Genomic DNA, 144179 nt, shown 5'->3' with positions numbered 1-144179 from the left:
TTTCTATGGCTGGCTCGCGGCACCCCAGTGACAGCGCCGCGGCACCCCTGGGAGCCGCGGTGCACACTTTGGGAACCGCCGGCCTAACCTGTTCGTAAATACAGATCGGTTGGCATTCTGAACTATATTTGGAAAGCATACTTGCCAACTTTTCCTCTTTGGCTTCAGGAAGATCCCGTGAGAGGTGGGGTTTGATGAATTGCATCATTTTGGCACCGCCCCCTAAATGATTGTCACAATTTTGGCCAATTACAACAGGGAGCGGGTCTAAGCAGACACATTATCTGCGTCATTAAGCCCCGACCCCGACACTTATCTATTGCGGGGACGAGAACCGGGAGGTTGCCCTGCTCTCCCGGGAGCCCGTGAGGTCTCCCAGAAATTGCGGGAGTCTCCCGGACATTGCGGGAGAGTAGGCAACTATGCTTAAAGAAAAGCAGCTAATGAATCTCTAGAGACTGAAGTGTCTTTTACATTTCTGTCTCCATTACTGAAGTCATGTTGTCTTACCTGTCAGTCTTTGATTAAATCTTGGTCTCCATGAAAATGGCCACCTCCATAGGCATCAATACATGGACATAGGACACAATTTCTGAACTGTGTCATCATGCCACAGATGGTGAAGCCAACCACATCTTGTACTGGCTCAGCACAAGGGAGAATGCCAGACTTTTCAGGGAGTAAGGGAGATCACCCCTATTTCAGGGAGTCTCCCTGACATTCAGGGAGAGTTGGCAAGTATGTTGTAAAGTCCACGTGTTCAATAATTAATCATCGATAAATAAATAGGCAGCGTCAAATGGCTAAAAACGTCTGGGCAGAGGAAAAAATGATAGGGGATTCTGGGTGAAAAAAAAATGTAGGAGAAATTCTGTGAAGAACACTTAAGGTTAAATACCACTGCATACTTCCTTCTCCAAATGCAGAACGAGATATTCCGCAAAACAGATAGGAACATTTTGGTCCTTGGTAAAAGCATTGTGGGTAGGTGGCCGCCTCTCCCCTGTCTCTTTGCTTAGTAGACGGGAAGGGAGGGGGGCGACTTCCCCTGCTCCCTTCAGTATGGGGATTTAGCGCTGAGCGGTGACATCATAGCCCAGTGCAACTCCCCCAGATAGTCACTGATGTGTAGGAGTAGCAGCCAATAGCTTCACAGATAAGAAGCTGCCGGTTGCCTCTGCTCCATATCAACAGTCAGATCTCCGTGCCAGGAACACTATTTGAGTGACATCATAGGCAAACCGAGGGGGGGGGGGGGTTTCTAGTGACTGGAGACCCACCCCCAAGCCTGCTTGAAAAGGGAGAGCTGCGTGGGGATAGGAAGAGTTGGAGAGCAGCCAAGCACTGTCTAAAATCATACCTACGCCCACATACATGTTGATCATGCCCACTGGCAGCGTGGCATGGAAACACCCCTCTACAAATCCTGCGTTTGCCCCTGGACATTATCTCAGTGTTTTAGGCTGCCCTGGTTTGCTTAATGGCAGTGCCAACAATGTAAACAGACCATGCCACTTGTATTACATGATGCATCGAAGCTCTTAGCAGAGAAGAGCAAAACCTTTCAACAGATTTGGAGCTTCTCTGCATGTCAGTGTATTGCAGAAGATTAACCTGTCTCCTTGAAAACAATGTGTCATTTTAGAACAAAATAGTAATTTAACACATATTGCAGGTAGTTATCACTTTCAGCTGCTTTGACTTTTCAGGAAAGAATATTTTGCATCAAAGTAAATGTCATGATGTCTGTTTTCAGGAGAAATAGGTCTTTCATTTGGTACCATATTGGGATAAATATATATTTATTTTATGGGCACTAGAATTGGAAAAATGATAAAAATATCCTTCTTCTGAATTCTTCTCTTAGCTACTTTCAAGCAATTAGCAATAAGCTCCAGAAAATGATTGTAAAATGTAATTGTCTCCCACATATTGTCACGAGCCGCGGCAGTACTCACAGCCACTGCGGCTCGCTTCTGGCTCCCTCTGGCGTCCCAGCCATCACCTTGACGACCGGGACGTCATTTCCCCTTCCTGCCCGGCCGTCGCCAAGGCAACGGCCGGACGCCTTTCACATAGCGCTGCGTCCCGGCAGTGTTGGAAGCCGGGCGCATGCGCAAAAAACGCCACAGCCTGTGGGCTAATTAATGCAAGGGGCTGTAGTTACAGGCATTAGCCTGCATCTGTGTGCTGTCTGTCAGGGACTAGCCCTGATTGGCCTGGTTCTATATTGCTGATTAGTCTGCAGGGGTGCATGTAAGTTCTGATTGGGCCATCTGTGTATTTAAGGCAATGAGGTCTGCTGCCTCATTGCCGGTTATAGGTTCTGTATCCAGTCTGCTGACCTGCTCTGTGCCTTGTTCCTGCCTGTTGGACTTTCTGCTGATTACCCGTGTATGACCCTTTGCCTGGAATTGGACTTTGCTTGTGTATCTCGTGACCATCGACCTCTGGATTGAATACCGACCTCCCTGTCTGCTCGTGACCCCTTACCTCAGCTTGTTTATTCGTACTGCTATCTGCTGCCGGGCCTTGACCTCTGCTTGGACTCCACCCCCGCTTGCCTGGGTTCTCCCCAGTCGGTACACACTTCACGACCCTCTGTCAGTCTGCAGCCCAGTCTGTCCCCACCATCAGGGGCTCCCAGTGAACACCTGACTGAGCAGAGTAGACTCCGGGTTGTGTCGTGCCGGCTGGAGGGGTTCCTAACACATATGTTATTCTCAAGGTGGTTACAGGGCCGAAGCAATTGGGATTATTGTTTTTTTTCGCATTTGTTTATGTTTTGAGAAGTCACGAGACCCCAATAGGTCGTCTCTTTTTTCAGCCACAATACAGCCAATGAAAATTGGATCTAAACATTAATTAATACAGCAATCACAATGAGATCCACTTTGCAGTGATCTGTTAGTGTTGGTTTACATAGAGGAAACCCTTATAAATGCACACTCTCCCGCTCTTTTATCTCATCCTATTAATCTCTCTTGGCAAAGGGAAACCTTGTATTTCTAACACTCCGCAAAAAGTAGAATTCAAGCCAGGGGCGTGCAACGCCAAGCCCCATATCCAAATTTGGGCAGATCCTGTCGAAGCCAATCCAGCATCCTGGGCCCCCACTCTGCTTTTAATAGAGCAGAAATGGGGGGCTCTTTTAAGCATGCCTGAGGAGGCCTTGGAGGGGCCAACCCATAATTTCCAGGCTTCCCTTACCTTTGGGCCACTATTCTTGCTCTCTGCCTTCAGATTTGTGACTTCCTTTACTTTGGCTCAGTATCCCACCCATTATTCATAGGTGTTTTTAATTAGGGGATTTTCATCTTAATTTAAGAAATTATTCACTTTACTTCTTATCTCCCTTTTCAAGGCATGTATAGAGTGGATTTGCTTAGATAAGCAAAAACCGGCAGATAAGATCACTAATGAATCAGGTCCCTCATGTTTATTTCAGATATTATATTATAAACACAAATTGTTTCTTATTGTGATTAGTGTCTCTTTAGCATCTTAAGCAGTGATAAGCAGCCTGATACACTTCGGGGGCCGCATTGGGACGGCCCTCTAACCTTCATGGGGCCGCACATTACTCTTAATTTCAGTAATAAGATTAAACAATGCATTTATAAAAAAAACAGACACCTATCTGTAATAAAATATCAGTAGGGATATTATACAAGTGTTACCATCAATTAACAAACAATTCTGATAATAAAGTAGGAAGGAGCTGGGGGCCAAAACTGAAGGCAGGGCCGGATTAAGGAATGGAGGCCCCTGGGCTAAGGGGGCCCCCCATTCCCCCGTGAGATCCCCCCGCCTCAGGCTGGGGTCGCCCCCGCACTGATCAATAATGCTGCTGAGCAATTTTAAGGGCCCCCTAAATGCCCGAGGCCCCTGGGCTGTAGCCCAGTTAGACCTCGGGTTAATCCGGCCTTGCTCGGAGGGCCGCATGTGGCCCTAAGGACAGCTGTGGCCCATCACTGGTTTAAAGTGTGCTCCTACCTTCTTCTGTATTTGTAAAAATCAATCACAGTAGTGATGCACATATCTAAACTAGACTATCTAAGGAACAGTATATAAATACTATTCCTAATTGACTTAAGTGTAGTGACAAATACATGGCAGCTCTTTAAGTCCATGCCACACCTATTGTGCTTTAAATGGACTACCATGAAAATGGCTACAGCCCCCCCCCACACCCCACCCCCCCACTCCAAGAATGATTGAGAGGGTTGTGAGATGGCCCAATCAACAGCCTAAGCCAATTATTAACAGTCCAGTGTTGAAACACATGGCTGGTTTCTTAGGCGAACTTAGGCTTTTGCACTGTGTACAATTAATAGAATGACATAGGCTTTTGCAAACGCAATAAACCCACCTACAAACAGCCTGTTTCACCCTCATTTAGCCTCTTCAGTGTAGGATAGGTTGTTTCAGCCAGCATATGACCAGCTACAGAGAAGATTTTACTGCAGTAATGGGAAGAGTGGGGGAATATCCAAGCTCCACAATGCAGGGACGATGTATATTACCATTAACCAGAAGTCATAGGCAAACCAAGGGGGGAGGGGTCCTAGTGCCTGGAAACCCCCCTCCAAGCCTGAGGCACTATATAATTGAGGTGGCTGGACCTTGCCCCCGCTTCACATGACTCTGCTCGAGAAGGGAGTGCTGTGTGCACCTAACAGTAGTCCATGCAGCATTGCCCATGTATATTATGGGGATAGGGAGAGTTGGGGAGCAGCCAAGCACTCTCTAAAATTATAGCCCCACCCCCATGCATGCTGGTCATGCCCACTGGTGGCGTGGTGTGGAAACCCCCCTCTGAAAACCCTGTGTTTGCCCCTGGAAGTATACCGTCTTTTTGGATTAGCTTATTTTTAGGCTTACTATTTATTTATGAAAAATAGAAAGTAAAAACACACCTTAATTATACATAGACAATATGTTTTATTTAGTAAAGAATTCATAAGTCCATTTATAAATATTGCAATTTGATTTGCTACAGCGCCGTGTTTCAAAATGTGTAACCTGGTGCGGCTCACCCCAAAGTGATAGTTGCTTTTTATTATTTTGTTGTTTGCACAAATCTTTTATAAATAACCTTCATTTATGACATGCTGCAAGGCTGGTAACGCTGAATTGCTCAGAGACTGAGTGCAGAATTTTTATAGGAGATGAACTGTGAAATGAATTGCACACGGATGGCAGGTGATGGTAGATGTAGAAACAGGTCTACAGCAAATTTGGTTCTTTAATAACTGGAAAACAAGTAGCTGTGTACTAAAGTATGCAAATAAAAAATGCTGTTCCAATGCAAAATAAATAAGTCCCTGTAAGGATTTATATGCAGTTACAGAGTTTCTTAAGATCCAAATTGCTTAGAAAGTAAGGGGTTTGAAATAAATCGAGGTTTCCTTGTTCCAAGTATGAGATGATCTGCAAAATATATCAGTATATATCAGTCGATATGTCGCCAGAACAGAGCAATGTTCTGCAGGGCTTTAGAGCAGTGACTGGCAGCCTGATAGACTTAAAGTGCAGCTACACATTAGCCTTAATCTCAGTAATGCCATAGAACAATACATTTAATTAAAGAAAGATGCACTGACCACTGCAGACATTTCTTATGCGATAAATAAAGCTGGGCACACACTGGAGCGTTTTCGTTGAATATTCGGGCAAATCAGCCGACATACGACCGTTCGGTTGGAAGTCGGGTTAGTGTGTATAGTGACACGATGGTCAAAAGCCATTCCAAAGTGTCGATTGTCGGCTCATTTGGTTGGTCGTACTGTTTAATATTTTTCGACCAATCACCGACCGATCATGTAGTGTGTATACACTCATGCTCACTATCTCCATAGAGTTTACAGACTCAAGCTCTTTTCAGCTGATACCAGCAATGAATGTCCCAGTGAATAAATGTAGAGAGAGTGCTGTAGAAGGAATAATTAATTTGTTCGTTCTGAGACAGAATGTTTTGTTTCAGAGTCACAGAAGCTAATGAAATTCGCTAGGACATGTAGATAGCTATAACAAGGCAGTTTTAATCGGTGTGACAATGTGACAAGAATGAATGAATGAATATTGTGCTGTCATTCTCTGAAGACTAGAGGACCAGATGAAGGACCAGATGAAGAGCACAGATATGAAGGTAAATCGTGTCAGTGTGTACGCATGAATCGCCAGACTGATCGGACCTTCAGTCGTTGCTACAATCGTTTGAGATAACACGTCGGTCGGAAAATTGTTCACTGTGTAACTAGTCTTAGTGTCACAGGCCAAGGAGAGGAGAGAAAACAATACTGACTTAGCGGTCACATTTTAAATGACGTCAAAACACCCCGCCGTCATTACTGGTGGTCGTGACTTGTCAGCAGACTGTCGGGGACTTCTTTTGTCATTATGAAGGTCATCAGCATCTATTTACTGTCGGGCAAGTCAGTTCGTAAATTATTTTTCGTGGTAGTCACTGTCGGTGTAATGAGCTCCGTTAAATCGTACCCCACCCAAAGAGAGGAGCGAAAATAAATGTGAACAAAATAGACACAAGTAAAGGTGACGGGTGGAGAAAAGGTCAAAACAAAAAGCATAGGAGGCTAGAGAAGTAGTTAGGCAGTCTGTCAGTTATTAAGTCAGTCAAGGTATGGGACATAGTGCACCAGGGGGGAAAAAGTGAAAAAGAAAAACATTATCCAAAAAAACCAAATCTCTATTTTCCATTCCAATCATTATTTTCAATTACTATTTTGCTGATTGTCAGCAGAGAGGCAGCAGAACTATTTTCGTAAGTTTGCAAGTCTGACTGGAGATTCATGGTGGTAACAGTGAAATCGTCATTTCAAGCCTTTTCTACATACGTTACTTTTATGTGTGAACGTATTTATTACACTGCTTGAGATGAACCTGGATATGTGGTTGAATAATCTGTTTAAGATGAGCCTGGAAAGTTTCAGACTTCGCATGAAAAGTGCAGGGTTCGGCGAGCAGGAAGTTGGACTCAAAGTTTAAAAGTCGTGTGTTAATTAAGCAAATAACTTCCCAGCCTAGTCAGGGCCATGTCAGCAGAATGGTGAACTGCCCAGGATGCCTATAACAATGGCTACTGACGATAACAGGTTATTTTTTTAAGCACATTTGGTGTGACCAAGGAAGCTTAAGTTGTTTAATGAGAAATTCATATTTAATGATGTTAGCATGGATCTACAAGAGACAAACATCATCAGCAAATGGTAACAGTGGGTGAAAGCGCTCACTCCAGGGTCATGAAATAAATGCATTATTTCAAAGTGCAAACAAATTCACTATAACAGCAGCTGATCAATTGAATGAAGATTCAATTTGCAGATTCCACCAAAGAGGATATCACAATCGAGTTGCAGTGAATGAACCACTAATCACGTCTGGCTGTGCCCGTTATCTCAGCAAACGGATGAGTGCACGTCTGACACCAACCTCAAGAACTCTACAGCTCTGCGTGCTTTTTGAAACAGTGAAGGATTCTGTTGTGACTTGGTTTGGGTGCAGTCGTTCCCATAGTTGGCGAGGTCAATGCTAATCACTACTTCACTACTTACTGATACTGTCTGATCAGTGCCGGACTGGGGCATGAAGGGCCCACCGGGGAAACCAATGACTGGGGACCACCTAATACCATGTAGAACTGCAAAGGGGGTGTTGGGGAGCCGAGTGCACTTAAAACAGGGGGGTTATTATTTTAGACAAATTTTAGACCAAAACACAGGCAAAGTTGTGTGTACTACTGTCACAAGCAGTGCAGTGTGAAGCGGGACACAGGGCCGTCCTACCCATTGGACACAATGGGCAGGTGCCCGGGGGCCCTGCAGCCCAGGGGGGCCCGTCGGAGGAAGCCAAAAAAAAAAAAAACCTGGAAAAAGAAAAGAAGAAAATACTAACCGTGCTGTCAGCTGGCGATCCGGCTCCCTCCCTGGTCTCCTCCTCCATCGCGCTCGCAGTGCATGTCGGGCGTGATGTCATCACGCCCGCCCGACATCCATTGCGGAGCGCGACAGAGGAGGAGACCATGGAGGGAGCCGGATCGCCAGCTGACAGCTTGGTAAGTATTTTCTTCTTTTCTTTTTCCAGGTTTTTTTTTTTTTGGCTTCCTCCAACGGGCCCCCCTGGGCTGCAGGGTCTTAAGAGGGTCCTGGCGGGACATACCCAAATTTGGGACTGCCCCACCAGATTCAGGAAAGTTGGCAGACTGTCCTGCTCTCTCCTACCTGTTCTTGTCGCTTTCACCATCGGTGGCTGCTGGTGTCTTTAGATCAGTTGCTGCTTGTCTGGAACCTTAGAGGCCGTATTGGAAAAAAAAAATGGGTAGATGAAATTTACAAAACTTCAACCATCCCCGACATTAAATCAACAGCACCCACATTCAATAATTAGGCCTCTGTCCAGCTCCAACATTAAAGTAGTAGTACTAACATTTGATAAATAGATCTATTTCCCTCCAACCGACCCCAACATTAAATTAATAGTATTCCCATTTGATAAATAAACCTATTTCCCTCCCTCCAAACAGGCCCAGCAATAAATTAATAGCATTTACGTTTAATATATCCATTTCCCACAACCATTCCTAGCATTAAATAATTAATATTCACATTTAATAAATAACCTTCCTCTCCAAACTCAGCCCCAGATTAAATTATAGACCCAAACCACCCAAGCTTTAGAATAATGCTTCCCCCATCTTAATTTAATAGGCCCCACCAATAAATTAAATTTCCACACTGTCACCCCACATATAAAATAGCATCCAATAAATAATTGGCCCCCACCTAAACTCCACCATTAAATTAATAGCCTACCTTCCACCCATGTACTTTTAAGACAGCCCCCTATTCCCTTACACATTATAGCAGCCCCCTCCCTATAATTTTCTCTGTGCAGCCCCCCCTATAGTTTAGCATAGTCAGCCCCCCTCCATATAGATTAGCATAGGCAGTCACATCTCACTCCCTATAGTTTAGCATAGGCAGCCCCCCCTATAGTTTGGCATAGGCAGCCCCCTTATAGTTTAGTATAGGCAGCCCTCTCTCCCCTTATAGTTTAGTTTAGGCAGCCCCCCTATCGTTTAGCATAGGCAGCCCCCCTTATAGTTAATAAAGCCAGCCCTCTCCCCCCTTATAGTTTAGTGAAGCCAGCCCCCTCTCCCTCCCTACAGTTTAGTATAGGCAGCCAATTCCCCCTGCTCACTTACCTTTAGTTGCTCTGGGCGGCATCGCTCCTCAGATCAGGCAGACAGGAAGTGAAGTCAGACTTCCTGTCTGCCGCACAGCACTGTGGGACCCCATACAGCAACAGGCAGCCTTGTGATAGGCTGCTTGTTGCTGTCCACTGACCACCAATGCTTTTGAGCACTTTCCACCATCCCCATCCCCTGCGCCCCCCACAGTCTTCCTTGGCCCCCTCCGCACCCACGACCCCCCCCCCCCACATCAGAGAAAAACAAAACAAAAACAGTTGCTTACTGCTCCGTGCCACCAAAGAAGGGGCGGGGCTATCAAGCATTGGGATCCACTGGGAAATACCCCGGCAGGCCAGTCCGACGCTGTGTGTGATCAAGATACAGATGTTATCCATATGTCAGAGTCTTTTCAGTTACCAGATCTAAACCCTTCTCCACCACTGTCAACCAGACGTCAGCACAATTCTAGACATTGAAAAACTCAATGTCATAGCGCACACGGGCCAGACCGGCTTCTCATGGTCACCCAACGCCTTATTAAGGGACTTTATATTGGTGCCTCTAGTTTTATATCCACCACCTGTATGCCAGTATGAAGTTACCAATGTGCACTTCTAGGTATATTTCAACCAATGTAATGACAACATTCAAACACTCAAAATTGCCTCGTGCAATAAAGAGCTCAGAGCTCTAAGTTCATTTGTGCAAATAAAAATCTCAGGGCTGGCACTACCATTAGGAGAATCTAGGCGCTAATGGTTTCAGGGTAACAAAAACACTGAATGAGTAACAATGTCACTCATCCATCCATATTGGGAGGGGGGGTAGGGGCACAACACCTAAATGTGGGAGTGCCGCTTCCAAGTTTGGGGTTGGCGACGTCTAAGGTGCCCCCACAGGTTACTCTGGTCTGATAAATCCTCTGCAAAAGAAAGATGACCTTGCAATCCCTAATGTCTGTCATTTTTCCCCCACAAATTAATTTGTCCTGAATTGTAACAATATGTTTCCTGCAACTTGTATTGTCATACTTAAAATGTTCTATAAAACAGAGGAATACAGCAAAGCTAACATGTTTTTGTTTAACTAAAGCCTGAAACCACATTTAAGACGCTGCCCCCTGTTCACTAAAATTTACAAACCAGCTAGAATCGTGCACAAAGAAAGCCGCGTGGATCAGACAGAGATGGTCATATATACACTGCAATGAAAAATACATGAGCCGGTACAACAAGTCTATACCCAATTAAGAGCTTGTTGTGCCAACAACTTAATGGAGTGTGGAACTGGCTCATATATTTTGCTGTGCTAAAAATGTAACAACACCTTCTGTGCATAGAGGAGTAAAACAGAATTACAAAAAGCTAATGGTGCTATTAGTCAATAGTTTATAATTTTCAGACACAGTTCCGGTACGTTACCGGAATTTTTTAATGTTGACCAAGAAGATGAGTTATTTTCATAACTCTTTATATGTTGTTTGTTTTTTTGTAGAATAAAGAAAAATGTTGAACATAAAAAAATATTCTGCCACTATTTGGTCTGCACATCATTTGCCATTTAAAATAGAAAGAGGAAAGAGGTAGGGAAGGGGGAAAGGGTAATACTACATCATTTTATTACGGCAATGTCTTGTCATATTTTGAAGTCTAGGGAGTAAATGTATCAAGCTGCGAGTTTCCGGCAGGTTTGAAAAGTGAGATGTTACCTATAGCAACCAATCAGATTCTAGATGTCATTTAGTACATTCTACAAAATGAAAGCTAGAATCTGATAGGTTGCTATAGGCCATACTTGCCAACTTTTCCTTGTTGGCTTCAGGGAGATCCCAGGGGAGGTGGGTGTGCAGGGGCGGGGCTTGACGAATCGCATCATTTTGGCACTGCACCCTAAACGATTGTCACAATTTTGGCCAATTACAACAGGAGGCGCTTATCTATTGCAGGGTCGAGAACCGGGAGGTTGCCCTGCTCTCCCGGGAGCCCGGGAGGTCTCCCAGAAATGTGGGAGTCTCCCGGACATTCCGGGAGAGTAGGTAACCATGCATTAAAGAAAAGCAGCTAATGAATCTCTAGAGACTGAAGTGTCTTTTATATTTCTGTCTCCAATACTGAAGTCATGTTGTCTTACCTGTCAGTCTTTGATTAAGTCTCCATGAAAATGGCCACCTCCATAGGCATCAATACATGGACATAGGACACAATTTCTGAACTGTGTCATCATGCCACAGATGGCGAAGCCAACCACGTCTTGTACTGGCTCAGCATCAGGGAGAATGCCAGACTCTTCAGGGAGTGAGGGAGATCACCCCTAATTCAGGGAGTCTCCCTGACATTCAGGGAGAGTTGGCAGGTATGGTATAGGCAACATCTCCACTTTTCAAACCCACCAGAAACTTTCAGCTTGATACATTTACCCCATCGTGCTTTATGCTTATATGTATATGGAACTTCATAGTGACTGTATAAATAATGCTGACGTTACACATGGATACGCCATGCTGAAGAATGTGAATCATATTGGTCGGTTCACTAATTAGAGATTTTCAGATAAGGAACAGTAGTTGAGTCTGTGACATTCCGTGGACTGTGAGATCAGTGAGTTACTTAACGTGTAATAAAGCCGGCTCCACCGGTACAATATGGCACTGAGCCTCCACAAGTTTCCTCTTTTGCATAATCACTTTATCTATATGTATATACATTTCTTATATATATTCTGGAAAACTGCTTCACTAGCTACGGTAAATATTTATCTAGATCCCTGGGGCCACGAAATTTAAAAGCTAAAATTATACCTGCAAAAGAATCTTAAAGTTTAAGTCTGCTTTATTATTTATTTATTGAAGGTTTATGGTTCGTTACACCACATGCTCAAAACTACCCTCTGCCAGTGCGCAATGTTCAGGCACCCTTGACTCCCACACCAGGGGCAAATAGCCCCTGAGCTTTAAGCAGCAGGCCTCTGGGCCAGAGGACCACCAGGGGGCGCCTTTAAACCCACTACATCTACCCTTAGTGCCGAGAAGCGAACTAAGGCCATTATATCCATAAATCTTGCTTACCAGTTTTTAACTGTAACTTTGGACCCTCAGTGATTGGAAACATTTTGATTGCGCTGAGAAATTCAAATTGTTATCCTTTATCTATATAATGCCAGCATATTCCGTAGCGCTTTACAATTGGGGACAAACGCAGCAATAAAACAAGTCTCTGTGTTAACAGACAAATTGTTAAGAGGGCCCCGGTCACAAGCTTACAATCTATCGGGAAATAGGAGTTTGATACATGGGGTTTAAGTGCCACTTATCACATTTTGGACCAATCAGATAGTAATGGGAAAAAGTGCTTAGTGGGGTCGTTGTCATTCAGCCAGAAGGTTTGTGTAAGAAGAATACATGTAAGCTTGTGTGAACTCTGGAGTGTGGCGGTAATCGGGTTGAATAGTCTCAGAGGGTGGTTCAGCAATTTGATAAGCTTGCCTAAAATTTAGCATTTTCAGGCAACGTTTGAAAGACAAGGGGAACGTCTTGTACAATGGATGGAATGTAACAGAGGGCAGCCTAAAAAAAAGTCCTGTAATCAGGAATGGGAGCAGGTAATAAGTATGAATGACAGCTGCAGCATCTTGGGCAAAATAAGGACAAAATAGCTGTCTGTGAGTATTCAGTGTCAGCACAAGCTTGTGTCATGTTCTAAACATCGAGTGGGCTAAGCAACAATTGAAAGTGTTACAAAGAAAATTTCTTTACCCAAAAGTCTATACTAGTTATGGAATGGCTTTTTTTACATACTGACCCTGGGGCCCTAATTTATGTCCGAACGCGACCTGCTCACAAGTTGCACGTTTAAAAAGAACACGGAATTGTGCATAGTTACGACCGTTCTCAAATCTAAGAGTTTATCAAGAACCTTTTGGATTTGAATCTCAATGGAAGTCCGCTCTGCCTAAACAGTAGGGGCCTGAGTCATTAAGGAGAGCAAAGCACAAAAAAGGAGTAACTTTGGGCAAAACCATGTTGCATTGTGCACTGGAGGGGGAGGTAAATTTAAAATGTGTGGACAGATTTATAGTTGGGGCAGGGCATGTCCTAGATCAACTTTAAATTTCAGTGCAAAAATAAAGTTATCAAGTACTTGTATGTTACATGTAAAAAGAGCCAATATTTAACTTATCTGCAAAATAATAATCTAATTTTCACCCTTGAATTGTAACATGGTTTGTCCCAGAGAACATTTACTCCTTTGTTTGCCTTACTTTCCTTAATGACTTAGGCCCTAGATGTCATACGTAGACAAACACAGCAGACTGCAGCATTTATGTATTTATTGGATCATAAAGTAAACTAACAACTTTCAACAGCATAAATATTTATTTTCAAATATAATATTGTTTTTTTACATTAATTACATAAATAAAGATGATTGCAATGCACACTGTACACACAATGGGCCCAATTCATTAAGGAAAGTCAAGCAAAAAAAAAAAATAAGAGTAACTTTGCAACCTGGCAAAACCATGTTTGATTAGAGGAGTAGGCAAATTTAAAATGTGATGGCAGATTTATAGTTGGGGTAAGGCGTGTTCTAGATCAACTTTGTTATTCAGTGTACAAATAAAGCTATCAAGTACTTGTGTGCTACATGAAAAAACAGACAGTATTTATTTTATGTGCAAAATAATAAACTAATTTGCACCTCTTGCTTTGTAACATGGATTTGTCCAGGAGAAAATTAGCTAATTTTTTTGCCTTATTTTCCTTGATGAATCAGGCCCAGTTTGTTTGTTCACACAATGTTATCAACATTATCATTTTTGTAGGTTGGAGTCGGACAGAGGAGTGGTGGTAGGGGAGGGGACTGGTCCTCTTTAACTCATTTTAAAAATACTCGCACCCACAAAACATCCTCGTTCTACTCAGTGAATTTTAATAGTATATTTTCGCTGCATACACATGTTCTGAGATGTTGCCTATAGCAACCAATCAGATTCTAGATGTCATAAATGAAAGCTAGCATCTGATTGGTTGCTATGGGCAACATCTCCACTTTTTCAAACCCCCAGTTTAGCAAATATACCCCTTGAATTGCATGCAATTGTCTTCATTGGTGTAAGGTCCATTTTTGGGCATACATGGAGCTATTTCAAGAGATGCTACGCAAACTGACTTATGTCCAAACATGAATCAGACTCTGGGAGTTTAACTTCTCTCAGTGTTTTACTAATGTTGTCTGCACAGATCAAATGTTGACATAGAACATCCCAACCTGCACTGATAAATCTAAACAAGGATGAAACAGGCTGTATGTAGTTGAATGTACTGTGTCTTGCTTTAAATCACAAGTTATGCCCTAAAAGCCCACTGGACAAAGCATTGAGTCAAAGAGTTGTCAAGTAAATATCGTTACCCAGATGCCTTTTCTTCTCTTAGAACATCTGTCAAATATTGATTTATATTGTGTGTTGTGTTCTAGTTGTAGCACTTTCCATGTCGTTTTTATATTTTTATTATAATTGAAGAGGTCGCAAATCTGATCACTTTATTTTTTCACTTGTCGTTAGATGACTCGATCCTTACCTAAAGCATATAAAAAAAATGTGACTTCTTTCCTTTTTATCCTAAATTTCCTACACTACACATTGGATAAAATACCCAATAGGGCTCTCAAAACTGTTACTTACAGCTTTATTGTGCCCAGCCCAAACCTCTGCTGGAAATTCCCAAGACAGAGAGTAAACTTTAAAAACTGCTAAACTTCGTATTTCGAAATAACTCGACAATTCTTCATGTTAACAATATTACCAAGAATCTAATTGTCCTGAAACTAATAAGCATCACATAGAAATTTAATCCAGTAAAATGATGAGATTAAACTGAATGCTGAAAGTTGCTTATACAGTAATACTACGCATTGCACAAACTTTACACAAGGAAAATATTTATACCCAAATCCTCTAATTACAGGTCACAAAGTTGTTGGTTCTACTAAATTATAAACAGCTGCAGAAGTATTAGTAGATATTTTAGCTTTGCTTGCTTCATCCATATAGCCCGTATGTCACACAACTGTCCAAATTTTTGCAACTGTAATCATTAAAATATAACTAAACAAAGTTACTAATAGATATTAAAATCAGATGTACACAAGCAAAATTGATTCAAAGTCTGCTGCAGTATCTGCAAGAAAATAGTGCAATTTATTCATCCAAGTCAGTAGATGTAGGATAAAGTTTTGCAGTATGGCAGAATGCATTGAGCAACTGCAAACTTTTTAACAAAAGATGGTTATGACATCTAAACTCCTTGACTGTGTATACCAGTGGTGGTCAACGTGACCTTTTCTAGAAGCCTCAGGAGCAGCCAAAAAGGACCACACATTACCATTAGAGAGACCATCTCCTGTGTACTTCCAATTTGCATGCACCAGAAAGCACACAAGTGAGTGACATTGAAAGCACCACTGCTTGTTTGAATCAGGCAATCAATAGTTCTATAAAAGAAACTGACACTGTACAGCTGGATGCTTTTGGTAACTTGACAGATCCAGCAAGCTGTACAACAGAGGTAAGAAAAACTCAACATTTAGGGGTATATTTACTAAACTGCGGGTTTGAAAAAGTAGAGATGTTGCCTATAGCAACCAGGCAGATTCTAGTTATCATCATCATCATTTACTTATTAATTCCGTAGCACTGTACAGAGAACTCGCATCACACAGACAGACTAGGGTCAATTTGTTAGCAGCCAATTAACCTACCAGTATGTTTTTGGAGTGTGGGAGGAAACCGAAGCACCCAGAGGAAACCCACGCAAACACGGGGAGAACATGCAAACTCCTCACAGATAAGGCCATGGTCGGGAATTGAACTCATGACCCCAGTGCTGTGAGGCAGAAGTGCTAACCCCTAAGCCACTATTTATTTAGAGGTCAATTGACCCCCAGTGTATGCAGACTGTGGAAGGTGGCTGAGTCACCAGGATGAAAGATTTGTGGACATGGGGAGAGCATAGAGACTACATGATACAGATAACTGCAGGAGGTAAATGTATCAAGCTGCGAGTTTCCAGAGAGTTTGAAAAGTGAAGATGTTGCCGATAACAACCAATCACATTCTAGTTATCATTTATTTAGTACATTCTACAAAATTACATCTAGAATCTGATTGGTGGCTATAGGCAACATCTCCACTTTTTCAAACCCTAAGTTTAGTAAATATACCCTTTAATGTTAATAGCTTTATTTTTACATTGAAATTTAAAGTTGATCTAGGACATGCCCTACCCCAACTATAAATCTGTCCCCACATTTTAAATTTACCTCCCCCTCCAAAGCAACATGGTTTTGCCAAGGTGCAAATTTATTCCTTTTTTTTTTTTTTGCTTTGCTGTCCTTAATGACTCAGGGACAATATGTTAGTTTTCTTTACCGTAATTTAGTTGATTTGTAAATGTCATCCGAATTTTACAGCATGGCGCAGTCCACCAGCAACAGAGTGGTGAATCTAGCCTTTATTCTGCATAGAGTAAATTGTGAAATTAAGCTACTTTCCCCCAATATCCCAATATAAATTGTCCCACTCCATAACTATATTAATTGCAAAAGATTAAAAAAACGCAAAGACGTACAATAAAAATGTCTGAACTGTATATTACATTTACAAATACATGTGTGTTGAGCAGCCATGTCAATAGTAGTGTATATATAAATTACAAAAAAATACAATGTCAAGATAATTTAATATAATGCAGCCCCATTTGACTTGCGGTATACGCAGTCCCATTTGATGACCAGTTAACAATGCAGAACTCTATATGATGGGTAAAATACAATAAAACATTCCTTTCTAAAGGCTAGTACATAAAACAGGTCCTGTTTGGTGGCTTGCATATCAAGGAGAATCGATTCTAGAAGCAAACCTGTAAAAAAGATGATGCCAAAAGAGTAACACTGAGGGCTAGATTTACTAAGCTGCGGGTTTGAAAAAGTGGGGATGTTGCCTATAGCAACCAATCAGATTTTAGCTTTCATTTATTTAGTACCTTCTACAAAATGACAGCTAGAATCTGATTGGTTGCTATAGGCAACATCCCCACTTTTTCAAACCAGCAGCTTAGTAAATCTAGCCCTGAGTCCATTCTCCAGTGGCTAGTAAATAATACAGATCCAAGTCTCCGGCAATTAATAGACAATAAAGAACCTATTCTGTGGTGATATTGCGCACTGATACCTAGTAAAGGTGACCCTTTCTCTAGCGGCTAATGGACAATACAAAGTCCAGTCTCTGGAGTTTAGTGAGCAATACAGACCCTCTAGTCTCTACCGGCTAGTGGACAATACAAAGTCCAGTCTCTGGAGTTTAGTGAGCAAGACAGACCCTCTAGTCTCTAGCGGCTAGTGAACAATACAAAGCCCAGTCTCTGGTGCTTAGTGAGCAATACAGACCCTCTATTCTCTAGCGGCTAGTGGACAATACAAAGTCCAGTCTCTGGAGTTTAGTGAGCAATACAGACCCTCTAGTCTCTAGCGGCTAGTGGACAATACAAAGCCCAGTCTCTGGTGCTTAGTGAGCAATACAGACCCTCTATTCTCTAGCGGCTAGTGGACAATACAAAGCCCAGTCTCTGGTGCTTAGTGAGCAATACAGACCCTCTAGTAGCTAGTGGACAATACAAAGTCCAGTCTCTGGTGCTTAGTGAGCAATACAGACCCTCTAGTCTCTAGCAGCTAGTGGACAATACAAGTCCAGTCTCTGGAGTTTAGTGAGCAATGCAGACCCTCTAGTCTCTAGTGGCTAGTGGACAATACATACTTAATTGCCTAGTAGTTAATGGACAATGCAGACTCCAAGGTGTATTGTATTCACCTTCACTGTTTGTGCTATAACACCAGACTGGTCCAGGTGTTTTCATCAGTGTGAGCTATAACAGGCTGATATTATTCTGCTTCCTCCTGCTGAGAAATCTAATTGGCTTTAGTAGTTCCCAGCAGGGGTGAAAACTGCTTATTATTTCTCAAATTCATAGATCTTCTGCGGCTACATGATATCTTAGAAACCCCTGTAAGACGGTAACTGCAGACACTCTTCTACGCATTATCCAGTCTTGTAGTCTATGGAGCTGGCAGTGATAGTCAGCATGTAAAACGTAACTTCTGCCACAGCTATAATCTCCCTTTATGATGCCTCCTTAGTTAAGGTGCTAGAGCCTCGTCTCATTATATATGTGCATATGCCAGGACACATTGCATACTTTTCCCAGTTATTCTGCAAGTGCAAACCTGGGGCTAATTAAAGTAGTTGTCCCTTCTTGTAAAGATCCCTCTTTCCCTTAGTGTCGCCCCCTGAAATATCTGGTGTTGCTTGATTGCATCCACCACTGCCAGAAGGAGGAACTGAGAGAATCATCTAAACCTGCCCAGGTTGGAGGTGTGTGATGAATGTGGCTTCTGATTGGATAGCGGCAGCAGCCAATACAATCAGTCGATGCAATCACTATATACCTCCCCTCCAGCACTGGAATCTCTCCGCCCTTCTTCCGGAACCAAGGGCTGCAATCGCATAATAGTGGAGATACTGAGTGGAAGAATCCACATGACAGCACTACTTGGGGGAGCACCGTGGCAAGAAAGGGGGCTGTACAAAAATACATTCAATAATAAATTCATCCAAATACAATGCAATTAGAAAACAAATAGGAAACATGGGGGCAGACCATTATGTACAAGATGAAATGTATCCTTTTGATTAACCTGTTTTACTGCCAATTAGGCATAATGATGAAAATATAATGATGAAATTCCCTTTTTAATAATATTTGTACCCATGTGTCCAAGACCAGCAATACTTAAATCTGTGTTTTGCAAAATACACTGCGCTGATGGACACATTAAAACAGTTATATTGTTGACGCTGTGACATGTTAACAGTCAATTAGACATACGCTCTAAATTTCCTGCTACTAAAGAGTTGTTAGAGACATGGTGAACATAATCTGCCCATGCGATGACACCTGCTATCCTGCTATTTAATTACCGCTGGTGGCGTCCTGCTGCATGCCTACTACTATGCCAAGAAAGGTTAACTCGACCACAGTTTAGGCCAACAAAAAATACATGTTAGGTATTAATTATCTTGTGTGCAACAGATGGCCATCTTTGGGTTTTTTTAGCCATACATAATTAAAAGTCAATATTAAGGATCACAAGTCGACAAAGCTTTGCATCCGGACCAGCTTTATCATCGTAGCAAAACTGAAATCCATTTTAAACCAATGTGTAATTTACAAGGTGTCAGTAATAGAATGTTTGATTTCAACGTTATCTGCTAAATGTCCTTTAAATTGCCAAAATAAATCTATATTACTTTAGGACTGTAGATAAACAACCATAGGTAAAGTTCACTGGGAGGTTATCTTGCTCCAGTGAGGGGTGGGGGCTTGGAGTGCTATTCCGTGTAGGGGGGGGGGGAATAAATTGTAGTCTTCTCCAGCAGGTCTCACTACACTGTTGAGAAATGAGTTTAGGCCTTTTGGGAATAGCTGTCATTTTCAAACAAGCAAGTAAGCCTTAATAGTCTGTACCTATCTTACCGAGAACTCAGGCTGCACAGAAACACTGGCGCGGAGACTTATTTGCAGGGACGGAGTAAAATCAATGCCAATAACACTGGAATATATGCAAGTTAACTCTGTGAATGAGTAAATTTACTGTCACGTCTTTATGGACAGGTGACTGCTTCGTGTCTTGGAGTGATTTAAAGATTAAAGTTGTTTTGTGGAAGAGCACAGTGATTTAAATAGATTTTTGCTCAATTTAAAGCCAGCAATTCTGCTTCCTGTCTCTTATTTAGAGGAGCAAAGAAAATTCCTAGGGACAGCTCAGGAATATCCAAGACGTCTGTCTGTGACCCTCAGAATTAGATAGGTGCATAGGTTTTGGTACCCTAAGACCTATCCATTTGCCACACCTTTTATATAGAGCATCCTGTAGGCTCGCCAGTAATGTTCCTTGGGTAAATTTTCTACCACCAAGTTCATTTTACATTTTCTACCCCATTTAACTTCTCTCATTACCCCAGTTCATTTTTTCTTAAGTAATAAAACTTTGACAGAGACTTAAGAATGTAATCTAAGAACCTTTGATGTCCAGGTCTAAAAAACTTTTAATGCTAAATCCATCCATGACGCCACTGCAACCCATTGCCTAAATGGTCCAAATCACTGTCTCCTGCTTATATAGGTAGCATTGCATGATGTTCTGTTATACCAAATGCAGGAATGTGATATTATATTGAATTGTATACAGTTCTGGGACAGCATACACTGAAATGTAAACTTTATTCTGAAGCCTGAACCATTTTTGAGCCTTTGACACCTATCGACCACGAATAACTCCAGCTGTTAATTTTAATGCAGAGTAAAAGTTGATTGCATGTGCAAGTAATACTATATGCAAAGGCAGTATGTATTAAAAAAAAACTCTTTCAGATAAAACAATGTGGACCTCATTTACACAGCACAGAGCACTGCAGAACATTTTGGTTTTGCACCGGAGTGCCTAGATGGTCTATCCTGTGTACTTTAAAGTACATGTTCCCTCTAAGCCATCTCATTCCTTTTTGCAATACTAAAGTATGACGAGGAAAGGCAAGGGAATCTGAGGAGCTGCACAGTGCAGAAGTGTAATGGTCACATCAAAAGTCTTACTTCCTCCCACTTTTTGAACACCCCATTCATTATTTAAACTTTACAATTTTTCTTTTGTTCGATTTAGCCTTTTTATAATTAAATTAATCATGGGAGTGAAGACACAATTTAACTGGGTACAGTGGGCAGCACGGTGGCTTAGTGGTTAGCACTTCTGCCTCACAGCACTAGACATGCAACCCTTAAAAATGTAGGACGCAACACAATCTCCTACAGCTCAGCAGGTGTCAAATTTAAGTGTATTTACAGAGCAAAGACAGAGAACCGTTCCACAAAGCAATGAAAGCTCCTAAAATTGTACCGTCTATAACCTTTGCCTCATTTTTAATATTCTCACTCAACAAAATTAAGTCCACAAGTCTAAACACAACAGTGCGCCTACTTCATACTTCTGCTACACTAACCGACTGTTATAGCCTTCTGCTCCATTGCACAAGCCTCCATTTTGCTCCTCCAGAAGAAGTTTGACTTGTGTGATGTTGGATATTAATTGCAAATATAAATCTACAAAACCATACTTGCCCACTTTCCTGTAAATATGTCCAAAATACATAACTTATCTAGGTTTCTGGCTCCAATACTAACCCTGCTGCCTCCTCATCAGTCTCCATTTTAAGTGGAAAACAAATAACTAAACCAAGCTTTAAAGGAGTAGAGTTTCTGAATATCGCTGTTCAATATTTCAAGTATTTAAAATGCTAAGTAAAAATTAATGGGATCAGGGACACATGTTAGCCACTTAAGACGCGAAATAACTTTATACTTATATCATACATTGAAGCAGGATGAGCCTACGTTGAGTATATTTTAAGAACAAAATCTCCTTGCATTAAAACATAAATTACATTTCTCATTAACAGCATTTCATTTTGTCATACCACAATTACTTTTGATTCAAGGGAAAGTACTATAACCAATCAAAGGGCACAGCAATGGGATCGCAATTTGTGCCTATATACACAAATGTATCCATGTCAAAACTATATGGCTGAATAACCCACTTTAGGATAATCTGATAGTATGACAGAGGTATATTGATGACGTGATCATCGTTTGCCAAGGTAAACAAGATAAACTGATTGAATTCTTTAACGACATAAACACCAAGGAATTATAAATAGAATTCATGGAGGAATATAGCAAAGAAGGTGTTTCTTGATTTTGAGTTAGAAATTAAATATGGTAATATACTACACAAGCTTAAATTAAACCATTAGACTGTAAGAGTCTAATTCTGGCTAATACTAACAACCACTCCAGATGGTTAAATATAATACCTGGGGGGCAATTTTAAAGGATCAGGAGAAACTGTTCAGGTCATATGTCCTTTGTAGAACAAGGGAGATCTCTTGTTAGATTCTGTGATAGAATCTGTGAACGGATTAATAAACACAGAAATAGTAAGTTGATTAGGGCTGGAAAAGAGTTTGGGGTATATTTACTAAACTGCGGGTTTGAAAAAGTAGAGATGTTGCCTATAGCAACCAATCAGATTCTAGCTGTCATATTGTAGAATGCACTAAATAAATGAAAGCTGGAATCTGATTGGTTGCTATAGGCAACATCTCCACTTTTCCAAACCCGCAGTTTAGTAAATCTAGCCCTTTGTCTTCTATCACAGGTAATTAAACCGAACACTTTTTTAATGTGATCTATTAATATGCTGTTTTAATAAAGCTGTATTTTGTAATTAATATTTTTAATACTTTGTATAGGCAGCTTTAATACAGCAACATCTAATAATTTACTATTTATAAACTTTATGTGCCAAATAAGCTGCATTTCTTGCGCATTCACCCTACTGAAACTCATTTCATTTTTATATATTTTTTACCACTTTCTATACTTGTTTATATAATGTTTATTATTAACAAATATCTATTTACTTAGAATATTGCTCACATGCATTACCTATAATCTATTCTAGTGATAAAACTACAGTAGTTATCACATCAAAGCACATTTTGAGGATAGCCTTGCTTAACTTTTAATGCAACTGAGACATGATTTGGCTACTGATTAATCCATGTAACAGTATCCTTAAACATATTGCCAAAAACATCCTGCATATAATTTATGGACTATGGAATGTGCATATTTACAATCTACTGGTAACAGTTACTTTAAAAAAGGTAGCGGTAGCCATATCATTTGTTTGACTGAATATAACTTATATACTGTAGCAAATCCAGGATATAGACAGGAGATGTGAATAAGGTCATGTTAGCTGTGCAAACGTTCAAAGGCTTTGGATTTATCTGGCACAATTCAGTTATGCAATCATTGTACTTCAATCATTGGAGCACAAGTGAAAAAAATGTATTCATAGCTCCCAGTAGTCCTGGAGTTGGTTCGACAATGTTGGACTTTAAAGGCTGTTTGTACTATTCAGATTGTGCGTATGCGTTAAGTAACATGAGGGTGGGAATATGCAGATTAGGGTTGTCTAGGTCAATAGGTGGTTCTGATTTGGTCCTGATTTTTCCTTTTTAAATGTTTTTTCCTTTTTAAATGTCGGGAAGGTTACAAATTACTAGAGATGCTCAGGCTCGGTTTTATGAAAACCGAGCCCACGCAAACTTAGGGGATCCAAGTAGGCTCGTGAGCCGGCTCTGTACTTTCGCGCATCCTCGGATCTGAATTGAGGCATAATGTCATTGTTGCGTTGTCGTATCTTGCGGGTTTTGGATTCCATAAGTACATCCCTCCACAGGAGATCCAGCACCATTGCTCACACAGAAACAGGGGTAGCAGTGTTCTTGTCATTCTCCAGTCTCCAGTGTCATTGCCCAGTGCCATTGCTCACACAGAAACAGGGGTAGCAGTGTTCTTGTCATTCTCCAGTCTCCAGTGTCATTGCCCAGTGCCATTGCTCAAACAGAAACAGGTGTAGCAGTGTTCTTTTCACTCTCCAGTCTCTAGTGCCATTGCTCACACAGAAACAGGGATAGCAGTGTTCTTGTCATTCTCCAGTCTCCAGTGCCATTGCTCAGTGCCATTGCTCAAACAGAAACAGGTGCAGCAGTGTTCTTGTCACTCTCCAGTCTCCAGTGCCATTGCTCAGTGCCATTGCTCACATAGAAACAGGGGTAGCAGTGTTCTTGTCACTTGACAAAAATGGAAATGGCAGGAAATTAATGTTATTGAAGTTATTAATAATGTAGGAACAAAAAAAGAGCCAAATTATGTGATATGTGAAAAAAATAGGGATTTTAGAAAAAACATAGGGTTTCAAAACCAAAACACACAAGGGCGGTTTTGCCAAAACCAAAACACAAAGTTAATCCAGATCCAAAACCAAAACCAAAACCAAAACACGGGGGCCAGTGAACATCTCTACAAATTACGGACATCAAAATCTAAGCCCTTTTCCAATGGAAGCAGGCGATTTACAATTAAACCTTGGCTTGCACCAAGAGTTCCACTTAGAAGATACCCCTTGCTTTTCATGAAATAAAACAAATGACAAATAAAAGGGTTCACTGTATTTGTTTAAAAACAAAATATGAAACAAATTAGCTTTAGTAAAAAAAAAAAAATACTTCCAACAACATTGTGATATTGACACATCTACGAGGAATTCTGCAAAGGTATTATTTTCTGCAGGCATTGGGGTCATTAATACATATTCAATCATTTCACTATTGTACGGAGATGTGTGCAGGGCGAACGGGGAGCCAGCTGTTCTCTACGGACAGACCGATGAGGCATGAACATATAAAGAGAGACGCATTTTTATGATACAATGTAGCATGTTCATTTCCAGCTAAAGGATCAAATGTCTCCCGAATGAACAGTTTGAGCCGTCTCTGGGCTGTTAGCAATAAGGTTATTTCCTCTGTCTTTGTACCAGGTCTTGTTTATGGGACTGCTGTCACATAGCTTTAATGAAAATAATGCAATGTGTGTATGCTAACAGCATAGCAAAGGTGTACGGTATTGTGGAGTGTGTCAGTGTAATTTCAGGAGCAGGGTAAGGTCAGGCTTGAAGACTATGCTTAATGTTTGTTTGACATCCGGTACATAAATCTGACAGGTTAGCCGACCAGCTAGAGGCTCTAACATCCACTTTAGCTTATTATTTCAATTTGACAGGTTGACATTAAAAAAAAATAATAATAATAAAGAAATTGCTGAGTTGGAAAAATCTACGGATAGTATAAACACAATGCAATGTGAAACGACAACATTCAGGCTCCCAAGAAGAATGAACGGGTCATTGTATCTGAGGCACGTAATCCACTTATGAATGAAATAAATGGTAACGGTTGCTAATTATTAAGTTATATTTGCAAACGATACCTCCCAGTACTTAATGTGCAAAATCAGCACAGCCTAAATATTATTATTATTATTATTATTATTATTGTTAGAATTAATATTATTATTATTTATTTATTTATAAGGCACAACAGGTCTGCAGCACCGGACAAGGAGGATACAATAACACAGTACAAGGCAAAAACAGGACATTATAATAAAGGCAAAAACAGTGCACAACAAAATAGGAAAAACGGGGAAATACACAGCAGACAAATAACCGAACCTGCAGGTAATAAAGGTGTTGGAGAGGGGGCAAGTGTGACTAAAGGTGCTGGAGAGGGAGCATGTGTGACTAAAGGTGCTGAGAATGGGCATGTGTGACTAAAGGTGCTGGAGAGGGGGCATGTGTGACTAAAGGTGCTGGAGAATGGGCATGTGTGACTAACGGTGCTGGAGAATGGGCATGTGTGACTAAAGGTGCTGGAGAATAGGCATGTGTGACTAAAGGTGCTGGAGAATGGGAATGTGTGACTAAAGGTGCTGGAGAATGGGCATGTGTGACTAAAGGTGCTGGAGAATGGGCATGTGTGACTAAAGGTGCTGGAGAGGGAGCATGTGTGACTAAAGGTGCTGGAGAATGGGCATGTGTGACTAAAGGTGCTGGAGAATGGGCATGTGTGACTAACGGTGCTGGAGAATGGGCATGTGTGACTAATGGTGCTGGAGAGGGGGCATGTGTGACTAAAGGTGCTGGAGAGGGGGCATGTGTGACTAAAGGTGCTGGAGAATGGGCATGTGTGACTAAAGGTGCTGGAGAATGGGCATGTGTGACTAACGGTGTTGGAGAGGGGGCATGTGTGACTAATGGTGCTGGAGAGGGGGCATGTGTGACTAAAGGTGCTGGAGAATGGGCATGTGTGACTAAAGGTGCTGGAGAGGGCATGTGTGACTAAAGGTGTTGGAGAGGGGGCATGTGTGACTAAATCTGCTGGAGAGGGGGCATGTGTGACTAAAGGTGCTGGAGAATGGGCATGTGTGACTAAAGGTGCTGGAGAATGGGCATGTGTGACTAACGGTGTTGGAGAGGGGGCATGTGTGACTAAAGGTGCTGGAGAATGGGCATGTGTGAATAAAGGTGCTGGAGAGGCGGCATGTGTGACTAACGGTGCTGGAGAATGGGCATGTGTGACTAAAGGTGTTGGAGAGGGGGCATGTGTGACTAAAGGTGCTGGAGAGGGGGCATGTGTGACTAAAGGTGCTGGAGAATGGGCATGTGTGACTAAAGGTGCTGGAGAGGGGGCATGTGTGACTAACGGTGTTGGAGAGGGGGCAGGTGTGACTAACGGTGTTGGAGAATGGGCATGTGTGACTAAAGGTGCTGGAGAGGGGGCATGTGTGACTAACGGTGTTGGAGAGGGGGCATGTGTGACTAAAGGTGCTGGAGAATGGGCATGTGTGACTAAAGGTGCTGGAGAGGCGGCATGTGTGACTAAAGGTGCTGGAGAGGCGGCATGTGTGACTAAAGGTGCTGGAGAGGCGGCATGTGTGACTAAACGTGCTGTAGAGGCGGCATGTGTGACTAACGGTGTTGGAGAGGGGGCATGTGTGACTAAAGGTGCTGGAGAATGGGCATGTGTGACTAACGGTGCTGGAGAATGGGCATGTGTGACTAAAGGTGCTGGAGAATGGGCATGTGTGACTAACGGTGTTGGAGAGGGGGCATGTGTGACTAAAGGTGCTGGAGAATGGGCATGTGTGACTAACGGTGCTGGAGAACGGGCATGTGTGACTAAAGGTGCTGGAGAGAGGGCATGTGTGACTAACGGTGCTGGAGAATGGGCATGTGTGACTAAAGGTGCTGGAGAGGGGGCATGTGTGACTAAAGGTGCTGGAGAATGGGCATGTGTGACTAAAGGTGCTGGAGAATGGGCATGTGTGACTAACGGTGTTGGAGAGGGGGCATGTGTGACTAAAGGTGCTGGAGAATGGGCATGTGTGACTAAAGGTGCTGGAGAGGCGGCATGTGTGACTAACGGTGCTGGAGAATGGGCATGTGTGACTAAAGGTGTTGGAGAGGGGGCATGTGTGACTAAAGGTGCTGGAGAGGGGGCATGTGTGACTAAAGGTGCTGGAGAATGGGCATGTGTGACTAAAGGTGCTGGAGAGGGGGCATGTGTGACTAAAGGTGCTGGAGAATGGGCATGTGTGACTAAAGGTGCTGGAGAATGGGCATGTGTGACTAAAGGTGCTGGAGAATGGGCATGTGTGACTAAAGGTGCTGGAGAGGCGGCATGTGTGACTAAAGGTGCTGGAGAGGTGGCATGTGTGACTAACGGTGTTGGAGAGGGGGCATGTGTGACTAAAGGTGCTGGAGAATGGGCATGTGTGACTAACGGTGCTGGAGAATGGGCATGTGTGACTAAAGGTGCTGGAGAATGGGCATGTGTGACTAACGGTGTTGGAGAGGGGGCATGTGTGACTAATGGTGCTGGAGAATGGGCATGTGTGACTAAAGGTGCTGGAGAATGGGCATGTGTGACTAACGGTGTTGGAGAGGGGGCATGTGTGACTAAAGGTGCTGGAGAGGGGGCATGTGTGACTAAAGGTCCTGGAGAGGGGACATGTGTGACTAAAGGTGCTGGAAAATGGGCATGTGTGACTAAAGGTGCTGGAGAGGGGGCATGTGTGACTAAAGGTGCTGGAGAATGGGCATGTGTGACTAAAGGTGCTGGAGAATGGGCATGTGTGACTAAAGGTGCTGGAGAGGGGGCATGTGTGACTAAAGGTGCTGGAGAATGGGCATGTGTGACTAACGGTGTTGGAGAGGGGGCATGTGTGACTAACGGTGTTGGAGAGGGGGCATGTGTGACTAAAGGTGCTGCGCAGATTGGGGATGTGCGTGACTTAAGGTGCTGGGCAGATTAGGGTCATGGGTTTTAAAACGGCTGGGCAGAGAGGGGCATGCCTTTCTAAAGCTGCTGGGCAGAGAGGAGGCATGTGTGACTATAGCTGCTTGGCAGAGAGGGGCATGTGTGACTAGAGCTGCTGGACAGAGAGGAGGCATGTGTGACTATAGCTGCTTGGCAGAGAGGGGCATGTGTGACTATAGCTGCTTGGCAGAGAGGGGCATGTGTGACTAGAGCTGCTAGGCAGAGAGGGGCATGTGTGACTAGAGCTGCTGGGCAGAGAGGGGGCAGGTTTGACTAAAGCATTTTTCTTTAGGAAGGGGGACTAGTGCTTTTCACCTGCTAGACACGCCCCAGTGATGCACAGCCATGCCCCCAATTGTATGGCCACACCCCTTTGGCGGCATGCAAGTTTACATGATAATCACCTATAGGGGCCCCATGAAGCTGCTGTACTGGGGCCCAAAAATCCTCTTGGCGGCTCTGGTCAGAGGGAAACAGGTCATTCCAGTGAAGGGGGCTGCCCGGGAGAAGTCTTGGATTCTGGAGTAGGAAGAGGTATTTAGAGAGGAGGAGAGGCGACGGTCATTGGCCGAGCGCAGGGAGTGGGCAGGAGTGTGAATGGAGAGGAGTTTGGAGATGTAGGGGGCAGTAGACTGCGAGAGTGCCTTGTATATGGTGGCCAGGAGTTTGAAGATGATTCTGTAGGGGATAGGGAGCCAGTGTAGGGCAAGGCAGAGAGGGGAAGCGGAGGAGGAGCGGCGAGAGAGGAAGATGAGTCTGGCAGCCGCGTTGAGAATAGAGCGGAGGGTGGCGTGGTGCGAGAGGGGGAGGCCGGTGAGGAGGAGGTTGCAGTAGTCGAGGCATGAGATAATGAAAGCGTGGATGATAGTTTTGGTGGCATCCTGAGAGAGAAAAGGCCGGATGCGGGCAATGTTGCGAAGTTGAAAGCGACAGGCTTGGGCAAGGGATTGAATGTGGGGGGTAAAGGAGAGAGTGGAGTCGAAGGTAACGCCCAGGCAGCGAAGTTGGGTGACAGAGGAGTGTTGTTGACAGTGATAGAGAGGTCATGGTGGAAGTGGAGCCTGGGAGGAGGAAAGACAATTATTTCAGTTTTAGAGATGTTAATTTTAAGAAAGCGCGAGGACATCCAGGAGGAGATGGCCGAGAGGCAGTCTTTCAAGGCCTCTTTTCAAGGCCATGATACATTCTATCAAGGCCATGCCTACTGCTCAATAAGCACCACTTTCCCCTTTTGGATCCACAAGTCAAGACAGTCTTACTAAAATTGGGACTATTGGCAGGCATGACAAAGAGTTTACATGATGTTAGCTAACTTCAGAGAAGTTATGAACTTTCATGAATATTAGGGAATGGATATCCCAAAGTACTGGCAGGAGCATGCACACTGCACTCCTGATAATCTTCCTGTGACATCATACTTTAGGAAGTTGCCAGCTTTCAGCACTTTGGGAATAGTGAGATATAGGTGAATGCTAGTCCCAAAATGGAAAGCTGGGTATGAGATAACAAAACTATTTGCAGAAATCTATTATCAGGGCAGTTATATATAATAGGTGTTAGCGGCTTTGGTGGTAGATGTTAAACCACAAGAAGCTTTTAGACTTAACCGATTTGTTGGTATTATTTCAGAACCAGTTGTAACAGATGATATATACATATATACAGTTGCTCAAAGATACTGACTGCAACAGACAGGCAGTTTAACAAACTTATGTAGCTAATGTACTTAACTCTATTATAGTACATTCATATATGCAAGTGGTAAGATTATATTGTGGGCAATGTCAGAGAACAGGTTGCTCATATATATTTTGCGCCTCCACTCACTTTATATATCTATATATAAGTAAGTTAACACAAAAAGGATGCAGCTCCAGCTATAACATCATTGCAGTTCAAGCGTCAATTGGAAGAAACAGCTGGGAGCCCAACTTCCAGTCTGGGCATGCTCAGTAGAGCGATGCGGACGGCTGGAGGCTGCCCTACTTCCTGTCTGGGCATGCTCAGTAAAGCGATGCGGACGGCTGGAGGCTGCCCTACTTCCTGTCTGGGCATGCTCAGTAGAGCGATGCGGACAGGTGGAGGCTGCCTTACTTCCTGTCTTCACTAGACTGCAGGGGACACCACCACCAAGATGGGAGACGGAGCGTAGCTCTCCATATTAACAAACTTAACACAACAAGTACCACAGCTAAGTTAAATGCATTTAGGGCAACATTAATAATGTGATCAACTGGTGCTGAATACTACAACTTGGGTACAATGCACCAAATGCAGAAACAGAGGAAGAACAATATTTGAAGATGAAAAAAATCAGAATGAAAGTGAAATAATTCCAAAATGCAATATTGTCATTGAAAATAAACATGACTATTATTGTAATAACGAAACATGTGTGATAATATACACCAGTCCAAATAATCAAAGGGAGTCAGAGAAAATAGGAATGTGATGCATTCTCCGCTTTTAAACCATGACAGCACTGAACATGAATTTCCCCAGGCTAGAACAGTAACCAAGGGGAAAATAATACAACAGAAGAAGCTGTGTTCCTTGGAAAATAATATATTAATTGTATAATTGTAAACTCAATTAAAGCAATCTGTTCTTACAGGGACTTTTCTCTTAATTAAATCAATCCCTCAATAAAAACAACAGTGTTTGCGGCAAATGTAAATGTCTGAATTAAAATCAATACGACACAGTTCATAATCCGGACTGTTTTTGTAGAAACGTTGCGCATGGTCACACATAGCTGCACTTCACTCAATACAAAATGAATATTCATAGCATCCTCTTCCAAAACACATTCTCAGATCATTACTATTGTTACAGTATATGGGAGCGGAAGTGGCCCCTTATTGCAACAATGTTTTAGAGTTAAAGTGTAGGTTCTGCAAATTGAAGATGCTTTTTCAGCAGAAGGCAGTGGAAATGGGTGTGGTCTTGTTGGAAAGAGCGTTGTATAGTTGGATTGGGCATGTTCCAAGAGACCAAGGAATGGAATCATTTCTTCTTAAGTTAGCAGTCTCAGAATGTTGAGAGATATGGTAACATTATTATAAGCCCTCATAGGCCTGACCACTTTAAATGTAAACATTGTAATTGGAGCATTCCCTTCAAACCAAGTGTATATAAAATGCCTAGCAAGTCTTATACTCTATATTTTGCAATAAAGAACATGACTGTTGACAATGATCATAAACAATAAGCCCTTTATCTCAAGCTCACATTATCTCTTGCATGCTTGCCTACTGTCCAGGAATATCGGGGAGACTCGCGAATTTCAGCACGGTGGCTCAGTGGTTAGCACTTCTGCCTCACAGCACTGGGGTCATGAGTTCAATTCCCGACCATGGTCTTATCTGTGTGGAGTTTGTATGTCCTCCCTGTGTTTGCGTGGGTTTCCTCCGGGTGCTCTGGTTTTCTCCCACACTCCAAAACATACTGGTAGGTTAATTGGCTGCTATCAAAATTGACCTTAGTCTATCTCTCTTTCTGTGTCTATGTGTGTATGTTAGGGAATTTAGACTGTAAGCTCCAATGGGGCAGGGACTGATGTGAATGAGTTCTCTGTACAGCGCTGCGGAATCAGTGGCGCTATATAAATGGTGATGATGATGATGATGATGATTTCAGGTAGTTCACCAAGACGTCCGGGTGGGGGGGGGCAGGTCATCCCACAACCTGTCCACTTCCTAGTGAGGTGGGTAGGACTGGAGCCTTGCCGATGCAATTCGCTTTGGATCGCGTAATTGTGGTCCTGCAGCATGATGACGCAATTGCCCCTCACTTGCCACTTGACTTCCTCTCCAGGATCTTTCAGAGGGCAAAAGAGTAACACTGGCATGTATGATTTCTTGTCAAGGTCGTACTTGCACCATTAAGTATAAATGTGTAAAGACTGGGATTGCTTAAGCTGCCCCAGAATGCCCTTGTTAGAGATAGGTACTATTCATCATTCCTTTAATTATGAAATACTCATTTATGCTCTATATATACAGAACTTAAACATACAGTCATTTATTACATTCCAAATGTGAGGTAGATCGGAAAATTTTAGTGGAGAGGGGGCATGTGTGACTAAAGGGGCTGGAGAGTGGGCATGTGTGACTAAAGGGGCTGGAGAGGGGGCATGTGTGACTAAAGGTGCTGGAGAGGGGGCATGTGTGACTAAAGGGGCTGGAGAGGGGGCATGTGTGACTAAAGGGGCTGGAGAGGGGGCATGTGTGACTAAAGGTGCTGAAGAGGGTGCATGTGTGACTAAAGGTGCTGGGCAGAGAGAGGGCATGTGTGACTAAAGGTGATGGGCAGAGAGAGGGCATGTGTGACTAAAGGTGCTGGGCAGAGAGAGGGCATGTGTGACTAAAGGTGCTGGAGAGGGGGTATGTGTGACTAAAGGTGCTGGGCAGAGAGAGGGCATGTGTGACTAAAGGTGCTGGGAAGAGAGAGGGCATGTGTGACTAAAGGTGCTGGGCAGAGAGAGGGCATGTGTGACTAAAGGTGCTGGGCAGAGAGATGACATGTGTGACTAAAGGTGCTGGAGAGGGGGCATGTGTGACTAAAGGTGCTGGGCAGAGAGAGGGCATGTGTGACTAAAGGTGCTGGAGAGGGAAAAGTTTGGGCCTGTATCTATTTGCAATTAGGCAAACGCACCCTTACTGTACTAGGACTAAGTTAGACTGCCCATTCTCTCACCCGTCTGCCTCTCCAGTAACAAGCAGGTACAAATGTAGAAGCAAGAAGACAGTTGTTGTCAGTGCTTGTCCTTATAGTAGCATACATCTAGCAATGGCTGATTTTGATTCAAAATACTGCCTACTGTTGGCTTGGCTGCTGTCTGCCAGGCCTATTTAAAGCCTTTTTGGGTGCAGCTTACAAGCCAGTCCTTGCTAGATGTAGCCCCCTATACTTGGGAGGTGAGTGTATGACTTTAGCTGCATTTTAATGGTGTTTAAAGCATATTGGTCAATGTAGGACGTGCATACAATGAAGTGTCCTTGACGCTGGGATGCAGGCTTAAAAATTTTGATCAAAATATGAACCAATATATTTTCAAACATGTTTTCACTTTGCTAGATACACAAAGATATGCAGTGTTAAGGATAAGCGCTGAAAACAACTGTCTTTTTGTTTTGTATTACAAGTGTAGATCCGCGCAACCCTGCCTACGTGCAAACGTGTGCAGCTTTCTTGTGGCCCTGCGCAGTGCAAATGTTCTGCTATGCAAAAGCGCAAATGTTCAACTAAGTTTACATCCCCTACAATAGATACACATTTGTAGATACATTTATCCCGCAGCCATCCAGTATATGCTGGCTGTCGTTATGTGTAAGTGCTGCGTATTAAAAGGGTATTAACCTTAATGTAAACTTTGTCTAAATATGTGTATTAACAATCACGGCAGCAGATGATATTGTTTTCGCATTGTTACGCCTACAGTAAACAGATGGTCATTTTACTATGGGACACAGAATGCATACTGTGGCATCGCGGCGATTCCAGCGAGTACACAGACTATGCATTTTTATATGCTAATTGTAATAAAATGGAGAAATGACCATCTGCTTCACTTACTTTCAAATGGATATAAACACGTAACATGGGATGAGTAGAATTAAATCAAAGGCTTTACAATCGTACTTAGGCTTGTGTACATCATCCTTCAAGGAGATACCAACATAGTTTTTCAAGACAACCTGCATATTAAAATGAATGTGCAGCTTTAAAATGATTTTCCACCTTCACTTGACTTTGCCAGACTTTTAATAATTGACTTGTTTATCCGATGTTGCAAATTTTATTAAATACATCTAAAATATTCCTGTGCATGGACCCATGGACCCAAAATTTCGATGTTTTGATCCCCGAGCCACTTAGTTATCATTTTTGCCTTATGGCAAGGTGCTCCATCATGCTGGAAAAGGCTTTGTTCGTCACCAAACTGTTCTTGGATGGTTGGAAGAAGTTGCTCTTGGAGGATGTTTTGGTACCATTCTTTATTCATTGCTGTGTTCTTAGGCAAAATTGTGATTGAGCCCACTCCCTTGCCTGAGAAGCAACCCCAGACATGAACGGTATATAAAGTTAGTGAGGCAGATGCAGGAGGTTAACTCCTGCAGGTGAGGTGCAAATAGTCCAAAGAGCAGCGCCTCTGGTGAAACAGGGGTACTGCAATGGAATTACAACACAGAGCCTTGATAGCCTGGAGTGATCATAGTAACTTACTGCTTCGCCAGGCCAGCCTTCAATGATCTGCGCATCTGTGAGCCACCTTGCTGACTCGCTCATGCACAGTGGAACTGGAGGTGGGGGCTTAGGGTTATCAATTCATGCTTACACTCATATTTTTCTGTGACTATTCTATCTGCATCTCTGAATAAATGCACAGACAATGCAATAGAACATGCCATAAGTGACGTTTAATCTGCCAGTAATCAAGGTGATTACAATCAGGTGGAAATATTTTTGGCCGCTTATACCATTTCTGTCCATTAGTTGCAGAGGTGGGTGCCTCTTACTCCTCTTATTACAAAAAAAAATATCTGCATCTTTCCCAGGTTGACATTTCATCTGCCCAAGTGTCAAACTCCGAAATCTATCCGAGTAAGCCACCCTGAATTTGGAGATTGATCCTGTCACTTGGTGTTCAGGCCGAAAGTCAGGAGCAAAGCGTACGTGTCCAGCATAAATCCTACTTTCCACTAAAGCAGAATACAGAGGCTGAGCGAGGCAAGGGGAGTTGAGAAGCAAAGTTTTAACTCTTAAACTGCTGAGCATTTTAATAAAGATCAATTTCTTAATGTCCCCCCTATAGATTTAAGTTCAAAATTAAAGATAGGTCTCAAATATGCAAAGAAATACTTATGTAGACCTGTGTAGGATCATAAGCAAAGGTTACATAGAAATTACTTAAAGAGCGTAATATATGCAGTTTAGAAGAGATAATTTGTCTGTATTCACAGCACTTCTTGTAAAATTCTCCTTGTAATATAAAACATTTTTCTATCCGCGTTTACTGTTCCTGCATTCTACTAGTATAGAATGGTGATAGTTTTACAGTACGTGATTGCTTCTACCTTAGCTTTGTCTGTATGTTTCAATTTAGGTTTAGAGTTAAATCTTTCATCTTTTGTAATGTCTGTTAGTCTTAGGTTTCCCATGTGGCCCCCTGAGGTTTCCCATGTGGCCCCCTGAGGTTTCCCATGTGGCTCCCTGAGGTTTCCCATGTGGCTCCCTGAGGTTTCCCATGTGGCCCCCTGAGGTTTCCCATGTGGCCCTCTGAGGTCTCCCATGTGGCCCCCTGAGTTTTCCCATGTGGCCCCCAGCTCTCTCCCTCATTTTGACCAATTTCTCTGATTTGTGCCGTGCTGGATCTAGCTCTTACCCTCTGCTTTACGCCCTGCCGAGCTCTCCCCATGGCCTGTTATTGAATATTCTGATTTATTCAACAAGAGCTAGGGCTGCAGGTGAAGCTCGGTGGGGCATAGAACAGAGACTGATCTTATTTTTCGCCCATTGAAGCCGGCTTCCGTCTCACGTGACGTCCTCCGCATCACGTGACCTCCTCCGCACAACACAGAGAGATCACGCAGTGCCAGCAGCACATGTGAGAGAAGAAGGGGAGGTACGTGTAGTTTGCACCCCTTGGTTTCCCTCCTTTCTCATCAGGAATGAGCTGTGCGATTCATTCTAACTTCATTAAAACAAAATAAGGAATATTTATGCAGGCCCCGTTATGTATCTAAAATAGAGAAGGCCCCAACAGCGCTCCACTCTCAACAGCCGCCCCACTGGGCTTAAATTATACACAAATTTAACAGAGTAAAATACAATTTATACAAATTTGAAACCTTTCAGGCGCTGTCAATAATTCCCATTAGATCTCATATATATATATATATATATATATATATATATATATATATATATATATATATATATATTTAAGGATAATACTTAAATTTATTCAATGTTGTAGTATAGCACTATTTAAAGAAAAGGTGTTAAATGTTTTCCGGCGGGTTTGAAAAACCAATCAGATTCTAGCTGTTATTTATTTAGTACATTCTACAAAATGATAGCTAGAATCTGATTGGTTGCTATAGGCAACATCTCCACATTTCAAACCCGCCAGAAAACTCTCAGCTTGATAGATTTACCCCACGGTGTCATAATGAACAAAACATAGAGTGATATTTCAAAAAGTGCTTGTAGAGTTAACCAAACTTTTTCCAATCAAAGTGCTCCCTTCATGTTTGAGGCTAGAAAGCCTCTCTTGAAAAACGGTGGTTCTGGTGAAGAACACTTTCCCAGCGTGCTGTCCTCTAGTGGTAGTTGTTATGTTCGTCTAGTCGCTATTCAATGAAAATTGTCCAATTCGAATAGTGTGGTTCCAACTCACAAAGTCATTTAATAGCAAGAAGCAAAAGAGTAACAATTAATAAAATAAGTACAGCCGATTACATACGCAGGTGCTCTGGATCCAGCATACAGTCATTCAATCCTGAAGTCTGTGGTCAAGAAGATTGTATGATAGTCCCAGAGCTCAATTTATATACAGTTGGTGTTACATTGAAAACAGTAGAGATAATTTGGCATGTTTCCATTGGTTCAGGCTTCAGGCCAGTCTCTTATAATGCAGTTCATAGGTCAGTTCAAACGATGCCCTCCAAGGGTGGTGGTCAGCTCTCCAAAAGCTGCATACTAATCTTCCCGCCAAAAATCTGGTTTAAACTGGTCTATTTGCATTACACACACAATACCATTCTGATCATTAATTCCCTTCCATTCATAACTCGCATACGCAAGGTGCGATCTCTTGGCCGATAGGATGTCTGAGGATAACTAGGGGATTAGAATGATACCAAACATGATATGCTTCCTGTATCCTGAACCTTAAATCTCACTGAAGCGCATTTAACATTATTATATTTAACTATAAACTCTATTAAATTTGGTTATAAACGACTGTGTGTTGGAACTATTTTAAGGTGAACTATTTACAAGTGAATGTGTAAGTGTAAATGTGTGTAGAAGTGTTCACATATGTGGTGGTTAAATAACCCCTTCCACACCGTAGCGCGCTATTCGCATATTTTCAGACAAAGAGAACCAGATTGACGGATATTAATTTGAAACAACTACATCCAATTATTTGACTTCGACATAGTGCGCTTACTAGAGGTTCTTTTATGCAGACACTTCAATGTTGTACTGTCATTCCCTTGAACCTTTTTTTCAGAAGATCAAGTTCTCCTTATCTATCCCATCATATAGCACATATGCATCAGAAAGTAAAGGAAATAAGAGAATCCAGCATAATACCGTTTGGGAACCGTAAAAAAGCTTTTAATTACAAACTTATTACACTCCTATTAAATCAGACATTTAGAACACATATAAAAAATTGATGTGCGCCGACTCTCCTACTGGAAAAGATGAAGGTACAATGACAATGTACAGATCTGTTTTGCCCCGGGGTAATTCAGGCACTGAAATTTGTGCCCGATCTTTGATATTAACCTGTTACGTACCAGTGTGCTGCAAAATTGTTGCGTACTTTTGGCTGTACTTACACGTGGACCGACATTCTCTGTCATGGGGCGCATTAATAACAACAAACGCAACAGGAAGACGGAAACCACTCTGCAGGATTACGCTGTCCCTGTTCCAGCCTTACATCGAACTTTCCAAAGTTTGCAAAATCTGATCACCAAAAAGTTAAGGTGAAATTTCAGACTTCTGTGTAATAGCTAGTAAGTGTTTATCTTACATTAAAATGTCTGCTGCTAAGGTATTACAGAATTGGTGCAGCCCACATGACGGTTAGAGGGTCTGTCAGTTGCTGCCTTATACCCTCTATTGTTTGATTTGCATTTAAAAAAAACAAAAAAAACTCGGAATGCATGTGTAGTGGGAGGGGCCACCAAACTGGTATGGCCACACCCACCTCAGGAGCTACTGAACGGAGCCAGAGATTTCTCTTAGCTATACTGCTTGTATTAGAGACATTATATTGTAAGTTTTTCTGGTAAAGAGACACATGCCAATTAACAATTTCTGATTGTATAGTGCCTTGCAAAAATATTACATTCTAACATTTTACTGAATAACAAGACCTGAAATTTTGTCCTTTCTCATATTTTTATTTCAAAGCACTGAAACGTGACATTGTTACAAAAACATATTAAGGGGAAAAAAAATCTAAAATAATCAGTTTGCATAAGTATGTTGTTGCTGAAGGACTAAGTTTACACTGGAAACAATTACCAAACAAGGGCACAGTTGCCTTACAATTGACCTCCACCGGTGAATTATTAAAATGTAACCTTTCCTGGATAAAACACAGTTAAGAGATTATTATTCATGTTGTGAATCTGAAGGACAGCTGTGGAAATGAAGACTAAAGAGCATTCCAGTAAGTTAGCGATAAAATAATACAAATACATAAATTAGGAAAGGGTACAAAATAATATCCAAGTGTTTGGATGTCCCAGTGGGCACGGTGGGTTTAATTATCATGAGGTGTATGGTGCATTAAATCACTCGGAAGCTGCCAGAGAAAAGGTTGAGCCTCAAAACTCTCTGCGCAACCAAGAAGGTGACTTGTGAGAAGAACCATCAATCGTATTGAATTAGCTACAGAGCGCAGTTGCTGAGACTGACCATATCAAGAGCTCTGCTCAACACTGGTCTGTATGGGACGGAGGCACTAAATAAGCTATTATTAAAAATGTACCATCATCATCAGCTATATATATAGCGCTACTAATTCCGCAGCGCTGTACAGAGAACTCACATTGGCCCCTGCCCCATTGGAGCTTACAGTCTAATTTCCCCAACATACACTTAGAAACTAGGGTGAATTTGATAGCAGCCAAATAACCTACTAATATGTTTTTGGAATGTGGGAGGAAACCAGAACACCCGGAGGAAACTCACACAAACACGGGGAGAATATACAAACTCCACACAGATAAGAACATGGTCGGGAATTGAACTCATGACCTAGTGTGTAAGGCAGAAGTGCTAACCACTTAGCCACCGTGCTGCCTAATTAAATGTGCTGTACCATGTAAAAGTACATCAGGAGTTTGCCAAAAAGCATGAGAAATACCCAGTTACGTTGTGGAAAAGATTTTGTGGTGAGATGAGACCAAAATAGAGCTTTTTGGCAAAGGTTCAAAGGAATATATGTCATAGGCCAACCAAGCGTTGTGAGATGGAGCAATCAGCAGCCTAAGCAATTATCAACAGTCCAGTGTTGAACCACATGGCCGGTTTCTTAGGCTAATTAGGCTTTTGCACTTTGCATAATTAATAGAATGACCTGGGTTTTTGCAAACACAATACACCCACTTACAAACAGCCTGTTTCACCCTCATTTAGCCTCTTCAGTGTAGGATAGGTTGTTTCAGCCAGCATATGACCAGCTACAGAGAAGATTTTACTGCAATATTGGGAAGAGTGGTGGAATATCCAAGCTCCACAATGCAGGGACGATGAATATTACCATTAACCAGAAGTCATAGGCAAACCGAGGGGGGGGGGGTTCCTAGTGCCTGGAAACCCCCCTCCAAGCCTGGGGCACTGCATAATTGAGGTGGCTGGACCCTGCCCCTGCTTCACACGGCTCTGCTTGAAAAGGGAGAGCTGCATGTACCTAACAGTAATGCACGCAGCATTGTCCATGTATATTATGGGGATAGGAAGAGTTGGAGAGCAGCCAAGCACTGTCTAAAATTATAGCCACGCCCCCATGCATGCTGGTCACACCCACTGGCGGCACGGTGTGGAAACACCCCTCTGCAAATCTTGCGTTTGCTCCTGTAATGTGTCGCAAATCTAACGCTGCCCACTCTTAAAAAAAATGGCAAATCTACAGTGAACTATGGTGGTGGCTGCATAATGATGAGGGTCGCTTTCCATCAACAGGGACTGGACGTCTTGTTACAATAGAGGAAAGGATGCATGGTGGAAAATACACCACTCTGCAAGAAAACCTGTCTCAGTCTACTTAACAACCAAAGTTAGATACATATTCATCCACCAGTAGGACAAGAACTACAACCACAAGTCAACTAACATTGGAGTGGCTCATGAATAAAAATTAATGTCCTACAAGTGTCCTAAAATGGCCCAGTGAAGGCCCTGCTCCCAATCCAACTGAGAATCTGTGACACTAATCGAAATTTGGGGTACACAAGCATCATGTGATGAACCTGAACAACCTGGAGCAAATCTACCTAGAAGAATGGGCCATAATCCCTATAGGACAGTTGCAAAGATGACACATGTTTACCCCAAAATACTTCAAGATGTTTCCGTTGCCAAAGGTGACTCTATAAAATATTAAATTAAGGAGATTCAGTGTTTCTAGCAACACTATATTTTTGGGGGTGGGGGTTGTAAAGATGTTTTAAGATGTAACTTAAAACAATAAACAAAAGCAACTCTTTTTGCATTTCAGTGATTTGACCGAAAAATATCTCAGAGAGCGCAATTTCAGTGCAGGATTTGAAATTCCTTAAAATGAGAGAATCTGTCAAGGGTTTGAAAACAGGGATGTAACTAGCAGTCGCCTGATCTCAGAGCAAAAAATGTGATGTGGCGATGCGTAGCTACTTACCGCTCAAGGGGCCTCTACTAGACTCTTCTGAGCATGCACAGTAGTTGGTGCTGTGACAGTGGAGCCCATTCGGCTTTCGGTTAAATCACAACAGATTGAAAGCCAAGCAGGGGTCTCGGGGTCAGTTGGACAAGCTTCTCCAGGCCCCCTTTACTGCTGAGCCGAAACCCAATGTATTTGGCGCCCCCCAAAAGGTGTAACAGATATAGCTGAAAAACACAGCTATACTGGGGTAGCACGGTGGCTCAGTGGTTAGCACTTCTGGCTCACAACAGCAAGGTCATGAGTTTGATTCCCAACCATGGTCTTATCTACGTGGAGTTTGTATGTTATCCTCTTGTTTGTGTGGGTTTCCTCCGAGTGCTCAGTTTTCCTCACACACTCCAAAAACATACTGGTAGGTTAATTGACTGCTATTAAATTGTCTCTCTGTGTGTGTATATTAGGGAATTTAGACTGTAAGCTCCAATGGGGTAAGGACTGATGTGAGTTCTCTGTACAGCGCTGCGGAATTAGCGGGAATATATAAATGGATGATGATGATATGAGAGTGCACCATTAATAAGCAAAATGATAAGGCTGGAAGCAGCAAATGTTGTTTATTTCAAATGATAAATCTCAATGTACAGAATAATTTATTGATGTATCCCTAAAGTTTTACAGAAAAGGAAAAATAAACTGTAAACAATGTATCTCCCTTTAAGACTCGAACAAAGAGATGAAGTGTGCAAAAACCTCTTTGAAAACGTGAGACAGGTGACAGGTTTCAACCAGAGTGAGGTTGAGAGATTTATGAGAAAGTATCAGCGCTGACATGAGGCAAGCACAGGATTCTAGGAATGATGTTGATGGAAGATGCAAGGCAGAAGGCAACGATAACAGAACATACATAAAACATATTTAAAAATTAAGAAGGGGAAAGGCAGCAACGGAAGAGAATTCCAATTCATCTGTAAAACACAAGATGTGTTTAACTCAGGCTAGTGAAATCCATACTAATGACTCACTTCTCCCCCAGCTCATTAAAAATAAATACACTAATATAGTACTCTGGCCTTGTCCTCCGGCAGAATTTACCCCAACAGGATAATAAATTGTAAAACATTTAGGAGAAAGTACATTTCTTGACACTGTTGAACTAGTCTGTCCAGTCGAATATCTCTAGAACTAAAGGAGTTCAGACTGTGTTCTCAAATGTAATTATTTATAAATATAAGTGGTATTCAACGTTAGTTATTTTGCTTAAACAAAGTGTTTATTTAGAAAAGAAAGTTAGGAAGCCAACCTGATAAAAAACCATTGTGTTGTTACAAAGAAGCATTTACTGTGTGCATTGATATACAGAGCCAGGCATGAATTTACTCGTTGGGATTGAAGCCATAATGGAATGGGCACATCCGATGGGTTGGCATGGATGGTGGAGCGTCGCTGGGAGAAGTTGCATCAAAATATGCTAGTTCTGCAAAAACAAGATTTTGCTTAAAGGAATTAGCTATGTAAAGGACATGGAAGCGGATAAGGTTGTGTAAGATGTGTCTGTTAGGGCTCACGACCACCAATATGAGCTTTTTGAATGAATAGAGTTGAGGTCTTCACCTTTAGCAGCCGCCTTTCCCGTAGAGCTTTATGTGCTCACAGGTACTTGGATACCCCCAGGTCGGGGTCACAAGCAAAACAACGGAGTCCTGTAATCAAGCAAAGGTCAGGGCAACAGGCAAACAGGCAAGGTCCAAGGTACAGGCAAGGGCCACAACAGGAGGTCAGCCAAAGTCAGGAGACAAACAGCAGGTCAGCAAACAGCACAGACTGTGAACGCTATAAACGGCAGGATGGCTAAGCCCTCCCTTCCTTAAATATAGGAAGCAGCCAATCAGAGCCCTGCCCTACAAGTACTGGCTGCCCAGTGTTGCCGGGACATGGCGCTTCTTAGAAAGCGTCCTGACCATTGCCATGGCGATGGTCGGGACGGCAGAAACAGGAAGTGACATCCCGGCTGTTGCTATGACAGCCGGGACGCAGCTGGAGGAGGTGAGCCACGGATCGCCACAGCTCGTAACATTGTCTGACTTTAGAAGATGCTGAAGCATACTTACCTACACTCCCGAAAGGTCCGGGACACTCCAAAATTTCAAGTAGTGCTCCCAGAATCCCTGGACGAGCAAGACTTTCTCCCAGACGGGGTCTCAATGATGAAATTCACTGCAAATCATGACATTTTGGCCCCGTAGCGCATCATTTCAGTGTGGGGGTTAGGGCCAAAATTATGTAACCCCCCACCCTGCACTTACAACTTCAACTACACTCCGTAATCTCCCGGAGGAGAGTTTTTTAAAGTTAGTTGGTATGTGCTGAAAGTACTTACTGACCCACAAGTGGGCCTTAAAAAGGGTTGGGTACCTTATTCCGATGCAGAGAAACCTGACACGATCACACCGATGGTGTGTTCCCCGACAAACTCTTGAGAGCGACTGCTTGTATTACACACTTCAAGGGATTCGGATGAATAAACATGCCGGGCGCCTAGAATAACGTCTTTTTGATGAGCGACTGTGTTTAATGTTGCTATTAAGGTGTTGGGTTTCTCTGCTTCGATATGAACACTACCACCGCCTAAAAAGCCACCAACAAACAGGTTGTGTCACTCCTGATTTTAAAGATAAGCTTCAATGCACATGAAGCCATTATGTAATATAGAGGTTCTCAGAAGTATGCACAAGTACAACAGTGTGCTCCATTAAACCAAGTTTGCATGTGTCACCCATGATACCTCTTACTTTTATGGGTGGTGCTATGGTAGAATAGTGTGAGCAGTATTTTAGTAAAAAGAAACCGGAAAGTTAATAATGTAGGCAGAGCTCCTAATGTTCACTGTTACAGTTGAGGCACATACTGTGCACATCATATTACCTAATTGTAAGCGTGGGAGTCCAGAATCAACAGAACAGAGACACATTGATTAGTCTCGCTTGCTTTATTTGCTTCTTAAGCATGCATAGGTTCCCACACTGGAATTTAAGCAGCAACAAAAGTGTTATAGAAGTCTAGCACCAGCAGACAGACCAACCTGTCCATAGGGAAGGTATCAGAGTAATTAGCCCAGGAACCTCTTATAGGGACAGTCCTGAGCGTATCTTGGGGTACAATTAACCCTAAACAACCTATTTCATGGAAACATTATCACTAAGTCCTAACAACATATTATGTTCCTACCATGCAAGTGGGGTTAGGTGACCTCAAACAAATCATGGTGGAAGCCTGGGTCTCCCAGCGACACCTGGGGGAAAAATCTGAATTCAAATGGCGGGCCTTAACCAATGATCTAAATCAAAAGAGAAAGGCCATAGAGCTAGGTATCATCGGATTAAACTTGTATTACCATATTTCATACAGTTTTAGAGGAGCATGTTCCATAACTAACTGAAATTGAACCCCTGTCAATTAATTATCTTAAAGGAGTCCATGAACCACTTTACTGCTAGGCATTCCGTTTCAACTACTGAATCTTGTGGTCTGCCTTGGGTAGAGCTTGCTGCTGATAAAGAGCAGTGGGTGCTCCACACCAACCTGGATATGGAATAGGATCACCCCTAAGTCTACATTTAAAACATCTGCCTGTAAGACAACAGGCTGTGAAAAATTGGTACTCTTTAAAACAGAACCTCAAGATAAAATTCACTTAATATTTTCTGCATTACTCAGTACATTTACCATATACTTGGTTTCTCGCGTTATAAATGCTAATTTCCTAATGTTGACTATCAAACATGCTTGTGTCAGGGAATGAAACTATACCTTCAGCCTATTTAGATGATACTTTCAGTGTATACTAAAAATGACAATGTGAACCAATAAGGCTACTGCATAATTCTGATGGGCCAAAGAACCTTATTATTAATCTGAAACGAAGACAGTGTTCCATGTAGACCAAAAGGTATGGTTGAAAAAACAGAAGATAGTGGCAAAACTTGTCTTATGTCTCAATATCACAACATTCCATTGGTGTATCTTCAGAATGGACCTCATTACCTCATATTGGTTCCCCTGAGATCAAATAACTGAGTAGAGGAGCAGTCGGTTCTGAGAAGCGGTTTGCTAGGTGGCCATGTGTGCTGAGCTTCTTGTATTTTCCTTTGCCCTATGAATAGTTCCTTCAGAACTGCCACACATCCTGACATTTATCATTTGACCAGCCAGGATCCCACTTCTACCACCAACTGTAAACGTGGGAGTCTGAAATGAACAAGACATAATAGTAAGAGTCCTGAGCTTATCTCAGCCCAAGTGTGGATACATGAATATTAACCCATAACAACCTATTTCATGGACACATAATTGTTAACCCCTAAAAACCTATGACACCAAGATTTTACAGTGTACCATAAACAGAACAGAGAAATATGGTAGTTGGTAGGGCACAAAAGAACTAAAATTGGGCGCTGTTTAAGTTTTACTATAAGAAAATTGCCATCAGCGTGGGAAGACGTTTTGCACAACAATTTGAATGCTTAGGTTTAGGCAATATGGTGGCAAAACTAAAAGCAACAATTCTAAGCCCTGCCTAATATCACTTTTGGACTTCCCCCCTCTTCAGGAATCAATTACATGTTTTCCTTTTTTTTCTCTAAAAGAATCTGTTCATTTATGCCTAAATTAAGCTATAAGAGTAAGAGGACATCTGGATTTATTTATTACAGGTGTCACATTTATTTTATATTTACTGTTATAAAAAACGCAACTAGATGGCACAATTGTAAGTAATAGCAGGTGCCCAATCTTTGCCACCCTTATTTATGTTCCTAGAACTGCGTTTCTCCGCTAAAGTTGGACATTGAGGTGCAAAAAGGTCCCATTAGCAGTATAGGATGCCATACGGAGACCTCCAGCTTGGAGATGGGGTTAAACTCACAATCTTTACAGAGAGGAAATGGAACGCCTCTAAAACTATTCCCCCTCCGCTCCTTTATTTCTCTTCAATGATCACACTCCGCAAAATTACATTTGATAGGAACATATAATGTGACAGAAAAGAACTTACAGGTATATTTATTCTTTGCTGAGTTGAGGGGCAGATGGTTAAGTACACTGGAGCTGCACCATTTTTCTATATGGGGAGGGGGTGTTAAGCCATATTGTTATACATTGTTGTAATTATTTTTTTATTTAACCCTATAAACCAGTGATGGGCAAACTACGGCCCGCGGGCCGGATCTGGCCCACTTAGAGGTTCTATCCGGCCCGCCAATATTTTAAAAAATGTCATTAAAATATGCATAAAATTATTAGGGCCGACCCTGTGTGTCAGAACCTTCATTTTTATGCCTTCCCAGCTATTTCCTCCATTACACTTCATCCTCCTTCCTAAAAGGACACTTTGTATGTCAATCACTCAAACACCTGCCCGCCCCCTAATGGCTGAAAGTCATGTGAGAAGAGATGGGCTGGGCCATATACTAAGGCGGATTTCGATTGGCTGCTGTGTTGTCAGTTAGTGGCTCACCAGAAAGACGGATCTGCAACAACCTGCTGAAATAAGTGGTGTCTGTACGATCGCTGCACTTATAGAGGTAACACTGCTATATAACACCCTCCGTCCCATTCAAAAAATTTGTATTATATATTTCGATATTTGAGTTTTTTAATAAATTACATTGGCCCGCCTAAAGTTTTTCTTTGTTATTTGGCCCGCTCCTGAAAAAAATTGCCCATCACTGCTACAAACTGATGTATCATCTCTATGGTACAGGAACTATTTACCCCATTCAATAAAAATACCTAAAAATATATTTTCATGGCTTCTGGAATATAGTGACAATCATTTACTATTCTTTGCTATTTTCAATTTTTGCCATAAGATTTACATCATTTTCCGTTTTTGACGAGAAGACAGAGACACTTGCTTACAAAGACCTGACATTTATCATCTGCTAAAGTTACATTTCAGAATGCGAGATACACGGATTGCCGGCAGTCCCAGGTGAATCTGTGTCAGTTGTGCACGATTTCCTGAGGCCTAACCGGTCTCTCCATCCATCTCCTTCCCCATGTAATGTCCCCGTGATGGATTCACTCTAATAGATCTACATTATTTTTTTATATAACAATGATAAATGTAAAATAATCTTCTACTATAACAACACATAAGAAGGTGTCACCTGAAATTACTAAACCCTCAGTCTAAAATCTAAGGAAACAGTCATAGGGCCTGATTCATTAAGGAACTTAGGCAAGAAATTTCTTACTTAAGTCTCCTGGACAAAACCATGTTACAATGCAAGGGGTGAAAATCAGTTTTATATTTTGCACATAACTTAAATACTGACTGATTTTTCATGTAGCACACAAATATCAACTTTAAATTTCAGTGTACAAATAAGCTATCAAGTATTTGTGTTCTACATGAAAAAACAGCCAGTATTTAACTTATGTGCAAAATATAAAACTAGTTTTCACCCCTTGCATTGTAACATGGTTTTGTCCAGGAGACGTAAGTAAGAAATTTCTTTCCTAAGTTCCTTAATGAATCAGCCCCATAAACATGTATTTGGTTGACAGTTAAAGGAACATATACTTTATTTAAAGATTGGGCTTTTTTCACTTTCTTTTAAAGTAATATTTAATTAAACAAATGGTCAGATTTTTTTCTACAGAGAGCTCTAATTATTTGCATATTTAGATTTATTAAAGTGAGTGGCAAAAAATTTGGTTACCCTTTATATAGCTCCACTAATTCCGCAGTGCTGTATAGAGAACTCATTCACATCAGCCCCTGCCCCATTGGAGCTTACAGTCTAAATTCTCTAACACACACACAGACAGACAGACTAATGGCAATTTAATAGCAGCTAATTAACCTACCAGTATGTTTTTGGAGTGTGGGAGGAAACCGGAGCACCCGGAAGAAACCCACACAAACGCAGGGAGAACATACAAACTCCCCACACTCTTTGATTCATTTAGACCACTTCAGGCCACGGTTGGGAATCGAACCCATGACCCCAGTGCTGTGAGCCAGAAGTGCTGACCACTAAGCCACCATGCTGCCTGTGTGGTAAATACAATAATGTTTTAGCAAGAATTTTCTATGACACGGGTGTAGCCTTGTTTTAAAGATTAAAGCCTTCATAGAAGCTGAATAAAGGCCTTTATAAAGGCTTTATAATGACTCAAACCATGTTATACATTAATAAGGGAACCATAATGATTCACAATGATAAAAAAAAATAACTTTGAAAAGTTTTAGAAAGCTTCTTTCCTGCCCAGTTTATATTCTCTCTAAGCTGATTGAACAACAAACAGAATAGCTAAATATAATAAGAACACTACCAGGAAGACTTTGTATAGAGTAAACAGTGGCCTTTTGCTTGTAATAAGTCCTACACACCCTTGCCATAAAAACAATATTCAGCTGACTCTTTGATTCATTTAGATCACTTCAGGTTAATCTTAAAGGTTGGTCTGTAAAGGATAATCACCAGGGGGTAAATGTATCAAGCTGAGAGTTTTCCAGCGGGTTTGAAAAAACAATCAGATTCTAGCTGTCATTTATTTAGTACATTCTAAAAAATGACAGCTAGAATCTGATTGGTTGCTATAGGCAACATCTCCACTTTTCAAACCCGCCGGAAAACTCTCAAAATATATCAAGCTGAGAGTTTTCCATCAGTAAGGATGTTGATTATAGCAACCAATCAGATTCCAGCTACTATTTTGTAGAATGTACTAAATAAATGATAACTATAATCTGATTGGTTGCTATAGGCAACACCTCCACTTTTCAAACCCTACAGAATCTCGCAGCTTTAAACATTTACCCCCTGGAGTCATCTGTATCATGTAGTCTGTATGCTCTCCCCATGTCCACAAATCTTTCCTCCTGGTGACTCAACCTCCGTCCACAGTCTGCATAGACCGGTGACCAACTGACTTCTGACCTCAGTGGCACTAGTTGTGTGTGTGCACCTGCGGAAAGGAAATTAGATAATAAGCTCTCCTGGCAAAGAGAACCAAGAGCCTGAATAAAAAAATCGGATTGCCCAGCACTGCGGAATATGTTGGCGCTATAATAATAAATAGATAATAATGTATTCCTGAGACTACGTTCCTGCAAGATCCTCTTTATTGCACCACTGCTCTGAAGTATGATGGTAACTGGGCTCTGCAGAAATCTTTGACAGAAGTTTAAAGAAACTAGTAACGATGTGTTTCTTTATACCAATCTGCTATGTAATTCCTCTCTAAAACACACCCCTGTGGGGACCATGCAGAGAGCAATCAAGAGGTTATCAAAATAGCTCTAAGGAGCTGGAGACATGCTTGAATAATGTAAGATAAAACATATGGGTTTACTCCATCTTTTCTTGCAAGGATAATCTGGAACAAAATTAAATTGGCAAATCTTCATCAATATTTAAATAATTCATATTGTGAACATAATTTAAACGGCAGTGTTTTTATACACCACTCTGTTCTATTTGGATAAAATAAACTATTTAGCGCCTATTGTTTGGATAGTGAGAACAAATGTTAACATAAAAAAAAATCCATTGTATCTGCAATAAATTACTTACGTGTGGAGTTTTTCTAAGCATTTTAGAAAGCTAAGTATTATTAAAAATACACATGTACAACTATATTTCAAAGTTGCCATTTTATAACGTGATTTTGTTTTTTCCCCTTTCATTCGAGTCCTGCATACAATATAATTCAAAACCCCCAACAGACCTGTTTTTGGAAGGACAGTTCTGATTTTCGGGGCTCAAAAGGAACACGCCCTTCTGAAATAGGGTTGTGGCAATGGTAAATTTGACTTTGGCCTGTTCTCAGACTTAGACGTATCTCCCCCCTTGTACCTCTTACGGCTTAGAGAGACGGCGCGGGGGATGTAGTCGGGGGGTCGGGGGGCCGGCATAGAAATAGTACAGTAGGGAGTGTTAACGTTTCTTACTTTCTATGCTAAGTGCAATAGCCTTAGATATGCTTCTACACCTTTTTTTGGCAACGCTTCTACAAACTATAAGGCAACCGGAGGAATCTGAATTTGTGCACTGCACAAAGTTTTCTCCTGGACAAAGCCATGTTACAGTGCATGTTACTTTGTTTAGGTATATAAGTGAAAGCACTATAGAAAAGGAGGAATAATGGGCCTGATTCATTAAGGAAGTTAAGCAAGAAATTAAGTAAGAAAACTTACTCAATTTCTTGCTTAAGTTTTCTGGACAAAACCATGTTACAATTCAAGGGGTGCATATTAGTTTATTATTTTACACATAAGTTAAATACTTGTTGTTTTTTCATGTAGCACACGAATACTTGCACCGACATACATTTCCTCACTTGTCTCAAAATATCTTCCAACTCGACACCTCCGTTCTGCACTAGATCTGCGTCTCTCTCTTCACATCCTCTCACTCTCGGTTACAGGACTTTTTTCGGGCTGCACCCACTTTGTGGAATTCCCTCCCTCGCACAGTAAGACTTTCCTCTAGTCTTCAAACCTTCAAGTGTTCTATGAAAACCCACCTCTTCAGACAAGCTTATAATATACCTCAACCAACATCTTAATCTCCCTAGGTTACCCTATTACCACCCTCTACACAGCTAACACAAGACAACAACCCTCTGACCAACATTGCTACACACCAATTACCTTTGCATTCTAGCTGGTCCAGCGTGCAATGTGATGTAGCACGTGCCCTTGTGTTTCAAACTCCCATTGTCCCATAGATTGTAAGTTTGCAAGCAGGGTTCTCTTACCTCTCTGTCTGTATGTATTACCCAGTATTGTCTTATTAATGTTTGTTCCTAGCGCTACGGAATTTGCTGGCGCTATATAAATAAATATTGATGATGATGATACTTGATAGCTTTATTTTTATACTGAAATTTAACGTTGATCTAGTACATGCCCTACCCCCAACTATAAATCTGTCCCCACATTTTAAATTTACCTCCCCAGCAATGCAACATGGTTCTGCCCAGGTACAAGTTACTCGTTTTTTTTTTGCTTTACTTTCCTTAATGAATCAGGTCCCATAAGTCCAAACACCTGCCGCATTACAACCATTTCTTTTTGTGCCTACCAAGTGCTGTGTATTTGTTGTTTTGTATTTTTCGTGGCTCCTAGTTGTGTAGCAGCCCCTATATCACAGCTGCTGCTGTCACTTTTCAGAAATGTAATCAAAGTGAGCGCCTAGAGGGGATTCTTTCTTTTTATTAGTGAATCCTTTCATAAAATAAAACTTTACCCAGTGACCGAACACCATCTGGCATTTTTGAACCCTTTTATTACACTGAGCAAAGTGCACTTAGAAACTTTGAGCTCTGCAGAAACGTAAATGGACAGTTCAAAGTGCATCTTATTAGGAGTACAAGGCCAAAATTAAATCCATCAGCTGTCAGCTAATGCAAAATGGAACTGTACAAACAGAAACCAAGAACACATCATAGGGTATATAAACAAAAAAAACACAAAAGATAAAAAGTAGACACAATCAGGTTGAAAATACAGTGTGCCTGATTCATTAAGGAAAGTAAAGCAAAAAGAATGAGTAACTTTGCACCCTGGCAAAACCATGTTGCATTGAAGGGGGGGGGGGTAAATTTAAAATGTGGGGACAGATTTATAGTTGGGGGAGGGCATGTCCTAGATCAACTTCAAATTTCAGTGTAAAAATAAAGCTATCAAGTATTTGTGAGCTACATGAAAAAACAGCTATGATTTAACTTATTTGCAAAATAAGAAACTAATTTGCACCCCTTGCATTGTAAGATGGTTTTGTCCAAGAGAAAACTTTTTTTGGGCCTTACTTTCAGGCCCAGTGCGTTTGTTCACACAATGTTATCAACATTATTATTTTTGTAGGCTGGTGGTGGGAGAGAGAAGGAGGGGGGGGGGGGAACTGGTCGTCTTTAACTCACTTTAATAATACTCGCCCCCACAAAGCATCCTCGTTCTACCCAGCTTTTTCTAGGTCTAGCACCAACTTTTACACCTTTGCAAGTGCCAACATCTTTCCAGGACAACTCAGGCACTTTGGTAAAAAAACTAGGCGCAACAGCGCAAATCAAAGAGTGTGAAGTCACTAAAGAGAATTTTGCACAACGCCTCGACGCGTTTTGTGTTACATCAATAATCTCCCAAGTGTTCAAGTCAAGTCTTAAGAGTGTATTGCTGAAAAATTAAAACAATTTCGAAGAACAGTTGTATGTACAGTATAATATCTTATGGAATGCAGTTTCTAATTGTCTCCGGATATTTCTTTTGAGTAATGTTGCAGCAATCATTGTACAGTACATTTTTTTTACTCTGCGCACTTATAGTTATTATGAATTTGGACGGGTTGGGGGTGAAATAAGATTGTGGACGCCTGTTTCATTTTACTGCCCACAAAGAGCGCATGAACCAACCCCAGGAGATCTCCTCACCTTTTCCACCAGCTGCTTACTTTAAAATGAATAAATATAAAAACATCTGTGATGTGTTGTCTTCTTGCTCAATAAAACAGAAGTACTCCCAAGATGCATAATTTCATAGACATGAATTCATCCCCAAGTTTTGTCTTTGTAGTAGAACGCTGCACCCTTTTATCGTCTGCAGGTAGGGCTGTTCCATCTGTGAATTTTATAAGGAAAGACACAAACAAACAGCCGCTGGAGCTTTTCGTGACTCTAGAAGGTTTGGGACAGATTTGTTTGGAGGAAATTACGTGTACTGGAATGAAACTCATCGATCCTACAGAGGACATGATGTCAATAGTCATGAAACGCATGGCTGCCTTACACGCTAGAGCTGCTGCTGTTTACAAGTAAGACGGGCTAATTTTAACACTCTTTGCTGTATATATCGCGCTGACCCACTTGTCATCCAGCTAAAATCATATTTAAATGACACGCTGTCATCAAAAGATCATTTGTTCTTACATGAAAGATCAGAATGGTGGAAAATTGTGCAAGAACATTTAGCAAAGCAACTTATCTTTGCTTGACCTTTAAAATATGAAGGTAGGCCATATATGCCTACTTTATAGTTTTCCCCTCCGGGAAAGGGTAGGGTCCAGAGAATGAGCAGTCTTACCTCCGGAGCCTCCTGCTCAGCTCTCAATAGAGTAGAGCAGTGGATCCCAAACTTTCTCACTTTCACAGTTCCAGACACCCTTAGGGTCTCCAATATATTTTCAAGGCACCCTCTAAGTCAAAATAATTACCAAGTAGTCCACCTACTTGCTTCCCACCGGCCCTGGCTGCGGCACCCCTGTGAGATTGCCGTGGCACCCCCCTTCTTCTGACCATGTGCCCAATGTACATGTGCCACTCAGAAAGCCCGAGATGATGCTTCACCGGGGAACAGGGGCCTTGGATGAAGGTCAACCAGGCATTGCCAGGCCACCCTCACCTCCTGGCTCCATAGCCCTCACACCCACCGAAAAGAGAGACAAAGGAAATCCATGTTCTACCCAAGGAGAGAGAGAGGAAGATACCAGCCCAGAGGAAAAAAGCACAGATGTAAGAAGAGGTCCTATGCACGCATCAAAGATCCAGGTAGAGTCCAGGGGTGTAAATGTATCAAACTGAGAGTTTTCTGGCAGTTTTGAAAAAGTGGAGATGTTGCCTATAGCAACCAATCAGATTCTAGTTGTCATTTTGTAGACTTTACTAAATAAATGATAGCTACAATCTGATTGGTTTTTTAAACCCAACGGAATACTCTCAGCTTGATACATTTACCCCTATGAGTGATAGAGTTGTCTGCTGCCTGTACTGTTTCTTTTACCGTTATTTCAGGTTTCTGCCACTGATTGCTGTTGGTCCATTCACTTTGCCATATGGTGAGCAGAGTCACTGGAGGACATTCCAGATCTTTGATTGATGTAGGATGTTCAGAGTATCCTACAAGTCACCAGAGTGGGCCAGAGTACACTACATACGTGAGTATCCTGTCTAACACTACTTTGCACCACACAGAGAGCCATTTACCTGTGAGACAGAGGTACTGCTTTGCATCACCCTACACTAGGGGTCAGGGAACTTTTTTACCTTTTACCCCCAAATATATTTAGATACGCCGACGTTACCCCTTGATTTGAAAGGAAGGAAATCATATATTATTAATTATTGGAATTCAAAATTTTATTGAATCTATTCAAAATTTCTTTGAAAGCTTCAACTTCAAAACTTCAGGTTTTGGAGAAATTATGTTGCTTCATTTCTGATACGAGAGCATCAATATTGGGGCATTTTGATGTCAGAGCAATTTGGATAAAGTCTTCAGCGTCCAATCGATTTCTCTGCTTTGTTTTTATGTTCGTTAGAGTGGAAAATCCTTGTTCGCAAAGGTAGGTTGTTGCAAAAGGCAGCAACTTTTTGACTGCCTCCTCATGTGCAATATTGAATGCCTCTGCAGCTGTTGACATCCAAAAATATGACAGATCTGCTTTGTTTTCAAATGCAATACGTGCTTCATTATTGCATCGAAGCTCAAGAAGTGCCTCTGCCAACCCTTGAGGCTCTTCTGGTACAACAGCAATTTCACATTTAAAGGGGTCTACAATCCAACTGACAGCATGTGAATCGGCAGCATTACCCCCAGGAATTTCATTTTTACCCCATTTGGGGTAATTTACCCCTGTTCCCTGACCACTGCCCTACACTGTTGGGACTACTCCACGTTCACTTAACCTCACTGTATACTTTGTAGTGACTGCCATTATAGAGACTACTTTGCCCCTATTCACTGAACCAATTCAGCAATAGTATCTACCTGCATGTGTATTCAGACTCCAGTTGCCCTACATACCAAACAAGTCACATGCTCATTCAACTCTTCCCTCGGACTGACTAAAACAGGGACAACAACCTCTATTATCATTATTCTTTTAATCTCGCAAGGTATTCCCATAGGCCGAGACATTCTTACAGACTATACGGCTTATTCTAACCTGAAAACAGTTGTGACTAACTACTACATTGTAATTTTCAAGAGTGAAGTCTTCTTTGTTCCAGAATGCTAACTTGTTCTTCTGTGTTATTGCCAGAAGGTACTATACTCCCTCCCAAGAGTTAATACCAGTGTATTGTCACATAACTACGTGTTATTATCACCATTACATTGCTCCATGAATTCCATGTCACAACTGCATTGTGTACATTCCGTCTGTTGTGCATGCTATTGTATTATATTATTCAGTTTAGGTTCTAGTTCATGTGTTTACAAAAAGAAATGAATAGAAATTACATTGATCGACTTCATTTACATCTTACCAGTCTCTATTTAGTATTTGGTAATAGATAAACACAGATCTACGACACACCACATTTAGTAAAGCTGGGTACACACTACAGAAATTTCGACCAACTTTTTATGCCGAGCGATTTTACATGCGGTCGATGGTCCGATGGCTCGGTCCATGGACTGCATACACACTAGTCTTGTTTAGGACGATAAAGGGAAGAGCGGACGTCCCTTTAGCGACTTTTTACAGCCATGTTGTCGTGAGCAATGATTGCAATTTCGTACTCACTGTTGTGGATCGGTCGGAAGTTTATACACACTACACAGTGGAAATGAGGTTAGAACGAAAATATTAAACGGTACGACCAACCAAATGAGGCGACAATCGTCCATTTGGACAGACTTTCGACCACCGTGTCACTGCACACACTGACCCGACTTTTGAACGAGCGGTCGCATGTTGGCTGTTTGAGCCGATTATTGGACGAAAACAGTGTAGTGTGTACCCAGCTTAAATCAAATCAGGCTAAACTAAAAACAAAAAAGGCAAAAACTATTTTTCTATACACTACGTTGAGAAATTTCAAAGTGCCCCCCCGAAACACACACCAGCACGGCTCACATGTTGACAGCAAGTAAATAAAGTATTAACCAAGTGAAATGATTTTCTGCTAGACGGTACAATAAAATCTCGCTAACCTTTCCCGAGAAACACATGCCAAGAGAATTTTAAATCATTTCATAACTGCATGTTGTCTTAGAACGCGTTACCTCCAACCAAAATTCCTATGTTGAAAACATTAAACATTTAGGACACCTGACAGTTGTTTTGTTTTTTTTCTAATTAGAAGTTTTAGTAGAGGAATATAAGAAATGTTTCTCTGGTATTGCCTGAAGGGGTTGGAGAGTGGAGAACCAGCACTAATGGCGTTGCTCAAGTCCCTTACCGTATAGAGGCTTGACACGTAAATTGGAGGTGAGTGAAGGAAAATTCTTACAGGCGTGTTCCTTCGTCAGTCTAGGGGTTTATAGGTGAGCTACCTCTGTATATGGCAGGACATTCATCTGTTCCTCACAACTAAATCCAGTAAAGGAAGCAAGAAGGAGATGTAATAATCTTTATTTGGGGCTATGTAAACAGAGAAAACAATGGATAGCAAACAGGAAAATAACTTTTTTGTGTAAAATAGTGGCGTAACTCCAGCGTCAAACGTCCCAGCGCCAATTTTAGACCTGCCTATTACTTTCACCAGGCTTATGTCACTAGAAACCCATGTGAGCAGCATATTTATGTATTTTGTATCGATCTCATATATATCTATCTATCTATCTATCTCATATAGATAGATAGATGGATAGATAGACAGACAGACAGACAGACAGACAGACAGACAGATAGATAGATATGAGATAGATAGATGGATAGATAGATATGAGATAGATAGATGGATAGATAGATATGAGATAGATAGATAGATATGAGATAGATAGATAGATAGATAGATAGATAGATAGATAGATAGATAGATAGATAGATAGATAGATAAATAGATATGAGATAGATAGACAGACAGACAGATAGATAGATAGATAGATATGAGATAGATAGATAGATAGATAGATAGATAGATAGATAGATAGATATGAGATAGATAGATAGATAGATAGATAGATAGATAGATAGATAGATATGAGATAGATAGATAGATATGAGATAGACAGATAGATAGATATGAGATAGATAGATAGATAGATAGATAGATAGATAGATAGATAGATAGATAAATAGATATGAGATAGATAGATAGATATAGATCTATCTATCTATCTATATGTCTATCTCATATCTATCTATCTATCTATCTATCTATCTATCTATCTCATATCTATCTATCTATCTATCCATCTGTCTATCTCATATCTATCTATCTATCTATCTATCTATCTATCTATCTATCTATCTCAAATCTATCTATCCATCTATCTATCTCATATCTATCTATCTATCTGTCTGTCTGTCTGTCTATCTTCTATATATCTATCTATCTATCTATCTATCTGTCTGTCTGTCTGTCTGTCTGTCTGTCTATCTATCTATCTAATCTAGCAGAAATTGCCCTCAGAAAGCACCAGATCACAATCCCTTTGTATAAGTTACCAAACACTTTTCTTTGTTCCGTGTGATGCAAATAGACTGCGAATAGCATCAAAATTGTAGGTTACAAAATCTTACTTTACACTTACTGCAAAGATCTCATCTCTTAGACGTGGCTGCAATGCTGATTATTTAATCTGGGAACATTATGGGTCCTGTGCTGAGAGGAATAAACTGAGCGTCAGTAGTAGAAAAATATTCTCATTCTTATTTATCTCACACATACACACACATATATACTGTGTATATATATATATATTGTCTTACAGTAACCACACACACTTCCCCCCAGCAGCTACAATTGTTATTCTACTACCTTATATATCAACTGATCCCTATACCTCTTAGATTGTAAGCTCATTTGGACAGAGACATCTTTCCCTTCTGTGTCATATTATTAGATGTTATATATATCAATGTACACCACTATGTATTATATTGCCAATTTATAAATAAAGGATGAGAATAAAATTAATAATAATATATAAAGCTGGCCACACATACTGATTTGTTGCTTCATTCTGTATTACATATATGTGTGAATATATAATATGAATAATTGATATAACACAGTTTACACACAAAAAAGTGTCTGCAGGGTCGAATGATTGGATTGGAAATGATCAGCCATTCCTTGTTGTTAAAATTTTAATTGATGTGTGTGCTAAATTGTTCTATTCAGTGAAAACTATAATATGTATAACTGTGCATGTTCCCAGACTAACATCACTGTTTGTGCATAGCAATTGCTGTTTCTAAACAATCGGACCTATACAATTCCAAATTTGATTTTGTGTATATGGCAGAATCAGTGAAAGATTTGATTTACAAACAAGACATTACATTTAGATGCAAAATGTACAGTAAACCACAAGAACCAATCATCAACTAGCCTTTGTTTAGCACCTATAGATCAATAGGTGCTAAGCAGCAATCTTCCTACCTTTGAATTACGGCAGAGAGGTTCGATCAAAGGGAAGGAGGGGGCGGGGCCAACCAGAGTGAAAGAGGGGTGTGGTTATGCTAAGTCACCCCCCTTAAATCAAAGTCTAGGTCCGCCCCTGCTGTCTAAAGCTAGTTAAGAAATGGAAAATAGTGTCTGACTAGCAGGGGCAAACACAGGATTTCTAGAGAGGTTTTTCCAAATGCTTGACTTCGGAGCAAAGCAAAAAAAAACTAAAAGACTTGTTGCAATAAACCTGCAACAGACACGTTTTTGTAGTCAAATTATTTAGTCAAATAATTTTTCTTGCAAATAACAGATTTGGTTGAGTCACAAAGTGTTAATTATTCAGATAGTGTAAGATGTTATCCAATATATAATAGCATTTGGTAATTAATATTAGTAACCACGTATCCAGAAAGTAGAACTCCACTCACGTGCAGGACAGAAACCGTGCAACATATCATAGTTGCCTATTCTCCCAGAATGTCCGGGAGACACTCAGGAGAGTAGGGAAACCTCCTGAATCCTGCCCGTTTTGTTGGAGAAGTGGGAGGGGGTGGGGCTAATTACATCATCCTGGCCCCTCCCCCTGCTACAATAGACCAAAATTGGTATTGTATAACAGGGGTGGGGCCTAATGATGCACAAAGTGTGGCAACGCCCCCAAGACACGGCCAACTTTGGAGATCTCCCGGAGGGTAATATATATATATATATATATATATATATATATATATATATATATAAAAGTTGCAAGTATGCAACATATATGTCTGTCACGTGACTCCCCTCCAGACCTACCCAGCATAAGAGGAAGCCGTATTATTGGTCATTGGCATCCATTGCTATTCAAATAGCGAGACAGCACCTCATTCTAAGTGGTAGAACAACTACAGAAGATGGAGCCCAGAATAAATATCAAGCATGGAGCCACCCGCGCAGAGTACACAGAACAATGAATATGTACTTGTCCATACATAGCAGCGAAGAATTAAAGAGAAGTGGTACTATGCAGTTCCCCACATGTACAGCAGAGCAAGTCATATTAATATTAACCCCCCTGAACATGAATCTGACCCTCTTTTATATTACTCTACAAAAATAATATTAATATGTCCTCATATCCAGTTAAAATAAACAAATATTAAAATTAGGGTAATGCTTACTCACCCAGTTACACGCCGAGTCAATAAACTGTAGAGAAGCAAAGGTCCTTTACTTTCTATATTTACTTTTTTATATATCAGAAAAATACTAGTGGGTCTATTTATTATAGGGTGAAAAGCATAATCGCTCTCAAAAACAGGTATTTTCACTGGAGCTAGCGTATTACCCTATACATCAAGGGGTCACTGCTGGTGAAAGCCAGGTCTTGCCAGCGATAGGCTATTTAACAAGGATTGTAGCAGTATCATGCCTCCCAACTGTCCCAATTTCAGTTGGACATTCCATATTTTAGAGTTTTGTCCCGCCCTGGGACAAGTTTGTCCAAGTCCTCTGGGGATGTGGCCACGCCGCTGTCGCAATGTGGCTGCGCCTCTATTGTAATGTGGCCATGCCTCCTGTCAGGGACAGACAAGTTGGGAGGTATGCGGTACAAGTACGATGGCCATAACAGAAGATAATGAATGACAAAAATGCTTTAGTGGAACTTACAGCCAAACTCTGGGATTTCAGTTCTACTGCTCATGCGTGAACTGGCTAGCCAGGTCACGCCTCATGCATATCCCCTGAGTCTGGCCAGAAGAAGCAGTAATTTAACTATTTCCACATAGGGCCCGTATCACTGTGCAGCTAAGTATCGCTGAAATGCCTCAGAGTGATTTTAATAGCAAATGATAGAGCCAAAAAATAAGCTAAGATTATTGACAGCAGCCATTTTGCTGAGGCCAATGTTCATTCAAACATAAGGAGAAACTCAAGAAAATGATTCTCAGACTGTAGACAATGGGCCTCATTTATAGTTGGATGTAGTTGTTTCTGCTATTGCACTTGTGCACCATTAATGCGTTGCATACATCAGTATATAGTTTTGTGTATCGTTGACGTGCTTCTGCATACGCCTGGAGAGGCGAAACAGAGAAAGGGAGGGTAAGCGTCAGTTATGTACAAAAGTGGTGTGTTCACAATTAGACCTAGACACATGCACAGATCTGCCTGCCAGGAGACTTATCTCTTGCAGGTGCACTAAAACAAATAATTTAAAACACTCGACTTCCCTCCCAAGGTGAACCAAGTGCCAGCGCTCATAACTTGGGGTTCTTTGCATTAAGTAAATACTCCTCCAGTCCCTCGCCTTCCACTTTATTAGGTTCCTAAATCCAAGGGGATGTTCTTCTTTTCCATGTTCTTTCTTCTAAAGCAATTCAATGGTTAAAATATTATAGACCCCGATGCATGACTTGTGATCCTCCAAGTATCCTACAATTGTGCTGATATACTACTGTAATAATATTATTGTTGCCTCATAGTTAATATAATTTAAACCACTCTTGGTCTAGAGTGTACTCTTAGTATGGTTTATCCATTTCTTCCATGTCTCCTGCATTCAATCTTGTGGTTTCAGGGTATGTTTGCGTATGTAATAACGGATTGTAACCCCTTTATATTACTATGTTGGTCCATGATACCAGCAGACAGCATTAGAGTGACTTAATACTGACACAGGGCATCAGCCTTCTTTTATTGAGCCAAGTACCTATTGTATTTAAGGTGTAAACAACCTGCAATTGTTATTCTCCTTCTATTGTATTGAAGTACTATTATTGCATCATTATATTTTCTATTGTCTTCTAGTATTGATACTGCACATCATTGTTCAGTTAATATTCCCCTTCAAGCTTATTGTTATCATCTAATTATAATCTAGTGGTTACATTACTCTACACCATTTCCATCAACTCAGAGATTAAACTGCTTGTTATTCACCATTCATTGATAATCAAGTTTCATGCCTTAAGGTTATAAGCAGAGCTGGATTTAGACCACATGGGGCCCTAGGCAAGATACTGGTTTGGGGCCCAAAGCACTATAGTTTTTTAGCATAACATATACCCCTATTCAGGGGCTGGCTGGAAGACTTTAGCCCGGGCGGGCAAGCACATAGCACTGGCCCATAAGTAGCGGCCCATTTTTAAAGGGTGGTCTCATCTCCAGCCCTGGGAGGGCCCTCTGGGGACCACTGGGCCCTAGGCAATTGCCTAGGTTGCCTAATGGAAAATCCGGCCCTGGTTATAAGACATTTTCTATACATTTACCACATGTCTTATACCCTTCACCTTTGCGCATGTGCGTGTTCCCCCAAATAGTTTCAGGGAGTCAGGATGGGGATTCCCAATTGAACCCCTGCTGGACCCTGCAAGGATCTGCAATCTGAAGATGGAGGGACTGAGTTGAGAAGACAGGAAAACGTGAGACAACGCTAACCTGTTGCATTCTGCTGCGTCACGGCGCATTGAGTTTCATTGATATACTTTTATTATTATATTTTAATTATATAGGGCGCCACAAGGCTTCTGCCACGCTGTACATAAAGCGAAGGTGATTGGTGGCACGGTCCAACGTATGTGACTGTAAGACAAAGAGACGCAATAAATTATGCTCAATAAAATATGCGCTGTGTTAAATAACCCTCCGTGACTGATCTATCAACAGGTACAATATTGACATAAAAAAGGTTGATCTACTATTGGATGCATTTGCAGCCTGAATGTACACATACAATGCGGGTGAGATCAGTGTAATTTGGCCACACATTCAGTAAAGCTGGGTACACACTACAGAAATTACGACCAACTTTTTATGCCGAGCGATTTTACATGCGATCGATGTTCCGATCGCTCGGTCCATGGACTGCATACACACTAGCCTTGTTTAGGACGATAAAGGGAAGAGCGGAGCGGATACTATAATTATAATTAAGGACCGTCTGTTGTGCATGCTATTGTATTATATTATTCAGTTTAGGTTCTAGTTCATGTGTTTACAAATAGAAATGAATACAAATTACATTGATCGGCTTCATTTACATCTTACCAGTCTCTATTTAGTATTTGGTAATAGATAAACACAGATCTACGACACACCACATTTAGTAAAGCTGGGTACACACTACAGAAATTTCGACCAACTTTTTATGCCGAGCGATTTTACATGCGGTCGATGGTCCTATGGCTCAGTCCATGGACTGCATACACACTAGCCTTGTTTAGGACAATAAAAGGAAGAGCGGACGTCCCTTTAGCGACTTTTTACAGCCATATTGACGTGAGCAATGATTGCAATTTCGTACTCACTGTTGTGGATCGGTCGGAAGTTTATACACACTACACAGCGGAAACAAGATTGGAACGAAAATATTAAACGGTACGACCAACCAAATGAGGCGATAATCGTCCATTTGGGCAGACTTTCGACCATTGTGTCACTGCACACACTGACCCGACTTTTGAACGAGCGGTCGTATGTCGGCTGTTTGAGCCGATTATTGGACGAAAACAGTGTAGTGTGTACCCAGCTTAAGAAGGTGAAATTGATCAATGATATCTTGAACAAACATATAGTTAAAAGTGAAGCTGGCTGCACCATTTGTTAATTGGTAATGACAATTTTGTCTCCTTTGATGATTCAGTATTGCAAATTAGGTCTGATGCCCTCCATAGCACATGTGTTGGGGTTCTGTCAATCTGAGAATGATAGCTGAGCACTTTATACAGCAAACCGGCTTATCAACTTGAAGCCCAACAAATTGGAACTATGCAATGTTTCCATCCACATGTGCAAGATCCTGTTGCACAGCAGTTGGGCAGATAAACCAGACGGGACACTGTGTGTATAGTTTGAAGATACACACCTCCTATTTGTGTACAGGGACACAAGCAAATATTTTTTTCTCTGCAATGAAAACCTGTCTCACCTAGCGAAACCGTAGGATCCCCATAGCTAGAACCCCCCTAAGTTCTGGAGAAACTCAACCCTGAATTTACTTTCAGATGAATAGCATAAGGGGCTACAGGAGAGGGCAAGAGTCAACCACGTTGCTCCCTTGCAATGGCCACCAAACCAATGCAAGTATGGTAGTAAGTAAGTAGTATATGGTGGTGTTTATAGCACATTTTTTTATTATTGCAATTAATTTGTTTTTAATAGTAATTATATTATAATTACAATATAATACTATAATTATAATTAAGGACCAAACAGGCATTTTTTAAGTCAATGGATGAGTTTATCCATTCACAAATATAAATTACAATTGTATTGCAATGAATAAAAGCGGAACAGGACAATTACATTGAATTTGTTACGTGAACAGCCGATAGGTACCATTTGTAACTTACAGTTACCTAAGCAACCTGATACCCTTCAGCGGTGGCATGTGCATCCTCTAACCTTGAAAACGGTTGCACAATACCCTTAAACTCAGTAATAAGTTAAAACAATACAACTAATGAAAGAGACACCGATCTGTAATACATCAGCTGGCATTCTACACAAGTGTTACAAGCCATGACAAACATATCTGACAATAAAGCAGGAAGGAGCCGAGGGCCCGGGGGAAGGCTGAGGGCCATCTGTAGCCAGGGCCGGATTAACCCTAGGGCTAACTGGGCTACAGCCCAGGGGCCTCGGGCATCCAGGGGACCCTTGAAAATGCTCAGCTGCAGTATTGATCGGTCGGGGGTGGGGGCGCCCTCGGCGCAATCAATGCTGCTGAGCACTTTCACTGCAGTCCTTTCCCGGCGCGCTGTTGTCTCCTTACTGAGGAGATCTCGTGAGTCTCACTCTCATGAGATCTCCTCAGTAAAGAGCGTACAGCGCGGTGGGGAAGCACTGCAATGCCAGAAGGAGTTAAGTGCCTTGGGGGCGGCTCGGCTCACCGGGGGGGGGGGGGCGTCTCAGATCACGGGGGGGGGGGGGGGGAAATCCCTCACGGGGGAATGGAGGCCCCCTTAGCCCAGGGGCCTCCATTCCCTTAATCCGGCCCTGCATGTAGACCACATGCATATGTCATTATATTTAAAACATGACAGAATACAAAAGTCTTGCTTCAAGGTTGCACATTACAAACCACATAGGTGAAATAGAAAAATGTATTCAGATAATTGTCCATTTGCCAACATATCTTGTACAGTTATCTGCAAGCATGTAGTGACATAAAACTGATTTAACCTAACAGTGTTCAACATATGCAAACCTAGTAAATCCTCATTCACATTAATATTCCTGCTGCAAGAAGACATTTTTATTTTGTTAATACAGACTTCTGAACTGAGCAAGTGATCTGCCTAAAATCAAAGTACAACAAAATCCAAGTGATGACTGGGAATGTGACACCTCATGCTGGGGTAGGAAAGAATGTAGGAGGGGTGTGGCAGCATCTGTCAGGAATACCCAATCGGCTGTCAGGGGAGGGGCGTGCCCAGAGCGCTGCCCGGCCTCTGACGTCACAACGCTGGCTCTGACTGCCCATTCTCACTCACTTCCGGTTAGACATGGCGGCCTCCATGGTGCGGCAGGTGCTGAAGGATTTACCAGCAAAGTCATTCCTTCTGGGGAGAAACAAGGTGAGAGGCGGCCAGGAGCTCTGCACGGTTTAGCTGCAGACATTTTCGAAATGGCAAATGTCAATTGCTTTCAACTCATGTATGACACAACCACAGCTGTTATTAGTGGTGTGTGCATGTAAGGTGACTTACATGCATGTGTGATATATAATGCAATATGTAGCTTTATGAGGAGAAACACACAGATAGCAGCTTTTAATAGAGTTAAGTCGATTAAATAATATGCAGTTAAATCATACATATGTGTTACCCCCATCTATCAATCATATATTTGCAAAGCCAAATGCACTGTTTTTTTTATTTCCAAGAGTAAAAACACCAGGCCTTTTTTCTCATTATTAGTGTTATTTTTTTGACGTTCCAGTCACCACAGTTAATAACAGCATTCTCCTTGTTTTAAATTATTCTCCATTTGCACAACTGCAGTGGGTTAAGCTGGGTACACACTACACAGTTTTCATCCAATAATCGGCTAAATCAGCCGACATACGACCGCTCGTTCAAAAGTCGGATCAGTGTGTGCAGTGACACGATGGTTGAAAGTCTGTCCAAATGGACGATTGTCGAACCATTTGTTTGGTCGTACCGTTTAATTATTTCGTTCCAATCTCGTTTCCGCTGTGTAGTGTGTATAAACTTCCGACCGATCCACAACAGTGAGTACAAAATTACAATCATTGCTCACGACAACATGGCTGTAAAAAGTCGCTAAAGGGACGTCCGCTCTTCCCTTTATTGTCCTAAACAAGGCTGGTGGGTATGCAGTCCATGGACCGAGCGATCGGACCATCGATCGCATGTAAAATCGCTCAGCATAAAAAGTTGGTTGAAATTTCTGTAGTGTGTACCTAGCTTTAGGATAAAAAATTTGCCCTTTGCTTGTTTTGTGTATGTTTATATTAATCTCTCCGTGTGCTGGAAGATGAACATAGCTAATCTTATGACCTTCATGTGTTTCATTTTCAATGCTGTGTGACCTTTGCTTAACTACTAACATTGTTGTGCAGCAGCATAGAGCAGAGGTCTGCAGCTTGTGGGTCAGGACCCCATTTTTTTGGATACCCTAATTGTCATATAATATATGACAATTAGGGTATCCAAAAATGACATATATGCAGCTCTCTTTATTGGCACCCACCTCTTTTGGGGTCCCAGACCAAATGGCACCCTGTACTAGCTAAGCATAGTGTACTGCAAGAGTGTTCATGTGCAGCAAATCTGGTCCTTAATATACGGAAAAAAATTCTATTGATCCAAAATCAATAAACACAGTGAAACGGCTAAATGTGTGAGTATACTAGTTGAGTGTTCTGATATATGTTGTGAGTAAATAAAATAAAAAATGGTAATACAGGTCCGTGATGACCTATCTAGAAAACTATTATCCAGCAAGTTTAAAAACAAACAGAAAACAATAATTGCAGCTCTGTGATTGTCAACAAAATACATGATCATGATCACCAAGTGTCTATTTATACAGTCAATATGAGGAGCGCAGCTAAATAATTTAATAGGAAGGGGAATATCCGGGGCATAAATTGGCTATTTTTAACTATAACTAGGTATGTTTTAGGCATGGTTATTGAAATTATGGAAAACCGCCAGGTCCCAAAGATTCTGGAAAATAGATCCTTGTACTTTTTAACATTATCTGTGATTACGTTCTAATATACTCTTCTCAGAGACCCCTGTCATTTGCTGTCTTCAGTAGGGTCCCGTGCCCACAGTTACTTGGGACCTTTACTGGCCAACCCCCGTTTTCTCTCTAAACACCAGAGGAATGAGGTATCCGATGCAAATGACAACAGTTTCCTGATTGGAAGAGTGCTGTGGCCATCACTTCAGGAGCTGGCTGTCATTTCTAGCAAGGTATACCTCCACTTCCTCACTCCCCAGCTAATATTGTGGTTAGTAAGTGGTTCACATGTTAACTAGACCAACAAACCAAGCTGCACTGAAACCAGAAAGTCCTGAATGTTTGCAGCACTGTGCTAAAGGACTATCATAGAGAAGTATTGCTTTGCTAGTAATTATACACGAATGTAAAATGTACAGTGCTTTTTAAACCTGAAATGTCTTTGTAACAGTAGTGGCCTTTATAAAAGGAGTACTGCATGTTGGAACAGAACATTGCTGGTCTTTGTAAGCACACTGCTTATTTCTAATGACTGTTTACATGTAGAATTCTCGAGAGATATTTTTCCAGTGTGTAGCTGCCCAAGGCAGGCCAATGAAGATAAGTAAGGAGCAGAGCAGGTCACTGGAATGGACAGAAAATATTGAACGGTTAAAGGAGGTTAAACCGATCCATTGAAGCTTACATTGCTGCTAGCATGCCCATTTAATTTATCGATTAAAGTCAGTGACTTGGGATGTGGGGCTCACAAGCTAAGTCAATTGTGAGGATCCTCTTTTGAGTTGAAAGTCCTATGTTTTATGCAGCAGTATGGTATAAATACACAAACATCTACAATATGGAAATATTGATTGGCTTTGTAGCCTTCTGATAGCACAAAGTACATTTTAAGCTTCTTGCCTTGTATTAAGCATTCTGTTATGGCCCACTTAGGCTTAGGACCTATCTGGGGAGTCTCTTAATTTTATGGCCACTGCTAAGATATATGGTCACACGTTTTAGAGAAATATGGCAGCATGCAGTTAGCCATTTCTGAATGATTTTTTAAGTATAGAGTGGTTCATTGACATGTAAAGACAGACAATATAATACAACCCTTCTTCCTCCTCAACACATACAAAATATTGTTTCAGTTCAAGTTTAAGTGCAGATTCTCACAGGTTACTCTGTATTCCTGTTTTACAATTGTTGGAAATGCAATTTCTGGTTTAACCATGATTAATCTCAGAGATTGTGAAGATAAACTTCTGGCCACCTCCCTTTCCTTCTTTATGTTCCTCACTCTTCAAATAGGAGAGGGGTTCCCTGAAGCCAGGAGTAGGTACCAGTCAATCTGAATACTCACAGAGCAGGACACCTGAGGACAGGACATAAAGAAATTACCAAGGTCCCATTGAGTTTGAATATCTGTTCTGTTGATGACATTGATATCAGCTTCAAGTCTCAGTGATAACATATATGAAATGTCTCTGACTGTTTGCTCTCTCCCCTTTTCTACACTGCAGACAATAGTTAATGGCTGTAAGAAATGCTGAGTTCTGTTTATTTATGGCTAGTATCAAAGGCTGCTTTTCTCTTGTTAAAGAGTTCTCTGGTTAATCTTTAAACTTGCAGTGGAAGAGGCTTCCTTCTTTGACCTTTGGAATCCATTACAAATGTTTTGGATTGAAAGTGTTTTCAAATCTTTGGACACTACACAACTGACAGCGGTTTCCGCAAAATAATATATTTATCAATTGCCTTCCGTTCCCTGGAATAGTGATTTTTTTTTCATTGAATAAACCCAACAACAGTACGATAATGGATTATCCATATAAATCAGTAACATGCTTATTTATCCTGATCATTCCTTACTAAGACATTACCAAATGGGATATATGTGGATGATGTGGGATTTCAGAACTGGCTTCAAGTCACAAGGAGCCAGCAAAGAGGTGCATTACTTGATTGCCCCTTTTAGATATCACCTGTTGTAATCTAATGACACAAATACTTTTTCTTTCATTCATTGATCAAAATGATTTAACATTAAGGGCTAGATTTACTAAGCTGCGGGTTTGAAAATGTGGGGATGTTGCCTATAGCAACCAATCAGATTCTAGCTGTCAATTTGTAGAAGGTACTAAATAATTGAAAGCTAGAATCTGATTGGTTGCTATAGGCAACATCCCCACTTTTTCATACCCGCAGGTTAGTAAATCTAGCCCTAAGTTTCTTTGTTGGAAACAGTATGTGAAGATCTAGGATTATCAGTTCATTTAAGGGGATAATTTGAGTCAATCAACAGTCAGATCAGGTGTGAGATTGGGTGGCCCTGTCTAACTATTTAGAAAAACCTAAAACTTAGTTTTCGCTACCAAAGAAACATGGATACAGAAGTCGCTAGCGCTAGGAGAAATGTGTCAAGAGGAAATAGAGGAGACTGAGGAGAATAATAAGCATTTTCAGAACAAATAGCGGAATCAGGAAATGTGAATTCATTAGGACGGTGAACTTTAATAAAGGAACTAAATTGTATTTGAGGGTTTTCTTTCTGGCTGAGTATGTTCTCTTCTTGCAATGCATGAAATATAAAGAAATTCACCTTTGCCTGAAAAGCGCTTTTTAATATTCCTTACATTTACGAAGTTAAAGGTTTTATAAATCTACAGCGGAGGTATTAATATGCAGCTCCCTGAAGGTATTAGAGAGACCTTTTAAATTGTATGTTGTATATTTTCCTTTTCAACGTCACATATACACATTTCTCCTGGTAAAGTGCTGGTGGCTGCAGGCTGCCTGTGTGGTTATAGTTTTACCATTCTTGGGCATACTTACCAACTTTTGGCAAGTGTCTTCTGGGAGATGGGTGTGACTGGAGGGTGGGAGGGGGCGGGGCACATCAAATGCTTCATTTTGGCCCCGCCCCCGAAACGTGAATGTTGTCTCGGGGGTGGGGCTATATGACGCGATTCACCGCGAATCGCGTCATTTCGGGAAGCTAATTCCTGGATGCGGGAGACTTGCCAGCTCCCCCGGGAGTCCGTGAGACCGACCCGAATTTCGGAAGTCTCCCGGACATTCCGGGAGAGTTGGCAAGTATGTTCTTGGGACAGGGAAAAGATAATTAAGATGATTTTTGAGATGATCTAGTTTGAATACCCAGAAAGGTTCATCTGTGGGCTTGTCCTATATTAGAGAACACATATCGCAGTCTGAGAGCATTTAAAATAAAAATGAACTCTCTTAATTCAGATCCAATTCTGGTGAAAACAGGTTGAAATAATTACCTGTTGATGAAAGAGAGGAAGCAAAGATTAGACACTTCTCATAGCCTGATATAGAGGTAACAGATAACTTATAAGAAGTCCGGTATAACTCCGAATTATGCTATTTAATTTTTTTACACTTGTAACTGACACACTTAGAACTAGACACACTAACTATGCAGCCATTCCATCAATCCCTTATAAATACCAGCATGTAATGAAAGTACTGTTAATGTGATGGATGTACATATTTTCGTTTTAAGGGCTTGTTCACAATTTTGTCTGGAACCTTCTGCTGAAAATGTATAGTGGTAGGCCACTTGTGGACACCAGGCTATTGTGCAACTACAGTTCTACACACTTTCTGCCAGCCATGGCATGCTGGGGATTGTAGTTCTGCAGAAGAGCCACAGACTGCTTGAGATTAATATGCAAACACATAGCAACAGTACCATAGACTCCAATGCATGTCAAAACATTATTGTGAATGTAAAATAGGGTTTCTAATTATTTAAAGCAGATGCAACCCTGATGACGTCTGTGGGAAGGGAGTCTGAAAACATCACAAATCTGTCTTTTGTTATCTGCTTGCACATAGGGTGCTCAACTTCAGTCCTCAAGAGCTACCTACAGGTCATGTTTTCAGAGTTTCTGTCTGTAGAAACAGGTGGGATAATTACTGACCCAAAAAATAGATTAACTCGCCTGTGCCTGATTAAAGAAATCCAGAAAACATGAACTGTTGGTAGCTCTTCAGGACCGAATTTGTGCACCGCTGTGAATCATTCTGCCCGGTCACCATCCTTGTAGATCGGGGCATGCTGGAAAATATTGCTCATTGATGATCAGATCAAAGGCGTTGGGTGTGAATAGCTATGGAGTATTGGGCATCTAGTGGTCTGTGGTCATCAGCAGTCACTTGGCACGCCCAGTGATACAATGCCAGATTTATTTAATCTGGCCATCTCTTGTTTTGCCTAATTGACCCCAATCGAATTGTTTGGCTTTTGACAATGGTATTGGAATGTACGTGGTAGTGGGGGGGAATTGAATGGAAGACGGCTCTGCCAATAAAGATTTCATAAATAAAACTTGTTAAATTGTATAAAATAAAATTAGCTGATTAATGCTAGTGACTATCATCATCATCACCATTTATTTATATAGCACCACTGATTCTGCAGCGCTGTACAGAGAACTCACTCACATCAGTCCCTGCCCCATTATAGCTTACAGTCTAAATTCCCTAACACACACACACAGACAGACAAACAGACTAGGGTCAATTTGATAGCAGCCAATTAACCTACTAGTATGTTTTTGGAGTGTGGGAGGAAACCGGAGCACCCAGAGGAAACCCACGCAAACACAGGGAGAACATACAAACTCCACACAGATAAGGCCATGGTCGGGAATTGAACTCATGACCCCAGTGCTGTGAGGCAGAAGTGCTAACCACTTAGCCTCCGCCCTTTTATGCAAATAAGAGGGTGGAGACAGGTTCAGTGGTCACTCTAAAAGTTTAAAACTATGGTCCATCTCCATTGAGTATTGGAGAGAAAAATGAAAAGATGAAGAATTCCTTTGTTTTTATGCTTTTATAGGACCACCTACACTAAATGCCTTTTCTTGAGTGATGTCGTTAGTGTCAAATTAGTTATCAGTTGAATATTGGTTCACACAATAAAATGGATCCTTCCTCTGAGGTGCTGCCCATAGCAACCAATCAGATTTTATCTATCATTTTGTAGAATATACTAGAGAGCTAGAATCTGATTGGTTGCTATGGGCAACACCTCCACTTTTCCTTTTTAGGTTTGATAAATCTACCCCTTCGGTTTTAGATGCTACACTTCAGTACATTTCACAGGCTATAGAGAAATAAAAATGAATAAAAATATGCTCTTTTTATTTTTTGTAGGTTCTGACAATAAATCTACTTTAGCCGGGAAAATGTATATCGTTATCCTTATTCCTGTACCCCAGGACATAAAGCAGCTTTGTAATTAAAGCAACAGGCAGTAAACATTAAATTGGTCTTGTAGCACAAACGATGCTGGAAGCTATTTTTGATCCAATAATTGTGATTAAATTAATAGATTTAACATTCACAGGGCAGTTTATACAAAAAAAATAGCAGTTTTTATTTAACATTCACTCCAGAAAAAATGCATTAAAATCCTAGATGTGTAATGTGCACTGTAGCCGTTTCTTTCACAGTAGATGTTGCCATGAAATACGTAAAAGTACACAAAAAACGGCATATATAATGTTTGCCATGTATTACAGAGATTTTTATTCTGGTTATTTATTGGCTGACCCTACCCCTAGGGTGATGAAACCTTACTACATGACCCGGGGGTATCGTACGTAATGAACATGTTACTAACTGCACTACAGGTCTTGAGGGTCTGGATGGTATTTGGCGGCATATGGTAGTGTGTTAAAATAAAAGTGCACCAGTAACTTTTTTAAATGCTTCACTGAATTGTTACACATGGTATACCCAGAGGGTACACCATGTGACCTCTCCGCACAGAGCACTCCCTCCTCCGGGTACGCCGTGTGACCTCTCTGCACAGAGCGCTCCCTCCTCCGGGTACACCATGTGACCTCTCTGCACAGAGCGCTCCCTCCTCCGGGTACGCCGTGTGACCTCTCTGCACAGAGCGCTCCCTCCTCCGGGTACACCGTGTGACCTCTCTGCACAGAGCGCTCCCTCCTCCGGGTACACCATGTGACCTCTCTGCACAGAGCGCTCCCTCCTCCGGGTACACCATGTGACCTCTCTGCACAGAGCGCTCCCTCCTCCGGGTACACCATGTGACCTCTCTGCACAGAGCGCTCCCTCTTCCGGGTACACCATGTGACCTCTCTGCACAGAGCGCTCCCTCCTCCGGGTACACCATGTGACCTCTCTGCACAGAGCGCTCCCTCCTCCGGGTACACCATGTGACCTCTCTGCACAGAGCGCTCCCTCCTCCGGGTACGCCGTGTGACCTCTCTGCACAGAGCGCTCCCTCCTCCGGGTACGCCATGTGACACCTCTGCACAGAGCGCTCCCTCCTCCGGGTACGCCATGTGACCTCTCTGCACAGAGCGCTCCCTCCTCCGGGTACACCATGTGACCTCTCTGCACAGAGCGCTCCCTCCTCCGGGTACGCCGTGTGACCTCTCTGCACAGAGCGCTCCCTCCTCCGGGTACGCCCTGTGACCTCTCTGCACAGAGCGCACCCTCCTCCGGGTATACCATGTGACCTCTCCGCACAGAGCGCTCCCTCCTTTCGGGTACGCCGTGTGACCTCTCCGCACAGAGCGCTCCCTCCTTTCGGGTATACCATGTGACCTCTTCGCACAGAGCGCTCCCTCATTTCGGGTACGCCGTGTGACCTCTCTGCACAGAGCGCTCCCTCCTTTCGGGTACGCCGTGTGACCTCTCTGCACAGAGCGCTCCCTCCTCCTCCGGGTACGCCGTGTGACCTCTCTGCACAGAGCGCTCCCTCCTCCTCCGGGTACGCCGTGTGACCTCTCTGCACAGAGCGCTCCTTCCTCCGGGTACGCCGTGTGACCTCTCTGCACAGAGCGCTCCTTCCTCCGGGTACGCCGTGTGACCTCTCTGCACAGAGCGCACCCTCCTCCGGGTATGCCATGTGACCTCTCCGCACAGAGCACTTCCTCCTCCGGGTACGCCGTGTGACCTCTCTGCACAGAGCGCTCCCTCTTCCGGGTACGCCCTGTGACCTCTCTGCACAGAGCGCACCCTCCTCCGGGTATACCATGTGACCTCTCCGCACAGAGCGCTCCCTCCTTTCGGGTATACCATGTGACCTCTTCGCACAGAGCGCTCCCTCATTTCGGGTACGCCGTGTGACCTCTCTGCACAGAGCGCTCCCTCCTTTCGGGTACGCCGTGTGACCTCTCTGCACAGAGCGCTCCCTCCTCCTCCGGGTACGCCGTGTGACCTCTCTGCACAGAGCGCTCCTTCCTCCGGGTACGCCGTGTGACCTCTCTGCACAGAGCGCGCCTTCCTCCGGGTACGCCGTGTGACCTCTCTGCACAGAGCGCTCCCTCCTCCGGGTACGCCGTGTGACCTCTCTGCACAGAGCGCTCCCTCCTCCGGGTACGCCGTGTGACCTCTCTGCACAGAGCGCTCCCTCCTCCGGGTACGCCGTGTGACCTCTCTGCACAGAGCGCTCCCTCCTCCGGGTACACCATGTGACCTCTCCGCACAGAGCACTTCCTCCTCCGGGTACGCCGTGTGACCTCTCTGCACAGAGCACTTCCTCCTCTGGGTACGCCGTGTGACCTCTCTGCACAGAGCGCTCCCTCCTCCGGGTACGCCCTGTGACCTCTCTGCACAGAGCGCTCCTTCCTCCGGGTACGCCGTGTGACCTCTCTGCACAGAGCGCTCCCTCCTCCGGGTACGCCGTGTGACCTCTCTGCACAGAGCGCTCCCTCCTCCAGGTACACCGTGTGACCTCTCCGCACAGAGCACTTCCTCCTCCGGGTACGCTGTGTGACCTCTCTGCACAGAGCGCTCCCTCCTCCGGGTACGCCCTGTGACCTCTCTGCACAGAGCGCACCCTCCTCCGGGTATACCATGTGACCTCTCCGCACAGAGCGCTCCCTCCTTTCGGGTACGCCGTGTGACCTCTCTGCACAGAGCGCTCCCTCCTTTCGGGTACGCCGTGTGACCTCTCTGCACAGAGCGCTCCCTCCTTTCGGGTATACCATGTGACCTCTTCGCACAGAGCGCTCCCTCATTTCGGGTACGCCGTGTGACCTCTCTGCACAGAGCGCTCCCTCCTTTCGGGTACGCCGTGTGACCTCTCTGCACAGAGCGCTCCCTCCTCCTCCGGGTACGCCGTGTGACCTCTCTGCACAGAGCGCTCCTTCCTCCGGGTACGCCGTGTGACCTCTCTGCACAGAGCGCTCCCTCCTCTGGGTACGCTGTGACCTCTCTGCACAGAGCGCACCCTCCTCCGTGTTACTATAGGTTAAAAAATGGGCAGACTAAATGGGCCAAGCGGTTCTTATCTGCCGTCAAAAAAAATAAAAAATTCTATGAGATAGATGTTGGTGATATTTGCGGGGATGGATATATGTTAGAGGTGGAATTGGTTGTTGATATATCTGCACAAAGCTGCAATTTGCAGTGACCTTTAGAACGAGCAACTAGATAATGATACTAAATGATTCACCTGGATCATCACAAAACGGAGAATGCTTCAAAGTACGACGCGAGTCCTCATTGTATTACAGCTCTTAGCTTTAGGAGGATGCTCACTATAAGTGAGAACATTGTGATTGTTTTTGGTGTCTATATTCTATTCTGCTGCTAGACTGTATTACCCCGTATTGTACTAGGCCTTATGTATCAATGTGCGCCCTTTGCATATTTCTTCATCAGGGTTTCTCTGTGAGGAGGAAGCAATGACAACATGGTTCACTTATTTATGATTTAGAGGTTTAAATAACATCTGCCTCACAGAACTGGGATCATGAGTTCAATTCCCGACCATGGCCTTATCTGTGAGGAGTTTGTATGTTCTCCCCGTGTTTGCATGGGTTTCCTTCGGGTGCTCTGTTTTCCTCCCACACTCCAAAAAGATACTGGTAGCTTAATTGGCTGCTATCAAATTGACCCTAGTCTCTCTGTCTGTCTGTCAGTGTGTGTGTGTTAGGGAATTTAGACTGTAAGCTCCAATGGGGCAGGGACTGATGTGAGTGAGTTCTTTGTACAGCGGTGCGGAATTAGTGGCGCTATATATGATGATGATGATATATATTATATATATTTTTATATATGTATGTATATGTGTGTGTGTGTGTGTGTGTGTGTGTTTCACTCTTTTGTTTAGTACGCAAAGGGGGTCATTCAGTTGGTGGATGTGCATTTGATGTCTGGCTGCGCACATTACCGCCTATTGCGGTAAGGACTCTCTGCTCATTGTTCTGTGCACCTCTGTTGGGAGCAAGGACAAATGAGCGGAGATTTCAATCAGAACATTGCATCGATGTGTCTCCGAGGACTGTACCGGAGAAGAATCACGTTAAATTGAATCTCCCCCAAAGGCTGTAACACAAAATAAATTTCCATTACTCATCCCCCCCAGCATGCCTGGGAGCTTGAAGAAAAAAACGCCAGAATGCGCTCATAAGACAAGATATTCAAAATACTAAAATACTTTTTTTTTTTTTTTTTTTCTTTCCCCTCTGTATAATGTAATTTTTAAGTCTTTTTGATTCTTTACCTAAAATAATAAATTTACTTTTCGAATTGATATCCCCTTGGTTTTCCACTCTTTTAAATACAGCAGGGCGCAGAAATTATTTTTAGGAAAGCGATTAAGTTGTGACCTGCTCAGCATGAACATAGGTAGAAGATCCATTAAGGTATAACGCTGGGACAGTAGGGAATCTCTTGATGCACAAGAGGGTTAAGGTAGTTGCTGGTTCCCTTTTGATGCATAGCAGGAACAAGTCAGACAAGGCCAACAAAAATGGTGCATGGCCCACATAAGAGGACGGGACCGTCTGTGATTTATTGATACTCTAGTCCCTGGTAGAGATGTAGGGAGGGGGGTGCAAACTTGGACATGAATAAGAGTGTACAATTCTACATTAAAAAGAGAAATGCGTGCTGTAACTCTACAATGTTTCAGTGGCAACTACACATTTATGAATAACTGCTATTAATGCCAAAGATGACATTTAGTAGCACAGCATTTGGAAAGAGAGTGGAGCATTGTGGGTAAAAGAGGCATTGCCTAAATGTGTACTGTGCAACAGTGGTCCTCCTTTTTTCTTTAATATATTAACAGACTTCCGCCTGGGAGAGAAACGCCCCATCCCCACCCCCTTGTCGTACCTCTGGTGTCCAGTGCACAAAACATTAACGCCACATTACCAAGTCTGATGCCTTGGGGTCCTCCTTGATTCCTCCCTCTCATTCAAGCCTCACGTTCTATCCCTCTCAAAATCCTGCTACTTCCACCTTCGGAATATATCTAAGATACGTCCCTTTCTTACCATGGAAGCTACGAAAACCCTTGTTCACTCGCTTGACTACTGTAACCTCCATCTCTCTGGCCTACCTGATTCTCGCCTTGACCCTCTTAAGTCTATCCTCAATGCTGCTGCCCGCCTCATTTTTCTCTCCCACCGCTCTGTCTCTGCAGTCTCCCTCCAACAGTCACTACATTGGCTCCCCATACCCTACAGAATTAAATTTAAACTCCTCACCCTCACCTTTAAAGCTCTTGGTCAATCTTCCCCTTCCCTACATCTCCAATCTCATCTCAACCTACACTCCCCTCCGCTCTGCCTGTGACTGCCGCCTCACTACTTCACTGATCACCTCCTCTCACTCTCGTCTTCAGGACTTTGGCCGGGCTGCTCCCCAGCTGTGGAACGATCTTCCACATTCCATCAGGTTAGCATCTACTCTCAATGGCTTTAAGCGTGCCCTTAAGACTCATTTCTTTATTCAAGTCTATCAGTCCTCCTCCTAACTTCCTTGTCCCGGCTCTCTCCCCCAGTTAGTACCACCCTATTTGTGTCTCCCTCTTTCCTTTAGGATGTTAGCTCTCATGAGCAGGGCCCTCTTTCCTTGTGTTCTCCTTCTACTATTCCATCACCCCCTGTACCTCTTGGCCTGCTTCCCTAGCCCTGTACGGCGCTGCGGACCCTTTGTGGCTCCTTATAAGTCAAAGATAATAATAATAATTACTAATATTTTCCCAAATAGAAAGGATCTTGCTTAGCGCAACTGTGAACCCTGAAGAATTCATCTGTAAATATACATATTTAATCTGTATTTTATATCTACCTTAAGGGGTGTAAACCATTAGCTGACAACGAGGCTATATAACGGACACGTTAGATTTCAAGTAACCTTCACGAAGCGATCTCAAGGCTGATTGCTAATGCAGGGAGAACACGATGCACAAACGAATCATAAAAAGTTAAGAGAGGGAAGTGATCAGCCCTCTGCAGATGTTTGTCTGTTTTTTCAAGGCATCAGGAACATTTATTAACCTGTTTCAAGCGATCCTGGCATTTAACGCCCTTTTTAATCTTTCATTGCAGTAAATGCAGAAATCTAGTTTCTGTGATCTTTTCATTATTTCAAATTTGTAATTTTATTTTTGTTTGCTGATCTTTAGGCAGTACATTATACGCGTTGGCTCGGAGTGACTTGGGAACCAAATTACAGAGCCAGGCAAATTAATTACAAATTAATTTGTGTTGGAGAACATCTTAACAGCTGCTCATGAAAGCAGGTCTTAATTTTGTAAAAACAAATTTAAAGTGGCTGATAAATAACAAAAATTGGTAATTTATGTCGTACATGCAGGTACTTAGCTGCATATTATTTTAGATACCGCATTTCATCTGGAGACTCTGAGGGTCCTATTTATTAAACCGTAAACCAGGCGGAAACTGCTGTTTCCACATGGTTTAGGCATTTGTAAATAATGTAGCTATGTAATGGAAGCCTAACGCAGGACTCCTTCATTAGGCCGGGTGTCGCATTAAACCACAGTCTCCATGATTTTCAGTGGGGACTGCGTTCCGGCCTATATAACAGGCTCAAAAACGCGTAGCTTTTTGGAGCTTGAACCCGTTGAACCCTATGGGGAGAGTATTACGGTAGAGGGATCTTCGGATCTTTCACTGCAGCTATCCTGCTCTCCCCTCCAGGAAAGATCACAAAGTGGCTTTGCGCATGTTTGCCCTTTAGGTCAGGCATGCTACAGCCCACTTTGTGATAGTAACTGAAATGGGAGAGACAGACTACTAACATATATTTATATAGTGCCGGCAAATTCCGTAGAGCTTTACAATTTGAAGCAAACACAGTTCTAAAACAATAATACAGACAGACAGAGAGGTGAGAGGGTCCTGTTCACAAGCTTACAATCTATGGGACAATGGGAGTTTGATACATGAGGGTAAGTGCTACATATTGCATATTGGTCCAGGCAGATTGCAAAGGTAAAAAGTGCTTTGTATACTATACGATCCATTCACACAGCAATGCTGGTCAGAGGGTTGTTGTCTTGTGTGATCTGTGTAAAGGGTGCTAATAGGGTAACCTAGTGAGTTTAAGAGGGTGGTTGAGGAATATTATAAGCTTGTCTGAAGAGGTTGGTGTTCTGAGAACGCTTGAAGGTTTGAAGACTAGAGGAAAGTCTTACTGTGCGAAGGAGGGAATTCCACAAAGTGGGTGCAGCCCGAATAAAGTCCTACCGCAGCTTTAAGGTAAGTAAAGCCATTCACTGGGACAGCCCCCTGTTGGATGCGTTGTCTCGGAATGATAATTTAATAATTTCTTCAGAAGACTCCTTGGTCATTGGTGCGATGACAGATGATAATTAGCGGGGTAATACCCGTTGAGTAATAAAAAGTCCCCTAAGAGAGTTCCTGTGCAGCAGTCCCTACAGGAGTATGGTTTGGCGGGTCAATTGCTTTGTGCAGGTTGCAGGGTTCCCAGACGATGGACTCAATTCCCACTCCCCTATTAAGTAGTTTTTTTTTCCATAACTGCAATCTAATAGGTTACATTACATTAAGGTTACGGAGATCCTTCATTAGTACTTTGTTGTAGCTTTGTTTACAAGGGAACTATCCCTATGCACTCATCTCCTCTTTAGTAAGGCTGGGTACACACTACCGGTTTTCCACCCGATTATTTGGCCAATCGCACGATAAGCGACCGTTAGATTCGATATCGCATTAGAGTGTACGCTCCCACGATTATGTTTTATCCTTCCAAAGCACATCATATCGTTTCATTTGGTTTTATAAACGGATTAGAAATCACTATCAGCGATGGAACGATGTCGGGCAAATTCTGAGCTACGCACACTCGCCACCAGCGGTGTAGGCAGATCTCCATCGAGTGTGAAGAGTCAGGATCTTTTCAGCCGATGGTTATGACAGCTGAAGAGCACAGATCTGACAAGTGTGCACATTAATCGGCATTCTGATCATGATTTTCAGTTGTTGGTAAAATAGTTAGATATTGCATCGGGAGCCAGTCTTTGTAGTGTGTACCCAGCCTAACTGCTGACTGACTATGAGTCTAGCTACACCTTTTGCTTGGTCATGCTAGTATTGAAAAAAAATTATGCAGTCTGCTGCATTTTTGTTGAACATTCAAACAATAGAGCAGCAAGTGTAGCCAGTCCCTTAGGAAGCCAGAGGTTACAAAAGAAGAGAGGAAGATGGGACGGTTCTCTGCAGTTACTTGCTACACAACTAATGGCTCTAGTATAGTTTGGTCCTAATTCCTGCAACATATTTATATATTAAGTTTGTTTTATTTAATGGTTGCTATGAAAAACACTTGTTGTCGCAGTATTTAAAGAAGACCTTGCAAAAATCCCCACCCCTTTCCCCTATGAAATCCCTGCCCTGCAAGTAGTAGAACTTGGTGTTATGGGGGTTCAGGAAGTACTTGCTCCCTTTTGGTACTTCAGTTCCCATATGCCACTTGTGGGGTGGGTAGGAGTGTTCAGTCGCAGAAGCATTTTATGTAGTTCTCCTTTAATATGCAGAAAGTTAAAATGATAGAACAAAGGGCTATTAAGATGGAATTATTTTATTGCACATACTTGGGGAAAATAAAATAATTTCTTATCCGGAGGGATTGGTGCATTAAATGTTGAAAGGTGCAATCTAGGCAATATTAATTTTTAATCACTGCTCGCTGCATGTCTCTCTTCTCTTATGGTTCATTAAAGGGATTCTCCTCTGAAGTTCAATTAGAAACGTTTCACATAATAAAGGATTTTACGATTAAAAATTTCAGCCTGAAGCCCGGCGGTAAAGTTGGTGGATTTCTGTGTAGTGCGCTGGAGGGTGCTTTGCTGAAATAACCTCTCCAGCAAGAGGAGGGCAGGAACTGTGACATAAAAGACGTCTTAAGCTCTCTTGCTGAACATATCGCATACAAGAGACTTTATACCAATTATTTGTACTTTCTATTTTTTTTTTTTTTCTTTTGGGTTTAGCAGTTTTTATTTAAAGTACTCTTTTTTTATAGTCGGTCTGGAAAGCATTCTTTATGAAGAAATTGATAGTTAAGTCACCTTGCTTGAAGGCAAAGTAACAGTGAAAAATAAAAACAGAATTGCTTTGTAATGAATTGGGCTTAGATTACTGGCATGCTCCCCTAGCACTTTATTGGGATGCCTGTTGCTTAATTGGGGAATGGAACATATTTTCCAAACCTTTTGTCGGAATTAATTTCAGGTGTGCATTGCTCACAGCAGACTTATTATTATTATTAATCATTTATATAGTGCCAGTATATTCCATAGCCCTTTACAATTGGGAACAGTTATTCCTATCCATTGGAATTGCCCCGATCCTCCACCCTCAAGGACTGGTATACCCCAATAGACTAATAGGGGTAAATGTATCAAGCTGAGAGTTTTCCAGCGGGTTTGAAAAGTGGAGATGTTGCCTATAGCAACCAATCACATTCTAGCTGTCATTTTGTAGAATGTACTAAATAAATGATAGCTAGAATCTGATTGGTTTTTCAAACCCGCCACAAAACTCTCATCTTGATACATTTACCCCTAGATGTCAATGGGTGACTTGATCTCTTCCGCCAATGACAGTCACTGAGTTTAACACCACCTGGTTTTCCTTCCTGAAATTCAAGGCCACTGATTGTTATAAATATTACATGTTCGCATCAGATAGAGTCCCATGACTGAATATTTATTGGAAAATTTTGGCTTGGGGTTGCCATGATATCACCCTATTTTTTTCCATATATATATATATATATATATATATATATATATATATATATATATATATATATATATATATATATATATATATATATATTATAATGAGAAATTTGTGGGCCTTCTCCCTATATCCCCCCACCCCGGCCCTTTTTCCACCCTCTTCTTTTTAGTTCTTCTTTCTCCATATATGTATCTTCTTGTTTTCGTTCTTCTGTTGTTTTTTTGATTGATATATTTTAAAATGAAAAGCCTTGTAATCTATGCACTATGTTGTTACATTGCTAGATCTTTAGCTATATGCTTTTCAATAAGCAAAGTTTAAACATTTGGGAACAAACACCAGTAATAGGATGAGACTGGGTATTACGAACAGGCAGCGTTAAGAGGGCGCTGCTCGCAGGCTTGCAGTCGTATAGGACTAGAGTAGAACGATGCAGGAGGTTAAGGACCACGCAGTGGAAATTGGTCCAGCCAGATTGCAGAGATAAAATTGCTTAGTGGACTATAGGATCCAGTCACACAGTAATGTTCGTCATTCTTGTTGAGCAGTGTTTCCCCAAACCCAGTCCTCAGGGCCCCCTAATAGTGCACGTGTTCTATATGTCATTCCTGGAGCACAGGTGTATTCATTACTGACTGACACATTGTAGCAGATCCACAGGTTTTACTACCGCATTTCCCCATGTATAAGACCTTTTCTCCAAAAATTTGGGGTCTAAAAACTGGGTGCGTCTTATACAGTGGTAGCGAGGATCCAGGGGGTGGAAGCATGACAGTGGCAGCGGAGGCATCCAGGGGGAAGAGGGCAGCAATACAGTGGCAGCGGGGGGATCCAGGGGGAGGGGGGCAGCGTTCATTTGCTGGGGCTTACTGCCGGGCAGCACACTCTCCCTGCTTGTCTCTGCCGAACGGACCTGCACATAGTGTGCAGCCGCCAGCTGCAAGCCCCTGAAACCTCTGCACACTGACACCTACCGTAATATATTTTTTTTCAAATTTCGGGGCCAAAATTAAGGTGCGTCTTATACATGGGGAAATACGGTAATTATTTCCCTTGTCACTTGGAAAACCTGTACTGTTAGGACTCCCTGAAGACACCCAACCTGTCCTATTTGTACTGAAGTTATTAGTATGGAGCTTTGGCTCTATGCCACATGCACACAGGTGCTTTTTAGGCGTTTGCTGAGTTGTTTTTCCAGCGCTACGTGACAGGACATAATATTAGGGTTCATTAATCCTAACGGTGAACGCTTTCTGTACTTACGGGCTCTGGTCTTTTTGGAAGAAAAAAATGAAAACAAAAGTACAGAAAACTGATCTTTTATGTCTCCAGCTTAAAATAAAGTAATTACAACATATATCTTGGTCTTGTACTTGTAAATATTGCACTGGCATCCACAATATGCACTGAACTATTTTTGTATGGTCTGATAAATAGGTGCAAACTCTCCGTTTTAAAATCCAGTACAGTCTTTGCTAGTCTGCCATCTGTGATGGGAATAACCTATAGACTGAAATCTCCCAGTAATGGGAGTCCTGCAGTTAAAACACAGGTGGTTAATGGCTGAAGTCATTTTCTACAGTGTTTAATGACCATTACAAGCTGCAATTTACTGTATCTTTTAGCTGGTCTGTTAACCAGTAGCGCCGGTTAAATGCTGGTGGCATCATTACACAAGGTATTTGTTTGTCGTACAGTCAAACACAATGGTGATTTAAAAAGATCCAAGACATAGTACAAGACTTCTCCACGCATTTTACTTTACTGCCTAGAATCCTGTATAAATAATTAGCCTGCGTTACATTTATCCCAAAAATAAGTTATCCTCCAAGACTAGGTTTTACGTCGGCAGACTTAGAGGCTGCAAAGTCTCCTCCTGTTGCAATAGAAATGCGTTGCTTGTTAAAACACAGCTACTGTGTATGACTTTCTCCCTAGATGTATTCAATAAAAAATGCCCATTACTCTTTAATGACCACCTAATTATGGCCCTTTATTTTTTTTACCTGTATATTGCAAAATAATCTTATTTTCACAACAAGTTAGTTGTTCTTGTGGCTTCTGCCTAAACTGCTATACGGAAAACAAATGAGATTTACTGCTTTGATAATCTTAACAGCAGTTAAAGGTATCTGTATTCCCATACATGGCCCTTGCCTTTATATATACACCTTGATTAAATACAAGTAGAGCTCCTGGTTATCGTACAATGTCAGATGAAGATGGCTGTTTTTGGAAACTTTGGGAACCTCTTCACAGCACCCTAGTTAGTCTTCTGACACCTCTTTTCCACTCTCAACTCGCTTTTCTGCCCAGCTGCTCCACCTCTCCCTTCTGTTCTCCATTGGCACATTCCCTGCATCCTTTAAACTCTGTCCTAAAGGAGCAATCTCTTGACCCAACCTCTCTCTGGCCTTATTTATTTTCTCCACTTCGCCTCCAAACTATGCGAGTGAACAACTGTCTCTTCTGCTCTCTCCGTATGGATGTCCCAGTGCTACCTAAAGATCAACATGGCCAAAACGGAGGTGATCATCTTTCTTCTTCCCAGAGCGACCGCCTCTCCTCAAATCTTCATCATCATCATCATCATCATCAAAATGTCCTCAGTCTCCCAAGCTCACTGGCTTGATGTCGCCATTACTCCACCGTCTCCTTAACTCCTCTTGTCTACTCACTCATGCAGTCCTGTCCCATCCACTTTCAAAATATTGTTTGAATATGCCCTTTTCTTACCCAAGATTCATCCTCTCCTCATCTCCTGCCTCAACATCTGTAACCTCGACTTCTTGGCTTTCCCGTCTCCATTGATCCCTACATCATTCCATTTTTAATATTGCTCTCTTCCTCTCTCGTCACTCCACATCTGCTGCGCCACTAAGCAAATCCCTACACTTGCATTCCATGTCCTCCAGAATATAATTCAGATTACTCTCCGTAGCCTACAAAGCCCTTAACAATACACTACTTCATACATCTCAAATCTCATCTTGGAATACTCGCCTTCTTAGATCTGCCACTGACCTTTGCCTTGCCCTTTGTATGACAACTGAACGGACATCAGCGACTTCATATTATATCCGCTAGAAGCATGCACTGCTTGATGGTAGTTTTATTCTCAGTTATTGCGTACAGAGCTGTGAGGTCCCTGCATTCTGCTCATCATTCCTAATACTGCATTCCAATGTCACACAACATTCCATATAAGCCATAATACTGTTACTAGAACTCTCAAATGAAAGTTATTTTACTTTAAGGTATAAACACACAACACATTTTTGGGGAGGTATATTGGTTTTATTACAGGTAGCATTTCCATACCAAATTACCTTTGTAAAAGTCCTTTATTGATCCAAATGTCATATTTATAAGCTGGTAGCTTGTCCTAGGACTTAATAATAATATTATTATCATTATTATTAATAGTAGTATAGTGTTCTCCCCAGGTCCTATTTCCCTGGTGCTCCACCCGGCTGTTTTTACTTGTCATCTGGCTCTGGAAGTCCTATTATAACTGTACAAACCATAGTTTATACTATTATAATTAGCACTGTGGGAGCACTGCAGCCGGCATAGTGCGCTAGATCACTGACCACCAGTCTGATCGGTCCAGGCAATCGGAGGTTCAGCTATCAGGTATGAAAAAAATGAATTATTAAAAAAGTGCATCCAACCAGCGAGTGGACAATAACCTCCAGAGTCTTTATAAATAATATAAGTGTTTGCAATAATGCAATAACCTCCAACATTTTGTTTTTTTCTTTAATACTATTATTGCAAACTATTACACTGCCCCCACCCGGCTACTTCTTAATGCCACCCGTCTGGAAACATTTTCCGGGGAGAACGCTGTAGTTTTATATGGTGCTGGCACAATGCTAACCACTTCGCCACCATTTTGCACTTGGATCAAACTTTGGATTAGTATAGTATGCTATAAACTTGCCAGTTATTAAAAAGAGCAGTAATAAATTAACAAAGAAACCTCCAGCTAAAGAAATCGGACATCCGTCTAGAGCCAGCGGGTAGTAACGGATGATTTGTAAAGCTGCCGTTGACAAAGGGTTATAAAAGGTCTCAGAAAGGTGCTGTACACCTACTATTTTCGAAGTTAAATGTGATCAATGTTCTTGTGAATAGCAGGTGTCAAACAAAATGAATAAATAGGTCTTGCTCTCCTCCCCGTTCCCCCCACGCACAGTGTACAATAGCTCTTGTGAACACTTTTCATTTGAAAGAGTTACCTGGGGTTTTGGGAACTGGGAGCATGCTTCCACGGTAAATGCATCACTGAATCCCCTGCAGAGACATAATGCAAATTAGGGCCCTGCGATATTCTGCACCGTGGGTTTTTATTGTAGGTGTTGAGCTCATGAAGGGTCGTCTGTCTTTACGGTCGCAAAATTGTAGTTTGTTCCTTGATGCTGATCTTTGATTTACAGGCAGTTCACCTTTGTGCGTGAGGATAGAGAATCAAACGTGTTTTTAAAGCTATAGAAATTCCCTCGCTTTTGTCTTCGGCCTACGACATCGGCTTCAGCTACAGGCTGAACGTAATCGCCAGTAATAATGTAACAATGAGAGTAGTAGGAGTTTTGATTTGTGCTTTAAGTATAGACAGCGGCTTTATTGATCCACTCTGTTCTGATGGTTATACTTGAAAATGATGGTTCTTGAGATTTGACACAATCCTGTAATAAAGTTCTGTAATACTGATCAGCCCTGAGCCGAAGGTGACTTGTGAGCAATTTAATTTTTTTATATAGCTCTTGACCTAGTTCAGAATTATTGCTATGGCTTGTACTTCCTTCTGCTGGCAGTAGTACCGTTGTTCATTCGCTATAAGTTTACGTGTCGTGTGGCTGTTTTGCTCTTGGTTTGTTGTTGCAAAACAGCATTTATGATAAAACACAAATTAAAACTTTGTTGTGCAAGACATTTGTTTTTTTTGTTTTTTCTCGTGGGTAAAGAACTTATTACATATGTTCCATTTAAAACTTCATAGTTCATTTAGCTTGGTGGATTTGCAACTTATTGCCTAAACACAGCCAATCGGGACCAAGACACAAACAATGTATGACCTGCAGACGACAGCTGCTCTCAAAGTAGCAGTGGCTTCTCCAGGTGTTGTGGAACTACAAACCCCAGCATGCTTTGCCAGTAGATAGTCGATAGCTGGCAATGTGTGCTGGGTAGTTTCACAACATGTGGCCAGGCCTGCAGTAGACAATGCATTAAACTCTTACACGCTTACTACATGTAACTAGTCATTTGTGCTACACATCACACACATTCATAGTGGCTAACAGAGTTTTAAATGAAATCCATTTTCATACACTTGTCTCCATGCAGTCGTCCTCTGCTATCTGACAGTGTCCTGTGCAGGACCCACAACATCCAAACCTCTCCTTACAAAAGCAAGAACTAGCCCAAAGCTCCTTCACGGGCACTGATACGTGCAGGAGGTGAAGGGATAGTCTGTAATTAAAGTTTCTTGTACCCAAAGTCAAGCCTGTAATGAGGCAGGTTTTGGGGGCAACCAAATTTGTGACATTAATTTTATTCACAATAACTTGTATGTATTTACAATGCCAGCATCATCAGCTATATTTTATATAGCGCCACTGATTCCGTAGCACTGTATAGAGAACTCGCTCACATCAGTCCCTGCCCCATTGGAGCTTACAGTCTAAATTCCGTGCTAACCACTGAGCCACCAGAAGCTTATAGATGGCTACAAGAAAAGTTTTTGAAGCAGTGATTGTTGCCAAAGAGTGTGGAACTAATTATTAAGGAAGGGTGGCTTTAATACTGTCCAGGTAATATTTTATATTTCGTCTTTGACGTTACTACATTTAGTTTGAAAAGGAACATTTTTGGGGGTTCATAACTTTGGACATCCTATTAAAATATTTTGATGCTACAAAGTTGGTACATTTTTATTTATTTATGGAGATTATTGAACAGGTTATAAAAAAAATTCAAGGGTGGCAAAAATGTTGACCAGACCGGTATGCAAGTAAACAGGGCACCCATTAAATGTGTGTGTCTGTGAGCCATAGAAAAGTGATCTAATACAGTAGAGTTTGAGGTTTATAGGGAAGGTGAAGTCTGCATCTAGTCTACCGGCCTCCAGTTGGATAGCTCACACAATGTGCATTAATGATATCTTGTTGTGGAAAGTGCGGTCATTGAATTAAAAAGATAATTTAAAAATCACAACTCTATAAGTAAATACTCATTTTACATAACATTCTGTTTCATTGTTTCCCGAGTCTCCGCAGAAACGGAAACAGGAAACATCATTACTTTGTGAATGTTATCGTTACACTGTTTGGAAGGACCAGAGATAGTAGAAATCTAAAATGCCAGGGCGAAAGGGGAAAAATGAAACAATTACTGCAAAAAAAAACCTATAATTGATTTTGAAAGGTTATGTGGGATTGTGTGAATCTGTAGCTGGAGGGTACAGGAGCTCAGAAGGAGAGTGTACTGTATATCGTGCAGTGGTCTGGTAGGTTAGTCTGGAAGTCTCTCTGTTAATCAATACTTGAGCAATAGTGTCTAGTATGTATATCGTTTCCAGGGGCAGTTTACTAGTGATCAGTTAAAGTCACAACAACCGTTTATGCAAACATAGGACGTCTTAACCTCTGTATATGAACATCATGCTTTTAAATACCCCCTTTCATTCCTCCTCTCGTCATCAACATACAGATGCTTACAAATGCTCTCAGCCCAGGCCACAACAGAAGTGGTGAATCTGTCCACGTGCAAATTCCAAGGTAACGCAGAATTCAGAGCTAGGGAAGTTAAACATCAGGGGCCTGATTCATTAAAGATCTTAACTTGAGAAACTTCTTATTTCAGTCTCCTGGACAAAACCACGTTACGATACAAGGGGTGCAAATTAGTATTCTGTTTTGCACATAAGTTAAATACTGTCTTGTTTTTTCATGTGTCACACAAATATAAACTTTAAATTTCAGTGTACAAATAAGCTATCAAGTATTTGATGTAAGTATGGGCTTAACCCTTTCACTGCTGCATAATAATAATATAATAGTATTATTATTAATATAGCGTCAATCATAATACATAGCAATGTACATAGAATAGTAATAATTCACATAAGTCCCTGCGCCCTTTGGAACCTGCGATCTAAATTCCCTACCACATACACACGCAAATTAGGGTTATCAGCCAGTTAACCTACCAGTAAGTTTTTAGAGCGTGGGACGAAACCGGAGCACTTGGAGGAAACCCACGCAAACATTGGGAGAACATACAAACTTCACACAGATAGGGCCCTGGTCGAAATTTAACTCATGACTCCCACGCTGTGAGGCAGCGAGGCTAACCACTGTGCTGCCATTTTTTCTTTTTTTTTTTTTTCTTTCTTTTTCATTTTAAATGTGCATTTGTCCAGAATGTGAGGACAATTTTGTAAGTAGTGTTCATCTACGGCTTGTCTGTTGTGTCCCCGATTCTGAAGCGTGAAGGGAATTGAACAACCTGTAGCCAGTCCAACAACCTGACTGTACACACAGAGTATATCAGGGGATCACTGCGGAGATCTTGTGGGAGGCCGTGAGCTGTCCACTAGTGATTATTCCAGTGAGGACAGTAGTGCCAGTGACAGGTTAAGTGTCTGTATGTGAATGGCATTTAGTGTTTTTTAAGAGCGTATCAGAGTGGGGGGCATATCGGCGATAAAGTTGTGGTTTTGTGGGAAGACTGTTTTCCTATACACCCCTATCTTTCTGCCTTCTAAAGGTCAGTGTTTAGAACCTTCTTGGGTCTGAAATGATCATAGAAAACAATGGTTTTCACTAAGCTGGATGGAATATTGAATTTCAGAGGTTTGACCTGTTTTTTGACACTGCAGTATTAGAACATTTACACACATTGAGACGTGGGTGACCGCATCCGTCAGATCTGGCCCTTCTGACATTCTCCGCCATCGTGCTTGTTTTTGGAGCCACAAGTCATTTTTGATGGTGATATCACGGCCTGTTTTTGTGGCCAGGAAGCCAGACGTACATGGGGAAAAATACACCCCCTGAGTTGAAAGCTTTATTCTGAAAGATCTTCAGTTCTGAATAGTTTCTTTTAGCTTAATAATAGCTCCTTTTGCACAAAGCAACTTTCTGTTGGTGCTTTAAAGCCCATTCTACTTAGTATTTTCTTACGTCCCACTTTCCCAAATGTAGCAGTGCATTCAATGTTTTCAGTCACCTGAGGTCTGTACCCCATTAATATATGGACATCTCTGTTGGACCTTATACTGTGGAGGAAGGCGACGCTCTTGTACTGAAGAAATGAAATCTCGCCCATATGAAACGTATAAGCCTGCAGATCTGTGTGGTACTGTACATATGGTGCGGCAGAAGTGTAGCACCGAATTCTTCCCACTCTTGTTCTCCTACCTCCCCCATATGCAATCTGCACTTATTATCTTGTTACTGACTACACAAACTAGTTTCTGCCGGCAAGTGCTGTAGATTGTACCTTTCCTCTACTGTCTGTGCACTAAACTAAGGGCTCAAAAGTGTAGCAGCTTCCTGGTAAAATTCCGGATAAGAATATTACAGCTTCTAGTGGATCTTTCTATAAACGTCCATGGATGGATTGTTGTGCACAGATCTCTGTTTTTCTGTACATTTTAATTAATATTTCTGGAAGCCTCCACACTGCTTTTGTCAAGATGAATTGAAATGTTATCCATAGGAAATAGATCCGTAAGTGCCCACATCATTGCTGAAATACTAATGAATACTTGCTTCACATTAACAAGCAAACATTTTTTTTTATTTAAACAAAACCTGTATCCTAAATGTAATCAGATTGGTAGAATTATCCTTTATTTAGAACCAACATATACTGGCTTTACTTAGCTGAAAGAAGTATATCATCATCAGCTATTTATATAGCGCTACTAATTCCGCAGTGCTGTACAGAGAACTTGCTCACATCAGTCCCTGCCCCATAGGAGCTTACAGTCTAAATTCCCTAACATACACACAGACAGATAGAGACTAGGGTCAATTTGATAGCAGCCAATTAACCTACTAGTACGTTTTTGGAATGTACAGTATATGAAATTATTTGTAATGTAAATGATCTTCAGTAGAACGTTGCTTTATGAAGAGTATACATATAAATCTCTCTTGGCAATACTTACAAGACTACGGTACGGCCTAAAATCTTTAAATGCTTTTCAAATTTGTTTTGCTTTCTGTTGTAAAAGATTACAGTATGTTGATCAGACGTCCCTGGGTTTTAGGGACGGTTCTGGGTTTGAACGTTTGTTCCAGATATTGACATGACCCCAATTCAGTGTCATCAGCCCATTTAGTAATTGGATGCTTGTTATGGAACTCTTTTTATTGAACTGAACCTTGAATGGACGCTATGATGCTGAGTTTTATGCAGATTTGTCGTAATTTATACTTTTTAAAAAATAAAGTGCGCAAAAATAGGGACTTTACTCCCTTCTACTGAGCTGGAGGCATCTTGGATGCGGATCCTATATAGCTCGTGCTGTTTTGGCTGCAGAATAGCAACGAAATCAACAAACATCCACTGAACCCGGTAATAAAGCCGTGAGGAATGAAGGAAGTGGTATTGGCTAGAGAGGTGATTCCATCATCATCCAATCACAAGCGACTAACTAATGAAGCCACTTGTCATCACCAGCGTGTATTTGCACCAGTCCTCTAGCACCCCTGATAGATACGGCTCCTGACAGGTATATAGGAGTATCCGAGCTGGTCTGCATGAGCCAAATTTATGTAAACACGCCTTTACTGTACTCTGCCGACATTAGACTGTCCCCTCCTTCGTCCATCCCATCTCTCTGGTTATAAGGAGGCACAAGTGTCAGATGTACACAACTCTGCATGTGCACAGAAGCAGAGCTTCTCGTTGTGGGTATGCACAGTGCCGTTTTGTGTATCTTGCTCTACGCAAGTAGACCTACCTCCCCTTCTGCTTCCACCGCTAGGTGCCTGCCTGGATTCTCCCCATAGCATCTGTGGGCTCCTGATGCCATCTTTCTGCAGCAGAAGGTGCACAACGGAAACTACCGCAAGACCGCTCAAGTGACGTAAGGCTGAGAGTATAGCGGGAGGAGGCTGGATTATGAGGTGACGCCTCCATGCGCTGGTCACACCCCATCACCGTCTTGCCACACCCTCTGGACTTCGTTAATGAAATCTTATTCCCTTGGATTAGAGAGGAAGGACCACAAAGAGTAACTCATTTACCAGGGACTGACAATGAGTAGACAATGAGTTATCCAGTAATGTCATATATATTGACAACACTAAAAAGACAAACACATTGGGCCTGATTCATTAAGGAAAGTAAGTAAAAAAAAAAAAAAAAAAAAAAAGAGTATTCTCCTGGACAAAGCCATGTCATAATGAAAGGGGTGCAAATTAGTTTATTATTTAAGTAAATACTGTCTGTTTTTTCATGTAGCACACAAATACTTGATAGCTTTATCTTTACCCTGAAATTTAAAGTTGATATAGGACATGCCCTACCCCAACTATAAATCTGCCATCATGTTTTAAATTGAGCCCCCCCCCCCCCCCCCTCCAATGCAACATGGTTTTGTTAAGGTGCAAAGTTACTCATTTTATTTGCTTTACTTTCCTTAATGAATCGGGTGCATTGTTTCTGTCAACAATACTTTTGTATAGGGTGTTATTTTTTTATAGTTTCACTGTTGTGCATTTTACTGTAGCATTTTAAAATGAGTGATGTAGCATACCTTCCTTGGTCTCCTCGCTTCAAATACAACCAGAAGAACATTGTACCCTCCAGACATTGCTCCTTAATGGAGGCAAGATGGCCCCAGTGCCCATATAGTCAGGTGCCACTGTACATTCCAGTCCATGTTCCTTATGTTACATCTCTGTGCAGGTGAGAGTTCCAAGGTGAACCTATGCCATTACGCTAGTGAGGGGTATGTAAAGAAGTAAAACACCCCCAATATGTGGACACCCCTTTTTAATAAGTCAGTGGCTTAAAATCTCTTGATTTTGTTCACACTCTCTGCCACAGTGAAAATAGTTCCTCAGTGGTGACTTATGTTGGAGTTGGCTGGCGGTACGGTGCTGATGATCCATCTTTAGAACATCCCAAACTTCTGGAACTCCCAGAAGCCCCCATGGTAGTTTCCTAGTTCTATGCGTGAGTGACTACACTCCTGTTATTGCCAAACTATGCTGGATAATGTCAGAAGTTGGCTGTGATACTGCGGTTCTTGGTCATGCTAGTTATGTAAGGACATCGTTTGTTCTCATGGTTGTTTTTGTCTGTATAGTATTGACACTTGCTTCTCTCCAAAAGTACATTGCTGATATGCGTTGAAACAGAGTCTTTAAATAAATAGTAATGAATAATTATTAATTAGAGAGAGAGTGAGTGTTCAGTCTGCTGGGCATACAGTATAATTAAGAAAACCCCAAACCATTAAATGAAAGCTGTGCCGCAATGGTTCTGACTAATCTGGTAAATAGTTATTAAGAAAATGGTCTTCTGTATGTAATGTTGGCCCAACACAGTGTAATTTAGTTTGATCAATTCAACCAAATTGACCATCTATTAAGTCTTGTGTGGGTTAAAGGGTTACACCCTTCGCTGCATGTGTAGCCATCCTGAAACCCAGAAACACAGAAGCCTCAGAACTCAGCCACCTATTTGCTGGGTAGGCCTGTTACCTATGCATCATGGAGACTATTTGTGAGCTTACCCGGTATCCATACCAGTGACATCACTGCAGCAGCCATTTTGTGTGGTCGGTTCAGCCCTCAAAATGGCGGCCCTGTGCGTTGTTGAAAGTGCACTATATCATAAGAATTGTACTATAAATACTATTCTTGGCATTGGCACATTACAATGTATAGTAGTCACACTATAATCCCGGACATACCCGAGGAACAAAATGTCTTCATTTTCAAATTAGTAGAGAACTCTGCTGTTGGTAAATACAACAAGCTGCATCAGGATCTTATTTTTTGCTCAATAATGAGCAAGCCTTTGGGGTACATTTATCAAACATGGTACAAAGGAGAAGTAGAGATGTTCCCCATAGCAACCAATCAGCTTCTAGCTATTATTTATTTAGTACATTCTAGAAAATGATAGCTAGAATGTGATTGGTTGCTATGAGCAATACCTGCACCTTTGCTTTTATGGAAGGTTTGATGCATCTACCCCTGCTTCTATAAAATTGTTGTATGCATTGTGCAATGATATCCTCAGATATAATTATAGCGCTTTCACTTTGAAGAAATTCTTAGGTGTCCATTGTTCAGTTTCATTGCGTGATAAATGGGACCATTCGATTAAACAATGAAGCAGAGTTCTTTTCTGCAGGCTAAAGCACCAACCATTGATGGGAACAATTTCTGCGGCACTAAAATAGAATATATGACGCTTTACTGTATTTTTTTTCTGTTGCTGGTCCTGCAATTTCTGAATTATCAGTCATGGATTTTACCATTAGCGAGTAACCCAACAGTGTCAATAGAAAAATAAAATGAAACACGCCGGAAACACTTTTTTTTTTTTTTGCTGCCAGTAAACGTGGGGTTGTCCAATGAAAGACGGGGCTGGTAGACGAGTATATGGAAATCACTTGTTATAGATTTGTGGGCATGAAGAGCTGTATCACTACAAGACTTCATACTGTATACTTTCAAAATAGCCTTTGTACCCAAAGCCACCTGTCCGGATTTGTTTCCAAATTTTCCTTCTACTTGATTTGAGGTACTGTATAAATCTGTATAGATAATTTCCATTGGTTTCCAAATCTGCCTACATGGCTTCTGTATCCATAATAGCACCACTACCTCCTGCTATATAGTGCTTCGTAATGTTTATAGCTATGTATTGTAAACTGTGCTTCCTTAATTATTTGTTTTGGAAAGTCTGCCGAGCCTCCTCTTCATCATCATCACCATTTATTAATATAGCGCTACCAATTCCACAGCACTGTACAGAGAACTCATTCACATCAGTCCCTGCCCCATTGGAGCTTACAGTCTAAATTCCCTAACACACACAGACAGACAGACAGACAGACACTAGGGTCAATTTGATAGCAGCCAATCAACCTACCAGGATGTTTTTGGAGTGTGGGAGGAAACCGGAGCACCCGGAGGAAACCCACGCAAACACGGGGATAACATACAAACTCCACACAGATAAGGCCATGGTCGGGAATTGAACTCATGACCCCAGTGCTGTAAGGCAGAAGTGCTAACCACTGAGCCACCGTGCTGCCTCTTGCATCTGTCTAGGAATACATTAAAAAAACAAAAACTTCTCAATTATAGGAATTGCTAGGGCTCACCTTTGTTGAAGTACAATGCTGCTGATTGAGGATCTGACCTATGTTAAATGATAACTCCGCCCAAATCTCAGAATTCCGTTATGGATTGAGTTCTAGAAGTGAAACGTTCCGTGCACAATATTGCTTGCCAGGTGTCTGACGTTCTACCAGATCCAGCGGTCCTTGATATCTGCTGTTGTCCTGGGGTGCTCTCCTTGCTCCCACCGACAGTGTGTTGACGATGGACAACACACTGCCTGTATGGAAGGAGAGTACCCTGGTCCATGGCAGACGGGGGATTCTTAGGTTGTTGTTTTTTTTTTTTTTTGTTTTTTTTTTTTTAGCCTTTTACAACGTTTTAGATATTGGCTACAGTCTGCTGGATTCTTTCCCCTTGTACTGTTTGAAGGTAACGTTTTAGCATTTTGTTCTGTAATGGGACAGATCAGAGGATTGCCAGGTGATCATGGGTCCGCCAGTCTCTGTGTTGCCCTACCTGCACGTTTTCCTGCAGGCTAAGAGTTAACAGCGCGTATTGCCAGCTGGGACAGACCACCTCCGTCCATGTCTTCACAGATGTTCAGTTTTGCGCTCCAGGCTCTGTGACAAGGAAGAGATGTACTTTTCAGATTTAACGTGTTCTAGCTGTGGAATGGCTTAAAGCGAGGTTTTATGATCAACCTTTTCCTTACAAATAGAATTGAAATGTTGAACATTTGCAATCATAAAACTTTAAGGCTATCTCCTTTCTTTTTTTCATAGTTACTTTTTTTTTTTTATTGTTTTGACGACCGTGTTTTATGGGTAAATAGTAATTTTATTTTTTTGTTAACTGGAGTGTTCCGAAGGAAACTGAACAGATTCCTATTTGCAGTACACTATACCGCAATTAATATTATTCTTTACAATCCGTCAATAAAGCCGGCTTTTATTTCAATATAGTTTCTTAGAGGAATTTTCTCGCTTGTACGGTTTAAAATGGAGAGCAATTGGGTGAGGAAAATCTATTTCACGGTTTGCTTAAAGTTACCTCAAATCTATATTTATAATAAAACTATTCCAGTGTCTTTTTAGATTGCTTAGAAATTATTCTGATGGATTTCTTTCATTGGGTATAGAATATATCTAAAATGCTAGTTGTTGCTATTGTTTGAAGGGCCACTCAAACATTTTATATAAATGTCTTTTTAGGACTGTGGACAATTTTAAAGGATTAGTATACTTTTGTGCCATTTTTCTCCCTTCATTATGAAGTGTAATAGACCCATAGGGGGAAGATTCAATCCAGCATGACGTGTCCTCGGAACGTCAAATGTTTTGACTGGAATCTTCGTTCTGTTTTGTGAGGTAAAAATGACCAGAGATTACCCACTGTATTGGCCGGCAATGTGCGCAGCCAGACGTCGTGGTGACGTCCGGCGGCGCTTCATTTGAATCTCTGTTTTATTAATACAGGTAACTTGTCTGCTGTCCAGAAATTGTAATTGGCAAGAAATAAAAAATATTCTTCAAATGCTGCTGCACATTGATAGACTCAGACATGATCATCAAATGTCGTCTTCAGCCATTGTGAGGGGTAATTTGAAATGTCTCACTGTTGGGTGTAGGGTAATTTTAAATGTGGTGTTGGGGATGCTTAAAGCAGGCCTGTCCAACCTGCGGCCCTCCAGATGTTTGTGAAACTACAAGTCCCAGCATGCCCTTCCAGCTATCAACAGGTTGTCTACTGGCAAAGCATGCTGGGGCTTGTAGTTTCACAACACCTGGAGGGCCGCAGGTTGGACAGGCCTGGCTGAAAGCATGAAGTTCCAAATAAAGTGAAACCCCAAAATGTTATATCCCAAGTGCTCTGTAAAACAGATGCCAGTACAATGGGACCCCCCTCTCCCTATTTAGAGTACTTTGTTAGATACATGCTCTGATAGGTGGTATCTTAACCTGTGAAGATCTCTTTGATCATGGAACGAGTATAGTATGCAAATATATACATACATAACGGCCACACCATTGCGTCATCGCCTCGACGTCGGGGGGGGTTTGAATCGATTTACGCTGTGAAATTTAACCCATCTATATGTTCTTTATTATTTAGTCACTTAATTGTTTTCTCTTTGGTCTCTAGGGTGCCCAGGTGACCACGAGAAGATGGCTGAACCTGCAGGAATACCAGAGCAAAAAGCTGATGGCAGACAATGGCGTGACTGTTCAGAGGTTCTTTGTTGCCGATAATGCCACCGAAGCCCTTGAAGCCGCTAAAAAACTAAGTATGCATGTCAAAGTTTCCTTTTTGTTTGTGGCTATTGAGGCAATGACAATCAAACCTGAAGAACCTGTAATAAATAGTTGTTAGGTATTTGTTTGGTATAAATTAACCGTGCCCTTGATAAATGTGGCTGTTTGCAAACAACATGTTGTTCACCTGTAGGTAATTCAGATAAAGTTGTGACCAGGAGGAACCTTTTTCCATTGGCCACACCAATTTTCCTCTTTTTAAAGGGAAGCGATGACCACAATAATAAAAAAAAAAACAAACAAAAACATAAAGTAAAATTTAACTTCATAAAAACGTATAAGTATTCTCTTTTCAGTTAAACTTTACAATTCGTTATAAATTCCTTGTATGGGTTTTTCCAGGTAATAGCTAGTTATGTATATTTTTTAATACCTTGCAACACTTGAGGGTTCCTGTAAAACAATCTGAAAAAATATATCTTGCCCCCTACAAACTGGAAGCAGGATAGGAACAGGTCATTGTGATTGAGCTCGCTATCAACTTTGCCCAAGAACACAGCCATGAATAAGAATGGTACCAAAACATCCTCCAAGAGCAACTTCTCCCAACCATTCAAGAACAGTTTGGTGATGAACAATGCCTTTTCCAGCATGATGGAGCACCTTGCCATAAGGCAAAAGTGATAACTAAGTGGCTCAGGGATCAAAAAAAAATAAAAATATAAATTTTGGGTCCACTAAACATTGAACTAATAAGGATTTGTCGTCTTCTTGTTGCCTTAAAAGTACAATCGAAACTCTAGTGCAGTCCTGGCCAACCAGTGGCTCTCCAGGCATTGCGAGACTACAACTACCAGCATGCTTTGCTAGCTCTCACCTGACTATCTACTGGAAAAGCATGCTGAGATTTGTAGTTTCACAACACCTGGAGTGCTGCAAGTTGTCCAGGCTTGCGCTAGTGATTTTATTGAAGAGCAGGATTTTTAAATGAATACTTCCCAGCAAAATCCATTTTGGTCCTTTTGTGACAGAACACTGATATTGGTAACACATTATCTCTGTGAAGATACTGGGTTTTCTGGTCCAATTCTACCCACTTCACTCTGGCTGGCCACCCACGGGTGACTTCCTTTGCCAGGGAAGTCTACCCAGTACCTTCTAGAGTTCGTATAGTCACTCAGGCAAATGCAGTTAGAAAGTAAAGGAATACATTTATTGTAATCAAAACAATCACTAGATTATTATGTAGACACAGTAAATAAATGCCAGGCAGGTTTATCACATCATCTCCCTTACCCCACTAGCTTAAGGAGTTAGTCACCTGGCTGTCCAGACTTGACGACCCATGTATCTGTCTCAGCTGCATATGTAGACTCTAGTAGGGAACGACAACTCACAACCAGATCTTGTACCTTCCTTGAATGAAATCCCAGAATGAACACCCCCTCCCCCCCTGGAGATGCTCCTTATATCTAGGGTCAAATTTCCGCAGTGCTTTCCCCTCACTCAACAAATCCCTGGGTCTCTATCTCTTTAAACATTGGTAGGTCCTGGATCAGGGGGTTGGATGGGGGAGTGGAGATGAGCTGTGCTTCCACATAAGCCCCCTGCTCGGATGCAGACAAAACGTTTGGACTAGTCCTGTGGAGAACAATGAATACTAATTGGCTTCCCCACCTCCAAAGATAGGGTAGCAGTCAGGCCCACCTAAAATTAACCCCTTACACTACTTTGTGATGTCACAGGGACCCCAGCTGTTCCATGCTTCCTGTAGAGGAAGGAGGGGGGGGGAATGAATGCAGCTCCAGCCCCCCTCACCTGTACCCTGGGCACCACCTGATCTTTACCCATAACCCACAACCCACCCAGCTTCACTTTAAGGACAATGAATAACAACCTCACTGCCACATCATCAATATACAATACACAACAATCAGATTTACAATGAGCTAAAATGTCCCCTTATCCACATGTAATTAGACACTGCAGTGGTATTCTGTTGAGCTGGGGAACAAAAGCAAGGGAAATAAAAAGTACATGTTATAATACATATTTGGTGAGAAAGGAGAAACAGGCTGGTTACGGTGTTATCAAACTCGTTTCGTCACAATCCTCATTATGATATTGCCATTGTGTTTAAATGATGAACTAAACTCATTTTCCATCCTTCACATTCTGCCAAGTCCATAATATTGATGTTTTTCTTAGTAACTATGCATTAGAAAACATCCGAAAACTTTCTGCATTAGAAAACTGTTCTACTAAACAGGTTGGGACTTTTCGTGGAGGAACAGGGGAGAAGAACAGAACCAGTACTGACGTGATTTAAGGATGTCTATATTGTATTGTGTGTAATGTTATGTTGCATCTGTGTTTTCATTCTCCTTCCCGTATAGTAGGATTATAGGAAATCATTAGCGGTGTTTCAACAGTCAGCAGGCACATCAGCATTTAATGTGACAAAACGAGATCTGTACAGCCGTTATCCCATACACAGCGTTCACTTTTTATGTAGCAGCTACTCTATAACTGTTCATTCTTTTCCAAAATGACCCCATACTGCCTAGATTTACAGTAATGAGTGTAATAGGCAAGAGTGCCACAAATCAAAATCTAATTTCAGATGTGAGACACTAATGTTTTGCTGACTTATTGTTCCGCGACTTCCATTCCTTATAAAATTATAAACCTACCTACTGGAGAGCGAAACAAGAAGAAATAACATTTTGGAACCTTGGAACATAATGTTTTCACATTTTAGGAGGCTAATAGATTTTCTTCTAACTAAGAATTGTTTCAGAAATAAAAAAAAAAAAGTTTTGCATAATGGCTTAAATTAAACACACTCTTCAGTTCCTAATTGGTATTTAGATTTAGAAATGGAGCCTCTTATGCTAGTCAGTTTGAGAAATGCCTTATTTTTTTTTTTGTTATTGCTGTCGGCTTCTGTGTAACGAAGTGCCCTTTTTGTCTTAACGTTGCATTATGTGTGATTTTACATTTGCTAAGGGCTCCCAAGTGACCTACAGATTGCTTACAAAATCCACCCACAGCCCCTTCAATTCATATCTGGCACCAAGATGGACTATTGCTATCTATTATCATAAAGAATAGATGTTAATAGACCAGCGGAACGCCCTGCGAAGACCGGTCACCAGATGCACTTTGGTTTTTAAATAAATGCAAACTGACGGGCAAGTAATAAAAACAAACTAAACCAAAATCCCCACCCTCTTCGTTTGACCATGAAATGGTCCAATAAATAGAATGAGTAAATGTATTATTGTAACTTATTACTGAGAATAAGGGTGATGTGTATGGGAAGTGAGTGGTTGCCCATCACTGCTCCAGAGCTCCTTAATCTTTGAGAGGGCTGGCGTAGAGCATGGTGGCTTGCTGGTGGAGAGAGTGATCAGCCTACTAGTCATTCTGTTGGCCATAACCCTCCCTGGTGGACAAAAGAGCAAGGGAGGGGAAAGCTTTTTTTCTGCATTAAGTTTCCCCGGTCACGGTTAAGTACAGGAATACAGCTAGGAGCCACGAATATGGTGAAAAACACTCTATGTTTATTTGCAGAAGTGTACAAATAGCAGGTAATCATGAGTTTGTAGTAAATACCAGGTACACAGCTGATGCAGGTAAGCAGGAGGTATGAGAGATCCCAAGCAGCAAGTAACCAGAAGCATATCAGAAGGCAGGAACAACAAGTAACAACAGGATGTGACAACAATAACCAGCAATGTGTGCTGGGAGTGACAGCTATAAATAGGGAAAACACCCAGGTGGAATAATTAGTGCAGCAAGGTTAACTCCTAAAAGATATGAAGCAGGCTCAGTAGCAGCACCTCTGGTGATCAGACTTACTACTGCAAACACACAATAATAAAGTCTAATAGTCCTGGAGGCAGGAGCTGCCAATACAAAGCAGCAAGCTGCAGGCAGATCGTGACATCCCCCTAAAATAACACCTTGCCCCAGCTCGGATGATATGAAAAAATTATGTTCACCTCGTCCGTTGCTAATCCTTTTGCAGTGATCCAATCACATTTCATCATCATTTATTTACATACCGCCACCAGTTTCACGGCACTGTCCAGTGAATGCCAGAAATTCTCATCAGCCCCTGCCCCATTGGAGCTTACAGTTTCAAAATACAGAAATAACTTAAATTATCGCTTATTAGGTAAGATCTGACAATTGCAACAATATAGATTTCTAGCAAGACTGTATGCATGAAAAAAAATGTAACCCTTTTAAAGGCTTTGATGCCTCTACCACCGTCTGTTATAGAAGTGCTATAAAACAATTCAGGTTTTCTCCACCTTGATCCTAACACAATGCTTAGTAGATGAATAGAATGAAACGAAACGCAATTATACATGATGCAGGTTGTGACAGCGGGGAGGCAGAGACGCAGTCAGATCTGAAAGACCTACTGTACACATGACGGCAAGCACACATTGTTATAGAGGAGCTCTGTGCCTTAATGGACTGGCTTTCCATCAAGAACATTTCTCGCCACTATACCAGAAATGCAACTTGAAAGGGATAAATGTTTAGTTCGAGTTTTGCGCGACGTTTTATCAGTCTTGAGATATGCGGCAAAAATTAAATTTCACACCAAGGGCAGAGGAAGAATGTAAAATGAAAGGTTTATCAGCTGCACTTTGTAAGGATATGTTTAAAGGTTACCTGTGTTATCTGGTTTAAGGTTAAATGCGCTTCTTGTAGAGCACACAGGAAAATCTGACGCGCTCCCCAGATGTGCTTTAAAACGCACCTATCGCCTACACAAAATAAATGTCATTTACAAAACTGCAACGTATGCTTCCATACTGTGTGTTATTATGGAAGCAGTTGGGGGCAGCTCTAGGGTGTTTTTGTGCCCACATGCAGGGGCAAACGCAGGATTCGTTGAGGGGGATTTCCACACCATGCCGCCAGTGGGCGTGGCCAGTACGCATGGGGGAGTGGCTATAATATTACAGTGCTCGGCTGCTCTCCAACTCTCCCTATCCCCATAATATACATGGGCAATGCTGCGTGCACTACTGTTAGGTCTCTTTTCGAGCAAAGCCGTGTGAAGCAGGGGCAGTGTCCAGTCACCTCAATTATACAGTGCCCCAGACTCGGAGGGGGTTTCCATGCACTAGGTAGGGTGGGTAGGGTGGAGAAGGGGTACAGCTAGGGCCGTAGAGCTTTTTTGCTTTCCGCAGAGGGGTTTTAAAATGTAAATGTCCCCTGGGATAGTGGAAGCCAGGGTTCGGCCTATTATTTTGTTCAGATACAAAGTGACACGTAATAAAATCGGTCCTGATGTCCCCTCACTCTCGTGCTAAGTTTAAGACCTAAGTGAGGATAGACAGAATAGTTTTATAGAGGAAGGCTGAGAAGTTGAAATTTATGGAAGGAGGATATTATTTGATTCAATAGGAGTACATTGATTGCAAAACAATAAATAAAAAATAGAACTAATATAGGGTGAATCGCCCAGTGAACGAACGTTAATGGAATTCTCTTGTTTAAGAGGATGGTGTTTGTGGAAGATACAACATAAAAAACTATTTTTAGACCTGTACCATTGTCATTACTATGTCGTCTTTTAAAATAATGTTTCGGTTTAAAGATTGAAGGAATAGTTAGAATTGTACAACCAATAAACAGGAGAGACACAGAAATTACCAGCGAATGAATGCACAAGCCCAATAACCAATGTGACTTCCTTAGATAGATGGTATCTAAGGATATAGATGGTATTCCTTATAGATGGTATATTAATTGAATTTGAATGACTTAAAATTGAAAATGTTCATTCACTGGACGGTTCACCCTAACTTGTATATTATATCTGTTGCTATATTTAATGTCTTTTTAGTAATGGAGCTGAACGGCACAATTCTGGGCTTTCAGTTCCAATGTGCATACACAAGCTGGCGAGCTTACTCACAAACGCACATTGCAATGGAGGCTGGCCCAGCAAAGCCGTAAATATCCGCCAACATGGCTCCCAATTGTCCAAATTGTAACAACTCTGTCCTGATTGGGAACATGTTCCAATGAGTAATCTTTATCATCACCATTTATTTATATAGCGCCACTAATTCCGCAGCGCTGTACAGAGAACTCGCTCACATCAGTCCCTGCTCCATTTGGAGCTTACAGTCTAAATTCCCTACTATAGTCACACACTGACAGACAGACAGAAACTAGGGTCAATTTGATAGCAGCCAAATAACCTACCAGTATGTTTTTGGAGTGTGGGAGGAAACCGGAGCACTAGGAGGAAACCCACACAAACACGGGGAGAACATACAAACTCCACACAGATAAAGCCATGGTTGGGAATTGAACCACTTAGCCTACTACATCAATACTGTATGTACCAACTGCAGGTGGGCGCGGCTTCGCAGGGCTGTTTTAAGGGAGGGGAAAGGGCTAGAGGGGTTTATCCTTAATTCATTCTCTTTAATCTCGGGAGGTTTGAGTATAGTCAGTTCAAGTGATGCAAAGCTGTTCCAGCTATATATTTGTTTTCAATAAATAGGTATGGGTTTGTTTGTTGGTGTGGTTTTCTTTTTTCTTTTTTTTTCAGTGCAGTGATGGTGGCGATATGAAATTACCTTTTTTATTTCCTTCTCAGCTCCCATGTGATACAAAGTGGATAAGGTTTGGGTTTGTTCCCTTGCACAGAATGTAGGTTGTCTGCTTTCTGCAAAGTGATGGGTTTCAAAGCACGGGGCAGCACAGTGGCTCAGTGGTTAGCACTTCCTCCTGGCAGCACAGAGGTCATGAGTTCAATTCCTGACCATGTCTTTATCTGTGTGGAGTTTGTATGTTCTCCCCATGTTTGAGTGGGTTTCCTTCCTTCTCACACTCCAAAAACATACTAGTCGGTTAATTGGCTGCTAATTAATTGACCTTAGTCTCTCTCTCTGTGTATGTCAGGGAATTTAGACTGTAAGCTCCAATGGGGCAGGGACTGATGTGAGTGAGTTCTCTGTACAGCGCTGCGGAATTAGTGGCGCTATATAAATAAATGATGATTATGATAGCATGATGGACATCAGGTATAATATAAAACTTGGGTTTATAAACATTGTCTTTTAACTTGTCAGAATAATGTGCGTATCTATAATATATTGTGGGCATGTGTATGTATTGCATAAATCATTGAGCTTTCATTGTTGTTATAATGTCTTGGCTGTTCCTGGAGAGGTAACATTACCGGTCCCAATAAATAAATAAAAAGCTTCTATTCCTGCCTCTCCTATGCCTCCAGATTTACCATTTCCATTACGGACCTTTCAGCAGCAATTGTGGGAGAATTAGGGGCTTTCTATCCAATATGTTTTATAACACAGAGGAAGATATTTATGTTGTCAAGTCAATAAATTGTCTGACATTTCCCATGGGGCACTTTCTCTGGAAGCAGACCCGTGATAGTGTCAGGACATATACTTTCCTGCATATTATAAAAACACCTTACCTATATTTATCTTGAATATATGTCTTTATTTATGCGTCACCTATGAAAAAATCGGATCTGTCTACGTTTCTTTTTTTTACTGTATACTACAGCGTAGAAAGTGAAATAGGTTTTGCTGATGGTTAATGTCATCTGTGCTTCAAAAGTAGTGATGGTGCTTAGTCTAACTTGTATGTTTTACTGCGCAACCAGCAAAATAGCGTAAATGCATTACTCTTTCAAAATATTATTTATACTTGCCTTTTGGCATCAATAGAAATGGGAGGTTTTGATACCAGTGACATCAGCGAGCCACAGAGTGTCTATGAAATCATCCCATCAATTTAGAAGGCCTCAATGATGTCGCTGGTTCATAGGGAATGGATGGCCGCATTTAGAAATGGCTGCCTCTGTTTGTAGCAAACCACGTTCTTTCACTCAAAAGTTACATCCGTGTCTTCAGATGCCTGTAGAAAGAAATATTTTCAATTCTCTTAAACTCTTCTAACTTGTTTCATCGGGGTTAGTCTCTATTATACGGAATGCTTGGGAGTCCAGCGGGTAAATGTATCAAGCTTGCTGTTTGAAAAAGTGGCGATGTTGCCTATAGCAACCATTCAGATTCTAACTGTCACTTTGTAGAATATACTAAAATGATCACTAGAATCTGGTTGCTATAGGCAACAGCTCCACCTTTTCAAACCAGCAGCTTGATAAATGTACCCCCAAGTTTTGGTAAGGGAGCTTTTTTTCTCTAATTTTGAAGCCCCAAGCTTGAGTGAGCGCTGTCCTGTTCGAAGGCAGAATACTGAGGTGTTGATTGGCCGTTTACACGCTACATTATTTGGGTTGAGTTTTTGGGTAATGTTGTCTTCCTGCGGACATTCCATCCCATTAGTTGGATGCTTTAACACTGGCATTTGGCTATGAGCTATAATAATATGAGGTGCCCACTTTAAATATCACATTTTTGTTTTATTTCAGTGGGTGAAGCCTTGTGTGGATATGTATTGATTTCGGTGTGCACGACACAAACATGAGTGTTTAATAAATCATCGGCAAAGTAGCTGTTATATTGGTGTCGGCAGCTACAGGAGACTGTGATTGTTTTATGAGAATAAGTTGTAAATACTGGTATTGTGCTGCAGATGTATGACTTGCTGGCAAGACATTGATTATTGGGCTAATTAAACGGACTTTAACCCCTCCAAAGCCTGCGGTATGGCAAGAATAAGCCTTCCATAACTTGGCTTCATCAATGGAGTGTATAAATTCCAGTTTGGTTGAGATGGTTAAATTTTCATTGTTTTATAAAATATATTTTCTATTTAATGGTAAGGAATGCAATCACCAGGCCTTGTCACTGTTGCCTTGACTTGTAATGGCTTCTCGATCAGCCTTGAGGGATTGACATTCTTTATTATATACAAGATGAAGACCAAGATGCTTCATAATTACCGCAGAGATGGAAACTACATAATTATTTGGTGTAACTAATCTTCCAGCGTGTAACCACTTTGATTACAAAAAGGGCCAAGATTTCGTCTAGCCACATACACTTCGATATCACGGGCTATATCGAGCAATTGGAAATAACTAGATAAGATGAATCTGCAGCACACATATAATTATTATATCTATGTGTGTATGACTGATAAATGGAGCAACCTTTTTTTATTACAACAATATCATTTTATTACATAGTTATTTATAGTCCTACACCAACAAAATTTATTCACCATGACCGAAATCCACATCAAAACAGATGATGAAGTTAGGGTCTACACTTTAGTCTGTGAAAAAAGAACGTTTAATCGTTAAAAGTCTTAAAATAGGTGACCTAATGATGGATTGTACATAGTATCTGAAATCCCACCAGTGATTTAAACCCATTTGGAGCTAAACTTTACTAAAGACAACCATACACCACTTGTGACTATAGCAGTGAGAAACAGAGCATTAGAGTCATACAAACCGAGGGGGGGTTCCCTAGTGCCTGGAAACCCCCTCCAAGCCTGGGGCACTGTATAATTAAGGTGGCTTGACCCTGCTCCCGCTTCACATGGCTCTGCTTGAAAAGGGAGAGCTGCGTGCACCTAACAGTAGTCCACACAGCATTGCCCATGTATATTATGGGGATAGGAAGAGTTGGAGAGCAGCCAAGCACTGTCTAATTATAGGCACGCCCCCATGCATGCTTGTCACGCCCACTGGCGGCGTGGTGTGGAAACCCCCCCTCTACAAATCCTGCGTTTGCCCCTGAGAGTGATATCGGCGCTTCTGGTACTGCGACACTAATCGTGCCAAAATTAGTGTACAATACTTAGATTTTTCACTTTTGATGCGTCAGATGTGAAAAATATAAGTATTGTACAATTATTTTGGCACGATTAGTGTCACATTTTGTAAGATGGGAATTTCCAGATGTGTCGATATCACTCTAATATTCTGTTTGTCACTAATGACAATGATGGCTTGTTATCTTAGCAAATGGAATTCCAAAAATCCTGCGATGCTGATAATGGCCCTGTTAAAACCCAGAGAATCATTACCAGGTGTGTAAAAAAATAACTACAATCTGGTCTGAAGCAGAGGCCCGTGTGCTGGATCCTCTTGCAAAGGCGCCAAGTAATGCCATACGTTAAATGGACATTCGTGCTGAGAACTGAAAACACAAATCGCATCGAGCTTGACCACCAATGAGCGTGACCAAATTGAACAGGGATACATGCCTATTCCTTTACTGACAGCTGCCATTTAAAAAAAACAAACAAACAAAGACTGCTTGGAAGTGCTAAGCTTATCTATTTTTTCTGGGGCAGTGGATGAGCACAGGTAAGAAGCTTGATGTCCGGTGATGCCACTGCAAATTAACTCATGCTTGAGCTTGTTCTCTGATGTTCTGGGGCTTTTAGTCTATCTCTAAGAGCTGTGGGTTGTGTATTTTGCCATTGTTGCTAGTGAAAGTAGCAGTAAATGCTTTGGATGCAACTGAGCAGGGCTCTATTTCCTTGATGTTTTGTGTGAGAACTCTGGGGTTGGAACCGTAGTTCTCTAGGTACCCGGCCCTCTAGGTTCACCGATAACACAAGTAAGGAGGCAATAAAGAGATAACCTCTTTATTTATCAAATGTATACACATAAAGTGAGTGCAACAGCGCTTCCCAAGGAGAAACGTATTCCCCACCAAATATAACAAAGTTACAGTAACATCACCAGCGTTGGCAAAAACCCCAACAAAGTCTCCAGCCTCACAGCTCGGAGTGCAAACAGTCACAAACTTCCGGCAACAAACTTCCCAGTTGAACAGTCAAGGTGGGCCTGGGTTCCGATCCGGTTGGTGGGTCTGTGGGCTTACTGATCCCGGCCACTTGACTAACTCTCCACCAGCTTGGTGGGTCTCTGGTTGTCAGTCTCCCTATGAATGTAGGCTTACTAATTCCCCAGAATCTGAGTATCTCCCGATAGAGTGATGACAAATCAGTCCCAAAGATACAGCGCCCGATCTGACTGATCAGGTTCCTGGTTCAAACGATCTCCTCTGACACTGATGGAGTTCATATACTCAACATCAGTCCAAGGTCCCACAGCAAGAGTCACGATGTCCCTCCAGGGTTTCCTTTTAAACTCCCTTCAAAACCCCCCAGGCCATAATCCCTTTTCATTGGTGGTGGCTGGATTCTTAGTGGTAACAGGGGTGGATGACCTCAGCAGTAGCCCACTTGCTGCTTCCCATCAAGTGGTTTTGGAATTGTTGGGACAATGGTCAGTCAATAATCTAATCCCACCTCCTGATCTTAGATAGAGTCCAGACCCTCCTGTTCTTAACCCCTTCCACTACTTTGTGATGTGTCAGGGTCCCCAATTGTTCCATGCTTCCTGTGGGCAGTCACTCATAACCTTCTGCTGAAAATATTGTGACCGTACAAATTATACAGATATATAGAAGAACTATCGGTAGGAGTGTTGGATAGACAGTCGTGAGTGCGTACACACTTCCACATTTGCCCAACATTGTTTCATCCTTGATCTTAAGTTTTAGGAATTTTAGAAAACCAAATCAACAGATGCAATGTGTTTTTGGTATGATGAAACATGATCGTGGGGGCATACACATTCAATATCTGACCGAACCGTCGTAAATCGTGTCATCTGCATGATAATTGCATAGATGTGTACCCAGCTTTACCTACGCTTGTTAGTAGGTCACACCTCCCTGCTTATTGTACTGTAAGAGTATTATCACACATAAATAAGATTATCAGGAGGGTTTAGGACAGGCCTGTCCAACCTGCGGCCCTCCAGATGTTCTGAAACTACAAGTCCCAGCATGCCCTTCCAGCTATCAACAGGTTGTCTACTGGCAAAGCATGCAGGGGCTTGTAGTTTCACAACACCTGGAGGGCCGCAGGTTGGACAGGCCTGGTTTAGGAGATGAGGGAATAGACACAAAAATGATGACAGTCTACTGAGGGGTGAGATCAGCTACAGTCTTATAATATGCATGTTATACATTCATGCTTGAATATTTCGAACTAGATGGGGAAATAAGATGAGTTAAGATTACCTATAATAGTTTTATAATGCCCCTAGTTGTTGTTATCACTGTTTTCTGCACCTTTGGGTTGAAATGTCAGACGTTGTTTTTGTAATTGGTTTGGAATTATCAATACCTGGGCATACATCCTGTTCCTGCACAGTCTACTCTCACTGCATTGTGGAGGAAGCATCGAGTTCTGTCTTACTGTAGAGAACCGCGAAGCTGCGACAAATGAAGACATCCGTGTCTAAAACCTGCAGCACATTAATCAAGTGTTGTGAGGCTTCTGGGACTTCAGGGAATCTCTGTCTTCCTAATTCAAGACATTGTGATTAGGGAATCTTGTTCAAAATAGACTAAATCCCTGGAGTTTCCCCGAGAAACCAGTGCTCTCTTTTAGAACTGTAACATTCTGCTTGTCAGCTCCACTCACCCTGGTGCACAGAGCCACGAAGAGACTGCAGAACTAAGCATTGACATCGCCACCTTTTCACACAGTTTTTTCCCCAGTTCTCTGCTTAATGTATTTTTAAGTCTGATTAACCAACAAAACAAACAGTATTCACTGCAATCATCTGAATAACTTTATAATCTGCTGGAAGAGGTAGTTTTTCCATAGTGTATTGTGTAAATACAATTGACGCTGGTGATGCTGCGGTAGGAACATGGCGCGACAGAGACTGTCATGTGGCCCCTGTTCTACTGTGCTAAAAAGTACAGTATGAAGACTAAGGGCTAGATTTACTAAGCTGCTGGTTTGAAAAAGTGGGGATGTTACCTATAGCAACCAATCAGATTCTAGCTTTCATTTATTTAGTACATTCTACAAAATGACAGCTAGAATCTGATTGGCTGCTATAGGCAACATCCCCACTTTTTCAAACCCGCAGCTTAGTAAATCTAGCCCTAAGTCTTAGCATTTGGGTGATTTAAGGGCAGTTATCTAATTGTATGGGTAGTATTATCTAGAAGTTGCTGTTTTCTGGATAAGGGTTTTTTCCGTAACATGGAGAACGACGCCTAAAACGTACTAAGAACACATTTGAAATGACCGCTGTCTTTCCCCGTGCTGCCTCGGGGTATTTCACCCGTTAAATTGTTTAGCAGAGCTACTTATAGTAACTGTAGGGATGAACACTTGGTGCTTGATTCATTAAGACACGCAAATTGCGTTTATTTTAAATTTTGTTTGCTGAATACGGACGTACCTGTTTGCATTTTCCGGTCCGTTTTAAAAAACAAAGGGATAATCTCGAGTAACTTTCCTGGTTGAATTCGGGTGTAAGTATTATGTGAATACTTACTGTATGCAGATAGACACCCTGCACTATACGCACAATATATATATGTGTATATATAAAGTCCCATCAGAATGCACAGATTAAAAAATATTAAATATTATTGAATACATTGTCACCTGTTGATTTGCCATGAATGCAAGAGCTTTTTTAAAAAAAATTACTTTTATTTTTTTTACGTGAAATACATTTTATCCTGGTGTTACTAATGTCTACTGTACAAAATTCATTTTTACTGTTGCTCTTGATTGCAAATACAAGTTTTAGCAGTGATTTGCAGACGTCCTCACCATCAGTCGGCACTTACACCTGACCTGTAGCTGGTGTAAGTGCCGAATAAATCGGACAAATGTGTGTGCCCTCGACCTTGGCACTCCCTTACTGTGCATTGCGTACATGCATTATTATTATTATTCTTATTATCCTTTATTTGTTAGGCGCCACAAGAGTTCCGCAGCGCCGTACAATGCACAAACAGTAGACAGTACAGGGTATTACATTACTGAACAGTAAACGAAAAAATACTGACACTTCAGGTGCTCCAAGCAGGCTAATGCGGTAGAGATGGAGCAGAAGAGCTGGTAAGGACACAAGAGGGAGGAGGGCCCTGCTCAATGAGCTTACATCCTAAGGGAGGGTGAACAAAACACAAGTACAGAGGGAGTGAGTTGGCGTATAAAGGAGGGGAGGCGGGGTTAGGTGGAAGGTGGGTAGGCTTTGAGGAACAGGTGGGTTTTTAGTGCCCGTTTGAAGGAGCACAGACTGGGTGAGTGACGGATGGAGCGAGGCAGCGCGGGAGAAGTCTTGGATTCTGGAGTGGGAAGAGGTAATCGGAGTGGAGGAGAGGCGACGGTCATTGGCCGAGCGCAGAGAGCGGGCAGGAGTGTGAATGGAGAGGAGGTCAGTGATATAGGGGGCAGTGATTTACATGCATACGCCCCTTCCCTCCCCCGCTACGCTCTTGAAATCATAGGCTGTCGGAAGTGTCCTTTGCGTACGAAGCTGAATTGGATGGATTTGCGCTCACTGGCGTATAGTACGTTTTCTGACCATGTGCAGAGCAATTTTGCGCAAAATACGACATTCACGTTCCTTAATGTATCAGGCCTTTGGCGATCGTATGTATGACCAAATTGCGGAGCAGCAGCAGCAACTTGGATGTCTATGAATAAAAGAGTGATGCGTTCCAAGGGGTAAATGTATCAAGCGGAGAGTTTTCCGGCGGGTTTGAAAAGTGGAGTTGTTGCCTATAGCAACCAACGGAACACTGCGGCTTTTTGTATGTTGATAAATATAGGGGAAATTCAGTTCCCCGCTATGAGTGGCTGTGCTCTGTTCTAGGGACTACAAGAACATCACCGATTTTTCCTGCATTCCTCTAAAGGATGCAAAGAAAAATCAATGGTGTTATCGCTGCAGAGTAGTTGCATGTCCATTTCAGAACCACAACACGAGAAATTGAATTACATTAATAGCCCGCACTTTATTTTATTTTTCTGATTCAGAACTTTGTGGGTGTAACAGGTTTCTGGTTGAGATTCCATATCTGGATATTACTGGATGCTCTGTCGTAAGAATCTAAATGATTCTATTGATACTACGGCTATGATGCTTTGATGCTATAATGAAAATCCATTTTTCATGCACCATCTCCCCAGTTATTTATGCCCCCACGTAATGCAGTTGGCCTTCTTTTTACTAACTAAGTTTTTTCCTTTGTATGAGTATATTATATCACAGAAAGGAAGAGTGTCTGTTCGTAAAACATTAGAGATAATCTGAGAACTCCATGGGTTATCCTTTTATTGATGGTTACCCTAAACCTCACACTTACTAAATATTGTCTATTATTGTGCAATTTAGGTTAAGCGGTCTGCAGTATGGGTAGGAATACTGTATATAGTAGAAAGAAAGATAAATAGTACTATATTGTATGAAGTGATAGACTTGTGGACCACCGATAAGGTTCCCATTATCATAATTTACATAGCGCCACTTCTATTACGCAGCTATACATAGGACACACTCGCATCAGTCCCTGCCCCATTGGGGAGCTTACAATCTAAATTCCCTACTACACACACGCACACACGTTGAGTTTGGTAGAAGCCAATAAACCTACCAGTGTGTTTTTAGACTGTGGGAGCAAATTGGACCAACTGGAGGAAACGCACTCAAACACGTAGACAACATACAAACTCCACACAGGTAGGGCCTTAGTCGGAATCGAACTCATGGCCCCAACTTATGTGGCAGAATTTCTAGCCGTCTTGCCACACTGCTGCCTTGGTTCTGTGAAAACTATGGGCTAGATTTACTGAACTGCGGGTTTGGAAAAGTGGAGATGTTGCCTATAGCAACCAATCAGATTATAGCGATCATTTATTCAGTGCATTCCACAAAATGACAGCTAGAATCTGATTGGTTGCTAGAGGCAACATCTCCACTTTTTCAAACCCGCAGCTTAGTAAATATACCCCTATGTCTCTGTGAAAGTGGGCACAAACTCTGTAACTTTGCCTAATGTATGCACTATCCTCGCTGAATAAAGCTTGTGTTTTGCACCTTCTGATAGCTTTCTGCTACCGAGATTTTGCACATATTGTTACAGTGAACACAATTGTATAGTGATACCTGCACAGATTGAGGCCGTACACTGAATATCTTCTTGTCCTGAGTTACTGTTTGATTAGCGCTGCAATCTGTTCACTTAATATATAGTCCGCTGTAGTTCTCATACACGATTCTGTCTTCCATTGAACTGAAAAGCCTTGACGAGTATAAATTATCCCGTCCACGTCTTTAGGCTTTTAATGGCTCAATGAACCAGCGTCTAATTTCTCTGTATGAAGAATTTGCTTCCACTGTAAGGGCTGAGCAATGTGTGATTGGAACATAATTTTCGCCTGTGTTTTAAAGCAGTTGGATAGCTAACATTTGTCTGTAGTAACTCAATTTGTACTGTGGCTGGGATATTTCCATAAAAAATCCATTATGCCCTTTGCAATTTTTGTAGACGGTACCTAAGAGAGTAGAGCCATATCATTGCAACTAAAATTACATTTTCTACTAAAGAACATTTTCTTGTAATCCCGTTAGGGAATTTGGTCTGTGGCGAAATAAATATAAAAAAAATGAAAATTATTTTTCCTTTCTTAAAATCAGATATTTAAGCAAATAAGAATTGGTGACAGAGGACGAGCAAAATGGACCAATGTTACAATGATCCCTCTTCTTGGAACTGGGAATTTAAGTCCTAAATCAAATTACTTTGTGTTCCCACTTGCCTAAGGCAAGAAGTACCTGCTTTAGTTGGCTTTGTTGAGTCGATGTATCGATCTAACTGGCAGTTCTAACATTTATTTAATAAGGTTTTGCCCTTATTGGTGGTGTTTGTTTTATACGTGTTATGAAATGTTACCTTACGTTTTTCTCTTTGCGGATCATTACATTTATGTGTCTAATGTTGTACTAGAAATTGTTGGGTGTTCGCCCTTCAGCTACGAGGGAGGAAAAGCAAAATAAAATTATAGGGCAATGAATAGGATGCCAATTCCAAAAGTGAAAACCACCGGTGAGGTTTGGAGGCAAATTTTATTAGCTAAAGAAGGGAGTTGTGTGTGTTTGTAGACTTTAGGTTCACAATGTCAATGTTGGTAAGTGTATACCCTTAGGCACAAGCCTAATTTCCACCGCGTTGGGATATAGGTAATCTGAGTGGATCACTTTTTCAGCCGATGGTCCTACACATATAGTGTGCAGTGGTCGAACAAATTGCTCAAGCAAATATATATGTGTGTTTGTGGCTGACTTTAGATAAAAAGAGGGAGCTGTCTGGCTGATTGCAAACTAACAAGCCTGATCACCTAGTCTTACCCGTAAGCATGAAGTCTAACCGTATGTGATCACAGCAGGCTTCCATTCCACATCCTGAGGACAAATTGGTGCAAAGAGAGCTGGGAAGTTTCCTTTGGGGAAGCAAAGCAATATAGTTAAATTGTGTTTTAGCAGAATAGGTCTCTGAAGTATTTAATGGACGTCTTTCCTTCCATATGCTTACTGCACTTTTTTGTATAAAGCACTGTTTTATATATATATATATATATATATATATATATATATATATATATATATATATATATATATATATATATATATGTGTGTGTGTATTATATTGGGGAGGGAGATGTAACATCAGACAATTTTGTTGTTTCCTGCAGAGGCACGGGAAATTGTTTTAAAAGCCCAGATCCTGGCTGGAGGTAGGGGTAAAGGAGTTTTTGACAGCGGACTGAAAGGTGGAGTCCATTTAACTACTGAGTAAGTTATCAAGAATAAAACCATCTTTGAAAGACTGTGCTGTCTTACCATGCCACAGCAATGTACATATCTGTATACCGCTTAACCCCTTCCTTTCTAATGGACACTTATTCCCAGTGACCCAAAAGAATCCTAGATGTTTTCTCTTCTTTCACTACTGAAACTTTAGCTTCTTACTATCTCTTACATCAGCCGCTACCAGCTTTAAATCATTGTCATACGGTACACATAATGCTGGAGAATGCCTCCTTTTCATACTAACATCTTATTTTCCTACCAGTATTCATTGTTTGCACCCCTTTCCCAAATATACCAGCTTCTGTTTGTGGAGTTTTCCTCAACTTTTGTCATAGATTTATAATATTTAAGATGTCTCCTCCACTCTGCCATGTAGAACAGGAATTTGCTGTATTCCGCATATGTCAGTGTAGCACAAACATACTGTTCTAATATCTAGACTTTACCATTTTCTGCTGGTAATGTGTAGAAATTCAGTAACACCTATAAATAATTGGCCAGAGCAAATGTCAGTGTTCAGTTGATTGGTCAGCTTGGACAACCAATTGTAATATAGTATAGAACGCGTAGAGCTGATAGCTGCAGCCCTGGGGACCTGTGTCTTGAGCCGGTATTCAGAGAAATCCACATCTGGTGGATATTCCTTTTAAAGGACCACTAAACCCAGAATACCTAGAACCTTATAAATAAGAGATATTACTAATTATCACAGATATATATGTATAACTTCTCGTAATATGGGCAGAACTTCACGTTGTATTTAAATTTTTTTGAATAGTGCAAGCTACTGGTATTCTGAAATCGAGGGGATGTCTACAGTGTTCCTTTTCATTATTCTAATATGATTATTGACAGGAGAATATTCTCCTCCCTTACAATCACAAATTGACCTCAGATATGTTCCATTAGGTCCCTGGAATTTTTACTTATATATTTGAAACTGCCTTTAGTAGCTCTTTGATATACAGCATACATTTTAGTTTTGAGGTCAATTTCCACTTTCTTTTGTAAGGGTCAGTTTTTTTTTAAACTAGGTAGGTGCAGGGGAGTTAATTTATGTCCCCTGCACCCCTCAACTATATTAGGTGACATGTAATGTTCACCTTATACTTGCTGGCATGTCAGCAGACATTACCATTACCAGCAATCAATTATTCAATCTGAAAGTAGATTTGCGGTCAGAAATTTGTTAACTATAGTTGATTCGTGGTCGGCAAATCACACTCTGCCTTTGCCATAGATGAGCGTTGTTTACCTGTGAGATGACTCTGTGTTTTAATATTGTATTAAACGTTTCTTTTTTTATTTGCCTTGTAGCCCCAACAAGGTAGAAGCTCTTACAAAGCAGATGATCGGATACAATCTCACTACAAAACAAACCGCTCAGGGCGGCGTCAAAGTGAATAAGGTAAGCTTTGGTGAAGCTTGGTCAAGATATTTAGGCAGGAACATTGTGTATTATAAGTTTATTATTTGAAAGTGTTTCCAAGCATACGAGCAGCCATTTTGTGGCTGAGGTGAAATTCACAAGCATTTAGGTTCACTAGGAACCATATCGGAGAACATCACTTAAAAAATGTCCAACTCTGGAAGCTTTGTGTTGTGGATACAGATTCCCTATGAGAGGATGGCTGCAGTGTATAAACAAGGCATCTGTACATGAGTTGCCATGACAGCAACACTGCAGCCATTTTGTGAGCTGAACCAATATTAATTTTTAAATTCAATTTAAGTTTTCAAAACTAATAAAAAGTTATCCAATACAACAATCATATTACAGAATAGGTATAGGTGACTGTGAATATGCCTACAACGTTACCTATTTATAATGGGTTTATAGGAGCTGATGCAATCGGCTCTAAGTAACCAAACTACTATAGACCATACTTGCCAACTCTCCCGCATTGTCCGGGAGACTCCCGCATTTTGCGAGAGTCTCCCGGACGAGTGTGGCAATCTCCCTGATAGGAAGGGGGAAAAATTTAGTTTAAACGCCGCGATTCACCCGGAATCGCGGCGTTTAGCCCCGCCCCCACTGTAAAATGACGCGATTTGCGTCATTCCGTCACGGGGGCGGGGCCAAAATGACGCGATTTCGCAGCCCCGCCCCCTGCCCGCCCACGTCCCAGCCGGCATCTCCCGGAAGAAAAAAAAAAATGTTGGCAAGTATGCTATAGACCTGGAGCTTAGTAGTACTTCAAGAACACTGTATATATAGCAGTTCTGTCCCATACCATATGCTTAACCAACTATGCTAGTTAAAATGGTGTGATTGTCAAGAGGGCTGCCCAAAATAAATGTCTCCAATGGGGGCGGGGCCACATAATGATGGTGACTCCTCCCACTGCACAGAAAGGCCAGGCCCCACTTGTACCTGCTCCCACTCTCCCCTCTCGACAACCCTGTCTGTTGGAGAAGCCTAAAATAACATGTTGACCACTTTGTTAGCCTGAATAAAGTTTAATTTATGTCATTTCTCAATTGCAATGGTGGTTTTGTGCTTTGAGTCTTAATAAGCAAATATTCAGAGCTTGTTTTATGTAAAATTTATAGAAAAAAAAGTCTGAGAAATGCTATATATTTGTCTAATTTTGTTTTTTTGCATAAAAATCCTTAAACACTATAAACTGCTAGAAAACAGTGCAGAGATAAAGATGTCTGCTATCCAGCATGTTGTTACTGTAACACCTGATCTCCCAGGCCAGTCATAATCTGTGTCCCGTACACAGCAGTAGTGTACCAGTGAAAAACGAAACCATTCTTTCTGGTGTAAGCTTTAGTTTAAAATCTCTCTAAATGTAATTGATCTTGAACGGCAATAATGAAGTTTTTTCCTCAGGAATGTAAAATTCACCACGATGACTGTCGAGCGGTACACGGTTGCCCCCTTGACTGTATTTCAGCCAAAAAAATAAAAAAACACCTCAGCGAATTGCGAGACGCAGCCAATTAATGAGCCCGCTCTCTCAGCTGTTGGCAGTCGTTCACGTTTCTGCTTCTGCGGGAAACACTTTTCTTTTAAATGGGGGAACAAAAGACGTCAAGTGATGGAAAAACCGGGCTCATTATCCTCTGTGTTTAACTGCACCTCTGTGCCTTAATTGAGGAGACAGAGGAACTTGCTTCATTAGACTAGAATTAGCATATTTCAGCAGAAACGTGTTTAATTCTTTGGATTGTAAGAAGATGAGGCTAATTCTGGTAGTGCAGATGTGGTAGCTCACTGGTTTACAAGGCAGCTAATAAAGAAATGCTGGTATAAAGGTGTGTGAGACGTCTTCTAACGAACATAGTTTAATTTTTTGTTTTTTATGCCCAATTATGAATATCCGTTATTAAAGGAGAGCTAAATGAAACCATTTGAACACATTGGCATTATGGCCAGGGCTCCTATAGTTTGAGAGATGCCTTCCTTTACCTGCTCCCCAACTCACATTAATTCCAGGCTGGGAGATACTCTACCCTACTTGCTGTCCAGTTCACATCGTTTTGATGCTGAAAGATACTCTCCCTAGCCAGCTCCCCAGCTCACATGATTTCCAGGAAACGAGGGTACTCTCCCCTACCTGCTCCCCAGTTCGCATGATTTCCAGGAAACAAGGGTGCTCTCCCCTACCTGCTCCCCAGTTCGCATGATTTCCAGGAAACAAGGGTGCTCTCCCCTACCTGCTCCCCAGTTCGCATGGTTTCCAGGAAACGAGGGTACTCTCCCCTACCTGCTCCCCAGTTCGCATGATTTCCAGGAAACAAGGGTGCTCTCCCCTACCTGCTCCCCAGTTCGCATGATTTCCAGGAAACAAGGGTGCTCTCCCCTACCTGCTCCCCAGTTCGCATGATTTCCAGGAAACAAGGGTACTCTCCCCTACCTGCTCCCCAGTTCGCATGGTTTCCAGGAAACGAGGGTACTCTCCCCTACCTGCTCCCCAGTTCGCATGGTTTCCAGGAAACTAGGGTACTCTCTCCTACCTGCTCTCCAGCTCGCATGGTTTCCAGGCTAAGAAATCCTCTCCCCTACCTGCTCCCCAGCTCACACAGTTCTCCGGCTGAGAAAAACTCTCCCCAACCCGACTCCCCAGCTCCCAGGAAAAGTTTAAATGGGAAAGGCGCTGTGCGTGCTTCGTGGCTTTGAGCTGATTGGACAAGTTGCAGCAAAAAGGCTTTAGGAATAAATGTACTTTGGCTTTAATCTGCTTTTTATGGACTTTTGAAGTGCTGAGCAGGACTCCAACTTACTGAACTGAATAGGGACCTGCAGAATGCAGGAAAAAATGACATCCCTGAGCGTTCAAAGTTTCAAAATAGGGGCCTGGACATTATTGGGAACAATTATATTCATAAATATTTTTATGACCCGTCACTTCTGGTATAGACTCTTTTGTTAAGCTCGCTCATACATAAGGACATAAATCAGCTTCCTACTTCCCCTGATATCTGCCTATGAAAGGAACATGTGCTACCTCAGTATCGCAAAATGAGCACAGTTGTATATACAATGTGAGGGATTATATGCTAAATAACTGGGGGTCTGGGCATGATTATAACAGATCCTCCCCCTCCATGGGCTCATGAAGCAATTTCCCAGTGGGCCTACGTCTTACCCAAAATGTTGATCATTTGTTGAGCCATTACCGCTTGTCTTATAAGTTAATACCCCAATGTTTTTAGGTAATGGTGGCAGAGGCTCTGGATATCTCAAGAGAAACCTATTTCGCCATTTTAATGGACCGTGCATGTAATGGACCCGTGTTGGTCGGCAGCCCCCAAGGAGGAGTAGACATTGAAGAGGTAGCGGAGAAAACTCCTGAGCTTATTTTTAAGGTAAGTTAGACTTGTGCTTGTTAAAATGTCCCTGTTTTATTACCAAATCCCTGTGTGACGGAGGTTGTAGTCTGAAGTCCTTTGTCAGTATTGCACAACTACGCTCGCTAAGCGGGACAAAGATGACATTTGTCATTTTCACTCAACCGTCAAGGGTTTTATGCACGTGTCCCTAGTTCCAGTGGGCTCTGAGGACAGCGTTTAGTATTTAAAGCCCCCCGGACCTGCAGATTGGTACTTTTTTCTTTCTTTCTGGAATGCACAAGTTTGTTCCTTTCAGACAGCTTTCATGTCAGTTCATTTATAGTTTATAGGTTGCCCCTTATCACACATTTTTCTTGGAATAAAATGTAGCAATGTTTTTCCGTGTCAACACAGAGACCTCCTCCCCCCCCAAAGCATATTTTGTAATAACATCATGTCTGGATCATGGCATGAACAGTGATAGATTCCGGAGGCCTGTCATAAAAATTAGCTGCTTAATGTTCATCAGAGCCATCTGCCCAGTAATTAGAAGTGAAAAGTGGAGTCAGATTGCCTTGTCACTGTGCCACTGTCTTGTTGTGGAAGGACTTCATTCAAACCGTGGTGACTTAATTAAAATGTACCCTCTGGGCACCTGTTCCAGCTCCGAGATCTTAGTGCCATGGCGCGTTATCATTTATTTATATCTGGCTTAAATAGTTTTTTCCTTTTACATTATTCATTAATTTTATGGGGTTTTTTTTCCCCTCCTTATTTGTTTTAAAAGGAAGAAATAGACATATTTGAAGGGATAAAGGACAGCCAGGCATTGGCGATGGCAGACAACTTGGGGTTCAAAGGACCTCTTCAGCAACAGGTAATAAGGACAATAAAACATGTTACAGTATATTATACATTACGCCCATGATCTTTTGTATCTGTTATGTGATTATTTGTATGATTTTCGACCTAACTGGCCAAAACTTTGCTGCGTTATTGGCCACCCTTAACTGCCAACTGTGGGAGAACAATAATATTCCAATCTGATTTTTATTGGTGAAGGTGAAAGGGGGTCAGCCAATGTCTGATCATTAAGGGTGTACAGTCAGTCTGTCCGCTGCACTAACTAGACCCCATGGGATCCAGCAGTTTTTTTCGACCAGTGAAAGTTTGGATATCTCTGGCTTTAGCCACATTCCTTGTTCAGCGTTCAGGCCTAATGTCTGTATCCTAATGTTTGTGGGTGGCAATAGAGTAGCATGTTGGAAGACACACAACGCAGGCTCCATGATAAACAGATCTTTCTGCAAGAATATCACGGATCGGTCTGTGACTTGGCCTTGTGAACGCACTCCACTTGCGCTCTGAAGTCCGAATGCAGAGAGAGTGCACATTGATGTGGTCTCGTACAGAAGAGGCAGCCATCTTGTTTCTTATCAATATTGGCTCAGTAATGAGACCTATCACTTCACTGGGAACGTAATGCACTGGCTCTGTTCTCCACCTGTGGCTCTAGTGCTGATTAAGCAGTGCTAATTTCCGGCCGCTTGTAGTGCTGTGCACCTCTAAAGCCGACGGCTAAACCCTGACACAATGACAAATTATGAGCGAGTGTCTCCATTGTGTGCAGACAACGGATCCGCTTTATAAGTGCTTTGGCGACCTGTTGTTCTGCAGCTGGTTTTTAAATATAATTCGCAGACAATCCTATCCGTACCGTTCTGGGGGGTGTAATAACACAGCATCTAAAACATAACCTAATACCCTTGTATAGTCTAGCTGAATCATCTTTTGTCGGCGTTTGGCTTTGGACAAGTTAAATATAACTTCCACTTCAAGTACCACTTGGCTGTGTTTCTATCATCCACCTCAGCTGAGTTACTGCAACGTACAATTTCATTAAGAAGACACCTTGCTGGGAGCCACGTCTCCTACTGAGGGCTATCATCTCATGTCAGGAGTGTGTACTTAAACCACAGCACATCAATAACCTAAGTATTATTACACCCAACAAGTCAACCTTAAACAATTGAAATCAGCGAACAGTTGGATGACAAATTCCAGGGGATGGATACATCTGCTGTGCTTCTTCCCCAGACCTGGGCTGACACGTTTTCTTGTGTACACGTGTTTTTGTTTTAATCTGTGTGTTACCACTTTGGGAATTTGAATAAAAAAATGTTCCGAAGCATCCAAGTATCAGTCTGCTGATAATGTGCATTGTTCATCTTAGGCATGATTTAATATACACACAATGTACACTGCCTATTACGAAGCCGTGCAAAGTTTTATTTGATCGTGTCTGCGATAGCTCTATCATTATTTATGCTTAAATGAATGTAGTAGTTATAGTTCAGTTTATTACGGAGTTTCTGCTGCCTTCAAGCTTGTAAAGGCACATTACACTGAAATATTGCAGTATTTATAGCACATTTTTTATTCAGTCTTGGAGAATAAAAACCAGACTAGTCTGATGTCTAAGAGATTGGTTCAGAGGTTATGGCTTGTTTGAGACTAGAAATAGTTGTACAGTTTTTCATGATAATTTGGCCACTTGGGGCACTGTTCCATTTGGATACTAATGTAGGGCTGGATAGTTGGCACTTTAATGTTTTATGTTTTTTGGGGAAGAGAGTCATTTTTATTTATAGAGGACAGTGAATGCTTGGTACCTTTAAAATGGCAGTCTAACCTGTAGATTTCTCTATCTGGTTTGTAAGCCCTAACTTGGCCTATATAAATAGTTTATAGCCGAGATTGTCGACTCAAAATACCAATTTCTGCACGTTTGTTGCTCCTCCTCGATATAGTGAAAATGTGTATTGAAACCACTGGGCCTGTCGTATTTCTGTTTTGGTAAAAATTAAGCAAAATACATTTTGCCACAGACCACTGCAGCCTTGTCTTTCCTATGGGGAACAACATGCATGACACTGGTAACTTCTGCTGAAGGGGTACATGGCATAGATTGTTCCGTTACAGCATTTGTACGTTTTATTTTATTTTATTTTTTTACTGTAGTTTGTGCTCTATTATCAGAGATGTGACTGCAGGTCCTTGGACCCGGTGCAAAATCTGAGGAATCCCCTCCTATCCAAAACCTCCAAAAATCAAGCGCACACATTACCATACCTCCCAACATTTGGGTAGGCAGCATGAGAATGGGGTCATGGCCACAGCACAATGGGTGCATGACCAAGATAGGGGCATGACCACGCCAAAGGGCATGCTTGGCGTTTTCTTGGAGCGCTAAGCTGCCCAGTTTTCCCCTCCCCTTCATTGCTCTGCACACCTCTGCCATGCAGAGCAGCAGTGCACAGAATACTTTCCAACTTTCCTACCGATCGGAACAAAGCTGTTGGCGGCACAGAGGCCTCAAATCAAAACTGTCCCGCCTAAATCGGGATGGTTGGGAAGTGTGCATTTTACCAGCGGTGGCTAACGTAGGGCTCATCAAGCCTTCACCTGCTGCCAACTAGCTGGCTGCTCCCGATCTTATTCGACTCCCGTGTCACATGACCTCCTCAGCACAGTGCAGGGAGGACACGTGGCAAACCCGGAGAAGGAGGGAGGGTACTCTCTCCCTCTTTCCTCTTTATGGTCACTGCATTATGTCTAACTTGTCCGCAGGTGTTTAGCGCTCTTTCTTTCCCTGCTTGGTGGGTGCCTTTTCTGTACCCCTCTGATGCTCCATTATCTTCTCCCTATTTACTTATTTACACAGAACCCTTCTTGCCCCCATGCTTACCTCACAACCCTAGACTTGTTTGCAAACCCGACTGCCGCAGGTCCAAGTGCTACACCGCCATATGACTGCATTTTATTCGATTCACCAAAGGAACATGTAGTTTGCGATCAGTCTCCTAGATGGGAACAGTTAAAATGGAATTGTTTCACTGCATTAATCAGTCGGCACACTTGATAAACTTGTTCACAGTAACATCCACTTTGCACTTCATACAAATAAAAAAAATGATTTCTGTAAGTGATGAGTAAATTTGGTTGTAATTTGAATGATATAAATGTTGTTGTGTGATTAAACACTGCATGAAATCACTCCTTAATATAAATTTAATACGTAATTAATACTGTGAACTAATATTCACCTCAATGTGGTGTTTCATTTTGTTGACGACTGTTATAAGTTTGCCAGGGATCGGGGGAAGAATTCATTCCCGGGCTAAAGATGTCATTTTTTTCTTTCTTTTTAAATCTTCATTTGTAATGCTTCCAAGTGTGTAATAGAACAATTTAATTTTTCATGTAATGTGCGTCCTTGCTAACGTTGTAATCGTGTTTTGTTTAATGAAACGCAGGCCGCAGATCAGATTATGAAGCTGTACAAGCTTTTTCTGAAAGTCGATGCTACTCAGGTTGAAGTGAATCCCTTCGGTGAAACTCCGGAAGGACAAGGTGAGGAAAGAACAATTGTGTAATTGTGTTTTCTGAATCGTCGTCACTTTTTTCTCCCTGGTGAACTTAAGCGTTCAGTAAACTTAACTGTTTAAGGTGCATTTGACTAGGGTCAAGCTGCTTTTTCGTCATAATGCTGCTAGCTTGATAACTGGAGAGACCTGGAAGTCATAATCACCTGATAAGTAATTGAAATGTTCAGCGTTGTAGTGTAATTAGCAGCGTCTGGGTCCTGTCAGACTTGTGCAGGAAGAATGTGATGTCAAATGCATCTCTATGTGAAAGGAAACCCATACACCCAACCTGTTTGTATGGTTAGTTAGGTGTTGTCCCAGATTAGGTCTCCCCCTACTGCTACTATAGCGCCGATAGGTTCAGTATTACACCTTATAGTAGCAGAGACTATTGTCACTTTTGCTAATTTCATAAATTTAACACTGCAATAGTTTATAAGGTAATTAAATGTGCTTCAAAATGCATTGACTGTTTGCCCTAATTTTGCCGTCATTCATACGTAATGATGCTTGGGAGTATATTTACTAAACTGCGGGTTTGAAAAAGTAGAGATGTTGCCTATAGCAATATGTTGCCTATAGCTAATATCAACCAATCAGAATCTGATTGGTTGATATTAGAGATGCTCACTGACCCCCATGAACTGGTTTTGGTTGTGGATCTGGATTAGCTTCGTGTTTTGGTTTTGGCAAAACCACCCTCGTGTGTATTTTGGTTTTGGATTTTTTTAGAAAAAAAAACTAAAATATGCTACAATCACATAATTTTGCTCTTTTTTTTTTGTTCCTACATTATTATTAACCTCAATAACACTAATTTCAAGTCATTTGCAGTCAGTTTTGACCACCTCACAGATCACAATATTATTTTCATACACTTTCAGACAAATACTGCAGCGACCTGGCTGGATGGTAAGCGACAGAGCAATGACACAAACACACGGCAGTTCCTAGCACATCTAGGACACATTGGCACACAGCAGTGGCAGAAAAGATAAATGGGGGTCCGCTCTCCTTCCCACCCTCCGTGATGTTGGAGATTAAAAAGGAATCCAAAACTTGCGAGATCCGACTACGTCACAATGACGTTTTGCCTCGTTTCGGATTCCGAGGGCGCGCGACAGTACCGAGCCGGCACTCATGCCGACTCTGATCCCCTAAGTTTGGGTGTGTTCGGTTTCCGAGGAACCGAGCCTGAGCATCTCTACCCAGAAGGGACAAGCAGGTCCCAGATTAGGTCTCCCCTACTGCTACTATAGCGCCGATAGGTTCAGTATTACACCTTATAGTAGCAGAGACTATTGTCACTTTTGCTAATTTCATAAATTTAACACTGCAATAGTTTATAAGGTAATTAAATGTGCTTCAAAATGCATTGACTGTTTGCCCTAATTTTGCCGTCATTCATATGTAATGATGCTTGGGAGTATATTTACTAAACTGTGGGTTTGAAGAAGTAGAGATGTTGCCTATAGCAACCAATCAGATTCTAGCTGTCATTTATTTAGTGCATTCTACAAAGTAACAGCTAGAATCTGATTGGTTGCTATAGGCAACATCTCTATGTCCTTAGAGAGTGTTCCAGGACGCAATGCAAACCTGCATTTGTCAGCAAAAGGCAAAACACAGCTAGATCAGGATCACCTCTCGCAACTAAGTTGACTTATTTTTACATTGTAATAAATTACTATTATTAATAATAATTATAATAGAAAGTAGAAATAGCAGATCTGTTGCTGGCTATAGCAGTGTGCTGGGGGAACTCTTTTCGTGTGTTTGTTCCTTTTAGGATAACCCCACCCTTTCACGCACCTGCTATAGCCTATAAATTGATTGAGCAACTTTCATTTCTTTATTTAATAATTATAATACTCGTATTTATAAAGGGCTGGCACGTTGCGCAGCGCTGTACATTGAGGGGATGATGACACAAATAGATGACATACAATGAAATCAACACTTGATGCAATTGGGAGCATAATAATGATGGTAGCCGCCGTCCAGGAAAAGTGTGTTTGTGGCTGTTGTAAGGCAGCAGCATTATCAGCCCCAAATAATACAGAAGCTATTGGAACCTGGCAGTTCTGTGCAGCTACAGGGGGGGGGGGGGGGGTGCATCGCGGTTGGAATGAGAGAGCGCGCGGAAGGCGGAGACACGAAATTACTGAACCTCCTTCTGGAGATGGTTTTTGCTTTTTGTGCCGCTCAGATGCTCTTGTGGTCGTTCAACAGATTGGAGTAGCTTTGAGTAGCCTGGTGTTTTTATTCATCATGCTGGCTGCGGGAAACAGAGCTAGGGCAGTCGTCTACCATCTTCTGTGGCAGCTGCTGCCACCAAAGAGGAACGGCGATGGCACCAGCCGTGTCGCCCTGAGGGCCGTGTCGCCCTGAGGGCCGTGTCGCCCTGAGGGCCGTGTCGCCCTGAGGGCCGTGTCGCCCTGAGGGCCGTGTCGCCCTGAGGGCCGTGTCGCCCTGAGGGCCGTGCGGTCTGAGGGCCGTGCGGTCTGAGGGCCGTGCGGTCTGAGGGCCGTGCGGTCTGAGGGCCGTGTCGCCCTGAGGGCCGTGTCGCCCTGAGGGCCGTGTCGCCCTGAGGGCCGTGTCGCCCTGAGGGCCGTGTCGCCCTGAGGGCCGTGCGGCCCTGAGGGCCGTGCGGCCCTGAGGGCCGTGTCGCCCTGAGGGCCGTGTCGCCTGAGGGCCGTGTCGCCTGAACTCTGTGTGTCCACCTAGATCAGTGTTGGCTAACCTGTGACACTCCAGGTGTTGTGCCAGCATGCTTTGCCAACATATAGCAGCTTATTGCTGGAAGGGTATGCTGGGACTTGTAGTTTCACAACACTTGGTGTATCACTGGTTAGCCAACACTGACCTAGATGGTACTTTACAGATCCCGCAAACAACCCCCGTTCTCGGGGTGATGACCCTACTCGGCACCACAGTGTAACTTCCCACTGCCTTCATAATGTTCCATCCCTATGTTTGTGTGATGATGATTATGTGGGTGCTAATTTAGAGAGTTGATTTAACCACAGCCATCACTCACCACTGCCTGTAAGAAATATTTAGGGGGCTGTATATATGAGCCCCATCTACTTCATTTACAAATTGATTTGATGAAGTTTGCGTGGAATTCTTGCTACAGAACGTTTGCATGTATGTTTAAACGGCATTTGCACAAGCTGCATTTCATCCATAAAGAAGAAGAACATTTACAAATAATCATCAGACGTCATCAGATGAGTAATGTAGATGCTACTTGTTGTAATGAAGTGTTTCCAGCACGTGCCTCTAGGCTGCATTAATCTGAGCGCTGCATTAATCTGAGCGCTGCATTAATCTGAGCGTGCTGGAATGTAAATGGCCTGTTGACCACTTGCGTCTAAATTCTGTTTGAGAAATATGCTTTAGGGGGCTATTTGTGACTCCTTGGCACCTCAGCGTCGCTAGATCACTTGTAAGATGATCTAAAGATTAACCTATGTGCAGGGAAGACCTGGCGTTATTTCTTCTGGTTGCCCCGGAACTGGATCGCAAAGTTACCAGGAGCAGGCTATCACCGTCAGCCTGGTTCAATGGGAAGGAGCAGCGGATTATTCACCTGTTATTTTCACAAGCTGCACAAATGCTTATCTGGGCATAACTCCTATACCAAGTGGTTGTGGCTGGTTAAACAGATGTTATACATGCTGTATTTCACCCATAAGCAAGCAGAACAAATGATAACGGTGCAAATCATGTTATTTAAATAGGGGATATGAGTATATGAAAATTGGATGGTGTCTCCTTTTAAAGCAGAAGTTACCAAAACAAGAAATTTAATTTTGTAACCTCAAGCTGTTTATCTTTTAAATAGCAATTTATTTATCTGAATCACTAACGAGATGCATAAAGCTCATTCAATTGCAATTTATAGTTTAGATTATGTCACGTTAACGCTTATCAATTTTCAGAGCTACGTTGATGCATCATGTGTAGTTTTTAATGTACAGAAGATCCATATTTTAAACTACCCGGATCAATCCGGAGTACTTGACAATACTTTTTTTTTTTTTTTTTTTTTTCTTTGCAAAGTTTTTAAATCAATTTTTGTGCAAACTGTAGTAATCATTCTGTCTGCATGGGCTGGTGCCACTTAATCAATGCCAGGTGATTTGGCAGCATGCTAAGGAGAAAGCGGCCTTGTTCTGGAGATTAAAATCCTCACGGTATTACACTTTCATAACTAAAAGGCACATTACATCGTGCTAAAAGGCACATTAATAGAGAAGTCTCTGGCCTCCACATTTTGTTAAATTACCTGGTTAGCTCTGAAACACTTCAATTTATGTCACAAAATAAATAATATTATTGTGTTTAGTACTTTAAACAGGCACATGACAGATACACAGGGCAGGGGTGCCCAAAAATTTCGCAATCGTGTTGCCCTTACAGACTTTTAATCGCTATATGCCGTACACAGTTCATAAACTTGTTTTTAAATTCACTGGTGAAAATATTAATTAATGTTTTTAATGAATGTGAAAACTTTATGGGCAGCACAGTGCCCTAGTGGTTAGCACTTCTGCCTCACAGCACTGGGGTCAGGAGTTCAATTCCCGACCATGGCCTTATCTGTGTGGAGTTTGTATGTTCTCCCCGTGTTTACGTGGGTTTCCTCCGGGTGCTCCGGTGTCCTCCCACACTCCAAAAACATACTGGTAGGTTAATTGGCTGCTATCAAAAATTGACCCTAGTCTCTCCCTGTCTGGTCTATATTAGGGAATTTAGACTGTAAGCTCCAATGGGGCAGGGACTGATGTGAATGCGTTCTCTGTACAGCGATGCAGAATCATTGGCGCTATATAAATAAATGATGATGATGTCTGGATATACATTGGTTTCTCTTTGTGCCTTTAACAAACTGCAGCTTTAGAAGTGTTTAAGATATTGGAGAGAATCCGCCCAACAGCGCTTACACTGATAAGTCTTTCCGTTATAGCTGCGATTTTCAGTTGGACTCAAAAGAAACTGAGGTTTTCTATTATTTCCAAATCTCTCCCAGTATTGCTGCAGATTTGGGCATTTTGGCTCCTGGATTCTGAAATCCGCATGTTACAGCGCTAAAACTGCCTATTTAAACGCTATTAAATTAAATGTCGTCGATGAAAGCCTTACACTGTACATCAAGTTGGCTAGAAGGTAATCTGTAGGGTTTCCAACAATCGAGAGTGTTTTTTTCAAACAGTGCCAGCTTGTAATAGGACCCTATAAAGTCTTAGTGGAAATTAAATGGGTATTTTTAAATCTGTGTTTGGAAATAAAAAGGTTTTTTGAAATTGGACAGTTTGCCATTAGCTGGCTGCTGTGAGGTGTAACCGTTTCCTTGACAGAGGTCTGCTGGCTCTTTTTGGCTGGGCCCATTGGCACATGTATTTGTGCTCCAATAAAATGTTCAATGCAGGCGCCAAAAATTAGTTTCAGCCCTGGAAGTAGACAACTATGCACGTCCGCAATTTTGCACTTGACACTATGCTCTTGCAAATCTTTGTTATATTTGAAATAAAAATGCCCAAACAATATCGTTTTGCCTCTAAAAATGTCATGCAAACACAATTCGTTCCACTAAACGTCTTAATAAAAATACAAACGTTGGTGTGTAGCGTTTATAAATGCCAACTAGATTTAAACCTGTGCCCTCTAAAAACAGCTAAGCCCCAAAGACAATCAAAATCGTAAATGGTAAAATAGCAAAGGACAGGATTATGCAAACGTGCTATCTGTACACAGTTAATGTTGCCCTACAACTATACCACTAAATTGACTTATAGGATTCAGAGTATGTGAACATTATTAGAGGTTTTGGGGCAGCTCCAATTCTAACAAACATTGCTGCGTATTGTCCCGGAACGGCCACGAGACACTACGCTGAGATTTTTTTTTTTTAGTGAAAGTACCACTCACTTTTGCTCGCGGCCCCATAGGGGTGCGAACAAAAGTAAGTGTTTCTTTTTGCCATAGAAACGGTAATATCTCGCGACCAGGAACATGGCGGCCAATTGAATCTGCCCCTTTGTGTAGGTTTTTTGAGGCTTAACAATATGTTTGTGTATATTGATGTGTGTGTGATGTGGAACGGCATCGATTGGCTTGGGGACTGGACAAGCAGAACACTGTCCTTTCACTAGCAGAATGTGAACCAACTTCACTCGGGAGCTCGGAGCAAAAAAACTTTGGAGTGCCGGGGAGGGGGTTTGGGAAGCTGGGCAGTAATGCCCAAGATTCCAAGCTAACTAAAACCAGTAATGAAAGCTACTTGGGAGATCATACCCTGACTTCTGGAGGGTAAATGAAGTTTATCCTCACACGTAATGGCAACTAAGATTACTGCATGCCCTGACATGAGATAACTCTTCGATGCTTATCAATCTGGGAACAGTCGTGTGTGGACCTAAATTTAAGTCAGTGGCTGCGAAAGGGTTAAACATTGCACATGAACATTGACTGTTTTTATTTCTTTTTGGCGTTGATTGACAAAATAAATGTACCCTGTTTGCGCAACAGGTCCTGACTCTCTATCTTGCTGCGCTGTCTAAGCACATCAAGTGGTACAGCTTTGACTGGAAAATTAGACTGCTCGTGCACAGCATCATGTATGCCTTGCCCCACCTTCTTCTTCCTCAGGAAACCTCCGTGGCTGCTCTAGTAAACCACAGAGAGGCTCTTGCCACCCTGCCTCTAGTGTTTAAGGCTGCGTGGTGACCAGAAAGGCTCTCTCCAAGCTACCTGTAGTGTTTCAGGCTGTGTGGTGACGCTGAGAGGCTCTTGCCAAGCTGCCCCTAGTGTATGAGGCTGTGTGGTGACCAGAAAGGCTCTCGCCACGCTGCCCCTAGTGTATGAGGCTGTGTGGTGACCAGAAAGGCTCTCGCCACGCTGCCCCTAGTGTATGAGGCTGTGTGGTAACGCAGACAGACTCTCTCCAAGCTACCTGTAGTGTTTCAGGCTGTGTGGTGACGCTGAGAGGCTCTTGCCAAGCTGCCTCTAGTGTATGAGGCTGTGTGGTAACGCAGAGTCTCTCGCCACGCTGCCCCTAGTGTATGAGGCTGTGCGGTGACGCAGGGAGGCTCTCGCCACGCTGCCCCTAGTGTATGAGGCTGTGTGGTGACGCAGGGAGGCTCTCGCCACGCTGCCCCTAGTGTATGAGGCTGTGTGGTGACCAGAAAGGCTCTCGCCATGCTGCCCCTAGTGTATGAGGCTGTGCGGTGACCAGAAAGGCTCTCGCCACGCTGCCCCTAGTGTATGAGGCTGTGTGGTGACGCAGGGAGGCTCTCGCCACGCTGCCCCTAGTGTATGAGGCTGTGCGGTGACCAGAAAGGCTCTCGCCACGCTGCCCCTAGTGTATGAGGCTGTGCGGTGACCAGAAAGGCTCTCGCCACGCTGCCTCTAGTGTATGAGGCTGTGTGGTGACCAGAAAGGCTCTTGCCACGCTGCCCCTAGTGTATGAGGCTGTGTGGTGACCAGAAAGGCTCTCGCCACGCTGCCCCTAGTGTATTAGGCTGTGTGGTGACCAGAAAGGCTCTCGCCACGCTGCGCCTAGTGTATGAGGCTGTGTGGTGACCAGAAAGGCTCTCGCCACGCTGCGCCTAGTGTATGAGGCTGTGTGGTGACCAGAAAGGCTCTCGCCACGCTGCCCCTAGTGTATGAGGCTGTGTGGTGACCAGAAAGGCTCTCGCCACGCTGCCCCTAGTGTATGAGGCTGTGTGGTGACCAGAAAGGCTCTCGCCACGCTGCCCCTAGTGTATGAGGCTGTGTGGTGACCAGAAAGGCTCTCGCCACGCTGCCTCTAGTGTATGAGGCTGTGTGGTGACGCAGGGAGGTTCTCGCCACGCTGCCCCTAGTGTATGAGGCTGTGCGGTGACCAGAAAGGCTCTCGCCACGCTGCCTCTAGTGTATGAGGCTGTGTGGTGACCAGAAAGGCTCTCGCCACGCTGCCCCTAGTGTATTAGGCTGTGTGGTGACCAGAAAGGCTCTCGCCACGCTGCGCCTAGTGTATGAGGCTGTGTGGTGACCAGAAAGGCTCTCGCCACGCTGCGCCTAGTGTATGAGGCTGTGTGGTGACCAGAAAGGCTCTCGCCACGCTGCCCCTAGTGTATGAGGCTGTGGTGACCAGAAAGGCTCTCGCCACGCTGCCCCTAGTGTATGAGGCTGTGTGGTGACCAGAAAGGCTCTCGCCACGCTGCCCCTAGTGTATGAGGCTGTGTGGTGACCAGAAAGGCTCTCGCCACGCTGCCTCTAGTGTATGAGGCTGTGTGGTGACCAGAAAGGCTCTCGCCACGCTGCCCCTAGTGTATGAGGCTGTGTGGTGACCAGAAAGGCTCTCGCCACGCTGCGCCTAGTGTATGAGGCTGTGTGGTGACCAGAAAGGCTCTCGCCACGCTGCGCCTAGTGTATGAGGCTGTGTGGTGACCAGAAAGGCTCTCGCCACGCTGCCCCTAGTGTATGAGGCTGTGTGGTGACGCAGGGAGGTTCTCGCCACGCTGCCCCTAGTGTATGAGGCTGTGGTGACCAGAAAGGCTCTCGCCACGCTGCCCCTAGTGTATGAGGCTGTGTGGTGACGCAGAATCTCTCGCCACGCTGCCCCTAGTGTTTGAGGCTGGGTGGTGACGCAGGGAGGCTCTCGCCACGCTGCCTCTAGTGTATGAGGTTGCATGGTGGCGCAAAAAGGCTATCGCCACGCTGCCCCTAGTGTATTAGGCTGTGTGGTGACGCAGGGAGGCTCTCGCCACGCTGCCCCTAGTGTATGAGGCTGTGTGGTGACGCAGAGTCTCTCGCCACGCTGCCCCTAGTGTACGAGGCTGTGTGGTGACGCAGGGAGGCTCTCGCCACGCTGCCCCTAGTGTATGAGGCTGTGTGGTGACGCAGGGAGGCTCTCGCCACGCTGCCCCTAGTGTATGAGGCTGTGTGGTGACGCAGGGAGGCTCTCGCCACGTTGCCCCTAGTGTATTAGGCTGTGTGGTGACGCAGGGAGGCTCTCGCCACGCTGCCTCTAGTGTATGAGGCTGTGTGGTGACGCAGGGAGGCTCTCGCCACGCTGCCCCTAGTGTATGAGGCTGTGTGGTGACCAGAAAGGCTCTCGCCACGCTGCCCCTAGTGTATGAGGCTGTGTGGTGACGCAGGGAGGCTATCGCCACGCTGCCCCTAGTGTACGAGGCTGTGTGGTGACGCAGGGAGGTTCTCGCCACGCTGCCCCTAGTTTATGAGGCTGTGTGGTGACCAGAAAGGCTCTCGCCACACTGCGTCTAGTGTTTGAGGCTGTGTGGTGACGCAGGGAGGCTATCGCCACGCTGCCCCTAGTGTATGAGGCTGTGTGGTGACCAGAAAGGCTCTCGCCACGCTGCCTCTAGTGTATGAGGCTGTGTGGTGACGCAGGGAGGCTATCGCCACGCTGCCCCTAGTGTATGAGGCTGTGTGGTGACCAGAAAGGCTCTCGCCACGCTGCCTCTAGTGTTTGAGGCTGTGTGGTGACGCAGGGAGGCTCTCCCCACGCTGCCTCTAGTGTATGAGGTTGCGTGGTGGTGCAAAGAGGCTCTCGCCACGCTGCCTCTAGTGTATGAGGCTGTGTGGTGACCAGAAAGGCTCTCGCCACGCTGCCCCTAGTGTATGAGGCTGTGTGGTGACGCAGGGAGGCTCTCACCACGCTGCCCCTAGTGTATGAGTAGTGTGGTGACCAGAAAGGCGCTCGCCACGCTGCCCCTAGTGTATGAGTAGTGTGGTGACCAGAAAGGCGCTCGCCACGCTGCCCCTAGTGTATGAGGCTGTGGTGACGCAGAGTCTCTCGCCACGCTGCCCCTAGTGTATGAGGCTGTGTGGTAATGCATAATCTCTCGCCACGATGCCCCTAGTGTATGAGGCTGTGTGGTGACGCAGAAAGGCTCCCGCCACGATGCCCCTAGTGTATGAGGCTGTGTGGTGACGCAGGGAGGCTCTCGCCACGCTGCCCCTAGTGTATGAGGCTGTGTGGTGATGCAGAGAGGCTCTCGCCACGCTGCCCCTAGTGTATGAGGCTGTGTGGTGATGCAGAGAGGCTCTCGCCACGCTGTCCCTAGTGTATGAGGCTGTGTGGTGACGCAGGGAGGCTCTCACCACGCTGCCCCTAGTGTATGAGGCTGTGTGGTGACCAGAAAGGCTCTTGCCACGCTGTCTCTAGTGTTGGAGCATGGGAATATTCTTGACTGATCAACTTTAAAAGGACTTTATAGTGTTGGATTTCTACTTGGTTTTTTTTCCCCTTCCTGTAGGTCTATTATTATTTTTTTATACAGCTCCACCATATTACACAGCTGTAGAGAGACTATTTAACCATTCACATCAGTCCCTGTCACCTTTGGAGCTTACAGTCTAAATTTACATACACATGTTCATTTTAATCAGCCCCAGTTAACATACAAGTATTTATTTTTTATTTGTGTGAGATTTTTTTTTGTTGCATATTTTTTTTATTTTTTATTTTTTTATTTTATTTTTTTTTTATTTTTTTTGGGAGCGTGGGAGGCAACCCGAACACCCAGGGAACATCCCCACAAAACACGAGAACATACGAACTACACTCAGAGCAGGCCCTGGTTAGAATCACATGACCTCAGTGCTGTGAGGCAGCAATACTAGCCACAGTGCTGTTTTATTCAAATGTTATTACCCGATACAACATTTAAAACTTACTCTATTGTTTGTATATATAACTTGGCCGCAAACTGCACTGTATAATTAGTTTTTCCTTCTAATATGACCTCTCCCACTGCTGTTGATACATACCTGGGACTGCCCATAATGCGGCTTTATTTTACAGAGCATTTATAGATAAACATGTGTAAATAACTCTATATATAGTGAGATGGTTTATTTTGCCTTTAAGGGAAGCTCTTTTCCTCTTAAGACTTTTATTGTCTGTTGACTAAGTATATGAAAACAAATTGCTGCATATAGATGGACTAAGTAGGGTTAAATAACCCAGCACCACATGAAAATCGTCATAATGATCGCTACCCAGGGGTTAATTAATTAGCGGCGGCACAGATTGGAATGATACGCTGAAACTTGCGATAAGTAGCTTGTCTAATGGTGATTAAAGGCATATTAAGATGCATAATTTCAACCATCATAGGAAGGATCTGCTAAGTTTATTAATTAATCTTTAATTCTGCCACAAAGGAGTTGACTAGAAATGCTTTAAATCCGTTGCTGATAAAGTGAAAAAACTGCCAAACTTTGTCTTTTCAAGTCATGAAAACTCATACCCCCAATACACAGATCTGAGACCAGAAAACATCGGCTTAAAAACAGCTACACATATACAGGAGGTTTATTAATATAAATTATTTATTTTTAAACCTCTTTTTTTTTTTTACCATTGCTGCTAAAGACTTGTTCACTGACTATGAATCAATTTTATACAACTCGGTCTGTCTGTAATCAGGATCCTCCATCGTGCATTGCCTCACTCAATTGCAAACTGTTCGAAAAAGTTTATGGCTAATCTGTTTTCTATGTCGCCCAATTAATTATTCTGACTATAGTGAAACATCTTTAAAAAAAACTGGATCTAGTATATTTTGATACCTCCCAGCTGTCCCGTTTCAGGTTGGGCAGTCCCGATTTGAGGGCTCTGTCTTTTCTTCCCAATAAGGACAGCTTTGTCGCACTAGTGGGAAATTTGGGAGGTATCCTCTGCATGGCAGAACATTGTTGAACGGGTGCTGCATGCCCTGGGGCGCCATGCAATAAATGGTGTTTGAAGTGGGGGAGAAGTACGTGGCAGCCTAGCACTGCAAAAGCCCTAGCCACACCCCCATTGTCATGTGGTCACACCCCCTGTCCCAATTAAAGAAGAGGTAATGTTGGGAGGTATGTTGTAGATTAGTGTTGGCTAACCTGTGACACTCCAGGTGTTGTGAAACTACAATTCCCAGCATGCTTTGCCAATATATAGCAGCTTATTGCTGGAAGAGTATTCTGGGAGTTGTAGTTTCACAACACCTGGAGTGTCACAGGTTAGCCAACACTGTTGTAGATTGTAAACTCCATTACGTAACGGACTAATGTAGATGAATAAAGTCTTTTTTTTTTTAAGTGTACAACACTGCAGCCAATCAATACCCTGGGAACCAGTGACATCACTGAGGCATGAGATCTATTTCCTTGTGAGCTGATAGGCTACAATCTTGACTCTCATATTGGCCCACAAAATGGCTACCTCCAGCGTATAGACAATAGGTACACTAACATGCTGACTGCACAGACTCCTGTCTCATTCTCTCCCGGGCACGTAAAATCCCTTGTAAATCTAAATGTTTCAAATAGAACATAAGTGCTTTCTGAGTTAAAAAAAATGGGTTTATAACTGCTCAGATATTAGATTTAAATTGTAAAGTAAAAAAAAAAAAAAACAATGGGTTTTTATCCTCTTCCGATTCAAGGATTACTGTTCATCTGTAGCTGCTATAAACCTGCCAAAAACAGCCCCGCGCTCTCTCTATTTTTCAATTTAAGAATTGTAAGTCAATTTTTGCTGTAGTCTAACTTAATAGGAATTTGCACCCGCAGTATACTGTACATTAGATCAGGTATTTGCACAGTAAGCAGAAACACAATAAAATAGAACTTTGAATTCTTTTGAAAATTGTATCGGCTCATCTGCGAGAGGGCAGGCGTATAATTTAATTCCGAGAGCTCTTATTAGGAAATAACAGAAGCAGATTACTAAATGGCAAGTGAATAGGTGTTGTTACGAATGTTATTGTCAGCACCTTGCAGCTTTCAGGGAGGGCGAAGTCAGATAATACAACGTGTACTTAGGTCTGAAGAGGAGAAAGGCTCGGAGTCCCTGGTGAGGAATATATTTTGGTTACTTATGACTACGCAAATGAAAATGGGAATCCGAGCTGTGTAAATCACGGCCAGACATCCGGCTTTCTGCTCCACGCTGTCAACATTATGCATGTATGGTATAGCCTACGGAGTTTGCAGTGCCTGAGAATTGTGTAGGCGTTTATTTATTTGCCAGGTGACATCAGGAGCGCTCGTTGCTCGGCCATCACAGACGAGATGCCACTTGTATCCGTCTTCTCGACCAGTGTTATTTTCAAGTCTTTTTTTGTGATGAATGCGCATTGATTCCTACAGAACAGTGAATTATCACTTAACCTTCGGACTACGGCACAGTCGTTGCATCCAACTCCGTATAGTATTTGTATTAATATATGAAGTGCTATACAGCACAGTTACATTAGTGTTATTGCAGCCTCAGTGTTGGTTAAGTTTCAGCTCTGACCAGGGCTGGACTGGGACTAAAAATCAGCCCTGGCATTTAAAGTACACAGGCCCACCTCAGTTCCAGCAGGGAAGAAACTGTGTGCTGCCGCGCAGCGGCCGCGCCGAAAAGGGCGTGACCACAATATGTTGTGGGTGTGGCCAACATGGGGCATTGATACATACATTATAATAAAACATTACATTTATCACACCCTCCCAGCCACATCACGCCATCCCCCCAGGCACATTATGACACCCCCAGCCCACTGTACTTATCTATTCTTCTGGTGCTGCTGACATCCATAAGGGTGGGAACTTCCTGTAGCGTGAGCAGGGAAGCTCTTTGTCTCACGAGATTACCAAATTTGCCAGGAGTGCCAGATGACCAGTCCGGCCCTGATTCACTGCATAATAGTGGGAAGTGGAGGTCTGACTGCATGTGGGTCTATTTTACAGCAAATGACGGACATGTTTGGGCATTTTGGCTAGTTTGTTTGGGGGCTTTCATCCATGAAATTAAGGTTAATGTGCAGACCTTTTGAAGGTTGGAGAATCGCACATGAGTATATTGGGTTGCCAATTACTGCCATACAGCACCAACCCTGAAGCACCCAAAAACCACATCTTTACTCCGCTCAGACAGCCTTGGATACACTTCACTATACATTGTATATAAGCAATGCTTGTTAAATAGATAGAGGGTATTATTTGAATAAAAATCCTCTACATGTCTTATATTTAACAATGTTAAAAAATGTCAGCAAAGATGAGTATACCCTTTACAAACATATTAGGGTACAAATTGCTTGTTACCAGTAAAAACTGTCCTTATTATGAGAAAAGAACTTATGGACCTAAGGAATTTTTTGGAACAGAGTCCAGCAGCAAAAGATCCTGATCACACAAATGAACTGGTGTTACAAAGTACATTAATTGAGTTCTATGAGTGCCCAAAAGGGAATGTGATATTGAGCTAAAGGTCCACAGAATCGCATTGAAATCATATTGCTTCAGGATAATACACTTAATACTTGCTGTTTAGATCCATCAACTGGATACCCGGCATCTTTAGGATAAATGACCAGGCTGTCAGTGTGTTGGAGGAGGCAGAGAGGCATCACAGGAAGTCACAGTGGAACGCACTACTTCACAAGCTAATACAGGAAGTCACAGACAGCGCGTGCGTTCCACTGTGGAATGCACGCGCTGTCTGTGACTTTCTGTATTTCCTTGTGGAGGTAGTCATGGGCAGAGGGGGAGAGGAGGATGAAACAGCCCTGACCTGCACGGTAGTAAGGTGGCTAGTTCCTGTGGAGGAGCCAGCCACCAGGAAGCCAATCAGTGTCGGGGCCGGCCTCTAATAGACTAAGGCCGACCCCATTAACTTTCAGATTGTAATAGCCAGTCCGCAGCGGCCCATCTAGCCATCAGCCCTTCTGGCATTTACCAGAAGGGCCAGATGGCCAGTCCGCCCCTGGCTCTGACCTAGGTTGTAAAATCATAAGTGTATGTTCTATTTGTATATTGTAGTCGTAGCACTAATGATGCTTTTATGTCCGTTTTATAAAACGTAGCAACAGTATCGGGGAGAGCGTTATGTTGCGGGAGTATCTCTAGTGCCAAGAATATGTGTGTGTGTGTGTCCTTCGCTCTTTACAGAGAATGCATATTCATTCACATTGCTCACATCGCCACTGGAGCTTGCAATCTATACTCCCTAACACATGGACACACATGGGTTAGTTTGGTAATAAGACAGTTAAGCTTCCAGCTTGTTTTTGGACTGTGGGAGGAAACAGGAGCACCAGAAGGGAACAAACACAGGGAGAACAAACTAAAAAATTAGATGATATCGAAATTGTATGATGCAAGTTTATACTTCAAACATTTCAAAGAATGTGCAGTTGATATCATTATTGGTAGATAACATTATGCCACTTGGCACAGCTTAAATTTTTATGGTTTTAATTTTGGAGCTGCTGTTAGAGCTTTCTGTTTACTGTTTGTTACTCCAGTAGGAACCTCGCGTGATATGTGGCTGTGCGCTACCTGTTCACTGCCGCATCCATCACCTGTTCTGGTTAAAACCTCCTTTCATTTTAGCACGCACCTCATAAAACAGCGCCGCGGGATGTCGTCGCCAATTGAATCCCACATGCAGTGTCGTTTATTCAAAAGTATCTTATAGGAAAAGAAAATCACAAAAACTTAACTTGTGATGGTCTCTGTTTAAAAATGAAATCCGTGTAGTGGAATCATGTCTTTTGGTACACACAGAAGTGTTTTAAAACCAGTTTAAAACACACCATCGTTCATCAACCAAAGATGGTCATATACAATTTGCTTGAACCGTTTTAATGTACTTCTGTGTATAAGATGGTAGCCATCTGTTCCCAGTCATTATTATACATGTAAAAACACTGATGGCTGCATAATATAATAAAAAAGCCAATTAAAGTTAAGTAACTTGTCTTGTCATGATTAAGTTGTTTACTTGTTGGAATTAAGTAATGGGTTAAACTGAAGCCGTCGGAAACTGTTAGGAGAGGCACAACATTGCATTATTTTGTTATCTGGAAATATTGCTCTATTAAACTTCCATATTGTAAGCACTGTGTAGAACCCATTTGCCTAATCCCATAATACAGATATCTGTGAACTGCAGAGTTTTAGAGGCAATTGCCAATCAATCAAGGAGAACCATGTGTGGGTTTTTTTTTTATTTCGTACTCGAAAGCAACATGGTTCTACCACAAGGCTATATGGAAGAGAAATCTATTCCTAGTTCTCTGGGCTTCTTGATGAGTTCATTTTCAGTAATGGACTAATAGATATGAAGCCCCCCACAAATGTGGTATATATGCCGTTAAAGTTGAGCTGAGCTTATTTTGGTGTTTTTATCAGTACGATGGTCCTGAGGCATTGTGCATCCTGAAGTATATATCGGATAAGCTGAATGTATTATATATTCCTCTGGATAGGCAGCTTGTCTTACACAGAGCGATGTTTCGTCAAAGTCAGCAGACAGACAAGCTGCTTCTGTTTAATTCAGAAACTAATAACTCCGTATAGAATCCTGTCACTCTCCCTACACTTAACATGTTCAGGGAACTCCCACGTGGTGTCTGGATTGTTACAGTACTTTACTCTCGTTTGCAGAAATATTGTCTTACAGAACAGGTAAAAATTGCATTTTACCCTCCGTGTGCACAGTGCGGTGAACACGGCTAGACAGACTGTCATTTTAGATGTCACTGATGTCTATGGTAAATGCTTCTGTAGTTATCTATTTCTTATTTAGAGTTCGCCACATAAGGTCCGCAGCGCTGTAGGCCCCCTTTACCCACTGACATTAAAAATCATACTTTTACTCACAGATCCGTTCATTCTTTTAATGCTAATCCTAGGTCCGCGGCATGTTTTGGATGCCACCCAGTCTATTTGCTCGTGTAGTGCCTATAACCCCCCCCCCCCCCCCCAACCACAGGTGCAGTATCTAAGCGCCAGTAGGCAGATAGACTTTAATGCTGGACAAGCCAAATATAGTACAGGTCCAGATGCATCCTGCATTCACAGAAATCTTATTTATCATTAAGATCAATGAACTCTACCATGACAGGCGTGCCAGCTGTACCCACCATGCGGCAGAGGCAGCTGTCTAATAACTCGCAACTGTTTTACCTGATGTGTGTGTAAGTCCTAAGGGAATGTGTATTTATTGAAAGTGAAGTTTGTTTTTTTTATTTTTAAATCATACTAAAAATAGTGTCACATTTTTGCCCCTTATTGGGTTATAAAGGGGTAATAGCTCACACTTTTGATGTGACGTTCGTACAGTGCGCATCTTCAGACGGTCTTGTATATCACACTTGGTCATCTGGTTGGATGGAACATTTTGTGACCTGACTCGGAGGTTGAGACCACATGCTATAGATTAACATGGGGTAGATTAATTAAACAGTCTAAAAAGGAAAAGTGGAGGTGTTGCCCATAGCAACCAATCATATTCTATTATATTCTAGAACCCACCACAAAATGACAGGTAGAATCTGATTGGTTGCTATGGGCAACTCCTCCACATTTACTTTTTAGAAGGTTTGATGAAGGTAACCCTCAGTCTGAGACGACAGGAAGACTTAGGCAACTTCTCCTTTTCCAGTCAGTGTGAAATGACAAGTTCCCAGCAGGCTATTCTTGTCAAATTACTGCATTTTATGGTACTTGTGGGCCTCAATGTGCCTATCTGTCATGTAAATGGGGAGGTTACTGTTATAGTGTAAACCCCATAGTTATTGTGTTTATTAAAATTGTGCCTTCTGTTTAAATGTATTGATATTTCAATGTGCAAGAGGAAGGAGATCGATACCTTCTAGATACGTAACATACTGTGTATCCGACAGTGTACGTAAGACTGAGCAGTTTCTGCTATGTTTTATGATTTACCTCCAGCTCTCAGACTGTCCTTCTAGTTTAGGGAGCACCTTGAGATTTGGAGTGAGCAGACGTTTGTGTCTTGTGTTTGTATCCTAACACATCATGTCACAATCCATATTTTTCTTCTTTTGTATCTCCAGTATTGTCATGAAACATTCTATTGTTCCACATTATAATCCTTGTTTCTACGCTGTATTAGACACAGACTTTTCTTTTTCTTTTTACTTAAGACTGAACTTTATTTGCTTTTGTAGATTTTCAGTACATTCATTTTAATATAATTGATCAAAGCTCTTGTATTTAATAAATCTTACTGTTGTGTCTCCAAATAATTAAGCATTAAAACCATAGAAATGTCTGTGTTCTAACTTTTCTTTTTTTTTTTCTTCAAACTTGCCCATCTATCCACCAGTCTGCTTTGACAGACAATAGATTTTTATGTCATTGTTACGTGAAGGGTCTTGTTTAGATCTTTGTAAGCTTCTAAGCTCAGTCAAGAATTGAATTGTCATCAAGTAAACTTCATCCACACCCCCCCCCCTCTCTTTCTATCACCGCAGTCGTGTGCTTTGATGCAAAAATTAACTTTGACGACAATGCAGAATTCAGACAAAAGGCGATTTTTGCGATGGATGACACGTCGGAAACCGATCCCATTGAGAGCGAGGCTGCCAAGTACGACCTGAAGTACATCGGCATGGAGGGAAACATTGCTTGCTTTGGTAAGAACAAAAAAAAGTATTGTAACGGATCTTTTGTATGAAATAACGCCGCTTTTGTTTAATAGGTACTGCGTGATTCTCTTCCAGTGTCAGGGAAACAATGGAGTCTTTGTGTTTGTATTGTCCCCATGTCTAGTTCTGATTAACAGTATTGTGCATGCTGATGTTAGATGAATTTGTTTTATAATTCAGGATGTGAAGTTGTATTTAACAGTAGCCGGCTATTGTATAAGATACTTAGTATTTTAAAGACAATTAGACTGTGCTTAACATGCAGATAGTTATCCAATCAATCCCATGATCAGTGTAACACACACTGGTCCGAGCACACGAGATCCCCAGGTGATTACCACCCACAAGTTGATGCAGTTATTGACCAACCACAAATTTTGGACAAAGTCCAATCAAATCCAGCTCATACGGAGAGATTGTTGGCTGAATTCGATGATGAGCCTAAAATAATTAAAACATGGGACGATAGTTTGCAGGGAGATACATAAGACTGTTTACATACACTGCCAAATGTCTAGTTACCATTATCAGGTATAATTTTCATGCTTTGCCATTAGTCAGAATTTGGTTGTCCTCATTTGCAAATCTTCCCGTCATTATCTGGCTGTTCTCAATGAAACAATTACAGAGTTGGTGACTGGCTCAGTCATGTTTTCCTTCCGGTAAGCTAGGAATGTTGTCACCCATCTTTTTAGCTCGTTTAGGTAACGAGTGGTCAATGAGGGGAAAAACGTGGACCTCAGCCAGAATCGAGATGGGTTTTTTTTTTCTCAGCTGACCAGCAGCTTACAACCCACGATAGAAGTATATGGCCAAATCTCTGCTTGCAGCCGGCAAAGGTACTGCCATAATAAAATGTTGTACATGGACACCACACAAGAGCGCCACCCTGTGGTTAAGAAATAAGGAGGATACCTGCATGATATTAAAAATAATAATAAAAGTATAATAATATAATATGTAATAATAAAACTTGCTCTCAAGAAGAGTGTTTTAATAGTGATAAATTTTATTAGTGAGGTTTCAATCCGAATAAAAACTCAATATTTCCGTTTGGTTCAGCAAGGATATTTTTGGTACTCAACTTTTACATTAAATAGTTAAGATTTGGCATTCAAGCCAGCCATTTTATTTCTGTAATCACTTCAGTTGGAGGTCGTATTAGAAGCAACTCCAAGACATGCAAATTACTATCATAATTTTGAATGATAAGCAGGGCTGGTCACTCACTAGGCAGTAGTCAGATTGGTCAGTGTGACCAGAGCCATCTGAGAGTGATTGGTTGTGACTGATACCTGGAGCCCCATCTGCACGTCTGTTTATACTGGAGCAATTTCTTCTATATGAAGCGTCAAAGGAGACGACAGCTGCTGTTAGCGGGAACGGTTGGATGCACTTGTCAGTAATCTCTAAATAAGTAAATTATAACGGAAGTCTGCAGTGATTAATCTAATTGCTTTAGCTATTCTTCACATGGCTGGAAAACCAAGGGGGCTAATGCCAAACCATCAGTCTGTGGCCATCAGCTGACTCTTCTGCGGCCAGTCTCCATCGCACTCTGATCGCATCTGTGCAATTTGGAACGCCACGTCTGTAATACAATCTACTTGTAGATCCAATCGGATTCTAAAGTGTGTGTGGGGGGGGGGGATTTGCTTTTATTTTTATGTATTTATTTACTTTGCGTTCTTATATATTGTCTTATAAACCGATAAATAGGTAGACAACACGTGAGTAACATGCCAAAATCTGGCATTGTGGTTTTATAGTGATGGCAGAAATAGTTACTATGGACTTGGAACCATTGCTTACAGGTGCCATCATTTATTTCATTTTAAAGTATCATTTTTAGCAATTAAGAAAACAAAATCTATAAATAAATGACAGGTTTATAACACCCACAATTGTTTTGCTCATCTCTTGTTGTGACTACGGCTTTTTCTTAATTGTTACCTGCATGGTATTTCTGCAGTGTTTAATCATCATCAGTTATTTATATAGCGCCACT

General features: G+C 42.1%; 1 protein-coding gene across 1 annotated transcript; it reads left to right on the top strand.

The window, feature by feature from the left end:
• The first annotated feature begins 64544 nt into the window (after positions 1 to 64544).
• Positions 64545 to 142215, top strand: SUCLG2 (succinate-CoA ligase GDP-forming subunit beta). Its single transcript, XM_075183406.1, has 8 exons — positions 64545 to 64633; positions 96763 to 96904; positions 114396 to 114495; positions 115831 to 115921; positions 119179 to 119331; positions 120083 to 120172; positions 123612 to 123708; positions 141998 to 142215. The coding sequence occupies exons 1-8, from the start codon at positions 64562 to 64564 to the stop codon at positions 142198 to 142200; spliced, it is 948 nt and encodes a 315-aa protein (XP_075039507.1). The 5' UTR covers positions 64545 to 64561; the 3' UTR covers positions 142201 to 142215.
• Positions 142216 to 144179: the final 1964 nt, after the last annotated feature.

Source organism: Mixophyes fleayi, chromosome 8 (assembly GCF_038048845.1).
Source record: "Mixophyes fleayi isolate aMixFle1 chromosome 8, aMixFle1.hap1, whole genome shotgun sequence".
Taxonomy (NCBI): Eukaryota; Metazoa; Chordata; class Amphibia; order Anura; family Limnodynastidae; genus Mixophyes; species Mixophyes fleayi.
Note: the sequence above shows the minus strand (reverse complement) of the source record. Positions and strands in the feature narration are given on the sequence as shown.

Excerpts from the sequence above, each read along its gene's own strand:
- SUCLG2 (XM_075183406.1), top strand. The coding sequence starts at position 64,562 with ATGGCGGCCTCCATGGTGCGGCAGGTGCTGAAGGATTTACCAGCAAAG. Across the intron at positions 114,496-115,830 it reads GGAGTCCATTTAACTACTGA|CCCCAACAAGGTAGAAGCTC; the intron begins GTAAGTTATCAA and ends TTTGCCTTGTAG. Across the intron at positions 123,709-141,997 it reads TGAAACTCCGGAAGGACAAG|TCGTGTGCTTTGATGCAAAA; the intron begins GTGAGGAAAGAA and ends CTATCACCGCAG.